The sequence below is a fragment of the Pelobates fuscus genome, chromosome 4 (genome assembly GCF_036172605.1).
Source record: "Pelobates fuscus isolate aPelFus1 chromosome 4, aPelFus1.pri, whole genome shotgun sequence".
In the NCBI taxonomy this organism is placed as follows: Eukaryota; Metazoa; Chordata; class Amphibia; order Anura; family Pelobatidae; genus Pelobates; species Pelobates fuscus.
This window is the reverse complement of record NC_086320.1, coordinates 8,904,916-9,031,096: the sequence shown is the minus strand read 5'-3', so window position 1 is coordinate 9,031,096 and position 126,181 is coordinate 8,904,916. Positions and strand designations below refer to the sequence as shown.

The following is a 126,181-nucleotide window of genomic DNA, read 5'->3' as shown; positions in this document are numbered from 1 at the left end:
CGGAAGCGAAGCACAGAGAGATGGACACAGGTTTCTTCAGGAAGGAAGAGATTCTTTATTGGATCACCGATCGGGACTCAGAGGGACTAACGTCACCAAAATACAGCAAGTTCTGAGCACCGGACAATAGTGCAGGCTCCTTATATAGGCACATAACTCCTCCCATATTAAGCTCCACCCGCACATTCTCTTGACCAATCAACACAAATAAGAATTAACTTCCTGTTTGACCGCATGGCTTGTCCAGCACAATGGAGGAGGGGGAATACTACATCCTGTATTCTTGCACATGCTCCGTACACTACTGATCGTATCTTGCCTCGTGCAACCAACTGATCGATACGTCAGCATATGCACGTACACATGCCACGTGGTAATCTCGGCCTACTAAATTTATTTTTACCGAGATTCCACCACAACTGTGCAGCCTGTATATTTCAACTTTACACAACTCTTAGATACCTTAGCCTGATCTTAGCATGTACTTCAATATCCTGCAACTGTATAACCATCTGACGTATTTTACACATAAAATGAGGCTAGCACCATCTAGAGATAATATGCCTTGCATTGTATTACCCCCGAATTGTTTGATACTTTATTGTCTCCTTTTCTACGTTCTGTACCCACATAACTTTATGCCTCAATAAAAAAGAGATTTACAAAAAAAAAAAAAAATTTTAAAACCAGATCCCCACCTCTCCCATCTAAAGACACCTTCTCAATCCCAATACATGAAAAATTGTTTGGATTAAAATTCTGACATCTGTTGCAGTGAACGGGAACTGAATGAGTTAACAATTGATTTTTAATATTATTAAAGTGCTCTAGGAATCTTTTTTTTACTAATCTAATTGTCCGTCCAACATATTGAATACCGCAACCACATGTTAGTAGATAAACCACACGTGTGGCTCATGCAAAAGTTGTAATCATAGGAATTATAAAACCCAATATTTTTGCAGTACACAAACGAAAAAGAAATTTAAAATTAAAGAATATATCACATGTAATTCCACACGTGTGGTTTATCTACTAACATGTGGTTGCGGTATTCAATATGTTGGACGGACAATTAGATTAGTAAAAAAAAGATTCCTAGAGCACTTTAATAATATTAAAAATCAATTGTTAACTCATTCAGTTCCCGTTCACTGCAACAGATGTCAGAATTTTAATCCAAACAATTTTTCATGTATTGGGATTGAGAAGGTGTCTTTAGATGGGAGAGGTGGGGATCTGGTTTTAAAATTAAGACAAAGAGAAGGCTTTTGGATTCATACCTTGAAAACTATACAACCAGAAGGTATGAATGTAGATTTTGATATGGCATGTTTTTTATAAATATTTATGAATGTATATCTCTCTCGAATTTTATATTTGTATTACTTTTTATATATATTTGATTTTAAGAACTTGATATGTTTTATGTGTTTGTATCCATTGGTTTTATGACACATTTTTCTCCTTTTGGAGCGCATTTGCACTCTATATTTATAGAACAGAACATTACGATCTTTTGGAACGCATATGCGTTCCATAGGGACTGACTTGCGCACCATTGAAGAACTTTCCGGTTTCCGATGGAGTGGAACACATTTGCGTTCCACGGAGAAATGAACTCACATGTGCGCACCAATTAAGAATCCCATTTCCTGCCCTCCGACGAAGTGGAACGCATATGCGTTCCACGCAGAGACGGACTAGGACTTCCGGGTTTGTTTGAAAAGGAGGCTTGGAACGCACGCGACCTTCTGAGCGCGAAAATCGGATAGAGGAAATTTTCTACTGCTGTTTCTGACTGAAGAAATCTCCAGGACTGGCTGTTTGTTTTTTAAGGCAGGGTATTTAAATTTTGTGTATGTATGTATTATGTGTATATTGATGCCACAAGCCCCTGACGAAGTCTTAACAGACGAAACGCGTAGGGTGGCAAGCTTTATTTTATATTTTTATTATTAATTGTGGATCTCTTCATCTCTGGTGTCTTTTGGAATTGTTGGATGATGAAACCGTTCCCTTGGTGGAAGACATCGATGTGGATTTGAAGTGCCTTTTTACTACTATTATTTTGTAAGTGTGTCCAATAAAGCTTTATCTTTAATATCATACATTTTTACACTATGGTCCGTCTTTGTGCTTCATTTTAAGCAACTGTTCCCACACTGAAAAGGGAAGAAGCATCCGAAGAGGACTGAGTATACCCTGCCTATTTTTTACGTTTGTTTGTGAGTGTATTTTTAGCTTTTTATATTACGTATTTTTATTTTCAGTCTGCACTATTGGTCTCCCTTTTGTATTTTTTAGGTTGTGCTTTTTAGTAATTTTTATAGTGTGAGCTATATAATATATAATAATAATTTATAATATATAATACATACTGTGAGCTGTATAATAATATAATATATTTAATATATTATAAGAATATATAATACATAGTGTGAGCTAAATAATAATAATGTATAATACATACTGTGAGCTGAGTAACCACGCTATGAGTGACCCTCAACTCGCTGAGTAACCATGCAATGAGTGACACTCACTAAGTAATCACGCTGTTAGTAACACTCACCTCCCTTATTAACCACACTGTGAGTGACACTCACCTCCCTTAGTAACCATGCTACGATTGACATTCACCTCCCTTAGTAACCATGCTATGAGTGACACTCACCTCCCATAGTAACCATGTTGTGAGTGACATCTCCCTTAGTAACCATGCTACGAGTGACACTCACCTTCCTTAGTAACCATGCTATGAGTGACATTCACCTCCCTTAGTAACCATGTTATGAGTGACACCTCCCTTAGTAACCATGCTACGAGTGACACTCACCTCCCTTAGTAACCATGCTATGAGTGACACTCACCTCCCTTAGTAACCATGTTATGAGTGACACCTCCCTTAGTAACTATGCTATGAGTGACACAAATTAAGCCCTGCATTCAAACTTGTACTACTTGTGGGTGGCAGCAGTGGTTATGGTATTCATCGTCCCATGTCAAGGCAAACCCTATTTAGGTAAGTCTTACACTAACAATCCACCTTGCTTCCTTCAGCTAAAAGGTAAAATCGCTAATGAGCCAGAAAGGGGTATTTTATGAACTCCTACACGCCGAATAGGATTATCATGGTATGGGCGGCAGCACTGTAACATGGCTGTGTGATACAAATACACAACAATAAACCCCACGCTCAGACTCCCACAACTCCTGGGCAGCGGCAATGGCTACAGTGTTCATCTGCCCAAATACAGGATACTTTTATTGGTTAGTTATAACCACCTGTAATTGAAATTTGCATAGTGATTTGTGACACTGCGCAGATTAACTCCATTCTAACGATTTGTGGCCAGCGCGATCACAGATGGAGAGCAGGGAATGCAGAGAACCCCACCAGAAGACAAAGAAATGGCTCTGACAGTCAGAAAAGAGTTATAACTGTAACGGGCGGATGTGGGCCACATTCAGAGAAAGGCCGGCACATGTTGGTACAGAATAATAACATTTTGTTAACGATACTCACACACTTAACCCCTTAAGTGGAAATTGTCGGAAATTCTAAATGAATTTCATATGTAAGACCAAAGTAGTTGATCTAACAGCATGGATAACGTGAAGCTGAAGAGGGTCCTGGAGACGAAGTACTAGGAGCTGAAGAGGATCCTGGGATGAAGTACTAGGAGCTGAAGAGGGTCCTGGGGATGAAGTACTAGGAGCTGAAGAGGGTCCTGGGGATGAAGTACTAGGAGCTGAAGAGGGACCTGGGGATGAAATACTAGGAGCTGAAGAGGGTCCTGGGGATGAAGTACTGGGAGCTGAAGAGGGTCCTGGGGATGAAGTGCTAGGAGCTGAAGAGGGTCCTGGGGATGAAATACTAGGAGCTGAAGAGGGTCCTGGGAATGAAGTACTAGGAGCTGAAGAGGGTTTCGTGGGATGAAGTACTAGGAGGCGAAGAGGGTCCTGGGGATGAAGTACTAGGAGCTGAAGAGGGTCCTGGGATGAAGTACTAGGAGCTGAAGAGGATCCTGGGATGAAGTACTAGGAGCTGAAGAGGGTCCTGGGGATGAAGCACTAGGAGCTGAAGAGGGTCCTGGGGATGAAGTACTAGGAGCTGAAGAGGGTCCTGGGATGAAGTAGTAGGAGCTGAAGAGGGTCCTGGGATAAAGTACTAGTAGCTGAAGAGGATCCAGGGGATGAAGTACTAGGAGCTGAATAGGGTCCTGGGATGAAATACTAGGAGCTGAAGAGGATTCTGGGGATGAAGTAGAAGGAACTAAAGAGGGTCCTGGGGATGAAGTACTAGGCGCTGAAGAGGATCCTGGGATAAGGTACGAGGAGCTGAATAGGGTCCTGGGATGAAATACTAGGAGCTGAAGAGGGTCCTGGGATGAAGTACTAGGAGCTGAAGAGGGTCCTGGGGATGAAGTACTAGGCGCTGAAGAGGATCCTGGGATAAGGTACTAGGAGCTGAAGAGGGTCTTGGGGATGAAGTACTAGGAGGTGAAGAGGGTCCTGGGGATGAAGTACTAGGAGCTAAAGAAGGTCCTGGGGATGAAGTACTAGGAACTAAAGAGGGTCCTGGGGATGAAGTACTAGGAGCTGAAGAGGATCCTGGGATGAAGTACTATGAGCTGAAGAGGGTCCTGGAGACGAAGTACTAGGAGCTGAAGAGGATCCTGGGATGAAGTACTAGGAGGTGAAGAGGGTTTCATGGGATGAAGTACTAGGAGGTGAAGAGGGTCCTGGGGATGAAGTACTAGGAGCTGAAGAGGGTCCTGGGATGAAGTACTAAGAGCCGAAGAGGGTTTCGTGGGATGAAGTACTAGGAGGTGAAGAGGGTCCTGGGGATGAAGTACTAGGAGCTGAAGAGGGTCCTGGGATGAAGTACTAAGAGCCGAAGAGGGTCCTGGGGATGAAGTACTAGGAGCTGAAGAGGGTACTGGGATGAAGTACTACGAGCTGAAGAGGGCCCTGGAGATGAAGTACTACGAGCTGAAGAGGGTTTCGTGGGATGAAGTACTAGGAGCTGAAGAGGGTCCTGGGATGAAGTACTAGGAGCTGAAGAGGATCCTGGGATGAAGTACTAGGAGCTGAAGAGGGTTTTGTGGGATGAAGTACTATGAGCTGAAGAGGGTCCTGGGGATGAAGTACTAGGAGCTGAAGAGGGTCCTGGGCATGAAGTACTAGGAGCTAAAGAGGGTCCTGGGGATGAAGTACTAGGAGTTGAAGAGGGTCCTGGGGATGAAGTACTAGGAGCTGAAGAGGGTCCTGGGGATGAAGTACTAGGAGCTGACGAGGATCCTGGGGATGAAGTACTAGGAGCTGAAGAGGGTTTCGTGGGATGAAGTACTAGGAGCTGAAGAGGATCCTGGAGATGAAGTACTAGGAGCTGAAGAGGATCCTGGGTTGAAGTACTAGGAGCTGAAGAGGGTCCTGGGGATGAAGTACTAGGAGCTGAAGAGGATCCTGGGGATGAAATACTAGGAGCTGAAGAGGGTTTCGTGGGATGAAGTACTAGGAGCTGAAGAGGGTCATGGGGATGAAGTACTAGGAGCTGAAGAGGGTCCTGGGGATGAAGTACTAGGAGCTGAAGAGGGCTTCGTGGGATGAAGTGCTAGGAACTAAAGAGGGTCCTGGAGACAAAGTACTAGGAGCTGAAGAGTGTCCTGGGGATGAAGTACTAGGAGTTGAAGAGGGTCCTGGGGATGAAGTACTAGGAGCTGAAGAGGGTCCTGGGGATGAAGTACTAGGAGCTGAAGAGGATCCTGGGGATGAAGTACTAGGAGCTGAAGAGGATCCTGGGGATGAAGTACTAGGAGCTGAAGAGGGTCCTGGGGATGAAGTACTAGGAGCTGAAGAGGATCCTGGGATGAAGTACTATGAGCTGAAGAGGGTCCTGGAGACGAAGTACTAGGAGCTGAAGAGGATCCTGGGATGAAGTACTAGGAGGTGAAGAGGGTTTCATGGGATGAAGTACTAGGAGGTGAAGAGGGTCCTGGGGATGAAGTACTAGGAGCTGAAGAGGGTCCTGGGATGAAGTACTAAGAGCCGAAGAGGGTTTCGTGGGATGAAGTACTAGGAGGTGAAGAGGGTCCTGGGGATGAAGTACTAGGAGCTGAAGAGGGTCCTGGGATGAAGTACTAAGAGCCGAAGAGGGTCCTGGGGATGAAGTACTAGGAGCTGAAGAGGGTACTGGGATGAAGTACTACGAGCTGAAGAGGGCCCTGGAGATGAAGTACTACGAGCTGAAGAGGGTTTCGTGGGATGAAGTACTAGGAGCTGAAGAGGGTCCTGGGATGAAGTACTAGGAGCTGAAGAGGATCCTGGGATGAAGTACTAGGAGCTGAAGAGGGTTTTGTGGGATGAAGTACTATGAGCTGAAGAGGGTCCTGGGGATGAAGTACTAGGAGCTGAAGAGGGTCCTGGGCATGAAGTACTAGGAGCTAAAGAGGGTCCTGGGGATGAAGTACTAGGAGTTGAAGAGGGTCCTGGGGATGAAGTACTAGGAGCTGAAGAGGGTCCTGGGGATGAAGTACTAGGAGCTGACGAGGATCCTGGGGATGAAGTACTAGGAGCTGAAGAGGGTTTCGTGGGATGAAGTACTAGGAGCTGAAGAGGATCCTGGAGATGAAGTACTAGGAGCTGAAGAGGATCCTGGGTTGAAGTACTAGGAGCTGAAGAGGATCCTGGGGATGAAGTACTAGGAGCTGAAGAGGGTCCTGGGGATGAAGTACTAGGAGCTGAAGAGGATCCTGGGATGAAGTACTATGAGCTGAAGAGGGTCCTGGAGACGAAGTACTAGGAGCTGAAGAGGATCCTGGGATGAAGTACTAGGAGGTGAAGAGGGTTTCATGGGATGAAGTACTAGGAGGTGAAGAGGGTCCTGGGGATGAAGTACTAGGAGCTGAAGAGGGTCCTGGGATGAAGTACTAAGAGCCGAAGAGGGTTTCGTGGGATGAAGTACTAGGAGGTGAAGAGGGTCCTGGGGATGAAGTACTAGGAGCTGAAGAGGGTCCTGGGATGAAGTACTAGGAGGTGAAGAGGGTCCTGGGGATGAAGTACTAGGAGCTGAAGAGGGTCCTGGGATGAAGTACTAAGAGCCGAAGAGGGTCCTGGGGATGAAGTACTAGGAGCTGAAGAGGGTACTGGGATGAAGTACTACGAGCTGAAGAGGGCCCTGGAGATGAAGTACTAGGAGCTGAAGAGGATCCTGGGATGAAGTACTAGGAGGTGAAGAGGGTTTCATGGGATGAAGTACTAGGAGGTGAAGAGGGTCCTGGGGATGAAGTACTAGGAGCTGAAGAGGGTCCTGGGATGAAGTACTAAGAGCCGAAGAGGGTTTCGTGGGATGAAGTACTAGGAGGTGAAGAGGGTCCTGGGGATGAAGTACTAGGAGCTGAAGAGGGTCCTGGGATGAAGTACTAAGAGCCGAAGAGGGTCCTGGGGATGAAGTACTAGGAGCTGAAGAGGGTACTGGGATGAAGTACTACGAGCTGAAGAGGGCCCTGGAGATGAAGTACTACGAGCTGAAGAGGGTTTCGTGGGATGAAGTACTAGGAGCTGAAGAGGGTCCTGGGATGAAGTACTAGGAGCTGAAGAGGATCCTGGGATGAAGTACTAGGAGCTGAAGAGGGTTTTGTGGGATGAAGTACTATGAGCTGAAGAGGGTCCTGGGGATGAAGTACTAGGAGCTGAAGAGGGTCCTGGGCATGAAGTACTAGGAGCTAAAGAGGGTCCTGGGGATGAAGTACTAGGAGTTGAAGAGGGTCCTGGGGATGAAGTACTAGGAGCTGAAGAGGGTCCTGGGGATGAAGTACTAGGAGCTGACGAGGATCCTGGGGATGAAGTACTAGGAGCTGAAGAGGGTTTCGTGGGATGAAGTACTAGGAGCTGAAGAGGATCCTGGAGATGAAGTACTAGGAGCTGAAGAGGATCCTGGGTTGAAGTACTAGGAGCTGAAGAGGGTCCTGGGGATGAAGTACTAGGAGCTGAAGAGGATCCTGGGGATGAAATACTAGGAGCTGAAGAGGGTTTCGTGGGATGAAGTACTAGGAGCTGAAGAGGGTCATGGGGATGAAGTACTAGGAGCTGAAGAGGGTCCTGGGGATGAAGTACTAGGAGCTGAAGAGGGCTTCGTGGGATGAAGTGCTAGGAACTAAAGAGGGTCCTGGAGACAAAGTACTAGGAGCTGAAGAGTGTCCTGGGGATGAAGTACTAGGAGTTGAAGAGGGTCCTGGGGATGAAGTACTAGGAGCTGAAGAGGGTCCTGGGGATGAAGTACTAGGAGCTGAAGAGGATCCTGGGGATGAAGTACTAGGAGCTGAAGAGGATCCTGGGGATGAAGTACTAGGAGCTGAAGAGGGTCCTGGGGATGAAGTACTAGGAGCTGAAGAGGATCCTGGGGATGAAGTACTAGGAGCTGGAGAGGGTCCTGGGGATGAAACCTACCTTTGACTGCATCCCACGGCCGGTAGATCCTAACCATAGATGTCACATTCTGGGTATTTCTAAAACATGTAATAATCCCCGAAAGTGACATATCCGCTTTATATTTAAAATTCACTTTGAGCTGACTTTGAATTCCTAAACAATTTTTACTTTAGTGAAAAAGCCGGTTTGTGTGGACGGTCCCACTCCTGCGAAGCATACCGAGCGTGAATTGACTGTTGGCGGCTGCTGATGTTGTGACATCCTATAAACCACCATCAATGTGAGCTGCACAGTGCAACGGGTGCACTATACAGAGTATGGGGGTGCACTATACACATTATGGGGGGGTGCACTATATGCAGTATGGGGGGTGAACTATACAGAGTATGGGGTGCACTATACACAGTAAAGAGGGGTGCACTATACACAGTATAATGGGGGGTGCACTACACAGTATAAAGAGGGGTGCACTATACACAGTATAATGGGGGGGTGCACACTATACACAGTATAATGGGGGGGGTGCACACTATACACAGTATAATGGGGGGGGGGGTGCACACTATACACAGTATAATGGGGGGTGCACACTATACACAGTATAATGGGGGGGTGCACACTATACACAGTATAATGGGGGGGGAGGGGGGTGCACACTATACACAGTATAATGGGGGGGGGTGCACACTATACACAGTATAATGGGGGGTACACTATACACAGTATAATGGGGGGGTGCACTATACACAGTATAATGGGGGGGTGCACACTATACACAGTATAATGGGGGGGGGGTGCACACTATACACAGTATAATGGGGGGTACACTATACACAGTATAATGGGGGGGGGTGCACACTATACACAGTATAATGGGGGGGGTGCACACTATACACAGTATAATGGGCGGGGGGTGCACACTATACACAGTATAATGGGGGGGAGGGGGGTGCACACTATACACAGTATAATGGGGGGGGGGGGGTGTGCACACTATACACAGTATAATGGGGGGTGCACACTATACACAGTATAATGGGGGGGTACACTATACACAGTATAATGGGGGGGTGCACTATACACAGTATAATGGGGGGGTGCACACTATACACAGTATAATGGAGGGGGGGGTGCACACTATACACAGTATAATGGGGGGGTACACTATACACAGTATAATGGGGGGGGGGTGCACACTATACACAGTATAATGGGGGGGGTGCACACTATACACAGTATAATGGGGGGGAGGGGGGGTGCACACTATACACAGTATAATGGGGGGGAGGGGGGGTGCACACTATACACAGTATAATGGGGGGGGGGTGCACACTATACACAGTATAATGGGGGGGGGTACACTATACACAGTATAATGGGGGGGTGCACTATACACAGTATAATGGGGGGGTGCACACTATACACAGTATAATGGGGGGGTGCACACTATACACAGTATAATGGGGGGGTACACTATACACAGTATAATGGGGGGGTGCACTCTATACACAGTATAATGGGGGGGAGGGGGGTGCACACTATACACAGTATAATGGGGGGGGGTACACTATACACAGTATAATGGGGGGGGAGGGGGGTGCACACTATACACAGTATAATGGGGGGTACACTATACACAGTATAATGGGGGGGAGGGGGGTGCACACTATACACAGTATAATGGGGGGGGTACACTATACACAGTATAATGGGGGGGTGCACTCTATACACAGTATAATGGGGGGGAGGGGGGTGCACACTATACACAGTATAAGGGGGGGTGTGCACACTATACACAGTATAATGGGGGGGTACACTATACACAGTATAATGGGGGGGTGCACTATACACAGTATAATGGGGGGGTGCACACTATACACAGTATAATGGGGGGGGTGCACTCTATACACAGTATAATGGGGGGGAGGGGGGTGCACACTATACACAGTATAAGGGTGTGTGTGCACACTATACACAGTATAATGGGGGGGTACACTATACACAGTATAATGGGGGGGTGCACACTATACACAGTATAATGGGGGGGGGGGGGTACACTATACACAGTATAATGGGGGGGGTGCACACTACACACAGTGCGAGCATGGCTGCCAGCAGGGGGCAGTATTATTATGGAGGCTGGTTAGACCAGGAAGTGATTGAGGTCAGACAGGCGGCCATGGCTCAGTAAGTTTCTCCCCAGACATGGTGAGCACAGGCCCAGTCCCCGGGCTGGAGCACACCATGCCGCCGCTGCCCACCGTCCTCATGTCGGCCCGGGCCTGGAGGGAGGTCCCGGGGAGCGGACGGGAAGGTCTCCTGCTGCAGCTCAGCATGGAGGCCGAGAGGGCGGGGGATTTCCGGCTGTCAGTGCGTCGTGAGCCGACCAAGAGTCCCGGTAACACGGTAAGTATTCACAGGGAGCCTTCCTAACCCCCTTCCTAACCTATCTACCCCCCCCTTCCTAACCTATCTACCCCCCCTTCCTAACCTGTCTGCCCCCCCTTCCTAACCTGTCTGCCCCCCCTTCCTAACCTGTCTGCCCCCCCCCTTCCTAACCTGTCTGCCCCCCCCTTCCTAACCTGTCTGCCCCCCCCTTCCTAACCTGTCTACCCCCCCCTTCCTAACCTGTCTACCCCCCCCTTCCTAACCTATCTACCCCCCCTTCCTAACCTATCTACCCCCCCTTCCTAACCTATCTACCCCCCCTTCCTAACCTATCTACCCCCCCTTCCTAACCTGTCTACCCCCCCTTCCTAACCTGTCTGCCCCCCCTTCCTAACCTGTCTGCCCCCCCTTCCTAACCTGTCTGCCCCCCCTTCCTAACCTGTCTGCCCCCCCTTCCTAACCTGTCTGCCCCCCCTTCCTAACCTGTCTGCCCCCCCTTCCTAACCTGTCTGCCCCCCCTTCCTAACCTGTCTGCCCCCCCTTCCTAACCGGTCTGCCCCCCCTTCCTAACCGGTCTGCCCCCACTTCCTAACCGGTCTGCCCCCCCTTCCTAACCGGTCACCGGTCTGCCCCCCCTTCCTAACCGGTCTGCCCCCCCCCCTTCCTAACCGGTCTGCCCCCCCCCCCTTCCTAACCTGTCTGCCACCCCCCTTCCTAAACTGTACACACTCTTCATAACCCGTATACCCCCCTTCTTAAACGGTACACACTCTTCATAACCCGTATACCCCCCTTCTTAAACGGTACACACTCTTCATAACCCGTATACCCCCCTTCTTAAACGGTACACACTCTTCATAACCCGTATACCCCCCTTCTTAAACGGTACACACTCTTCATAACCCGTATACCCCCCTTCTTAAACGGTACACACTCTTCATAACCCGTATACCCCCCTTCTTAAACGGTACACACTCTTCATAACCCGTATACCCCCTTCTTAAACGGTACACACTCTTCATAACCCGTATACCCCCCTTCTTAAACGGTACACACTCTTCATAACCCGTATACCCCCCTTCTTAAACGGTACACACTCTTCATAACCCGTATACCCCCCTTCTTAAACGGTACACACTCTTCATAACCCGTATACCCCCCTTCTTAAACGGTACACACTCTTCATAACCCGTATACCCCCTTTCTTAAACTGTACACACTCTTCATAACCCATATACCCCCTTTCTTAACCTGTGTGTCCCCTTCCAAAATGTTCTACCCCTTTCCTTAACCCATGTACCCCCAGTATACTGTATAACCCATGTATCCCCTTCCTAACCTGTGCACCCCATTTTTTAACCTGTGTCCCCTTCTTAAACCGTCTACCCCTTTTCTGATTTGTGCGCCACCTTCCTGGTATGTGCACCACGTAAGTCCTTTGTAATCTGTGTAATACTCTCCTTAACCTGCATACCCACTCTTTATCCATGTACCCCCACATCAGCCTGCATACCCACTTCTTAATTTGTAAATACCTTCTTTAATCCATTTACCCCTTTCCTTAATACCTACACCTCGATCCTTTATTTACTCCTTAATTTTTGCGTCTCTAATCATTTGAGTTAAAATGCACCTTAATTTTTGTACCCCATGAAAACCTGCACCACCCCAGTAATTACTGTAAACTCTCTTTAAATTGTGTATATTCTTTGCTTCTTTGTAGCCCCTCTTTTGTACATACCCTCTGTTAAATCCCAGTACCCCCTTGAATTCTTTAAACCTTCTCTCTCTCTCTCTTTATATTTGGATTTGTAACATTTCTGGAGTGTGAACATGTTACATGCGGTATATTCCCCATCTCTGAAGCCGTACCCTTCCAGCTTAGTCTGTTATTATTTTATATTCCTATAAATTGTACAATATGGCAGAGTCCCTAGATTAGAAGGTGCCATAGTTTGTTATTGTTTATATTACACATACAGGTACAGAGGGCTCGGACGTTTCTAGTGTATTGCTAGCAAGAGGTTGAGGTCACGGTGGCAAATGAGAAAATTCCTGAAAGGCACTCCTTCACATAAACATACACAGTGCACATAAACATGATCTATCTGATCACACCTGTAGTGCACATATGGGACATTGGAAATGCCCAGTGATTGGTTATTCATAACGTCTTGTGATGTAATGAGTGACTCTCCCTCTGATTGGCCAGTCTTGTGATGTAATGAGTGACTCTCCCTCTGACTGGCCAGTCTTGTGATGTAATGAGCGACTCTCCCTCTGATTGGCCAGCCTTGTGATGTAATGGGCGGCTCTCCCTCTTATTGGCACGTCATGTGATGTAATGGGCGACTCTCCCTCTGATTGGCACGTCGTGTGATGTAATGAGCGACTCTCCCTCTGATTGGCCAGCCTTGTGATTTAGTGAATAGCCCTGGCTTATTCTGTGAAGTAATGGGCGGCTATGGAGCGGGGATTTAAAGCGGCTCTGTCACTTTGCACGTTGTATTTTTAAATTAATCCTTTTCTGTCCCTCCATTTCTTTTTATCTTCTTTTTTTAATTCACCTTAGTTTTTTTTAGTTATACATTGGACACAATAGGGACCACTATGGAGTTTAAATGAATACTGTAGCGGAGAGCTGATATTACACAGCTATTCTCCACTTAAGATCCCAGTGAGGCTCAGGAACAAGTGTAACGGATCGCCTGGCACCCCGACTGGGTACCTCCGTTGAAGGATGCTCCTAGTGCTTCCTGAGGACTCCAAGCACTCTGGCAGACACCACAATCACCGAATCCGAGAAACCTTTTAAATTCTCCCAAGCATATGAATGCTGTAGACCATTGAATAGGAACCATACGAATAGGCTTGTACTCCTAGCAGTCAACTGGAACAGCATACAATAAATCCTTCCCCCAATAATGAGACGACACTTCACTTTGAGGGTAAAACAGGAACTCTGGACTGGCTCATCCAGCCTGGCTTTTATTACACTTGTACACTTACAGGCCACACCCAGGGGGAGGCATAAAATAACCAATCAGATACATGGTACAACCCACACATCCCCTCCCCTCAGATAACCAGTTAACATAATTATACAGCCAGGAAAACTACAGTTTTTATACATGTGCTATAACTTTAAATCCATACATCCAATCTTCCCAAAAACCACATATTTGGAATCAGCACACTTTAAACATACACCCTTCCAAAAATCAGACAAATCCATCCAGTGGATCAAAAGTTAGCTGGAAGTCCTTTATGACCGACCGCAAGCACAATTTCCTGCCCAAAACAGTTCCATGCATTTTGGCCCTGCGGTCGGTCACAAACAAGGGAATGAAAACAGGCGAATTGCCTGTGTTATAGAGCCTGGAGAGGGTTTGAATGAATTCCCTTGTTTATGGGGTTCTTTCTACCGAACGGCGGGTCATTCGGTAGTTTCCATACGAATTTCTGGAAGTATGGAGGTCTCAGCGGTGTTTGCCTTGTCAAGTGTCCGATTTTAGTTCCAGACACTCGACGGCAAAACACCGCTGTTCGGTAGTTTAAGATGGCCGCCGCCACGTGTTTGTTTCCCGAATGGCGGCCACCCAGAGGACAAAGAATACATTACACTGATTGCCAATTACCCGTTTGCAACATTGTTGCAAACTGTAATTGGAGGCACACTTATTCCTGGGTGGTCTGGTTGTTCGGTAGTTTCACTCAATATAATAAATGGAGTGATTCTACCGAACAATCTGATGAATGCTGCATACATATCCCAGGTTAAACTTAATACACATATAATATTACAGGCAGTACACTAGAATATGTATCACAGTCTTAAAGGGACAGTAGTTCCAAAAGTCCCAATATGTCCATAGATGCTGTTAAAAGGGCCAGTAGCAGCAATATACAGTACAATATGCCCCAAATAACCCAGGGGCCATAGTCAGTAGGTAGGAGGCTAGCAAACAGGCTTCTCCAGGGCCCAGTGGCGAGGTTGGTTTCGCCACATTTCTCCCCTTTTCCAAACATACTAACAGGGTACCTGACCTCTTGCCGGTCAGTGCCCTTGTTAGTCCAGCAGCCCACCCACAAAACAGAAACAGCAGTACAGTCCACCCACAATGAATGGTTACTACACCTGAGTAATGGAAAAACTTGTCCAGGTCCAGGTGCCTCACCCCGGCTGTGTGGGGGACTGGTAGGCTGTTTTGGTGGGTTGCTGAGTGGGCAGAGACCAGCGGTACTCTGCCCTGGTGCCAGCACTACTACAGGAGTAGTCTGGTTGGAGCCTGGTTGCTGGAGACCGACTGTCTCCCCTTTAGCTGCGCAGCTCTGCTGCTGGAGACCGACTGTCTCGACTTGAGTTACACCGCTCTGCTGCTGGAGACCGACTGTCTCCCCTTGAGTTACACAGCTCTGCTGCTGGAGACAGACTGTCTCCCCTTTGGCTAAACAGCCCTGTTGTGGGGGGGCAGGACCGACCGTCCCTACCCCCTGTGCTGGAAGTGCAGAGACCACGGTCCCATCTGCACAGGTGTGGGGCTTACAGTCTCCCCCTGGTGCATTAAGCTGCCGCTGGGGAGAGGTGGTAACCAGCTCCTCTCCCATTAGAACACTCTGCCCATTGATGATCCGCCGCTGGGGAGAGGTGGTAACAATCTCCTCTCCCATTAGAACACTCTGCCCATTGATGATCTGCCGCTGGGGAGAGGTGGTAACAATCTCCTCTCCCATACATACTTCCAGTCTCTGCAGAGGGAGACCGACTGTCTCTCCTCCCAGCACAGAGTCCTGCTGTGGGGAAAAGGGGGCTGGGCTCTCCATTCCCTGCTGGATACTCTGCCGCTGGGGAATGGAGACTGGGCTCCCAATTCCCAACAAATCACACTGCCGCTGGGGAGGGAGGACGGCCCCTTCAGCTCCCTGTAACTTGGGCGCAGAGACCACGGTCCCATCTGCGCTGGTGTGGGGCTTACTGTCTCCCCTTGGTGAGCTGCGCTGCCACTGGGGAGAGGGAATAACAAACTGCTCTCCCTTACACACTTTCAGCCGCTGGGGAGCAGGGCTGACCCTCTGTACTCCCTGTAGGCAGGGCGCAGAGACCACGGTCCCATCTGCGCTGGTGAGGGGCTTACTTTCTCCCCTTGGTGAGCTGTGCTGCCGCTGGGGAGAGGGAATAACAAACTCCTCTCCCTTACACACCTTCAACCGCTGGGGAGAGGGGATAACAGGCTCCTCTCCCTGCACCGTAGACTGCCGCTGAGGAGCAAGAACGGCACCTTCAGCTCCCTGTAACGCACACTGCCGCTGGGGATCTGGGCCGACTGCCCAGCATCCCTGTAGGGCCGGTAGAGAGACCGCAGTCCCATCTCCACCTGCCATCTGTGGGTCTTCCCAGGACCAATCCGTGAGGCCCCTCAACATTTGTGAGTAAGGGCCACCTGCTTCCCCACCTGGCAACTCTGGCTGCTGCTGGGGATCTGGGCCGGCTGCCCAGCATCCCGGTGGAGAGACCTTGGTCCCATCTCTACCTGCCTGTTGTGGTTCCTCACAGGACCAGTCTATGAGGACCCCCACTTCGGGTTCCTCCCGCCGCCTCAGGGAAAGACGGCTAACCTCCTCGGATGCAGCCTCTACTCGGCTGCTGTAACGCTCCTGCTGCTGAGCATACTTCCTCTCTTTCGCCAACCGGAATTCTCGGTCCAGCCTTGTGTTTCGCTCGGCCATGACCTGGTTCCAGATCACTCGGCGTGTCTCCATGGGTATATCATCCCCATACTCGGCCACTCGCTGCCTCACCTCGGCCAGCCAATCATCTCCAGAGCCAGAACCTTCCATACTAGTCTGCTCCCAGGGGCGCTGCACGAGTGCTAGCGTTGCCCTCAATTTGTAAATCCAAACAGTGTCTCTGAGCTGCTTTACCTCGCACTAGGACGCCATCCCACCGCTGCCACCAATGTAACGGATCGCCTGGCACCCCGACTGGGTACCTCCGTTGAAGGATGCTCCTAGTGCTTCCTGAGGACTCCAAGCACTCTGGCAGACACCACAATCACCGAATCCGAGAAACCTTTTGAATTCTCCCAAGCATATGAATGCTGTAGACCATTGAATAGGAACCATACGAATAGGCTTGTACTCCTAGCAGTCAACTGGAACAGCATACAATAAATCCTTCCCCCAATAATGAGACGACACTTCACTTTGAGGGTAAAACAGGAACTCTGGACTGGCTCATCCAGCCTGGCTTTTATTACACTTGTACACTTACAGGCCACACCCAGGGGGAGGCATAAAATAACCAATCAGATACATGGTACAACCCACACATCCCCTCCCCTCAGATAACCAGTTAACATAATTATACAGCCAGGAAAACTACAGTTTTTATACATGTGCTATAACTTTAAATCCATACATCCAATCTTCCCAAAAACCACATATTTGGAATCAGCACACTTTAAACATACACCCTTCCAAAAATCAGACAAATCCATCCAGTGGATCAAAAGTTAGCTGGAAGTCCTTTATGACCGACCGCAAGCACAATTTCCTGCCCAAAACAGTTCCATGCATTTTGGCCCTGCGGTCGGTCACAAACAAGGGAATGAAAACAGGCGAATTGCCTGTGTTATAGAGCCTGGAGAGGGTTTGAATGAATTCCCTTGTTTATGGGGTTCTTTCTACCGAACGGCGGGTCATTCGGTAGTTTCCATACGAATTTCTGGAAGTATGGAGGTCTCAGCGGTGTTTGCCTTGTCAAGTGTCCGATTTTAGTTCCAGACACTCGACGGCAAAACACCGCTGTTCGGTAGTTTAAGATGGCCGCCGCCACGTGTTTGTTTCCCGAATGGCGGCCACCCAGAGGACAAAGAATACATTACACTGATTGCCAATTACCCGTTTGCAACATTGTTGCAAACTGTAATTGGAGGCACACTTATTCCTGGGTGGTCTGGTTGTTCGGTAGTTTCACTCAATATAATAAATGGAGTGATTCTACCGAACAATCTGATGAATGCTGCATACATATCCCAGGTTAAACTTAATACACATATAATATTACAGGCAGTACACTAGAATATGTATCACAGTCTTAAAGGGACAGTAGTCCCAAAAGTCCCAATATGTCCATAGATGCTGTTAAAAGGGCCAGTAGCAGCAATATACAGTACAATATGCCCCAAATAACCCAGGGGCCATAGTCAGTAGGTAGGAGGCTAGCAAACAGGCTTCTCCAGGGCCCAGTGGCGAGGTTGGTTTCGCCACAACAAGTATTATAGATCCAAAGTATAGTAATTCCAGCAGGCAAAATAATCCAACAATATCCCAACAGCAATCCCAATAACTGGACGACACACAGCATCAGGAGCAGAGCTGAAATCTTTTATGCGTAAGATGGCGGCTCCCTTGCAAGTAATTAGTACATTAGCCAATAGTACAGTAGTTACCTCCCATACCTCTCCTCCCCTCAGTGTGACACATAATCCACTTATAACTATTGCACTTGGATGTACCCCAAAACAGCCTGGTACAGTTATTTAAATGGTACCTCCTGGTAGCCCTGATCTGGGTGACTAACATATCCAAAATTCACCCAGATCGGACCAGGGGTTCGGGAGTTAGGCGGAGGATGTAATTTGACCGACCGCACACAAGGTGGTATCCGGAAAGGGTTCCATGCATTTTGGCCCTGCGGTCGGTCTTCGTTCGGGAGGTAAAATACATAGAAAATACTGCCATCCACGTTTAATTTCCCCTTCATACGAATCCCCTCATTCGGTACCTTAAAACTACCGAACGGGGTTTTGATTAACCTTCCCGTTCGGGAGTTATGGAGCTCTGGAGGTCTCAGCGGTGTTCAGGTAATCGAGTGTCCGATTTGAGTTCCAAACACTCGACGACCAAACACCGCTGAGATTTTTATGCGTAAGATTGCCGCCGCCGTGTGTACGCATACCGAATGGCAGCCACCCAGATACATCCATAAAGGGCCTATTAACTTGCGGTCAGTGAAGTGTGAGCACTTCTCTCTGGGGTGGTCCATTAGTTCGGTAGTTTCCATTCGTATAGAGTACGGATGGAAACTACCGAATAACATACGATTAATACATATAAGTACCATAGCAATGTGAAAAAGACCACACGAATATAATAACGAATACAGTCACATAGGAATGTTACAGAACAGGCTTAATACATTCCGCTACAAATACTTTACCGTTCGGAATACAAACCTGTATCCCTAAGGCTATACTGTTCTCTTTATTTAGATTAAAAAAATTTAAGGGGCTGCAATGCATATTCTCTAGCGCACAATGGCCTCCATGATTCTAAAATGAAAGATGTTTAGAACAACCGGGACTTTACCAAGACTTGGCCGCTCCGTCCGCACTGAACAATCTGGGGAGAATCTGGGGAGTAAGCAAAGTGATCAGGTCTGATGGTCACTCTGGGTGATCTCCAGACATTGTGTGTGGAGGACAACCATCATTGCAACACTAAACTGATCTGGCCATAGTGGCAGACTGGCCAGACAGGAGCAAGACACATGAAACTGAAAGCCCTCTTGGAGTTTGCAAAAGAAAAACCCCAAAAGTACTCTGAGTGCGAGAAACAAGATTGTCCGGTCTGATGGAATAAGAACCGATCTGCAGCAAATATAGAGATTTTCTTAATGAAGACCTGGCCCTGACACTCAGGACCTCAGACTGGGCCAAAGGTTCACCTTCCAACAGGACAATGACCCTACATACGCGACCAAGACAAGAGTGGCTTAGGAACCACTCTATGAATGTCCTTGTGTGGTCCATAGGTTGGACTTGACCCCAATCGAACATCTTTGGAGTAGACTGAATATGGCTGTCCATCGATGGCCCCCAACCATAATAAAATGTGAAATAAATGAAGGGTACTAAATTCTTTCTGAATGCACTGAAAATAAAGACAAGTAGTGAGCGGGGAATTCTAGTCATTACAATATAAGGAAAGGAAAACAATTCATGGCAATGCAGCTTTAAGGTGTTTTTGTGATGTAATGAGAGGCTCGCTATATATTTGCTTAATTTTGTGATGTCTTGAGGGTTCTGTCTGTGATTGGTTCATTTTGTGATGTAACGAGAGGCCCTGTCTGTGATTGGTTCATTTTGTGATGTAACGAGAGGCCCTGTCTGTGATTGGTTCATTTTGTAATGTAACGAGAGGCCCTGTCTGTGATTGGTTCATTTTGTGATGTAACGAGAGGCCCTGTCTGTGATTGGTTCATTTTGTGATGTAACGAGGGGCTCTGTCTGTGATGTGATGTAACGAGGGGCTCGGTCTGTGATTGGTCCTTTTTGTGATGTAACGAGGGGGCTCGGTCTGTGATTGCTTCATTTTGTGATGTAATGAGGGGGCTCGGTCTGTGATTGGTTCATTTTATGATGTAATGAGGGGGCTCGGTCTGTGATTGGTTCATTTTATGATGTAATGAGGGGGCTCGGTCTGTGATTGGTTCATTTTGTGATGTAATGAGGGGGCTCGGTCTGTGATTGGTTCATTGTATGGCCCGGTCAGAACTGGTCTGGTATTACACACTGTACGTCTATACATTGTATGGCCCAGTCAGAGCTGGTCTGGTGTTACAGGCTGTACAAAATACATTGAATGGCCCAGTCAGAGCTGGTCTGGTATTACAGACTGTATATGGCCCAGTCAGATACCCTGCTCCCTGACTGGTGTATTTACCAGGTCATAACATATGAAGAGGTAGCTCTGCGGAGATCGGGGTACGGCTCATTATATTATTCAATAAATCACAGCCAAGTGTTAGATTTATCTCCCTGAATGTTATAACGCACATTATTTCTTCTACACTTTGAAGATGGAGATCGCTTGCATATTCTGTCCTATGAATGCCTAGATTCATTAATCAAAGAGTCATTGTTATTTAAGTGTGATTTTGTTATATACCTTAAGAAATACATAGATACATGACTGCAGAGTGAACTAGCTACAGTTTAATAGGTTAACCCCTTGGAGACCCTTTGGTAATCGCCCAAGTACTGACCCGAAACAAAACCGGGGACAGCTGTTAAGCCGAGCAGCATATCTCAAACGCCAACGCAACAAAGAACATACGGACCTCCTCAGGAAACTAAGGAACACCACGACATCGCACCTCCTGAACCCATCTAATACCAGTGCGGAATCCATAAAACAAATTACCGCGCAGATTAATGCACTAACACTAGGGAAAACAGCCCACATTCTCACCAAACTGAAACTAAAAACATATACACAGGGCAACAAAGCGGGGAAACACCTGGCCAATCTACTCAGGCAAAAACAAGCGAACTCCAAAATTCCGCACCTGATCACGAAAACGGGAGAAAATCTCCACAACCCACAAGACATCAATGATAGCATGGCCGACTACTATCACTCACTTTACAACCTAAATACAGACCCCACACTACACCAACCCTCCACACAAGAAATAGATGACTTTCTCCAAACCACAGAACTGCCCAAACTGTCGCCCGCGCAAAGAGACACCATACAAAAACTCGTTACCACGCAAGAAATAATTGACACTATCCAATCCCTCCCGAACAGGAAATCACCGGGCCCAGACGGTCTGACTAACTCATATTACAAACAATTCGCAACCATCCTGGCCCCCCAGCTACGCAATGCATTCCACCATGTCTTACAAACGGGAACGTTGCCATCAGAGATGCTTATGGCACACGTTGCCACACTCCCCAAACCTGGAAAAACCCTGACCCGCTGCCAAAACCTAAGGCCCATCTCCCTGTTGAATACGGACGTGAAAATTATCGCTAAAATATTTTCCAATAGGCTAGCACCCATCATCCCCACAATTATAGGTGAGGACCAGGTAGGGTTCGTGGGGGGCAGGCAAGGAGCGGATAGCACGCGTAAAACTCTAGACCTACTGTATGAGATACAGGAAAAAAGAGCCCCCAGCGTCCTACTGTCCCTAGATACAGAGAAGGCCTTTGATAGGCTCCACTGGCCCATCTTACTGGCAGTTCTGAGGAAATTTGACTTCCCACCGCAATTCCTATCACTAGTCACTGCACTATACTCCTCACCAACAGCACATGTAGTAAATGGGGGATTCATTTCAAAACCATTCCACATCTCTAACGGTTCCAGACAGGGATGCCCACTCTCCCCGATACTCTATATTCTAGCGCTAGAACCACTCACCCAACTAATACGCTGCGACCCCAACATACACGGGATTAAGACCAGAGACCGAGAATATAAACTCTCTATTTGCGGATGACATTCTGTTGAACCTTGAACAACCACACATTTTCCTGCCCAACTTCCACAAGATCCTTTCTACAAATAGTAAATGCTCCTACTACAAATTAAATATCGCAAAAACGCTTGCCCTAGGAATCAATATCCCCAGCCCAGACTTAACAACCCTAAAAGCAAACTTCACTTACGACTGGAGACAAGACCACATAAATTCTTAGGAGTCAATTTGACACCAACAACGTGCAGGCTTTTTAACCCCTTAAGGACCAAACTTCTGGAATAAAAGGGAATCATGACGTGTCACACACGTCATGTGTCCTTAAGGGGTTAAGGCAATCTACACCAAACTGACCACTGAAATCAAAACTATCCTCCAAAACTGGAAGGGGAAATACATCTCATGGACAGGCCGCATAGCTTCAGTGAAGATGGTCATACTACCAAAAATCCAATACGTATTTCGCACACTCCCACTTGCTCTCCCAAAAAAGTATCTACTAGAACTACAAAACACACTGAACAACTATATTTGGGATTACAAAAAACAGAGAGTAACAAGGGCCACAATGTACAAACCATTTGCTCAGGGTGGGATGGGCCTACCCGAAATAAGAGGCTACTACAGAGCAGCCCATATAGCACCACTACTGACAGTGTCGCATAGCCGCACCCCAAGGACGTGGACCGAAATAGAGAAGAACCATGCCAAGGGACTTGCCTTGCCAACTCTGGCATGGCTACCAAAAACCCACAGACCAAAATACTCTGAACTACTGCCAACCCCTACACTGACCCTCTTAGTATGGGACAACTACCGAAAAAAGATGGGAGCAACAACAACACTATCCCCAGCAATCCCTATAGAAGCACTACCACTATTCATCCCCGACTGTAATCACAAGCTCTTGCAAAGACATGGCGTGACATCCATGTCACAACTACTACAGGACAATAAACTCAAGAAATTTGCAGACCTCAGAACAGAATTCACTCTGCCATCCACAGCAACCTTCTCCTACCTGCAAATGCAATCTTGGTCGCAGCATCAACCAGAACAACAAATAACACCGGCACTAGCCCCACATTGGACTAAAATAATACAGATATGCACAAAGACAAAGCCGGCAACGAAACTTATATCCATAATATATACTTCGGAACATACACTATACCGAAAACAATCACCCTCCTTCAAAGCAGCATGGGAACAGGACATCGGACACCCACTTACGAATGACCAATGGCAAGACATCTATTACGCCCACAAACGACTGACACTCTGTACAAACCACCCAGAGCTTTCACGCAAGCTACTCTATAGATGGTACTTGGTCCCCACAAGACTCAAGCACAGCTTCCCCGACACCTCCGACACATGCTGGAGATGCCAAACTAACAGAGGATCCTTGCTACACATATGGTGGCAATGCCCACTGCTTCAACAATACTGGACACAAGTAGCAAACCTAATAACCCGATGCACGTGATTTAAACTACCCTCGGCACCTGAAACATTCCTATTACTCTTGCTTCCACAGGAGCCGCACACACACCTCAAATACATGGTATACCACATTATAATTTCGGCTCTCACTGTCATGAGCAGACAGTGGAAGCAAACAACGTCCCCAACGATTAAACAATGCATAGAGGCGATTGAGCACACCAAATTATATGAAACTACAGCACGAAAGACACAGCAGAAAGGCTCCTACTGGTCCGCTGCCTGGGACCTGTGGGACAAACACAAACCCCATTAACGTGACACACACTTAAGTGACACAGGCTGGAAGGAGAACCCCCATGATAGGGGGAAAAACACACCCAATTGGACAAATTCCGCATGGACCCATGTGTAATCTCTCTGAACTCAGCTGCACCCCACCACCCAAATCTTGCACTACTACCAACAACACAGGTAACACACAAAGCCGCGGATCCAGCCACGCCAAATCTTGACTGCCCACCCGAGGCCACCACAAATAAGGGCCACAACCAAAAAGACAGCAAGTAGCGCTTATGATATACGGGCTGTACCCACTGTTTATCCCACGACCAAATGTACCAAGTATGGAACTTGGAACCTTCACATAGATACAAACTTCAACCACACTATTGTACCTGTAACACGCAAATGTGAACTTATTTACTATGTACCCTTACCCCTTTTACTTTTTGTACCCCATCTATCCTTGGAAAAATAAAAATTGTCAAATTAAAAAAACAAAAAAACCCATGTTGGATGTCCTCAGACTTTGTATGAGGGCGTCCACCATCTTCAAAACCCCCATAGAAAAGCATTGATTCAGTGATGGGGAAGGTCTAATGCCCCTTTCATTGTGGCGGAGGGGGCACTAAAGCTCTGGACATAGCACACTATAGCATTAGGGATACAGATTTATATTTCTAACCATGTAGTGTTCCTTTAAAGGTTGTCATTGTGTGTTCCCTCCTGTTTTCCACCGTGTGGGTTTATGTAGTGGGGGAGCACTGTAATTTCATGGTAAATGTGTTATTTCTTACACTTTAGATTTGAAATTACCTGAACATTTTTTTTTTTTTTTTTTTACATTTCTTATTTTTAGGTTATCGCTGCATTTAAACTTAAAGATATTTTTTACGACTTGAAGAGCTCCCGGTGCCATGAATTGTCGACGCCGGGAGATGCCGGAGCACCCATGAACTTTAACTTTGAGGATGAGCGAGAGGCTCAGAAATGGTGGACGGTGGTCAGCAGCTCTCTCCGGGAAGCCAGGAAAGGTGAGTTAACCTGTTAGGAGAGCAGGAATGCTCTGAGCAATATCCTGGTAATTGTTTAAAGGAAGAGCATGTGATTGTTTGTTAAAACCCATCATCCACTTCTCATCCACTTCTGGAGGCTGTCTTAGTACTGCGATAAAACCATTGCTTTACATTGCAGGGTTAAGGGGAAAGGGTCTGCAGCCAAACCACGTCAATGAGGTGAAGTGGTGAGGGTGCCTATGGTGTCCATTGAATCATCACTCTATCAGTGAAAGGCTTAAAATGTACTGAGAATAGCTTGGTTTCAGCAGTACATTTCTTCATTTCTTTAATGTTGAGTGAGTAGATTTATACTTTATTTGTGTTGTCCCCACACGATTTTATGTGCGCAATTCAACTAAACTCTGCTCAGCTAGTCACAGATACTGGCACAAAGCACGTTGTAACGGACCGTTTCACTTACAAGAGGATAAAACCCAGTTTAGGCGATAATCCCCTTTCCAGATGCACAGGCAGCTACTGCAAACACCATTCTCCCGACTGGAACCACACGAACACTGGAACAGCTGAACAAGAAAAGCAGACATCGGCTTACACTCTTGGCAGTCAGCATACAATCCCATTCCCCCAAAGACCGAGACGACACATCGCTTTGAGGGTTAAGCAAGAACTCTAGACTGGGACACCCAGTCTGGCTTTTATTACAAACAAGTACATACAGGACACTCCCAGGGGGAGGATGAATTTAACCAATCACATGGATGTACCTCCCACACATTTCCTCCCCTTAGATTAGCACTTAACATAATTATACCGTACACCCTTTTCCCCAATTCCTGGATGTACCCCAAATACACATGCTACACCTCCAAAACAGGTATCCCCTGATAGCCCTTATTCAGGGGGACAACATATCCAAGAATCAGGTCATTCGGATGAATGGTTCGGCAGATATGGGGTTCCAAAGATTTGACCGACCGCATGGGTAAAGTATCCGAAAACAGTTCCATGCATTTTGGCCCTGCGGTCGGTCACAAACAAGGGAATGAAAACAGACGAATTGCCTGTGTTATAGAGCCTGGAGAGGGTTTGAATGAATTCCCTTGTTTGTGGGGTTCTTTCTACCGAACGGCTGGTCATTCGGTAGATTTTATACGAATTTCTGGAAGTATGGAGGGCTCAGCGGTGTTTGCCTAGTCAAGTGTCCGATTTTAGTTCCAGACACTCGATGGCAAAACACCGCTGTTCGGTAGTTTAAGATGGCCGCCGCCACGTGTTTGTTTCCCGAATGGCGGCCACCCAGAGGACAAAGAATACATTACACTGATTGCCAATTACCCGTTTGCAACATTGTTGCAAACGGTAATTGGAGGCACACTTAGTCCTGGGTGGTCTGGTTGTTCGGTAGTTTCCTCAATACAATGAATGGAGTGATTCTACCGAACAATCAGGTGAATGCTGCATACATATCCCAGGTTAAACTGCATACAAAAATACATACATGACATTAAAATATTAAAGGCAGGATTACTGTACTACGCTCCACAGTCTTAAAGGTACAGTATCCCAAAAGTCCCCATAGATCCACGGATGGCCCTTAAAGGCCCAGTAGCAGTAATATACATTATTACATGCCCAAATATAGTTTTTCCAGTACAATATGTCCAGGGGCCGTAGTCGCAGGGCAGGAGGCTAGCAGCCAGGCCTCTCCAGTTCACAGTGGCGAAGCTGGTTTCGCCACACACGTCGTTTATTTTTTTAAACAGCCCTTGTATATTTTTGTGGCTGTCTAATGAAACCTCTTCTTTACTTTATTAAGTCTTCATGTGATTGGCCTTTAAATACCTGCTTTCTGTTATGGCTTCCTGTGTCTTTCCGGGGCTGCGTCCACAGATCCACAGCTTCCTTAATTCAACAGAGACGTGCGCTCAGATTTCCTGATCTGAAAACCTGAGGGGACAAATCTGCTAATGGTGAAGTCAATGAGGGTAATTTACTAAAACTGTTACAGCTGATATAGTGAGTGTGGATCAGACACCGTGCCCATTATGAGATACGCTCAGTATATATATAAATATATGCCCAATAATTGTAATATTTGCCCCTGAATAAATAAGGTAAAATCTAAGAATAAAGTGTGCAATATGGTTAAAGGAGAACAGTCTCGTCTTCGATAGTGACAGGATCGCTCTATTCACACCAGTGAATGCTATTGAAGCAATTACTGGAGTATTAAGAGCAGCAATGGTAAATATCAGAGAACTAAGGGAGTGGAAAAAATAGCCGCTGAACAATGAAAAAATAAATGAGAAATACTGTGAATATCTCTTTAAATCCAAAATGGTTAAAAATAGTGTGTATACCTCCTTTAAAACAAGTAATTAAAAAAAAAAAATACTAAACTGTATTCAAAGGTGCAAAACAAATGTGCATGTATCTCTTTAAAGGGGTTCAAAGTCGTTTTTCCTAGCACTATAGTGACATTTAGTCCCCCCCATGTGGTGCTGAAAGGGTTAAAAAACAAAGTATTGTAAGATTTAAAAAAAAAATCTGGCTTCTAACTTTTTTAGCTGGCTCCTAGATTCAAAGCAAAGTTGTCAAGCCCTGATGTCAACACTGCCTTTTCAGAGTGTTTACTGCAAAAAGCCTGCAGTGACTGACTATAGTCACCAGAACAGATACAATACACTGTAGTTGTTCTGGTGACTATAGTGTCCCTTTAATTTTGTTAGCTTTTCTTCATAACTAAAAACTTCCATACCCCTTTTTAATTTTGTAGCCCACCTCAGCACTTTTTCTATGCCATTGTTACCTTCTTTAGAACAGGTGCCCAAAATTGCACAGTATATTCAAGGTGTGTTCTTACCAGCGATTTATAAAGAGGCAAAGTGATATTCATCTCGAGAATTTATGCCCCTATTTATACATGACAAAACCTTACTGGCCTTAGCAATTATCCCTAATTTGCTTCCATTAAGGGTATACGTTGCTTGTGTATTCTTTACGCCGAAGTGCATAACTTTGCATTTTTCAACATTAAATTTCATCTGCCATTTGCGTCCCCAGTCTATCTAAATCCCTCTTCAGCAAAGCAATATCCTGCTCACGTTTTATTACTTTACAGAGTTTTGTGTCATCTGCAAACTCTGAAACATGACTTTCAATGCTGTCTTCAAGATCATTTATAAACATGTTAACCCCTTAAGGACGCTGGACGGAAAATTTCCGTCCAAAATGATAATTAACCCCTGATTGCCGCAATCGTGGGGTTAATCTTCCTGTAGTGTGTCTCCATATCGGAGGCACACTACCATGGGCAGTTTCACTGATTCAGCCCACGTGATTGCTCACCGGGAGTCAGAACGATCACACATGCTGCAGAGAAACGAGATCTGTTTCCCTGCAGCTCCGTGTGAGCTGTGAACTGCAGAGAGACAGATCAGTGCTGATCTTTCTCTCTGCAAGAAAAAAAAGTGTTAGCAATCAAATCCCACCCCCCTCACCTCTTTCAAATAAAATGTAACCCCTTCCCTGCCCTTTGATCACTGCCTGCAGTGATCAAAATACAGATCACAGTATTTCACTGTGATCTGATTTTTTTTTTTTAACCCCTGAGGGTTAACTTTTATTAATTTTTTTTAATCCTCAGGGGTTAAATGTATTTAATTATTTCATTTAATTATTTTAAAATATTTATTTATTTAGCTAGGGTGGGTAGAGGTTAGTGGGGAAATTGGGGGATTAACAGTTAGGCTAGTTAGGGGTTAAAAAAAAAAAACAATTAAAAGTGAAAAATAACTTTTGAAAAGTTTAAACAAAGTTTTAAAATAGTAAAATAAGTTGTTAAAAGCTAAATAAAACTTTTTAAAAGTTAAAAAAAACTTTAAAAAAAAAAATGTTTAAAAAAGGGGGGAAATGCGTATTACCTCTAAATATGCCTTTTGAAACACCCTGGGGTGTCTTATTTAGGAAATGGTATGCCTTTGTGAAGTAATTGGAAAACACAACCTATTAAAAAAATTCCAAAGTGGGGCATGGACCCAGCGTAAAAATTCTAACTTAAATGGCTGTGTCTCAAATGTGCCACTTCGACATTGTCATATACCTGGTAAAGGTACATACGGGGGTATTGCTGTACTCAGATGACAAAGCGGAGCAACATATGATGTATACTGCTGTAGCACATATAAGGTTTGCAAAATATACAGTACAAACTCACTATGTGTCAAAAAGGCAGAAAGAAAATGCTTATTACCATTACATTTGATACAAGCTAACAGAAAAATTATCCCACGCTAAGGTTCAAAATTTGCCTTTTGAAATACCCTTGGGCGTCTTCTTTAAGAAATAGTATGCCTTTATGGGGTAGTTGGAAAAAGAAGCCTGCTAACATATTTAAAAATGGAATACGGACCCATTAAAACTCTCCATGTAAATTCACACTTAAAAACCTGAACTTGTCACGTCTCACAGCACTGTAACTTCACAAAATAGTGTCTGGGTCATACATTGGGCATATTGTTTTACTCAGAAGAGGTAACTGAGCATACTTAGGGGGAATTTATGACAGTGGCACTTATCAAATGTAAGACATACCGAGCGAAAATGCAACATGTATGCAAAAAAATGTTTTTGTTTTTTTTTCTCACCACAAAATTTGAAATAAATTGGTGAGAAAATGGTGGCAAGTTAAGGAATAATATATGCCTAATAACATACCCTGGAGTGTCTGCTTTCTCAAATGGAAGGCCTTTATGGGGTTATTTGAACAGTCAAATGGCTATAATGCCACAAAATCAGACATATGACCATCTATGAAAATTCCAACTATAGAAACTGAAATAGCATGGTCTCCTATATGGCATTGTAGCTTCACAGAATAGGGGCAAAGGTATACAATGGGGGTATCGTTTTACTTGGCAGATGTAGCTGAACACAATATGGGGTTCTGTACAGGGATAGCACACACTAGGTTTACGAAATACACATTCCAAAAACCTTGTAATATGTGTATATGCCAAAATAGAGAAAAATTAAATGTTACTCCAATATTTAGCAGAGATTGGCGGTGAAATAGCTACGCAAAAAGTGTCAAACTAACCTTAGGTAAATAGCCTGTGATGTCTACTTTATATAAATATATACTTTTGTGTGGCAATTTTGTTTCCTGTAATGGGTATTAAACTTCCAAGACAAACATACCAACTTCTAAAATTGTTTCACATTGAAATTTTATTTTAGACCTTGTAGTTTGTGACCTGTAACTTTCAAAATAAACTGAAACCCTACACATATTATGCACTTTGTAAATCAAGACACACAAATTAATTTATTTTGAATTACTTTTCCTAAGCTGGACATATTATACACACATTATTATTGCCAAACTTGGGGGAAAAAAGCATTTTTTGTTTTTTTCCACATTATTTTGCATTTTTTTTGGTAATAAATGAGAATTTATACATGTATAGGTCACATCAAATTAAAGCCCTTTTTGTTGTCTAAAAACGGTATATAATATGTGTTGGTACAATAAATGAGAGAAATGCAAATTGCATTTGAACACAAACCGCAAAAAATGCAAAAATTGCTTGTGTCTTTAAGGGTATGTCCAGCTTCTGAAGCTGTGTCCTTAAGGGGTTAAATAGAAGGGGTCCCACTAGTGCTGCCACTAGGCGTCAAATTAAATTAGGTAGTTCCTCCAGCGGCACGGACTCCTGAACCCCACCTGATCGTAATGTTCTTTCGTCTGCCCCTGTCGTCCAGTAGATTTACTTGTCTGGAGAAGTGGGACTGTGCAGATTTCATTTGTCGTGCCGTGTCGCCTAGCGTGTGGAAGCACAACTACATGACTCGAATCCCAACAACTGTTTAATCCTTCCGATTTTGTTTTAACAATTTATTATGCAATTGAGTAAATTTCTGTTCTCGTAAAACTATAATTTAAACTTACAAAGTTCGCTGTCCACAAGATGAGAGTAAACCCTCCCGACATCGGCCTCGCCTGCTCCGATGAAACCCTGGGGGGCCCTTCCCCACCCCAAGGTACTGGGTAACTGTTCTCAAAAGCCACCTGTTACTAATCTGCTCTGAGCAGCAACAAGCACTACCATATCTTTAGTGGCAACATACCGACTCCGGCTCCTACTTACCTAGACTTACACTAGCAGTGCCATCACATCGAATTCAGTGCGACACATACCTACGCGCCATCCCCACCGCAAATATACATCCACGATAAATACTCTGACTGAGTCAAATTACTCTATAAGGGGGCACTACACTATCTCTACACCAGTTCAGCACAACCGTTTTACGTCACAATGTGCACACACATCCCTACACCCTCCTAGGAGGTATGGGTCAACAAACAAATCACGACACCCCCTCGCGGACCACTAACTTTGCCTCCCAGCTCATAGACCGGCGTTTGTTACCTCTTGTTACAACATCTCAGTCTGTTTGTTTTATTTTACAAATTGTGCAAATTGTATCTTCATCATGCTATGTGTTTACTGTGACATGATGCTTAATACATGTTCTTACTGACGTGGTACTACACGTATGTCTGTTCATTGCATGCACCAAAAAGAAAGAATTAAAACGACTAAAATAATTCCTTACGTTTGAGTTTCTTTGAGGTAACATCCTTTATTAATACAGAGCGTTCTAATGTACACGACCAGCCAGAGTAGATGAAAACCTTACATGTTCTTGTGGCTAAAACCCTCAGTTACCTCTTGGTAGTGAATGATTCATTGCAGGATGTGACTGGTAAAGCCGTATCCGATATTACATCACATTGAGATCCACTCGATCCTATAAACTTGAAGCCAAATAGAAAATAAACTACTGCCAGCATCTGCATGAAATCACATTACATCATGGGAGTCCCATTTTAATCTGTATTAGCTGAACAACTTCGAGACAATAACGTTTCTTGTGTTAATGAAAGTACCCAGCTGCTTTGTAATAATTAGTCCTGTATCCCGCAGTCTGCGTACCCGGCGCCGGCTCCCGCAGTCTGCGTACCCGGCGCTGGCTCCCGCAGTCTGCATACCCGGCGCCGGCTCCCGCATTCTCTCTTTTAAAGGAAAGGTTAGAAGTCTTGATTGTTACATAAAGATTAGTTTTCTTATAAATCTGATCTTTTGAATATCAGTAACTCTAATACTTAATCCTATTTTTGCAGCTTCTCAGGGTAAGGATAATGATTTGAGAGTAAAGCCAGCTTTACCAGAAAAACCAATGACAACCGCAAACAAACCACTGACACAGGCCTTTAAATCGCTATCACTGGATGACGAGCTTCCAGGGGAGCCGAAAGAATTGGCTACTAAAGGTAAACACAGATTCACCAAACCCTCCTCTGAAGGGGCACTGACAATTCTATTTTATTTAACTTATTAAATTTAATCTAGCTGCAGTCTTTAGAAAACCGATATTACGCAGAAAGTAAAAGATTCTTCGTAGCTGTAAAATATGCACACACATAAGAATGAGCACTTTAGAGCCAATCTCTGCTTTGAACTTTCTGGGTACAGCCTGCGTGATGCCCTCTCTTGTGTTCGTGTGATTTCACCCTGTACACAGCTAGAGCCCCATAGAGAAACACACAGCACAGAGCTCGCACCCATACCTCCTCGGCATTGTTCCAACTTGTAGTGCATAACCTTCCCAGAATAGTGGAGACTATCACAGCAGCAACGTCAGACCGTTCCAGATTAAAGGCCATGGATTTGGAATGTTTGACGAGCAGGTGGCCACATGATTCTGGCCATCAAATGTAGTAACGTGCTATGGCATCAGATACCAGAGGGGTATACTATAACTAGCTCTAGGTAGTGTTTGAAAAGCCTCACTATTCGTGTGTGTGTGTGTACACAGTCAGTGTGAATGGTCTCTCCCTGTGTGAACTCACAGCCGCACTTCAGTGTGATTCCTGTCTCTCCCTGTGTGTACTCACAGCGGCAATATCACTGTGTGTGTACACTGTCAGCGTGAATGGTCACTCCCTGTGTGTAATCTCAGCCGCACTGTCAGTGTGATTCCTGTCTCTCCCTGTGTGTAATCACAGCTGCACTATCCCTGTGTGAGTACACTGTCCGTGTGACTCCTGTCTTTCCGTTTGTGTAATCACAGCCACACTATCACTGTGTGTGTGTGTACACTGTCAGTGTGAATTGTCTCTCCCTGTATGTACTCACAGCCGCACTATCTCTGTGTGTGTTTACACTGTCTGTGAGTGTGACTCATATCGCTGTCTGTGGTTATGTCTGGACTGCTGCTCAGGTTTCCTTGTAATAATTCAGGCCATTTTCACACCGAGCAAGTTCTGAGAAGCACACAGTTTGTGTGATCTATTGTGGGTCTGTTTTCCTGTTGGCTGTGGCTAACCTGAAATGTATACGTTGTATTTTCTGTGTTTCAGAAGAGCTAGCTCTGCGGCTGAGCCGATCCATAGAGAGCGGGGATGAGCAGATGGCAGTGCAGTGTGCATTGATGCTGACCAAACAGAAAATTCCTCTTAAAATCCAATTAAAACAAACCACCTACCCCAAGAAACAGATCCTGTAAGTCACAAATCAGTGAATTTAACCAATAGAAAGTGTTTCATTGTGAGTGTAATCCCTGGAATATAGTGTATTCATAGAGCGTGGCTCATTGTGAGTGTAATCCCTGGAATATAGTGTATTCATAGAGCGTGGCTCATTGTGAGTTTAATAACCTGGAATATAGTGTATTCATAGAGCGTGGCTCATTGTGAGTTTAATCCCTGGAATATAGTGTATTCATAGAGCGTGGCTCATTGTGAGTGTAATCCCTGGAATATAGTGTATTCATAGAGCGTGGCTCATTGTGAGTTTAATCCCCGGAATATAGTGTATTCATAGAGCGTGGCTCATTGTGAGTTTAATCCCTGGAATATAGTGTATTCATAGAGCGTGGCTCATTGTGAGTTTAATCCCTGGAATATAGTGTATTCATAGAGCGTGGCTCATTGTGAGGTGTAATCCCTGGAATATAGTGTATTCATAGAGCGTGGCTCATTGTGAGTGTAATCCCTGGAATATAGTGTATTCATAGAGCGTGGCTCATTGTGAGTGTAATCCCTGGAATATAGTGTATTCATAGAGCGTGGCTCATTGTGAGTGTAATCCCTGGAATATAGTGTATTCATAGAGCGTGGCTCATTGTGAGTTTAATCCCCGGAATATAGTGTATTCATAGAGCGTGGCTCATTGTGAGTTTAATCCCTGGAATATAGTGTATTCATAGAGCGTGGCTCATTGTGAGTTTAATCCCTGGAATATAGTGTATTCATAGAGCGTGGCTCATTGTGAGGTGTAATCCCTGGAATATAGTGTATTCATAGAGCGTGGCTCATTGTGAGTGTAATCCCTGGAATATAGTGTATTCATAGAGCGTGGCTCATTGTGAGTGTAATCCCTGGAATATAGTGTATTCATAGAGCGTGGCTCATTGTGAGTGTAATCCCTGGAATATAGTGTATTCATAGAGCGTGGCTCATTGTGAGTGTAATCCCTGGAATATAGTGTATTCATAGAGCGTGGCTCATTGTGAGTGTAATCCCTGGAATATAGTGTATTCATAGAGCGTGGCTCATTGTGAGTGTAATCCCTGGAATATAGTGTATTCATAGAGCGTGGCTCATTGTGAGTGTAATCCCTGGAATATAGTGTATTCATAGAGCGTGGCTCATTGTGAGTGTAATCCCTGGAATATAGTGTATTCATAGAGCGTGGCTCATTGTGAGTGTAATCCCTGGAATATAGTGTATTCATAGAGCGTGGCTCATTGTGAGTTTAATCCCTGGAATATAGTGTATTCATAGAGCGTGGCTCATTGTGAGTTTAATCCCTGGAATATAGTGTATTCATAGAGCGTGGCTCATTGTGAGTGTAATCCCTGGAATATAGTGTATTCATAGAGCGTGGCTCATTGTGAGTGTAATCCCTGGAATATAGTGTATTCATAGAGCGTGGCTCATTGTGAGTGTAATCCCTGGAATATAGTGTATTCATAGAGCGTGGCTCATTGTGAGTGTAATCCCTGGAATATAGTGTATTCATAGAGCGTGGCTCATTGTGAGTTTAATCCCTGGAATATAGTGTATTCATAGAGCGTGGCTCATTGTGAGTTTAATCCCTGGAATATAGTGTATTCATAGAGCGTGGCTCATTGTGAGTGTAATCCCTGGAATATAGTGTATTCATAGAGCGTGGCTCATTGTGAGTGTAATCCCTGGAATATAGTGTATTCATAGAGCGTGGCTCATTGTGAGTGTAATCCCTGGAATATAGTGTATTCATAGAGCGTGGCTCATTGTGAGTGTAATCCCTGGAATATAGTGTATTCATAGAGCGTGGCTCATTGTGAGTGTAATCCCTGGAATATAGTGTATTCATAGAGCGTGGCTCATTGTGAGTTTAATCCCTGGAATATAGTGTATTCATAGAGCGTGGCTCATTGTGAGTTTAATCCCTGGAATATAGTGTATTCATAGAGCGTGGCTCATTGTGAGTGTAATCCCTGGAATATAGTGTATTCATAGAGCGTGGCTCATTGTGAGTGTAATCCCTGGAATATAGTGTATTCATAGAGCGTGGCTCATTGTTAGTGTAATCCCTGGAATATAGTGTATTCATAGAGCGTGGCTCATTGTGAGTGTAATCCCTGGAATATAGTGTATTCTTAGAGCGTGGCTCATTGTGAGTGTAATCCCTGGAATATAGTGTATTCATAGAGCGTGGCTCATTGTGAGTTTAATCCCTGGAATATAGTGTATTCATAGAGCGTGGCTCATTGTGAGTGTAATCCCTGGAATATAGTGTATTCATAGAGCGTGGCTCATTGTGAGTGTAATCCCTGGAATATAGTGTATTCATAGAGCGTGGCTCATTGTGAGTGTAATCCCTGGAATATAGTGTATTCATAGAGCGTGGCTCATTGTGAGTGTAATCCCTGGAATATAGTGTATTCATAGAGCGTGGCTCATTGTGAGTGTAATCCCTGGAATATAGTGTATTCATAGATCGTGGCTCATTGTGAGTGTAATCCCTGGAATATAGTGTATTCATAGAGCGTGGCTCATTGTGAGTTTAATCCCTGGAATATAGTGTATTCATAGAGCGTGGCTCATTGTGAGTGTAATCCCTGGAATATAGTGTATTCATAGTGTGTGGCTCATTGTGAGTTTAATCCCTGGAATATAGTGTATTCATAGTGTGTGGCTCATTGTGAGTTTAATCCCTGGAATATAGTGTATTCATAGAGCGTCGCTCATTGTGAGTTTAATCCCTGGAATATAGTGTATTCATAGAGCGTGGCTCATTGTGAGTGTAATCCCTGGAATATAGTGTATTCATAGAGCGTGGCTCATTGTGAGTGTAATCCCTGGAATATAGTGTATTCATAGAGCGTGGCTCATTGTGAGTGTAATCCCTGGAATATAGTGTATTCATAGAGCGTGGCTCATTGTGAGTGTAATCCCTGGAATATAGTGTATTCATAGATCGTGGCTCATTGTGAGTGTAATCCCTGGAATATAGTGTATTCATAGAGCGTGGCTCATTGTGAGTTTAATCCCTGGAATATAGTGTATTCATAGAGCGTGGCTCATTGTGAGTGTAATCCCTGGAATATAGTGTATTCATAGTGTGTGGCTCATTGTGAGTTTAATCCCTGGAATATAGTGTATTCATAGTGTGTGGCTCATTGTGAGTTTAATCCCTGGAATATAGTGTATTCATAGAGCGTCGCTCATTGTGAGTTTAATCCCTGGAATATAGTGTATTCATAGAGCGTGGCTCATTGTGAGTGTAATCCCTGGAATATAGTGTATTCATAGAGCGTGGCTCATTGTGAGTGTAATCCCTGGAATATAGTGTATTCATAGAGCGTGGCTCATTGTGAGTTTAATCCCTGGAATATAGTGTATTCATAGAGCGTGGCTCATTGTGAGTTTAATAACCTGGAATATAGTGTATTCATAGAAAAAATAACAGTAATAAGGGACTACGTGCAGGGACAGAACACGTCACGCACGGTTTATTGGACGGTTGATCCAGATGTGCTGTCGCATTCATTGTATCTTTTCACAGTATGAAAATCTGCGTTGAAGATGCTTCTGGATCCGTTAACATCTCGACCTCTGTACAAGCTCACACTACAATAGCCACGCTAAAACAGCAGGTTAGTGTGTGACTGTCATACCATTTCCATATACTCCCCCTTTCTTCCTTCTACCCTGCAGCTATATACCCTCTATCCTTCCTTCTGCCCTGCAGCTATATACCCTCTATCCTTCCTTCTGCCCTGCAGCTATATACCCTCTATCCTTCCTTCTACCCTGCAGCTATATACCCTCTATCCTTCCTTCTGCCCTGCAGCTATATACCCTCTATCCTGCAGCTATATACCCTCTATCCTTCCTTCTACCCTGCAGCTATATACCCTCTATCCTTCCTTCTACCCTGCAGCTATATACCCTCTATCCTTCCTTCTACCCTGCAGCTATATACCCTCTATCCTTCCTTCTGCCCTGCAGCTATATACCCTCTATCCTTCCTTCTACCCTGCAGCTATATACCCTCTATCCTGCAGCTATATACCCTCTATCCTTCCTTCTGCCCTGCAGCTTTATACCCTCTATCCTGCAGCTATATACCCTCTATCCTTCCTTCTGCCCTGCAGCTATATACCGTCTATCCTTCCTTCTACCCTGCAGCTATATACCCTCTATCCTTCCTTCTACCCTGCAGCTATATACCCTCTATCCTTCCTTTTGCCCTGCAGCTTTATACCCTCTATCCTTCCTTTTGCCCTGCAGCTTTATACCCTCTATCCTTCCTTTTGCCCTGCAGCTATATACCCTCTATCCCTCCTTCTACCCTGTAGCTATATACCCTCTATCCTTCCTTATACCCTGCAGCTATATACCCTCTATCCTTCCTTCTGCCCTGCAGCTATATACCCTCTATCCTGCAGCTATATACCCTCTATCCTTCCTTCTACCCTGCAGCTATATACCCTCTATCCTGCAGCTATATACCCTCTATCCTTCCTTCTACCCTGCAGCTATATACCCTCTATCCTGCAGCTATATACCCTCTATCCTTCCTTCTGCCCTGCAGCTATATACCCTCTATCCTTCCTTCTACCCTGCAGCTATATACCCTCTATCCTTCCTTCTACCCTGCAGCTATATACCCTCTATCCCTCCTTCTACCCTACAGCTATATAACCTCTATCCTGCAGCTATATAACCTCTATCCTTCCTTCTGCCCTGCAGCTATATACCCTCTATCCTGCAGCTATATACCCTCTATCCTTCCTTCTACCCTGCAGCTATATACCCTCTATCCTTCCTTCTGCCCTGCAGCTATATACCCTCTATCCTTCCTTCTACCCTGCAGCTATATACCCTCTATCCTTCCTTCTACCCTGCAGCTATATACTCTCTATCCTTCCTTCTACCATGCAGCTATATACCCTCTATCCTTCCTTTTACCCTGCAGCTGTCCTTAATATAGAATGCCATTGATGTGGCTCGGAATGAAAACTATTCCCAAATCATTGAGAGTGCTGAAAACCTGCAGCTATATACCCTCTATCCCTCCTTCTACCCTGCAGCTATATACCCTCTATCCTGCAGCTATATACCCTCTATCCTTCCTTATACCCTGCAGCTATATACCCTCTATCCTTCCTTCTGCCCTGCAGCTATATACCCTCTATCCTTCCTTCTGCCCTGCAGCTATATACCCTCTATCCTTCCTTCTGCCCTGCAGCAATATACCCTCTATCCTTCCTTCTGCCCTGCAGCTATATACCCTCTATCCTTCCTTCTGCCCTGCAGCTATATACCCTCTATCCTTCCTTCTGCCCTGCAGCTATATACCCTCTATCCCTCCTTCTACCCTGCAGCTATATACCCTCTATCCTGCAGCTATATACCCTCTATCCTTCCTTCTATCCTGCAGCTATATACCCTCTATCCTTCCTTCTGCCCTGCAGCTATATACCCTCTATCCTTCCTTCTGCCCTGCAGCTATATACCCTCTATCCTTCCTTCTGCCCTGCAGCTATATACCCTCTATCCTTCCTTCTGCCCTGCAGCTATATACCCTCTATCCTTCCTTCTGCCCTGCAGCAATATACCCTCTATCCTTCCTTCTGCCCTGCAGCAATATACCCTCTATCCTTCCTTCTGCCCTGCAGCTATATACCCTCTATCCTTCCTTCTGCCCTGCAGCTATATACCCTCTATCCTTCCTTCTGCCCTGCAGCTATATACCCTCTATCCTGCAGCTATATACCCTCTATCCTTCCTTCTGCCCTGCAGCTATATACCCTCTATCCTGCAGCTATATACCCTCTATCCTTCCTTCTGCCCTGCAGCTATATACCCTCTATCCTGCAGCTATATACCCTCTATCCTTCCTTTTACCCTGCAGCTGTCCTTAATATAGAATGCCATTGATGTGGCTCGGAATGAAAACTATTCCCAAATCATTGAGTGCTGAAAACCTGCAGCTATATACCCTCTATCCCTCCTTCTACCCTGCAGCTATATACCCTCTATCCTGCAGCTATATACCCTCTATCCTTCCTTTTACCCTGCAGCTATATACCCTCTATCCTTCCTTCTGCCCTGCATCTATATACCCTCTATCCTTCCTTCTGCCCTGCAGCTATATACCCTCTATCCCTCCTTCTACCCTGCAGCTATATACCCTCTATCCTGCAACTATATACCCTCTATCCTTCCTTCTGCCCTGCAGCTATATACCCTCTATCCTGCAGCTATATACCCTCTATCCTTCCTTCTGCCCTGCAGCTATATACCCTCTATCCTGCAGCTATATACCCTCTATCCTTCCTTTTACCCTGCAGCTGTCCTTAATATAGAATGCCATTGATGTGGCTCGGAATGAAAACTATTCCCAAATCATTGAGTGCTGAAAACCTGCAGCTATATACCCTCTATCCCTCCTTCTACCCTGCAGCTATATACCCTCTATCCTGCAGCTATATACCCTCTATCCTTCCTTTTACCCTGCAGCTATATACCCTCTATCCTTCCTTCTGCCCTGCATCTATATACCCTCTATCCTTCCTTCTGCCCTGCAGCTATATACCCTCTATCCCTCCTTCTACCCTGCAGCTATATACCCTCTATCCTGCAACTATATACCCTCTATCCTTCCTTCTGCCCTGCAGCAATATACCCTCTATCCTTCCTTCTGCCCTGCAGCTATATACCCTCTATCCTTCCTTCTGCCCTGCAGCTATATACCCTCTATCCCTCCTTCTACCCTGCAGCTATATAACCTCTATCCTGCAGCTATATAACCTCTATCCTTCCTTTTCCCCCGCAGCTATATACCCTCTATCCTGCAGCTATATACCCTCTATCCTTCCTTCTACCCTGCAGCTATATACCCTCTATCCTGCAGCTATATACCCTCTATCCTTCCTTCTACCCTGCAGCTATATACCCTCTATCCTGCAGCTATATACCCTCTATCCTGCAGCTACATACCCTCTATCCTGCAGCTACATACCCTCTATCCTGCAGCTACATACCCTCTATCCTGCAGCTACATACCCTCTATCCTGCAGCTATATACCCTCTATCCTGCAGCTATATACCCTCTATCCTGCAGCTATATACCCTCTATCCTGCAGCTATATACCCTCTATCCTTCCTTCTACCCTGCAGCTATATACCCTCTTTTCTTCCTTCTACCCTGCAGCTATATACTCTCTATCCTTCCTTCTACCATGCAGCTATATACCCTCTATCCTTCCTTTTACCCTGCAGCTGTCCTTAATATAGAATGCCATTGATGTGGCTCGGAATGAAAACTATTCCCAAATCATTGAGAGTGCTGAAAACCTTGCTCCTATACAGCTATTTACAATAAAACCTTAATTTAGAGCCTTTTTATTGTGTATTTAAACTTCTATTTTTGGCTGTGTTCACCTCTTTTTTGTTTTATTTAGATCTCTCGTGAATTTCTGTTCCATCCAAATATTCAGCGCTGGATAATTGGCCAATGTCTCTGTTCAGATGATCGAACAATTGCTTCTTATGGAATAAGGCAAGATGGCGACACTGCTTTCCTGTACCTCATCTCGGCCAAGCAGGGAAGACTCCACCCGCAAGATCACTGTGTCAGCAACAACGCCCAGCCGGTGTCTAAGCCTCTAGTGAGCTTGGAGGAAAAACAAACTCAAAGTAAAACGCTCCCAACTAGAACACATGCTAATAGCGGTGCGTAATTCTTACAATCCAAGGCTGGGATTTAATGGCCAGGATTCTAACATGCCTCTGGTTTGGTGGGAAGAATACTGGCGTGTCTCCATGGTATATAGATGTCAGATTACTTGATGATCAAAATAAGTTTTTTTTTTTTTTTAATGTTTTTTAGCTTCAACCAATTTGAGGCCTGGAAATGATGAACTGCTCAGGGATCTTCCCAGAATTTTAAACTCTGAATCTTCCAAGACTCCAGGACATGTTCCCGCACCACTTCTCTCACCAGCCATGGTTTGTACATTCTCTGTTCTTGTCTGGCGGCTCCCGCTGCAATGATCATGCTTTATAGAATGGGATGTCTGATTCATTGAGAATTAGCCAGTTTCTATAGAATGGAATGTCCTACTCATTTAGCATTAGCCGGGCTCTATAGAATGAAGTGTCCTACTCATTTACCATTAGCCGGGCTCTATAGAATGGATTGTCCTACTCATTTACCATTAGCCGGGCTCTATATAGAATGGAATGTCCTACTCATTTAGCATTAGCCGGGCTCTATATAGAATGGGATGTCCTACTCATTTACCATTAGCCTGGCTCTATAGAATGGAATGTCCTACTCATTTAGCATTAGCCGGGCTCTATAGAATGAAGTGTCCTACTCATTTACCATTAGCCAGGCTCTATAGAATGGAATGTCCTACTCATTTACCATTAGCCGGGCTCTATAGAATGGAATGTCCTACTCATTTAGCATTAGCCGGGCTCTATATAGAATGGGATGTCCTACTCATTTACCATTAGCCTGGCTCTATAGAATGGAATGTCCTACTCATTTAGCATTCTCTGGGCTCTATAGAATGGAATGTCCTACTCATTTAGCATTAGCCGGGCTCTATAGAATGGAATGTCCCTACTCATTTACCATTGGCCGGGCTCTATAGAATGGAATGTCCTACTCATTTACCATTAGCCGGGTTCTGTAGAATGGAATGTCCTACTCATTTACCATTAGCTGGGTTCTGTAGAATGGAATGTCCTACTCATTTACCATTAGCCGGGCTCTATAGAATGGAACGTCCTACTCATTTACCATTGGCCGGGCCCTATAGAATGGAATGTCCTACTCATTTAGCATTCTCTGGGCTCTATAGAATGGAATGTCCTACTCATTTACCATTAGCCGGGCTCTATATAGAATGGAATGTCCTACTCATTTACCATTAGCTGGGTTCTGTATAGAATGGAATGTCCTACTCATTTACCATTAGCTGGGTTCTGTAGAATGGAACGTCCTACTCATTTACCATTGGCCGGGCCCTATAGAATGGAATACAGTATAAAATAGAAAAAGGTGATAAGCGCACAGTGTATAAAAGTAGTTATTACCTCAAACATACATTCCTCTTGTTATGAATAACATAAATATTTCCTATACGGAAATGCAAATAGAACACAACATAATGTAATCTGTATACATATTTGGTGAGTAGATGTCAAAATTCAAAACACTCACAATTAAGTCCCTTAAAAAGTCCATTAAAGAGTCCATTAAAGTTGCCTCTGGACTTATAGAGCATGTATGTCTCCTTATGGACACAGAGTAGCTTCCTCCAGTATTTGGCTCCTACTTTCTTTAGGTGCTAGTGAATGTTACACAACTGTGAATATACTTTTATATGTATACATAAACACACAATTAATTACACATGTTACACAAATCACTCCCATTACCAAATAAGGTCCGAAGCGTGTTCTGCCACCCCCAAAATGGCGACATTTCTGGTTCGGATGCATGTCCCTGCCATCTTGGTAACCTTTTATATAAAAGCAAATCACAATAAAAGAAAAAAGCAAATAATAACTAGGAAACAGAAAACGTAGATGGAAATCTTTCTTTCTTTCGAAACAGAATCAAACTGTAAATTTTTCGAGTCCTCAATCTGGAGTAGTAGTCATCGTGTGATTCCCGTTACGTCATGTCCTGTGACTTCCAGCTGCACGGAAAATCATCTCCAACGGGTGATCACAACGTCCAAAAAGATACAGATACAAATGAGGTCTTTAGAGTCTTGTAAGCCCGAAGTCATGGGCACCATTTGTAAAGGGGTATAAAATCCAAGGCATCATAGGCATCCCTTTCACTAAGTATATTTAGTGACAATATACTTGGGTGAAATACCAGCACTGCATGTTTGTTTTTTTTTACTCTTGAGCACCGCCTATATTTTGTTTTCTAATTTCTATAGAATGGAATGTCCTACTCATTTAGCATTAGCTTTACTCTATAGAATGGAATGGTGAGTTTTGATTGACGTATTTCTTTTTTCTGCACGGCTTAATGACTGTTACTGTTCTTCAATTGCAGGCAGATGGCTGGGCATGTTCTGTTTGCACGTATATTAATAAACCGACTCGGCCTGGCTGTGAGATGTGTAGCTCCGACCGACCCACAGATTATGTCGTCCCTGAAAAATACAAACCTGACGAGATTGAAAGGAAGCGGTTACAACAGGAGAACGACAGTTTGATTCAGTACAAACAGGTATGGATGAAATTGGAGAGCTGCATGTTTCTACCTTCATCCCCAGGGCACGATTATCCCCTCTGTCCATGCTAACCCCCCTCCCCACCCTTATCCTAGGTGCACTGCTAATTCACCCCCATGTGTCCCGTCCTCAGAGAAATCCTAAACCCACCTGTCTTCGCTGAACTCCAGGCTCCCACACACGTTAGATGCACTGTGTAGGTTAGGTTACAGTTAGTTATCCTGGGTGGGTTTATATTATTAAAGGGACACTCCAGGATCCACACACGTTAGGTGCACTGTGTAGTTTAGTTATCAATAAATTTACTACCAGCTCTGGTGCTGATGAATTGCTTAACCCATCACTTAGTGAATGATATCCTCTCAGCGCATTTTTAATTAAAGTGGTTTAACTTGTAGACTGGAGGAGAACGAGAGACTGATGTCAGCCAGTTTTAAAAGCACCAACTATCACTCGGTGATGCCGAGCCGCTGAAACTAATGTGCAATATCACTGTGAATCTGCCATGAATAATAGAATGATCTGCCATGTTCTGTGTCCAAAGTGGGCGGCCATGAACGTTGTTCCACTGAAACGTCTTATTTCACGGGCATGACAAGAAGGAAACCAGGCTTCAAAAATATCTCTTAGTCTGCATATGGAGATTGAAATAGCTAATGCCATTCAACATGGCTTAAAATCTCAAGTCCTATGCCATTAGCATGGCTTTTAAAGTTACTGGCCACTGCATGCCTGGAGGGTCTGTGTCACACACCGGGATGAGTCTCTACTTGCCGGGGATAAAGCAGCCATCTGCCTGCTAGTGGCGAGTGGAAATTTTGAGCCCTCCCATATTGTCAAACATGATAGTGATATTTATTTTTATTTAAAATGTTAACCTTTCAGTCTGGATATTTTCAACGATTGAATGTTACCATCAGTAGATGGTGTTACAAAGCTATTTAAAGGTCATTATTAAAATTAATGTATTCTGAGCGGAAGTGAAATTTGCCTCTTTCTTAATGGTGCATGATAATTCTTTATTATTCCCAGCTTATATATAATTATGTTAAGTGTTAATCTAAGGGGAGGAGATGTGTGGGAGGTAACATCTATGGGATTGGCTGTTGTAATAATTATTGTAGATCCCTCCCTTGCATGGGAGAATGTCTTAAAAGGAGATTGTGTGAATAAATCTAGAGTTCCTGTTTTAACCCTCAAAGTGAAGTTTCGTCTCATTCTTGGGGGAGGATTTATTGTATGCTGTTCCAGTTTGACTGCTAGGAGTGTAAACCTATTCGTATGGTTTCCTATACAACTGTCTACAGCATTCATATGCTTGAGAGGATTTATATGCTTCTTCGGTTCGGTGATTGTGGTGTCTGCCAGAGTGCTTGGAGTCCTCGGGAAACGCTAGGAGCATCCTTCAACGGAGGTACCCAGTCGGGGTGCCAGGAGATCCGTTACACCTTCCTTATAATAATTCCTATTAAGACCCTTGTAGTCAATACATGAACGTAGATCCCCGTTTTTCTTTGAGTCCAAGAAAAAAAAAAAAAACCTGCGCTGACCGGAGAGAAGGATCTACAAATGTTTTATCAAGTGAGTTTTGGAAATGCTTCTCCATAATTTTACTTGTAAATCTTCATTGGCTGGGTACATTGACCATCAAGGTTACAGGAAGGGAGGGCAAAGTGGTTAGAAATGTAGGATCTGTATCCTGGTTATATTCTCTCCTTTGTAAAATTCACAACCTCCCACTGGCAAGACGTGTCTATTCTGAACATCTGAATATGTACAAGTTGTAGAAAAACGAGGTATACATAATCACATAAACACTCCCTCACCCATGATATTTGGTAATGCATGTAACACACTGATCAGTTTAGCGTCAGTTTGGGGGTCTTAGAGTAGGTGAGACCCACAATCCTCTCATAAGTCAGAAAACTTGGTGGTCTTCTATTTCTCCTGCGCCTCTTTGAGGAAGTCGATTGCAGTCTTCACCCTGAGGTCCTTCCCCTCTACTGTTGGGAGTAGATCCAGTAGCTGGGGATTTGCTCAAGGCTAGAGTCTCTAACAGAGGAACCAGGTTTGAAACTTGGACTATCAGGATTCAATAGAGTTGAAGAAGGAACAGCAAAAGTGGAAGAAGGAACTGATTGAGTATTGTCCACAAATCCTTTTTTAGAGCTGCAATTTCTCACTTGCTATTCCAGATCACCTCTTGGTAAGAACCCATTGGGGCTTTCTCCAGGATCATCATCTTTAAAATTAGCATTTGGTTTAGGAGGAACATTTGGGTTTTCATTCATATTATCATGGTTCCTTTTATCAATGTTATCCTCCTCCGCTAAGTGGTTCCTGTGCCAAGCTTTGAATATACCCTCAAGATCTTTGATTCTGTATACAGGAATCCCATCCATTTTGGAGACAACTTCGAAATGTGTGTTTCAGGTTTCTTAAAAGGACTTTTATCTCCAGACTTAATACTCTTATATCGTTCTTTGGTATCATATTGTCAATTGTTATTCTCATTTATCGTGTAGCAGCTTGCTGAGCTAATTTATAGTTGTTTTTTTTTGGTTTTTTTTTTTTAGAGTTTTTCAGATTTTTAACATATTGATAGTGGGACACATGATTCATGCTATCATCAGGAAGCCTTGCCTCTGCCAAAAACCCTTAGGATGATATGGAGTTGTTATAGATTTCTGAATCTGTAATACTTTTAACAATTTATTAATGATTTTGCTCTGGAAATCTCAACTTTGATCAGAATGCAAGCGGTTAGAAAGCCCATAATGGATGAAGAATTTCTGCCATAACACTTTGGCAACCATAGTGACTTTCTGGTCTTTTCTGGATCTTTGCATCTACATGAAGGACATGGATGGTTTATCTGGATCAGCATATGCTAACACAAGTGCTTCAGTCTGTTGGGGTTTTTTGGGGTTTTAATTTAGTTTTACACTTTTTCTTTTCTTTCTCTTTACAATTGAAGTCCACTTTTCTGAAAAATGTTTTAGGATGAGGGCTCTAATTACCATTGTCCCCAGATTCTACCTTCAGAAGATTGTGCAGACTTCAGCTTTCTAAGAGTAACCTTAACAAAGCTACGATCAGATCCACAGAACCCCCAACAAAATGTTGTTTGGCCTAGACCCTCAGCTGACACATTGTGTCCATCATAGGTCTCTGATGAAATTTACACTTATCCATTGACAACTTCAGTCTTTCTTTCTGCAAACAATGAAGCACTTTCAACACCCGCTTTTAATGCTCTGCAGGGGTTTTGCCAAACACGATTAAATCATCCAGATTAACCAGGTACTCCCTGTGGCTCATATCTCCTAGGGTGTTCTCCATTAATTTCTGAAAGATTGCAGGAGTCATTCGAGTGAATTGAAAGCACCCCAAAGGGCATCTAAAAGCAGTTTTCTCCTGATGTCAATTTTCATTGGAACTTGGTAATACCCAAAACGGAGGTCCAATACACTAAAGCACTTGCTTTCAGATAAAGCATTCAGGTGATTTTCTATTTGTGGAGTATTTTGATCAGAAATAGTTTTCTTATTTAAAATGTATATAGTTGATGCATAATCTGAATCATTCTTCTTTCTTACAACCAGGTGAGGCGTGTGGACTCGTAGGCGCTTGTATGATCCCAGCTTCCTCCATTTCAGGAAGTATATTTCTCACATCTTCACCATATTGCAGAATTATTCTTCTAGAGATTTCTCGAAAAGGAGTAGGGTCACTAAGCCAAATTGTATACTGAGCACTTTTAGAACATCCTACATCCATATCTCCTGTAGAGAAAACTCTCTCTCTAGCGTTGAGAACTTGCAATAATCTTTATTTCCACTTTTCTGGCAAATTGAAACCTTTCAGTTCTTTAGAGGAGTCTTCTTTATTTTCTCAGTCATTTCTCAGGGCAGATTCTAATTCTGCCATCTGATTTTAAAGAATCATCGCAAACTCCTCTTAAGTAGGCTCGAAGCATCCTGCACCATCTGCGTATTAGCAACCGATATTATTGGAATCCCAGGATATCCTAGCTTTGGGCACATCATAGCTTCCACATTCATGTTATTTGCAGTCCCAGTATCCAATTGAGGTATCATGATTTTAAACATTAATTATCCCTTCGACAGGATAAGCCTGGAATCCGAATCCCCACAAACTTTGCCGGTGATATTGGTAAGTGACTCAAGTGTTTACCGTAAAAAGATGAAAAGTCTGTAGTTACATGGGATCCAGTGTCTAAAATGACCAAGCATCAATGTCTTCGAACATATGGCGCTCAAGTGATTTATGGCCTTTTCTAAGATTCACAATCATTTCAGGGCTTTTTTTTTTTTTACTTCTTATTCTGAATTTCTTGGTTTTCTTCTCCTGGTGCTTCTGTTTCAGGGCCAATGCCAAGGGTTGGAGTTTCTACATTGAGAGGGTTTTCTCTTACTGGACATCTGTTTGCTATGTGCCCAGTCTGTCCACCATTGAAACATTTAAACCCTCTTCTTCTCTAATTGAGAAACATTAAGATCTTGGTTTGGCTTGTTCTTTTCTTTAGGCTTTGAGGAATGGGGTTTAGAATCTGTTCCTTTCTGATTTCCCTGAAATGTGAATTTCTTCGTACTATCTTGATGCTGGGCGATATTCTCGATCTGTTTCTCTTTGACTTTTGCTTCCTTCATCATTTCTGTTTAGTCCAATAACCCTCTGGCTTGCAGAAACATTGTCAGCGCTGGGGTATTGGGATCATGAGATGGTGTTCCCCTTAAAACTGGTTGTCGCCTTTACTCCTCATATTGGTCGGGAGCAATTCTCTCAAACAGATTTCCCAGCATTCCAAATGGACCAGTTATGAGGAAAGCATTTCTGTCTTGTGCTTAACAGTAGCTGCATATTGTAGGCGTAGCCACTCTTCATGTTCCTCTCCATAAACATTGTGAAAAGTTCAAAATATCATCTGCAGAGGCAGTTTTTAAAACACAAGTGATTTCCTACTAATTCAATAGCAGATGATTTAAGACTCTGTCAACCTACCACTAGAGTCTTCCTCATCATCAGTCTTTTCATAAGGATAAATAAGGGGCTGGCTGGGAATGATATGCCAGGAAATTGTAAACACATGGGGCCATCTTTATTTAGAGGACCATAACCCCTTACCAGAGTTACAGCTAATTCTGCCTCTTTATCCTTCCGGGTTCCAATGAACGCTTTTCTCCTTCGAAGGTTAATCACGTGATCGGTCTTCAAAATATTTGACTCGATACCAAATTATAATTTAGGGTAAGCCTGATGATTACATTTTCTCAGTTGCCAACACTAATTATAAATGTGGTACTGGGATCATGGAGACGCTGTCCAAATAACTTCAACTGCAGTAGAAGGGCTAGATGTTTACATGATCTGCACATTATGGTTTTGTTTTGTTCATATAACTGGTATAACATCCACAGATTTGGAAAAAAACACCTTCATTTGACTTCTAGTAATTTGTGAAAACAGGACGTGACTAGAAACAAGTGTGCGTGCATTTACAAACCTTTTATATTTATATTACAGGCCCGTTTATGTCCTATTTCTACCAATAAAGCAAACTCCTTGTTGAAAGAATAAAACATTTATTCGATAGAAGACATTGTATGTTTTTTACCGTTTTGTGTTTGTCCAGTGCGTTTTACATCCAATGGACACATTTTCAGAAAATTCAACTTCACATATTGTAAGGAAATGGTGCTGTTTTTATCCTGGATAACTTTCACATAAATATTTAGTGACCACGAGTCCACTTTTTACATTTGGTCCCATTTTACGAAGTTTATATTGATTACAACTGATTAAAGTGCCTGCCACTAGATAATCTTTTCCTCTGATGGCTTTAAAATTTGCTTAAATTATTTTTTAAGACTAAAGGATTTACAATGATCGGTCACAAGAATAAAACCACGGACTATTGAAGTGAATATTGTTATAATGACACATCTCAATGGGGTGGGATATATTGGGCAGCAAGTAAACAGTCAGATCTTGAATGTCATGTGTTGGAAGTAAGAAAATTAGGCAAGCGGAAAGTTCTGAGTCACTTTAACAAGGGCCAAATAGTGCTGACTAGACCACTGGGTCTGAGTATCTGTGTGGTGTTCCTGTGGTTAGTACCTACCAAAAGTGGTGCAAGGAGGACAACATGTGAACTCGCATCAGGGTCATGGGTGCCCAAGGCTCACTGATGTACGCGGGGAGCGAAGACTAGCCCGTCTGGTCCAGTCACACAGAAGAGCTACTGTAGCTCAAATTGCTGTGAAAGTTTAATGCTGGCCATGATAGAAAGGTCACAGTGCAACACATTTTGTTGCGTATCTGGCTGCATAGGCGTACACAGGTCATAGTGCCCATGATGACCTATGTCCACCTTCATAGGTATGTGAGCATCAGAACTGGACCATGGAGTAGTGGAAAATGGTTGCCTGGCCTGATGAATCACGTTTTTCTTTTAGATCGGGTGGATGACGGGTACATGTAATTTTCCTGGGGAAGAGATTGGAAACAAAATGCACTATGGGAAGAACGCAGGCGGGTGGCGGCAGTGTTATGTTCTGGGCAGGTTCTACTAGGCTTGGCTATCCTTACACTGGGGCCACTCTGGCACCCTCACACGGGGGCCACTCTGGCACCCTCACACGGGGGCCACTCTGGCACCCTCACACGGGGGCCACTCTGGCACCCTCACACGGGGGCCACTCTGGCACCCTCACACGGGGGCCACTCTGGCACCCTCACACGGGGGCCACTCTGGCAACCTCACACGGGGGCCACTCTGGGGGCGGCACCGGCACTCGGCAAGAAATAACGGGATAACAAGATTTACATATTTGCAAAGATTAACCTCCTTTTTCCTGAAGTAAAAACAATCTTCTCATTGAGGATACATAGCCCCTTCTTGCTCCTGATGCTGCCATTGCATTGCACTTTATTCAAAAATGAGTAATCTAAATCTAGGTTGACTATTACTATACTTAACTCCCTAAGTACATGTGGGTGAATACCATTTGGCCACGGGGCTTTGTTTACATTAACTTAATTGTTGTAGCATTTTATCTTGTCATCTAATCATGTTGCAGTAAGTACACACCATTGCTGATATTAGTTAATCAACACTTTTTTAAAAATGTTTGTAGTTAAAAATGCCTTTTGGTGTTAGTCTTGCTCTTTTATTTTCTAATTTATACCATTTACATGCCTTTTTACAAGCATTTTTGAGCAACCTGACATTTAATGTGAGGCTTTTTAAAGGGACACTATAGTCACCTGAACAACTTCAGCTTAATGAGGTTGTTCAGGGGAGAACTATAGCTCCCTGCAGCCTTTCTCATGTAAACACTGTATTTTATGTTTACATTGAAAGCTAGGAACACCTCCAGTTGCAGTCACTCAGAGTGAACCAGAGGGACTTCGGAGTTGATGGAGGCATAGTATGCCTCCATCCACTCAGATCTGCTATCAGCAGAGCAGAGGGCAGCACTGTGCACAGCATCCTGTGATTCAGTATCTCCTCCCTCTGCATGCAGACACTGAACTTTCCTCATAGAGATTCATTGATTCAATCCATCTCTCTGACGAGATGCTGATTGGCCAGGGCTGTGTTTGAATTATGCTGGCTCTGCCCCTGATCTGCATCTTTGTCAGTCTCAGCCAATCCTATGGGGAAGCACTGTGATTGGGTCAGGCGACCACATATCAGCAGACTGCTTGTTTTTCCTGAGTCTAACAGCATGCAGAGTTACAGCTTCTGGCTTGAATACAGTAAGATTTTGCTATATTTATGGAGGCATGAGGGGCGCACGGGGGCTAGATGGTGGTGTTAACACTATAGGGTCAGGAATACATGTTTTTGTTCCTGACCCTATAGTGATCCTTTAAGTCATCTGATTTAAAGACTCTTATTTCTTTTTTTCATTGACTAATGCTATATACCGTGAACTTTCCTAATGAGTTGAGTTAATGAGTTGCCAATTAATGAGTTGTGAGGCTGCCTAGTCCTATTCAAATTGACCTTTTTAAAATGATGTTTTCAAAGGAATATGTTGGCGTTGGTATAATACATATGTTTAAGGGTGATTGGGATAAGTCTTTTTATGTACATATTCTCTTCTATAAAAGGACATAGTATCCTTTTAAGTGAAACCTATGCATTGTGTTTTATGGTCACCGTATTATGGTCACTTCCCAAGTGGTTATTTTGTGCTCCCTTTATTGAGTGTTAGACAAAAGTTCATTATTATTCGTTCTTACAAGAGCCAGACAAACATTCTAGTTGGTGCATCTACTAACTGAGACACAGAGCTGTCATTGAAGTTCCAGTAACCTCTTCACTCTAGCTGAGCAGCTAACTGCACTATCCTAATCAACGTCTGGGTCATTATAATCTCCATTGATTATCGTCTTACTCAGAAGTGCAGCTTTTCCAATATGTTCAATAACAGCTGGTGGTTCTAAATCTTGGTTGAGTTTCTTATTGATTGGGAATAAATATTAAAAGTACAGCCATGATAATCGATATAAAAGAAAGAAAGCCCAACGTATATAATGGAGGGAATAACGTGTAATGGGACTAGATTCTGTATCCCTACAAGTGTGTTTGCGTTTATTCTCTCTCTGCTGATACATACAGGGCAGACCGTAATACAGCGGTGAGCGGCTGGGATTTTACTGACCTCATGTGGGACGTGGAAACTACTCTGCCGGTGATTAGTTTGAGGAATTCTGAGACCCGTTCAGCGTCCTTCACACTGAGTCCATTACTTCCTTCTCTGCATTATTTAAAGTATTTGAAAGCATAGATTTGATAGCGGTTTGATTAGCTGACAGCGTGGTGGCGCAGGAATATCTGGTGACTGTACCCTGTGTTAATATTCTACACAGAATGAACTTTTTTTTCATTTTGAATGATTTTTTTTTTTTTTGGAAAGTAATCTTTTTCTGACAAAACTCTTCTCTTCTTTCTTTTTTTGTGTCTTGAATCTCACCAGGGAAAAGGAGGAAGAGAAGACCACGATCAGGTTCCCAACTCTCTGGAAGAGTTTGTCCATTTATCTGCAGAGTTTTGCTCGGAGCCGTAATTCCCACCCACCTCCATGCTCTGCGAGACACTACAAGTGACCGGGGATTCTTTGTCACTTTTCCAGATAGACAGACAGGAATAGGGCCAAGATGGTGTCTTCTTTTCTAGAATATGGAAAATCGTGGCGTGACCACGAAACTGCAGCAAACCACGAAATGACAGCTGAATGCTCGCCTATGTTGGCAGCTGGAGTGACTTGAACCTGTGATATGTACCCAGTGGTCTTACCACCCCATTCTTCTTAAATATCACACCTTAAAATATTTCTTTCAAGTCTTGGTCATTGAGCAGGATAATTCTGTTAATTATTTTATCTTTTTTAATTGTTGCATCTTAATGTATGTAAAGTATAATTTTAAATGTCTTGTGAAGGATATCATTAAATCTGCTCACTCAGGAACCCAAACCGCTGGAATTAGATCACCTTTAATGCTAGTGGTTTTAGTAATCACTCTACAGTAGTAACTGGGGGGTGTGAGACTGTTTGTTGTCCCAGGATAGAGGATTTTACTTGTGATCTCTTACAATTCTGTCTTCCTTTCTAGTTTATCTGGAAGCTTGTATGCAAACTAGTAAATGTGAAAAATCAACAGGAAAGCCCTGTTTTAGGCTGTTTAGGTCTGTAAAGCCCCGTTTAGGTCTCATGAGAAGTTTATTTGTTGATGTTATAAGAATTTCTGACAGTTCGTCGTCGGAGTTCTGTTTCAGCCGTGCTTTCTTAGCAGAGTGCTCTCAAAGGTGCATTGTCAATTATCTTAATAGCATTATCTGCGCGGCAGTTAAGGAGCGCCCTGTGTCTGCGCTGCAGTTAAGGAGCGCCCTGTGTCTGCGCTGCAGTTAAGGAGCGCCTTGTGTCACTGACGAAATTAGTGACTGTTGGGCTTTAATGTGCCTTATCTCGTGGTACTGAAATGCCTGATAACAGTATCTTTTGCATTACTGTTTATCTTATATATATTATAACGTATCAAGCCTTGGGTGTGTTTTTGGATAGATTGGGGGCTCCTATAAATAATGTTTCTGCCCCACGTTACACCTGCCACCGTACTTTCTATATTTATAGTGTTAAAGTTAACTTGCCTTCTCCCTAGTCTTGGATATAGGTGTAATAATCAGGTTAGTCCATCTTCCTCTCAACCTATTGCTTACGCTTAAGATGCATTTTTATAAACCTCTTCACTTTTTTTTTTTTGATAATTAGCTTTGCTCCACAAACTCACCCTTCTTCCCCTCCTTACCAAGCCAACCTGCGACCTGAGTTTCCCTTTTTCTGATCCAGCAATAATCGTCAGGCTTCTGGTAGTTGTAGTTCAGCTGTCTGCCTTCTACAGTAGAATGTTCACAGTTGAATTTCAACTTCTAGAAACCCTTGCCTAAAGCGATAGACAGTGAGAATCGCGATTGGCTGGTGAGAGCTCACAGCCAAATCGTCTAATGTGGTTCTTTGTGTTATATGTATAAATATATATTATATATTATAGATTTTATTTTTGGATATATCTTTAATACATCTTTAAATTGAATGAGTCCGCTCCTTTCTGTACTGTCTCTTGGGCAGATTCTGGAAAGCAAGCATTAAACATCTATAGGTTTGTGCTTTTAACATTTATTAGTTTCTTCCCCCCTCCCCCCAATATTTTCCTAAATAAAATTCTGTTTATCTTTATGGAACGGTGCATTTAGGTCCATATTCATTCAGTTAAACTGGAGCATTGATGAAACGGGCAGTGTGCCACTTTGCCCTAAGTTGTGCCAGTTTTTACTTTTGCCACTAGTCCTTAGTGGTACTACATGTTGGGAGCCATTTTGTCTCTTTACATCCTGCCCCTCCACGACTGCCTTGCTGAATAGGCGAACGATTGCAATGGGCTCGAGATCTATGCCGTGAGTGTGTGTGCTGGCTTTTACATTTTTGTGAAATGCATGCTGTCATGTAACTGTTATACGGAATTCGGATGGAATGCTTGCCTCAATGTGTAGGAATCTTTGTCAATATCTTCCTCATTGAAGCCAACGTCAGTAGTTACGGTAATTATTGTGTCTCAGCATAATTTATTTATGGTGAGGAGAGGACTTGACATGGAGCTGTGTGTGAGCTTTCGGTTTTTTATTTTATATTAAGAAACTGTTCCTTCTGTAAGCCATAACCTGATTTGCACTATTAATTTCCCTACATCTGTGGCCGTTTCTTTTCCTCGTTAAGGGTAAGATGATGTTAAATAGCCGATGGTTCCTGAGTTCTTGCTATTATAGTTCTGCAGTTATTACCCGTTCTTTGTTACTACTTTCTTCTTTGTAGATTTCTGAAGGTTTTGCCCTCTCAGATTAAAAGAATAAAAAAAAACCATAGAGAAGCACTGACTATGTCAGTAAGGCACTGAAATTTGATTCCTCTCTATGATACTTCCTGTCCGTTACAGCTGGGGCAGCATGAGCATCTTAGAATAGGAGTAGGTAACATTCGGTACCCCTGATGTTGTGGACCACATCTCCCATAATGCTGGTAAAGCCCCAGAGGAGATGTAGTTCACAGCATCTGGAGTGCTGAAGGTTGCCTACATCTGTTCTAGATGGAAATCCAGCCATCTCACTGGTTCTACCCAGCAGAGCGCCCTCTGGTTGTGGAAGAAGGAATTGCACTTTTCTGGAAGAGTACAACCTCGTTCCTATGTCTTAGTTTCAGCTTTTTTTTTAAATTTTATTTACTGACTGTGTAATAATAGTTCTCATTCTCTAAATACATGTTTCGATTCCTCCCCTGGTCTTCGCACTTAAACCTGTATCTAACCCTTGACTGGGTGACCTTAATCTGTGTTTTTCTACCTCTGTTCATAAAATGCTGCAACTATACAATAAATTGATGAAAATGATCTTCTCTGTCGTTTTTGTGAAAATATTTTATTGTGCTAGGTATTTCTTAAATAGTAAGTATCTCTATAGACATGTACAGTATCTCACAAAAAAGAGTACACCCCTCACATTTCTGTAAATATTTTATATCTTTTCATGTGACAACACTGAAGAAATGACACTCTGCTACAATGTAAGGTAGTAAGTGTACAGCCTGTATAACAGTAAATGTGCTGTCCCCTCAAAGTAACCCCATACACAGCCATTAATGTCTAAACCGTTGGAAACAAAAGTCCATGTTGAGGACCTTTCATGGAGTTAATGTGAGTCTTTTTTGCCAGACTGTTTTTGTTTTTTGTATTGAAGAATGTTTTTAAGTAAGTTAGTATAAATGGAAACCACATGCTACATTGGTTCCCCTAAACTGTTGGAGTGAATATTGCAGTCTAGGAAGCGGATAAGTGACATGTAACGTCTCCACATATACACACCCCACCAAACACACTGTGACATATCCACAGACACAATTCCACATATACACACCCCACCAAACACACATCAACATGTGACATATCCACAAACACAATTCCACAAGCAGCCCCATGTGATAAAAGAAATATACAGTGGTCTCCATGGAAGGGCTGAGTTTCAATAGGGGTTAGTCCTCTGGTTAGGGGCAGATGCACTTAATGACACCATCCAGGATAGAAGGAATGAGAATAGTGGAAAGGAGTGTTATCTTCCTGTAGATGTTTCCTGAAACACAAAGAACATAAATAGTTGGCAATAGTGGAAGTTTAATGTAACGGCAGAAGGAACCCCAAAACTGAGCATTGGGAACTCCAGTGGAAATGGGTAATAGAGAGGGGAGGCTCCTCGAAAAGGAGACACTGCAAGAGCAATGGGAAACATAAGATGAGGACTTCGAATATGTAAGGCACAGGAAAAACAATTGTAAGTCCTGCTCAGACGAGCTTACAGTCTTCTAGTTGGTTGTATGGCAAGTAGATAATTGGTGTATAGTTGCATGAGTATATGGGAAAAAGAGATGGCTGTACACACAGGAAAGAGAAGATGTCTCAGAAAATAATATTAACAGGCGATTCTAATGGTTGTGTGTTAAAATGAGAGAAAGAAGGCAAGAAAGATATTATAGAGATCTAGCACAAAGATGGCTTGAAAGTGGGAAGGTGGACGGGAAACTGTTAGGATTGGAGAGTGAATGGATGGATTGAGAAAAAAAAAAAAAACTACCACAAGACTCTTGTGAAAGCTGAGATGTTTCTACGTAAGTAGGGTGAGGGCTAAAGACAATAGAGGAATATTTGTTAGAGACTGACATGGCAAAGGAAGAGCAGAACAGGACGGGCGGAGAGGGAGAGAGCGGCCGAGGGAAGGGCGGAGAGGGAGAGAGCGGCCGAGGGAAGGGCGGAGATGGAGAGAGCGGCCGAGGGAAGGGCGGAGATGGAGAGAGCGGCCGAGGGAAGGGCGGAGAGTGAGAGAGCGGCCGAGGGAAGGGCGGAGAGGGACAGACTGGCCGAAGGAAGGGCGGAGAGGGACAGAGCGGACCAGGGAAGAGCGGAGAGAGACGAGGGAAGGTTAGAGGAAAACGGAAAAACAAGCAAGACAGGACAAAAGTAGAAGGTAATCAAGGAATAATGTAAGAGATTATATAAAAAAGAAACGCCAAAGACCTGGGATGCGCTTTGGCTTTGTATTATTAACCTTTTAGTAAAATGAGTGCTCATTTAGGAATAAGTTCTTGTGGTGGACCGCCTAGCACCCCGTCCGGGTGCCTCTGACAATGCTCCTTATGCTCACAGAGTACTCAAAGCACTCCACCAGACACCACCAGCACTGTAGTCCCCACTTCCAGCGTTAGTTTGGTTCGGGTATCGCTGTCCTCCACCTACCCTGGATCCTAGACCAGGATCCAGCTTCCAGTGGGTAGACCTCTCCTCCAAGAGAGTGTAGATTAGGCTCTATGTTGAAGTTGAAGAGGAACTGTTTAATGGTAGCCACAACTGGCCTTTATGACAGTCCCCAAGCAAGGGGCACTCCCCCTGGACATGAGAGTAAACCACAGTAGAAATAAATACACAATCACATTGGCTCTCAGATTCAGGATTCAGATTCACTCCCATACATAATGGGTTTATCCCTCCTCTGTGCCTGGGAGATAATTGCGTCAAGCACTGTATTAACTCAATTATCTCGACACACAAACACACATTTTTATAACATATTTAAAATACCCCCAAAGCAAATGGAAACCCCAATATAGTCATATCTCTTGATAGCCCGATCTGGGTGACCAACACATATAAAAATCACCCTGATCGGTTCAGGGGTTCAGGATTTCCATGGAAGCCTTAGTTTGACCGACCGCACACATGGTCCCATGCCCAAAACCGTTTCAGAGAATCAGAGCTTGCGGTCAGTCTAGTTCGGTAGTTCCCAAACGAACACAATACGAACGTAGTCAATATTCATACCGTGGAGCTTGTTTATCTTATTCAGATGAATGATTCCATCGATTAGCGCTCTTTGAGGATATAAAGTACCAAACATAGCCTAGGATGGAAGTCCAGCGGTGTTCGGGAGTTTCAGTTCGAAAACAGTTCCATGAACTCGACAACCAAACACCGCTGCCTGCTGTCGCGGGAACAAGATGTCCGCTACCTCGTGGTCGACCATGCGAACTGCAGCCACCCACACGAACAACGCTGCGGTTAGAATCATTAAGAGGTGATGATAGGGCTTAACAAGCCCCCAGGTTGTCCCTGGTTCATGTGTCTGTTCGGTTCCCGAACAGGATCGCAAAAAGGCACAAACAAAGTCTTTTATAAGCCTTTTTGCATGGCACATAGTCCTGAGGCAGGAGGCTGGCAAACAGGCCCCTACAAGAACCAGTGGTTACTTTCGCCACAGCTCTATTTATGAAACCAATATTGGCAGTAATGTTGTAATATGTACAGACGTCACAAACCAATATACGCTTCGATCTGTATCACTCGTTAAGCTGCTTCGTTCTCAGTGAGATTGTATTGAGTTGTATTATTCCCAGTGAAACACTTTCTCAATGTTTATACTTAGTGTGAACGGAGTAAAACGTTGGCATATTTTCTATTATTTTTTATTTTCTGTGCACATATAATTGATAGAGCATGATAAACGGGTTGGGAGGTTATTGTACCTCTGAAGGTAATTGTAGATAAAAATCATCGTCCCAGCAGCAAAGCTGACTACAAAGGGCCCCATCCATTCTTTCCATTTAGCTGAAAGCACATTAAGCCAGAAGTTAACCTAATTATCTCATAGCCGATACAGTGTACCTTGTCCTTTCTCTAAAACATTGATGGCCAACATCGAATCGAGTGTTTAAATTCACTATTGGAATTGCTCTATGACACCGTGTCTAGTAGCACTGACCCCTGTATGCTCTATGACATCGTGCCTAGTAGCACTGACCCCTGTATGCTCTATGCCACCGTGTCTAGTAGCACTGACCCCTGTATGCTCTATGACACCGTGCCTAGTAGCAATGATCCCTGAATGCTCTGACACTGTGCCTAGTAGCACTGACCCCTGTATGCTGTATGACACCGTGCCTAGTAGCACTGACCCCTGTATGCTCTATGCCACCGTGTCTAGTAGCACTGACCCCTGTATGCTCTATGACACCGTGCCTAGTAGCAATGATCCCTGAATGCTCTGACACTGTGCCTAGTAGCACTGACCCCTGTATGCTCTATGACACCGTGCCTAGTAGCACTGACCCCTGTATGCTCTGACACTGTGCCTAGTAGCACTGACCCCTGTATGCTCTATGACACTGTGCCTAGTAGCACTGACCCCTGTATGCTCTATGACACTGTGCCTAGTAGCACTGACCCCTGTATGCTCTATGACATCGTACCTAGTAGCACTGACCCCTGTATGCTCTATGACACTGTGCCTAGTAGCACTGACCCCTGTATGCTCTATGGCACCGTGCCTAGTAGCAATGATCCCTGAATGCTCTATGACACTGTGCCTAGTAGCACTGACCCCTGTATGCTCTATGACACCGTGTCTAGTAGCACTGACCCCTGTATGTTCTATGACACCGTGCCTAGTAGCACTGACCCCTGTATACTCTATGACACCGTGCCTTGTAGCACTGACCCCTGTATGCTCTATGACACCGTGTCTAGTAGCACTGACCCCTGTATGCTCTATGACACTGTGCCTAGTAGCACTGACCCCCTGTATGCTCTATGACACCGTGTCTCGTAGCACTGACCCCTGTATGCTCTATGACACCGTTCCTAGTAGCACTGACCCCTGTATGCTCTATGACATCGTGCCTAGTAGCACTGACCCCTGTATGCTCTATGACACCGTGTCTAGTAGCACTGACCCCTGTATGCTCTATGACACTGTGCCTAGTAGCACTGACCCCTGTATGCTCTATGACACCGTGTCTAGTAGCACTGACCCCTGTATGCTCTATGACACCGTGCCTAGTAGCAATGATCCCTGAATGCTCTATGACACTGTACCTAGTAGCACTGACCCCTGTATGCTCTATGACACCGTGTCTAGTAGCACTGACCCCTGTATGCTCTGACACCCTGCCTAGTAGCACTGACCCCTGTATGCTCTATGACACTGTGCCTAGTAGCACTGACCCCTGTATGCTCTATGACACCGTGCCTAGTAGCACTGACCCCTGAATGCTCTATGACACTGTGCCTAGTAGCACTGACCCCTGTATGCTCTATGACACTGTGCCTAGTAGCACTGACCCCTGTATGCTCCATGACACCCTGCCTAGTAGCACTGACCCCTGTATGCTCTATGACACTGTGCCTAGTAGCACTGACCCCTGTATGCTCTGACACTGTGCCTAGTAGCACTGACCCCTGTATGCTCTGACACCCTGCCTAGTAGCACTGACTCCTGTATGCTCTATGACATCGTGCCTAGTAGCACTGACCCCTGTATGCTCTATGACACCGTGTCTAGTAGCACTGACCCCTGTATGCTCTATGACACCGTGCCTAGTAGCACTGACCCCTGTATGCTCTATGACACCGTGCCTAGTAGCACTGACCCCTGTATGCTCTGACACCGTGCCTAGTAGCACTGACCCCTGTATGCTCTATGACATCGTGCCTAGTAGCACTGACCCCTGTATGCTCTATGACACCGTGCCTAGTAGCACTGACCCCTGTATGCTCTATGACACTGTGCCTAGTAGCACTGACCCCTGAATGCTCTATGACACTGTGCCTAGTAGCACTGACCCCTGTATGCTCTATGACACTGTGCCTAGTAGCACTGACCCCTGTATGCTCTATGACACCGTGCCTAGTAGCAATGATCCCTGAATGCTCTATGACACTGTGCCTAGTAGCAATGATCCCTGTATGCTCTATGGCACCGTGCCTAGTAGCACTGACCCCTGTATGCTCTATGACACCGTGTCTAGTAGCACTGACCCCTGTATTCTCTATGACACCCTGCCTAGTAGCACTGACCCATGTATGCTCTATGACACTGTGCCTAGTAGCACTGACCCCTGTATGCTCTGACACCCTGCCTAGTAGCACTGACCCCTGTATGCTCTATGACACTGTGTCTAGTAGCACTGACCCCTGTATGCTCTCTGACACTGTGCCTAGTAGCACTGACCCCTGTATGCTCTTTGACACTGTGCCTAGTAGCACTGACCCCTGTATGCTCTATGACACTGTGCCTAGTAGCACTGACCCCTGTATGCTCTATGACACTGTGCCTAGTAGCACTGACCCCTGTATGCTCTATGACATCGTGCCTAGTAGCACTGACCCCTGTATGCTCTATGACACCGTGCCTAGTAGCACTGACCCCTGTATGCTCTATGACACTGTGTCTAGTAGCACTGACCCCTGTATGCTCTCTGACACTGTGCCTAGTAGCACTGACCCCTGTATGCTCTTTGACACTGTGCCTAGTAGCACTGACCCCTGTTTGCTCTGACACTGTGCCTAGTAGCACTGACCCCTGTATGCTCTATGACACTGTGCCTAGTAGCACTGACCCCTGTATGCTCTATGACTTTGTGCCTAGTAGCACTGACCCCTGTATGCTCTATGACACCGTGCCTAGTAGCACTGACCCCTGTATGCTCTATGACACCGTGTCTAGTAGCACTGACCCCTGTATGCTCTATGACACCGTGCCTAGTAGCACTGACCCCTGTATGCTCTATGACACCGTGTCTCGTAGCACTGACCCCTGTATGTTCTATGACACCGTGCCTAGTAGCACTGACCCCTGTATGCTCTATGACACCGTGTCTAGTAGCACTGACCCCTGTATGCTCTGACACCGTGCCTAGTAGCACTGACCCCTGTATGCTCTATGACACCGTGCCTAGTAGCACTGACCCCTGTATGCTCTATGACACCGTGTCTCGTAGCACTGACCCCTGTATGTTCTATGACACCGTGCCTAGTAGCACTGACCCCTGTATGCTCTATGACACCGTGTCTAGTAGCACTGACCCCTGTATGCTCTGACACCGTGCCTAGTAGCACTGACCCCTGTATGCTCTATGACACCGTGCCTAGTAGCACTGACCCCTGTATGCTCTATGACACCGTGTCTAGTAGCACTGACCCCTGTATGCTCTATGACACCGTGCCTAGTAGCACTGACCCCTGTATGCTCTATGACACCGTGTCTCGTAGCACTGACCCCTGTATGCTCTATGACACCGTGTCTAGTAGCACTGACCCCTGTATGCTCTATGACACCGTGCCTAGTAGCACTGACCCCTGTATGCTCTATGACACCGTGTCTAGTAGCACTGACCCCTGTATGCTCTATGACACCGTGTCTAGTAGCACTGACCCCTGTATGCTCTATGACACCGTGCCTAGTAGCACTGACCCCTGTATGCTCTATGACACCGTGTCTCGTAGCACTGACCCCTGTATGCTCTATGACACCGTGTCTAGTAGCACTGACCCCTGTATGCTCTATGACACCGTGTCTAGTAGCACTGACCCCTGTATGCTCTATGACACCGTGCCTAGTAGCACTGACCCCTGTATGCTCTATGACACCGTGTCTAGTAGCACTGACCCCTGTATGCTCTATGAAACCGTGTCTAGTAGCACTGACCCCTGTATGCTCTGACACCGTGCCTAGTAGCACTGACCCCTGTATGCTCTATGACACCGTGCCTAGTAGCACTGACCCCTGTATGCTCTATGACACCGTGCCTAGTAGCACTGACCCCTGTATGCTCTATGACACCGTGCCTAGTAGCACTGACCCCTGTATGCTCTATGACACCGTGTCTCGTAGCACTGACCCCTGTATGCTCTATGACACCGTGTCTAGTAGCACTGACCCCTGTATGCTCTATGACACTGTGCCTAGTAGCACTGACCCCTGTATGCTCTATGACACCGTGTCTAGTAGCACTGACCCCTGTATGCTCTGACACTGTGTCTAGTAGCACTGACCCCTGTATGCTCTATGACACTGTGCCTAGTAGCACTGACCCCTGTATGCTCTATGACACCGTGCTTAGTAGCACTGACCCCTGTATGCTCTGACACCGTGCCTAGTAGCACTGACCCCTGTATGCTCTATGACACTGTGTCTAGTAGCACTGACCCCTGTATGCTCTATGACACCGTGCCTAGTAGCACTGACCCCTGTATGCTCTATGACACTGTGCCTATTAGCACTGACCCCTGTATGCTCTATGACACTGTGCCTATTAGCACTGACCCCTGTATGCTCTATGACACCGTGCCTAGTAGCACTGACCCCTGTATGCTCTATGACACTGTGCCTAGTAGCACTGACCCCTGTATGCTCTATGACACCGTGCCTAGTAGCAATGATCCCTGAATGCTCTATGACACTGTGCCTAGTAGCAATGATCCCTGTATGCTCTATGGCACCGTGCCTAGTAGCACTGACCCCTGTATGCTCTATGACACCGTGTCTAGTAGCACTGACCCCTGTATTCTCTATGACACCCTGCCTAGTAGCACTGACCCATGTATGCTCTATGACACTGTGCCTAGTAGCACTGACCCCTGTATGCTCTGACACCCTGCCTAGTAGCACTGACCCCTGTATGCTCTATGACACTGTGTCTAGTAGCACTGACCCCTGTATGCTCTCTGACACTGTGCCTAGTAGCACTGACCCCTGTATGCTCTTTGACACTGTGCCTAGTAGCACTGACCCCTGTATGCTCTATGACACTGTGCCTAGTAGCACTGACCCCTGTATGCTCTATGACACTGTGCCTAGTAGCACTGACCCCTGTATGCTCTATGACATCGTGCCTAGTAGCACTGACCCCTGTATGCTCTATGACACCGTGCCTAGTAGCACTGACCCCTGTATGCTCTATGACACTGTGTCTAGTAGCACTGACCCCTGTATGCTCTCTGACACTGTGCCTAGTAGCACTGACCCCTGTATGCTCTTTGACACTGTGCCTAGTAGCACTGACCCCTGTTTGCTCTGACACTGTGCCTAGTAGCACTGACCCCTGTATGCTCTATGACACTGTGCCTAGTAGCACTGACCCCTGTATGCTCTATGACTTTGTGCCTAGTAGCACTGACCCCTGTATGCTCTATGACACCGTGCCTAGTAGCACTGACCCCTGTATGCTCTATGACACCGTGTCTATTAGCACTGACCCCTGTATGCTCTATGACACCGTGCCTAGTAGCACTGACCCCTGTATGCTCTATGACACCGTGTCTCGTAGCACTGACCCCTGTATGTTCTATGACACCGTGCCTAGTAGCACTGACCCCTGTATGCTCTATGACACCGTGTCTAGTAGCACTGACCCCTGTATGCTCTGACACCGTGCCTAGTAGCACTGACCCCTGTATGCTCTATGACACCGTGCCTAGTAGCACTGACCCCTGTATGCTCTATGACACCGTGTCTCGTAGCACTGACCCCTGTATGTTCTATGACACCGTGCCTAGTAGCACTGACCCCTGTATGCTCTATGACACCGTGTCTAGTAGCACTGACCCCTGTATGCTCTGACACCGTGCCTAGTAGCACTGACCCCTGTATGCTCTATGACACCGTGCCTAGTAGCACTGACCCCTGTATGCTCTATGACACCGTGTCTAGTAGCACTGACCCCTGTATGCTCTATGACACCGTGCCTAGTAGCACTGACCCCTGTATGCTCTATGACACCGTGTCTCGTAGCACTGACCCCTGTATGCTCTATGACACCGTTTCTAGTAGCACTGACCCCTGTATGCTCTATGACACCGTGCCTAGTAGCACTGACCCCTGTATGCTCTATGACACCGTGTCTAGTAGCACTGACCCCTGTATGCTCTATGACACCGTGTCTAGTAGCACTGACCCCTGTATGCTCTATGACACCGTGCCTAGTAGCACTGACCCCTGTATGCTCTATGACACCGTGTCTCGTAGCACTGACCCCTGTATGCTCTATGACACCGTGTCTAGTAGCACTGACCCCTGTATGCTCTATGACACCGTGTCTAGTAGCACTGACCCCTGTATGCTCTATGACACCGTGCCTAGTAGCACTGACCCCTGTATGCTCTATGACACCGTGTCTAGTAGCACTGACCCCTGTATGCTCTATGAAACCGTGTCTAGTAGCACTGACCCCTGTATGCTCTGACACCGTGCCTAGTAGCACTGACCCCTGTATGCTCTATGACACCGTGCCTAGTAGCACTGACCCCTGTATGCTCTATGACACCGTGCCTAGTAGCACTGACCCCTGTATGCTCTATGACACCGTGCCTAGTAGCACTGACCCCTGTATGCTCTATGACACCGTGTCTCGTAGCACTGACCCCTGTATGCTCTATGACACCGTGTCTAGTAGCACTGACCCCTGTATGCTCTATGACACTGTGCCTAGTAGCACTGACCCCTGTATGCTCTATGACACCGTGTCTAGTAGCACTGACCCCTGTATGCTCTGACACTGTGTCTAGTAGCACTGACCCCTGTATGCTCTATGACACTGTGCCTAGTAGCACTGACCCCTGTATGCTCTATGACACCGTGCTTAGTAGCACTGACCCCTGTATGCTCTGACACCGTGCCTAGTAGCACTGACCCCTGTATGCTCTATGACACTGTGTCTAGTAGCACTGACCCCTGTATGCTCTATGACACCGTGCCTAGTAGCACTGACCCCTGTATGCTCTATGACACTGTGCCTATTAGCACTGACCCCTGTATGCTCTATGACACTGTGCCTATTAGCACTGACCCCTGTATGCTCTATGACACCGTGCCTAGTAGCACTGACCCCTGTATGCTCTATGACACTGTGCCTAGTAGCACTGACCCCTGTATACTCTATGACACCATGTCTAGTCGCACTGACCCCTGTATGCTCTATGACACTGTGCCTAGTAGCACTGACCCCTGTATGCTCTGACACTGTGCCTAGTAGCACTGACCCCTGTATGCTCTATGACACCGTGCCTAGTAGCACTGACCCCTGTATACTCTATGACACCATGTCTAGTCGCACTGACCCCTGTATGCCAAGCTATGCTTTTGCTAATGGACATAGAGCTGTCCCTTAAGTTCTCTAGACACCATGTTAGTAATGCCATGTGTTGTGTTTCCTTTTAGGCGCTGGAAGAGGAGAGACAGCAGAACTTTATGCATCTCCTGCAGTTGGATAACGAGGTTCTCATCCCAAACCAAGAATCCATTGAGTGTAAGATCTGCTTTACAGATGTGCCGGCCGGGGCTGGGGTCCTCCTGCGGGAATGTCTTCATAGCTTCTGCAGGTATGTTTTATACATGTAATCATGATTTCCACCTAAACAAAATATGATAACGCGTATTGGTCTGTTACATCTTACTATGTATAGCTCAGAGAGGACGAGAGAGAGCGTGATATGATAACACGTATCAGACTGTTAGCTCTTACTATGTATAGCTCAGAGAGGACGAGAGAGCGCGATATGATAACACGTATCAGACTGTTAGCTCTTACTATGTATAGCTCAGAGAGGACGAGAGAGAGCGCGATATGATAACTCGTATCAGACTGTTAGCTCTTACTATGTATAGCTCAGAGAGGACGAGAGAGAGCGCGATATGATAACTCGTATCAGACTGTTAGCTCTTACTATGTATAGCTCAGAGAGGACGAGAGAGAGCGCGATATGATAACTCGTATCAGACTGTTAGCTCTTACTATGTATAGCTCAGAGAGGACGAGAGAGAGCGCGATATGATAACACGTATCAGACTGTTCGCTCTTACTATGTATAGCTCAGAGAGGACGAGAGAGCGTGATATGATAACTTGTATCAGACTGTTAGCTCTTACTATGTATAGCTCAGAGAGGACGAGAGAGAGCGCGATATGATAACACGTATCAGACTGTTAGCTCTTACTATGTATAGCTCAGAGAGGACGAGAGAGAGCGTGATATGATAACTCGTATCAGACTGTTAGCTCTTACTATGTATAGCTCAGAGAGGACGAGAGAGAGCGCGATATGATAACACGTATCAGACTGTTAGCTCTTACTATGTATAGCTCAGAGAGGACAAGAGAGAGCGCGATATGATAACACGTATCAGACTGTTAGCTCTTACTATGTATAGCTCAGAGAGGACGAGAGAGCGCGATATGATAACTCGTATCAGACTGTTAGCTCTTACTATGTATAGCTCAGAGAGGACGAGAGAGCGCGATATGATAACACGTATCAGACTGTTAGCTCTTACTATGTATAGCTCAGAGAGGACGAGAGAGAGCGTGATATGATAACACGTATCAGACTGTTAGCTCTTACTATGTATAGCTCAGAGAGGACAAGAGAGAGCGCGATATGATAACACGTATCAGACTGTTAGCTCTTACTATGTATAGCTCAGAGAGGACGAGAGAGAGCGCGATATGATAACTTGTATCAGACTGTTAGCTCTTACTATGTATAGCTCAGAGAGGACGAGAGAGAGCGCGATATGATAACACGTATCAGACTGTTAGCTCTTACTATGTATAGCTCAGAGAGGACGAGAGAGAGCGTGATATGATAACTCGTATCAGACTGTTAGCTCTTACTATGTATAGCTCAGAGAGGACGAGAGAGAGCGCGATATGAAAACACGTATCAGACTGTTAGCTCTGACTATGTATAGCTCAGAGAGGACGAGAGAGAGCGTGATATGATAACACGTATCAGACTGTTAGCTCTTACTATGTATAGCTCAGAGAGGACGAGAGAGAGCGCGATATGATAACTCGTATCAGACTGTTAGCTCTTACTATGTATAGCTCAGAGAGGACGAGAGAGAGCGCGATATGATAACACGTATTAGACTGTTAGCTCTTACTATGTATAGCTCAGAGAGGACGAGAGAGCGCGATATGATAACACGTATCAGACTGTTCGTTCTTACTATGTATAGCTCAGAGAGGACGAGAGAGAGCGCGATATAACACGTATCAGACTGTTCGCTCTTACTATGTATAGCTCAGAGAGGACGAGAGAGCGTGATATGATAACACGTATCAGAATGTTAGCTCTTATTATGTATAGCTCAGAGAGGACGAGAGAGAGAGCATGATATAACACGTATCAGACTGTAATATCTGTATCTTGGAAGGGAGAAGAGAAGACTGGAGGGCTTGAATTGTCTCTTTCTTTTGGCAGACTCTGCTTGAGGCAGGTTGTGAATTGTTGTGAGGACCCCGAGGTTTCATGCCCGTTTCGAGATGACCTGTACGCCTGTAACAGCAAGCTGCAGCAGCGAGAGATCCGAGCGGTGGGTAACGTGTCTTGTGAATTGCTTACACCAATTGGAAGGATGCTGCAGATTTAGCATTTGTATATGTTGAAAATAATACTATAAAATCCACGTGCAGAATGAGCCTGGAGGGGGAGCATCTGAAATACGTACGTGCATTAGTAATGCATTTCACGCATGATTTTATTGCGCTATTATAAATGCCAGTATGGCAATAATGCAGCAAAATAAGGAGTTAGTGCAGTTTAGGAAAATGTTGCAATTAGTACTAAAAATCGAATTATACCAAAGTTATAACTTTCACCAGACACCTTGAAAAAGGAAAAGAAAAAAAATCACACTGTGTAATATTCAGGAAAATTATAAATGTGAAAGGCTTGTGCAAACTAGTGAAAATGGCCAACATATTGTAAATGGATTAACAAGTCCTGAAGAATGCATGGAGTATATGCCTCCAATTGAGATATGAAATTCTAGCCAGTAATAACTGCCGGTCGGGTACCCACATCCACGTGATATTAATATTATAATATCCAGGAAAGACGATACATGGAACTGCTTATTATTAATATTGGAAGTTACTAATCTAACATAGAACAGACTTGCAGTACAAGAGATCGCAAAAACTATCTGAAATCTAAACAGACGGGAAAAGTATTTGTTTATGTTCTTCGTCATTGACAATTCCACCAGATTTTCCAGATATTTCCCTTTATGAAACCGAATAAATCTACAGGATAATTTACTAAAGACAGAATTTAAGGCCAGAGTAGCCAAACTGAAAGCCTAGCGGACTATGATAAGTTTCCAATTTGGCTACTTTGACCTTGACTTAGAAATTCACCTTGAATTATTCCTTTTTTTTTTAATTCTTTATTTTACTTTGTGCAGGGAATAACAATACGTTTGTCAATGCCACAACAGCATATTTAAAAGATAAAAACACAGTAGTTGTACATTTATGGCATGTGAGTATCGGCACAATTTTTAACTGTTTTATGTTATGAACAAGCTGTCATGTTAGCGATGTCTTTCTAGGTAGATTGTTGTAGGAGAATCATTAGACTATATAGCAAGGGTTCCAACATAAGGTAACAGTATGATTAGTTATAAGAAAGATTAACAATATACGTGTATCATTAGTATGGCTGACAGCATGTCATCTCTTATATATTAATGCCGCTAGACTAGCCACTGATGCATAGGAAGTGAGGTGTCTTAACGATAGTGATAAACTGCGAGATGTGTATGTAAAAGAAAAATTTAGCAAGTGATCATCATGTGTGTGGTACTCGCCAGTTAGGTAGCCTATGAGCCGCTGGGACACAGGGCAGTTAGGATTGCATGGTATAGGATGGTACTAAGGTAGTGTCCATTGATAACATTGGGGGCTCAGAGGTTAGGTGCTTAGTCCAATGCAGGGGCAGAGTATGCCATGCTTAGATTTATGTCCAGGGATGTCAGCTCATTTCACGTGTCCGCCAGGTTAAGTGTGTTCTGCAGGGTCGTCTGTGTCGGCGTCATTACCGGAGCCGGCTGGCAGGCGGTCCGGGTCTTTTCACCCGCTCATCCGATGCCCAGTCTGTGGAGGGGAGTGTAGTCGCATTGCCGCGGACTTGTGTCCTGTGATGTAGTGCTTTTCGGTAGGGTGTGAGGTTGTGCCTCGTGCGGATACTTCGTGGTATTTCGCCATGTGTTTCGCCATGTCGCTGGGTCTCGTGTGCTCAGTGGTCTCGCTCCGATAAGTGTAAGGCCAAGTGCCAGCATCCGAATGGGATGCCGCCGTTTCCCGCCCGTGTGCTCCCCGACTCTGTCTCTGTCTGGAAGCCATCCTGTGGGCTCTGTGGGTATCTGCCCAGGTGGCACCGGGTTGCCGGTCAGATTCATGCCGCCATTGACCTCATGGTTAGGTGGAGGGACCAGCCTTTAATATGGAGCTTTGTCCGCAAGCTGTTTCTTAGCCTGGCAAAGAACTCCAGTGTGTGCTTGGGTGGCTTAGGGGGGCAGAGCCAAACACCACCCTGGCCAAGTATTAGTTATCTAGTTACATAGGATGAAAAGAGACTTGCGTCCATCAAGTTCAGCCTTCCTCACATATGTTTTTGCTGTTGATCCAAAAGAAGACAAAAAATAACCCAGTCTAAAGCGCATACAATTTTGCAACAAACTAGGAAAACATTCCTTCTTGACCCCAAAATAGCAGTCAGATGTCTCCCTGGATCAAGCAGCTATTAGCCCACTAATTAGAAATTATATCCCTGTATGTTATGGTTTTGCAAGTATGTATCCAATTGCAGTTTAAACATCTGTATGGACTCTGAGAAAACCACCTCTTCAGGCAGATAATTCCATATCCTTATTGCTCTTACTGTAAAAAAAAACTTTTCTTTGCCTTAGATGAAATCACCTTTCTTCCAGCCTAAATGTGTGACCTTGTGTCCTATGTATAGCCCTGTTTATGAATAGATTTCCAGATAATGGTTTGTATTGGCCCCAAATGTATTTGTTTAATGTTATCATATCTCCTCTGAGGTGCCGTTTTTCCAAACTAAAGAGATTTAAATTTTTAAACATTTCTTCATAACTAAAATGCTCCATTCCTTTTATCAATTTTGTAGCTCGTATCTGCACTTTTTCTAGTGCCATGATATCCTTCTTTAGAACAGGTGCCCAAAATTGCACAGCATATTCAAGGTGTGGTCTTACCAGCGATTTATAAAGAGGCAAAATTATATTTTCATCCCGAGAATTTATGACCCTATTTATCCATGACAAAACCTTACTGGCCTTAGCAAATGCAGACTGACATTGCATATTGCTGCCTAATTTGTTGTCTATAACAATTCCCAAATCCTTATCGTGTGTGGTTCTCCCTAATTCACTACCATTTAGGGTGTAAGTTGCTTGTGCATAACTTTGCATTTCTCTACATTAAATTTAATCTGCCATTTTCGTGCCCAGTCCCTCAATCTATTCAAATCCCTCTGCAGCAATGCAATATCCTGCTCACATTTTATTACTTTACAAAGTTTTGTGTCATCTGCAAAAACAGAAACATAGCTTTCAATGCCTATTGCAAGATCATTTATAAATATGTTAGAACCGGTCCCAAAACAGAACCCTGAGGGACACCACTTACCACTTTTTGTCCAGCCTGAAAATGTACCATTAATGACAACTCATTGTACTCTATCCTTAAGCCACTGTTCTATCCAACAACAAGAACATTCATCTAGACCAATTTCTTTTAGTTTGAAGACTAACCTATTGTGAGGAACCGTATCAAATGCCTTGGCAAAATCCAAGTAGATCACATCCACTGCAACACCCTGATCTATACTTCTGCTTACTTCTTCGTAGAATGCAGTTAGGTTAGTTTGACATGACCAATGTTTCATATAACCATGCTGATTATTGCTAATAACAAAGTTCTTTTCCAATGAATTCCTGAATAGTATCCCTTAGTAGCAGTTCAAATATTTTCCCAGTCCAAGTTAAGCTCACAGGTCTATAATTTCCAGGCAAGGATTTTGAACCCATTTTAAATATAAGAACAACATCTGCCTTCCTCCAATCCTCCGGTACAAAAGAATCTTGAAAAATTAAATACAGAGGTTCACTTATTTCCCCACTTAGCTCCTTAAGTACTCGTGGGTGAATACCGTCAGGCCCCGGAGCTTTATTTACATTAATTTTCTTTAACAGCTGTAGCACCTTGTCGCAAGTCATCCAATCACAAGTTATCTGCAAGTTTTCTGCAGCAATAATTTGCATATCTCTTGCCATAGGATCCTCATTAATATACAGTCAGGTCCTTAAATATTGGGACATCGACACAATTCTAATCTTTTTGGCTCTATAAACCAACACAATGGGTTTGAAATGAAACAAACAAGATGTGCTTTAACTGCAGACTTTCAGCTTTAATTTGAGGGTATTTACATCCAAATCAGATGAACGGTGTAGGAATTACAACAGTTTTTATATGTGCCTTCCACTTTTTAAGGGACCAAAAGTAATGGGACAGATTAACAGTCATAAATCAAACTTTCACTTTTTTTTTTTTTTTTTAATTCTTTATTTTTGTTGTGCAGATATAGACATTTAACATTTTCTTCCCATGCCACAACAGCATTAGAAAGGTGAGTATAGACAGTTGGTCAATATGGCATACGGAGTAACAGCACATTTTTTCAACAGTATTAGGCCAGAGGAGTCGTGTCGCTAGGGGCGTTATAGGTTGAAACTAAATAAGAAAACTACAGCTGTAGTGGTAAGTATGGTGGATGCGTAGGGTACAGTCCTATTGGTAGTGCGGCTTGGTCAACTAAAAAATTAAACTCTGCAGTCCAGGTGAGAATTTAGAAGGTTAGGGCTAGGTAGAGGCTGTGCCCTGTGTGTTGTGTTATCTGAGGGGCCTAATGCTATTTGTCCTCCGATCTGGTTCCTGGCTTTGTGTCTGAGTTTCCGGTCGGGGGTCAGGGCGTGCAGGTCGGTGTGAGTGGGTGACTAAGTGCGTCTCCACTGTGAGTGGGGGGCCTAGGTAGGCTATAGCTCTAGGGGAGGTTCTCGCTTAAGCGAGTTCGCCTGCGCTATTACGGGTGTCTCTAACTGTGGTAGCGTGAGTCGTCCTATTAGTGTGGGTGAAACGCCCGTCAAAGGGAAACACCAAATCATAACATATAACATTCGTAAGATATAAAGCCATAAGTGGCATAAGCAGATTAAGTAACATAGGCTGCAAGGCAGTTCCGAACATAACGTGACAGAAAAAAAAAAAATACAGTAGCGGAAGATAAGCAGGAGAGTGTCCCGGTCATAGTGAGGTCCTATCAGGGAGCCCCAGAGGGCCTCATGTGGTTGCCGCCGCCGCCGCCGATTCTGCCGTGGGTCTTCGTGGGATGAACGTCCCAGGCGTGTGTGGGTCTGTTATTGGGTTGCGGTTGCGGCTGTGACAGGTAGTCTTGTGAGAGTCCCAAGTCTCGTAGGAGCGCGGTTGCATCGCTCAGGCTCTGGATAGAGTAAGCAGTCTCCCCGTGTGTTGCTTGGAGCATGCGAGGTGAGCGCCAGCGGTATCCGATGTTGCGATGGCGGAGCAATAGGGTAAGGGGTCTGAGTGACCGTCTCCAGGCCATGGTGCTGCCTGACAAGTCGCTGTAAAATTCCAGTGCCATGTTTTTGAACCTGTAGTTTGGCTTGCCCCTGAGTGCCTTCAGTATCGCCGTCTTATCCGCTCCATTGCGGAATTGGATGATCAGGTCGCTCGTGGCGGATGGAGGGGCTTTGGCCGGCTTGGGGATTCGGAAGAGACTGTCCAGTGGAGTGGCTTTGGCCTGTTTAGGCGGCAGTAAGTCACCCATCATCCTCCTGATTAGGTGCGGCAACTCCGTTTCGGGGACCGTATCGGGTACCCCCCTTATTTTCAGATTATTTCTGCGGCGTAGGTCTTCTTGGGCCGCAAAGCGGCGTTCGTGGGCCTGATTCTGCTTTTGGAGGTCCCGTACTGCCCCCTCCAGCGCCTGTATCCGCTGGGATTCTCTTTGGGCGTTTGATTCCATGTTCCACATGCGGTCTGTTAGGCCCTGTAGGCCCCCTTTTATCGTGGCTATGTCTGCCTGTAGGGTGGTCTGCAAATCCGCTAGGAGCCCCTTCAGTGCCGATATGGTGACCGGAGATGAGTCCAGGTCTGTTCGTTTTGGCTGGGGTTTCGTCGGTGTGGGTAGGAAGGTCTCGTCCTCCTCTGAGGCCAGGTCCTCCGAGAAATCGGAACAGCCGCCTGATAACGCGGCCATCTTGGGCCCAGTCGCGCCATGCGCCTGGCGCCATAGTTCGCCAATATCCATTCCCATATTGGGACGATCTGGTTTGGCTTTTTTAGTCTTACGCCCCATGCTGGTTTAACGTACGGGTGAGCTGTCCGGGCTCTCGATATCGCCAGTTATTGCCCGTGAAAAAGGCTTTTTTAGCCGTTTTGTGTCCGGAGCAGCAGAGGCTTGCGTCCGTTCGCTTTGGCAGTTAGGCTCCGCCCCCCCAAACTTTCACTTTTTAATACATGGTTGCAATTCCTTTGAAGTCAATTACAGCCTGAAGTCTGGAACGCATAGACATCACCAGACGCTGGGTTTCATCCCTGGTGATGCTCTGCCAGGCCTCTACTGCAACTTTCTTCAGTTCCTGCTTGTTCTTGGGGCATTTTCCCTTCAGTTTTGTCTTCATCAAGTGAAATTCATGCTCAATCGGATTCAGGTCAGATGATTGACTTGGCCATTGCATAACTTTCCTCTTCTTTCCCTTAAAAAAACTCTTTGGTTGCTTTTGCAGTATGCTTCGGGTCATTGTCAATCTGCACTGTGAAGCGCCGTCCAATGAGTTCTGAAGCATTTGGCTGAATATGAGCAGATAATATTGCCCGAAACACTTCAGAATTCATCCTGCTGCTTTTGTCAGCAGTCACATCATCAATAAATACAAGAGAACCAGTTCCATTGGCAGCCATACATGCCCACGCCATGACACTACCACCACCATGCTTCACTGATGAGGTGGGATGCTTTGGATCATGAGCAGTTCCTTTCCTTCTCCATACTCTTCTCTTCCCATCACTCTGGTACAAGTTGATCTTGGTCTCATCTGTCCGTAGGATGTTGTTCCAGAACTGTGAAGGCTTTTTTTTAGATGTTGTTTGGCAAACTGTTTTTGGGGCTCACCACTGGTTTACATCTTGTGGTGAACCCTCTGTATTCACTCTGGTGAAGTCTTCTCTTGATTGTTGACTTTGACATACATACACCTACCTCCTGGGGAGTGATCTGGCCAACTGTTGTGAATGGTGTTTTCTTCACCAGGAAAATAATTATTCGGTCATCCACCACAGTTGTTTTCCGGATCTTTTGGTGTTGCTGAGCTCACCGGTGCGTTCTTTCTTTTTAAGGATGTTCCAAACAGTTGATTTGGCCACACCTTATGTTTTTGCTATCTCTCTGATGGGTTTGTTTTGTTTTTTCAGCCTAATGATGGCTTGCTTCACTGATAGTGACAGCTCTTTGGATCTCATATTGAGAGTTGACAGCAACTGATTCCAAATGCAAATAGCACACTTGAAATGAGCTCTGGACCTTTTATCTGCTCCTTGTAAATGGGATAATGAGGGAATAACACACACCTGGCCATGGAACAGCTGAGCAGCCAATTGTCCCATTACTTTTGGTCGCTTAAAAAGTGGGAGGCACATATACAAACTGTTGTAATTCCTACACCGTTCACCTGATTTGGATGTAAATATCCTCAAATTAAAGCTGAAAGTCTGCAGTTAAAGCCCATCTTGTTCATTTCATTTCAAATCCATTGTGGTGGTGTATAGAGCCAAAAACATTAGAATTGTATCGATGTCCCAATATTTATGGACCTGACTGTATACTGAAGAAAAATAGTTATTTAACCCCTTAAGGACACATGACATGTGTGACATGTCATGATTCCCTTTTATTCCAGAAGTTTGGTCCTTAAGGGGTTAAACTTTCTGCCTTTTCCTGGTCTTCATTAGCTAACAGACCCATATCTGTTTCCAGTGTACCTACACTTTCATTTATTTTTATTTTTTTATTTATGTACTTGAAAAAAATTTTGGGGTTGTTTTTGCATTCTTTTGCTACCAATTTCTCATTTTCTAGTTTAGCCACTTTAATTGCCTTTTTGCAAGCATTATTGGCTTCCTTATATCTTATATAGGATGCCTCTGATTTGTCCGATTTAAATGCTTTAAATGCCCTTTTCTTATTTTTAATCTCTTGTTTTACTTCTCTACTAAGCCACATTGGTTTCAATTTGTTTCTTTTATATTTATTACCCAATGGTACATACTGTGAAATGTACCTTTCTGATATTTGTTTGAATAGTTTCCATTTATCCTCAGTGTTTTTATCAAGGAGTTTATGCCAGTCGATATGTTGTAGAGCTGCCCTAATCTTATTGAAATTGGCTTTTAAAAAAAAATAAAAAAATTATACGTTTTAGTATACCCCATGTGCTTTAGCTTTTTTGAGTTTATTTCAAAAGACACTATATTGTGATCACTATTTCCCAAGTGCTCCCCTACTTGAATGTTGGTTAAAAGATCAACATTGTTTGTTATAACAAGATCCAGACAAGCGTCCTTTCTAGTTGGTGCTTGTACCAGTTGTGACATGAAGGTGTCATTTAACAAGTTCAAAAACCAGATTCCCTTTGCTGAACTACTGGTCCCTCAATCCCAGTTTATGTCCGGGTAATTCAAATCTCCAATAATTAACGTGTTACCCCGATTTGCAGCTTTCCCAATTTGCTCTAACAGCTGTTCTTCCTCATTAATATTTACATTAGGTGGTTTATAACATATCCCAACCAATAACGTATTTCCCTTTGTTTGCCCCAAGCAGATATCTACCCATAAAGCTTCCACATTTTCCTCGTCACACTCCACATGCCTAAGATTTTACTTTAACTCGTGGTTGACAAACAAGCATCCCCCACCACCCTTCTTGTTTTTCCTATCCTTCCTAAATAACGTGTACCCATTAACTGCCCAGTCATGTGTCTCATCCCACCAGGTTTCTGTTATGCCTATTATATCATATTGTTTAGTGTATGCTATTGCCTCTGGTTCCCCCATTTTGTTATATAGACTCCTTGCGTTAGTAAGCATACCTTTAATATTACCATGAGTCATTTGTACTTTTTGTGAATTTATATCAATATTAAATACATCCTCTGTTCTGAGTTTTCCCCTCCCTCCATCTCCACCCCCGTTATACTAAGCCCATCTCCTTTCTATCCTATCTCTATTGTATAGATTGATTTGAACCCCCAGCAGACAGTTAGGTGCAATCCATCACGACTATACAGGTTGTACCCAAGCGCAAAATCGTCCCCCGGTGCTCTAAAAACCCCAAACCCTCTTTCCTCCACCAAGACTTCAGCCACGCATTGACCTCTCTAATCTCCCGCTGCCTTTCTGCTGTAGCGCGCGGCACAGGTTATATTTCTGAAAATATTACCTTGCAGGTCCTTTTCTTTAGCTTACTTCCTAGTTCCCTGAACTCATTCTTTAGGACCTTCTGTTTTCCTCTGACTTTGTCATCGGTACCAATATGGACCATGACAGCTGGGTCATCCCCAGCCCCTCCCAATAATCCCTCCACTCTGTCGGCAACATGCCGGACCCAAGCACCCGGGAGACAGCAAACTGTCTACTTGAGACGATCAGAGTGGCAGATTTCCCCTACCACCACAACCTGTCTAGACTTCCTTACCCTCTCAACCCCACCCGTACTCAGGGCCGCCATCAGGGCATGACAACCATGATGGTTGTCATGGGCCCGGTGGTCCTGGGGGGCCCGAGCCCTACATTCATTATGTGCACATATATATATATATATATAGCTAGCGATTTTCGCTATATACATGTGCACAGAGGGCACCCTGCTACCTGTACATTGCAGAGGGGGGCCCAGCAGCACACTCTGTCCTCCTTTCCAGCTGCTCTCTGTCTAACTTTCCTGCACCCTGCGGCCGCCAGAGCATTGCCACAGGTTATTATGGCAACACTCCGCACAGCACGCAGGCCTGTCTCGCGAGAGTTAGTCAGAGAGGAGCTGGAAAGGAAGACAATGTGTGCTGCTGGGCCCCCTCTTCAATGTACCATGGCTGGCTCCCTCCACCATGCCACTGGACCAACAGGGAATGCAATCTCCCCCCTCCCTGGCACGGTAAGAACCAGGGAGGGGGGAATAAAATTGAAATATACACACACAAAAAAATACTCCCCTCCCCCTATTTTACACACACACTGAATACTTACAAGCACACTCTGCACTACACACACACTACATTCACTAAACGCACTCTGCACTACACATACACTACATTCACTAAACAAACTCTGCACTCACTACAAACACTACATTTACTAAACACATTCTGCACTACACACATACACACACTACATTCACTAAACACACTTTGCTCTACACACACACACACACACTACATTCATTAAACAAACTTTGCTCTACACACACACACACACACTACATTCATTAAACAAACTTTGCTCTACACACACACTACATTCACTATACACATTTTGCTCTACACACATTACATTCACTAAACACATTCTGCACTACACATACACACACTACATTCACTATACACATTTTGCTCTACACACATTACATTCACTAAACACATTCTGCACTACACATACTCACACTACATTCACTATGCACTCTCTGCACTCACTACAAACACTACATTCACTAAACACACACTACATTCACTAAACACACTACATTCACTAAACACACGTTGCACTACACACACATTACATTCACTAAACACACTTTGCACTACACACACACTACATTCACTAAACACACTTTGCACTGCACACACATAATACATTCACTATACACACGTTTCACTCACTACACACTACATTTACTAAACATGCTCGATACTACACACACACACATTACATTCACTAAACACACTTTGCACTAATCACAAACACACACACACACTGCATTCACTATACACACTTTGCACTCACTACAAACACATTACATGCTCTATACACAACTACATTCACTATACACACTACATTCACTACAAAAACACACACTCTTCATTCACTATACACAACTACATTCACTACACACACACTCTGCATTGCATCTAATGCATGCATACAAACATTATATACATTACACAAAACATACAACCTGCATCCACTATACACACCGAATCCATGACACACATACTGCACTGCATCCATGACACACATACCACATCCACTACACACATTCTACATCCACTATACACACTGCATCCATGACACACATTCTACATCCTCTATACACACACACACACTTCATCCTTGTGGGCAGACTCGGGGCTGGCCCCTGGGGCCCAGATCTTGATCTGTGTCAGGGGCCCTAAAATTTCTGATGGCAGCCCTGCCCGTACTAGTGTGGTGGAATCTCGGTAAAAATAAATTTAGTAGGCCGAGATTACCACGTGGCATGTGTACGTGCATATGCTGACGTATCGATCAGTTGGTTGCACGAGGCAAGATATGATCAGTAGTGTACGGAGCATGTGCAAGAATACAGGATGTAGTATTCCCCCTCCTCCATTGTGCTGGACAAGCCATGCGGTCAAGCAGGAAGTTAATTCTTATTTGTATTGATTGGTCAAGAGAATGTGCGGGTGGAGCTTAATATGGGAGGAGTTATGTCCCTTTATAAGGAGCCTGCACTATTGTCCGGGGCTCAGAACTTGTGGTATTTTGGTGACGCTAGTCCCTCTGAGTCCCGATCGGTGATCCAATAAAGAATCTCTTCCTTCCTGAAGAAACCTGTGTCCATCTCTCTGTGCTTCGCTTCCGTCAGTTTCTCCGGTATCATTTGGTGCATTGGCCGGGAAGCTCATCGTTCAACGGTAGCTGAGAGGCAGAGGCGTGAGACGGTCTATCTTTGCCCACGTTCTCTACGGCTGCACCCCTGAACTTCTGCGTGGACCTCCCTTCGTCTCGGCGCCACTGGTCTGTTGTCCAGGAGATCATCGGCCTCTACGTGAGAAGTGCTGGGGTGTCCCCGTCGATGAGTGTGAACTCAGGTTCAGGAACGAGGAGGTAAGACAACTGCTGTTTTAGACGGCAGGACCCACTAGGGGTATACCGATTGTGCGGTAGGCCCAAAGGGGTTTGAATCTGTGTATCTGCCCCCTCTGTCGGAGGGAAGGAGCGAAGGCGCACCGCTCGATCGAACGCTCTTTAGTCAGACCGTTTGATTTTGTTAGTCAGGCGGGGTCCTGGTGTAAATAGCCCTAGCCGGACACCGGTGTCTTGTCTAGACTAGCGTTCTAGGGTGTATATTACGTTCGCTAGGTCGGAGGGACCGGGAGACTAAGCGGCGCCTGTGTAAATTCGGTTCGCTAGCTCTCAACCTATCTGGGCTAAGTGGGAAGGCGTGTAAATTTGGAACCCACTAGACTTTTGATAGTGCGACTAAGAGGCGCCTGTGTAAATTCGGTTCTCTAGCTCGCTATATGTGGTGATTGGGCAGTGTGGCTAACCAAAACGGGTGTATATAGTTCTAGGTAGTCCATCAAGGTACTGGCCAATAGTTTAGTTGGGAATTGTAAATGTGATAAAGATTGTTTAGTAAAGTGTATATCTTGTTAGATAGCGCGAGCTCAGCCGTCTAGCGAGAGTGTTAATAGTGTGTTGCTGTATTATACTGCACGGTACCATAACCCTGTATATTTACTGACACTGTATATAAGTACTAATCATTGTCGTCCATTGCATGTTTAACACCATAACCACTAATAATTGTATTGTGACCTTAACTTGTGCTTTGACCTATGCTAACCGTACTGTAACCGCTATTTGTAAAAGACGATGTTACTGGGGTGTGTTATAGACGGGTAATTCGTATATAGAGAATTATAGCGTGGGTGACTGTAAAGGGCATAATATTGATTATCTAGTGACTGGTGTAACAGCTGTGTGTGTACGGGAATTCCCTGAGTGTTTATTGTTATTGTGTACGTTTCACTTGGTAACCGTACCACGTGGTGCTGTTGCCAGAGGAAACGGGTGTGACTGTTGAATAGTACGCGTGTATAGTATTCATTGTCGACGACGTTCCATTGTTAAGTATGGGTGCGTCGCAGTCAACGATTCCGGATCCCTTAGGTTGTATGGTGAAGAATTTTAAAAAGGGATTCAAAACTTGTGATTTTGGGGTTAAAATGTCTCCTGTACGTTTGGTCACTTTGTGTACTAGGGAGTGGCCTACTTTGGTTGCGGCATGGCCGCCACGTGGCAGTTTGGATCCAACTCTGGTACAGCGCGTACACGTGGCTGTATCGGGTAGGCCTGAACTTTACGGCCAGTTTCCTTATATTGATTGTTGGAGACAGGCCGTAAATGACTCGCCAAAATGGCTCCAGACATGCCACGAGGAGCAATGTCGCCTCATGGTAGCTAGGACTTGTTTGTCCACTAGGACTGGTGTTAGGCCCATTTTGGACACGCCCCCTGAGTCCGAGATCCCTTTACCGCCCCCTTACTTTCCGTTAAGAGGAAGTGACGCAAATGCAGGAAGTCCTGCAACCCTCCCCTCATTACCCTCATCCACTTCCGCTTCCTCCTCCAGTACAGGATCCACCCCCCCTCGTACTAAATCTCCCCTTCCGGAATCAGAACCAACCCCCATTAAAAACGAATATCCTGATTTGGCGCCACTTCAGACTTCCGGTCAAGCTTCATCTAGCTCGGCTCGAAGTGTTTTATTTACAACCTTTTCCCAAAACCAAGCTCCCACATCCCCATACCCTATTTCTCCCCGACTGGAACCTATGACTGACGCCCCTCCACGTAGCCCCATACAGACCCGACAGTTGACCGGTGCCCAACAATTAAAACACTATCAGATGCCTCTTCGTCTGAATCCTGGGCCAGCCTACATCGATGCCGCAGGCCAAATGGCACATGCTGACCCAGTCTTTGTATATGTCCCATTCACGACAACCGATCTCTTAAATTGGAAGACCCACAATTCCTCGTATACTGAGAAACCACAAGCTATGACTGATCTGTTCACCTCAATAGTACAGACACATAACCCGACATGGGCTGATTGCCAGCAGTTATTAATGACTTTATTCAACAATGAGGAAAGGACAAGAATTAATCAAGCGGCCATTAAAGCACTAGAGGATAAAGCCCGTACTTTAAACCAAGCCAATCCATCAGCATGGGCCGCAACACATTATCCCAACACCGATCCCGATTGGAATGTAAATGGTGCTGATATGGTTCAACTCAGAGCCTATAGAGACGCTATAATTGCTGGCATGAAAGCCGGAGGAAAGAAAGCTATTAACATGTCGAAGACAGTTGAGGTGATTCAGAAAAGCGATGAAGCGCCCAGTGTCTTTTATGACCGATTATTGGAGGCATACCGCTTGTATACCCCCTTTAATCCGGAAGACGCAGATAATTCCCGAATGGTGAACTCCGCCTTTGTCAGCCAAGCTTACGGAGATATTAAGCGCAAGCTACAAAAGTTAGAAGGGTTTGCAGGTATGTCAATCACCCAACTAATGGAGGTAGCGAATAAGGTTTATATGAATAGGGAAAAAGAAAGTAAGAAAGAGGAAGAGCGCAAGATGCGTAAAAAGGCTGATATGCTAGCGGTAGCGATCGCAGGCGTAGATAGACGGGGCCCAGATAGAGGCGATAGTAGATGGAATAGGGAGCCTTTGAGTAGGAATCAATGCGCGTATTGCAAGGAAGAAGGGCATTGGAGGAACGAATGTCCACAAAGAGAGCAGTACGAGAGAGACCAACCCAGGGCAGGCTACGGAAACTTTAGAGGCAGAGCGAGAGGTAGAGGAGGCCCCGGAGGGAGTAATGGTAATAGAGGGAGTAATGGGAATAGAGGAAGTGTTAGGGAAGACAGGTATATTCCAACAGCGCAAAGGTCCCGCGATAGAGAAGGTAGGGACTTTGTGGGATTGGCTGACACGGTCATGGAGGACTATTGATACCGACCGGGCTCCATCCCCCTTGGTCGAGCGGAGCCTATGGTCGATGTATCAATAGGGGGAAAAAGGAGTGCGTTCATGATCGACACTGGTGCTGAACATTCAGTGGTGACTAATCTAGTTGCTCCTCCATCTGGAAGGACTATTACTGTGATAGGAGCAACTGGAAGAAGTGCTGAAAAACCGGTTCTTAAAAGTCGACTCTGTACATTGGGAGGCCACGTAGTAAAACATCAATTCCTTTATATGCCTGAATGTCCAGTCCAATTGCTGGGACGTGATATGCTATCAAAATTACAAGCGCAGATTACGTTCCTACCAAATGGAACAACATCTTTAAAGTTTAATGGACCTTCAGGTATCATGACATTATCCGTACCAAAGGAAGAAGAGTGGCGACTTTATACAGTGTTGACTAGCCAAAACCCTAGGAGTGATGAGACATTATTTAACATACCAGGAGTTTGGGCAGAGAACAACCCACCAGGACTGGCCCGCAATATTCCACCTATAAAAATTGAACTAAAACTTGGGGTTTATCCAGTGAGCCTAAGACAATACCACATCCCGCAGAAGGCTAAGAAGAACATCCAATCCTATCTGGATAAGTTCATACGCGATAAAAGTAGCCGAAGTGACTCCGTGGATACATCACTCCAGGGTTAAACCAGCAGCAGTCGATTCTTGGCAAGTTACAGCAGATCCAGAGAATCCCTGCAAGATCCGGTTAAAACGCACGACTCAGTCGGAGTAACGAGGAATTATTGTGGATTACAAATTTTATTATTTTTGGGATTTGGTGCGTGAGTGAGAAGGCCATAATAAAGCCTGTCCGCCCACCGACGTATAGTTTATAAGCCAGGGAAAGTCTCGAAGGGACTCCTGTGAAGACGAGCAGAACTCCATTCCCTGCAGCCCTTACATCCTGGAAGCTGAGGTGCCTTCGCACGGACGAAGACTGAGGATGACGGCGAAAGATGTGTTTTTGATAGTGTTTATTTGTGTGTGTTTTTATATTCAGGAAGGTAGAGGTACCGACACTCCTAGCTGTGAGGTATGCATTAAGACTACGAGAACAGGTAACCATATTTCCCAAACCCTAATTTGGCATTCACAATACGAGTGTAAAGGAGATGTATCGAGATGTAGATACCTAAATATAGATTATAGTGTGTGCCATTTAGGAGTAGGAGAACCTAAGTGCTTCAGTCCGGAGTATCAACCTCGTACAATTTGGTTGACTCTCAGGAATGGAGATCCTCAGGGGACCCTAATTAATAAAACGGTGTTAGAATCCGTACATTCTTCGGGTGTTCTGCTATTTGATGCGTGTAAAGCGATATCGAGTGGTAGAAAGCCGTGGAATGTATGTGGGGATCTTAGATGGGAGAGGACGTATGGGTCTAATGATAAATATATTTGTCCCAGTAGTAAAAATAAATATGTGAGTCCTAGATGCCCAAATAAAGACTATAACTTTTGCCCATATTGGTCTTGTGTGGGGTGGGCGACTTGGGGACAGACAGTAGACAAGGACATGATAGTGACTAAGTTGCCGACTAGCCCATATTGTAGGTCTATGGAATGTAATCCCATCCATATACTTATAAATAACCCCGATAAGTTCTTAGACAAATATGGCAATTTATTTGGGTTTCAAATATACGGGACGGGTTTAGATCCTGGGACAGTATTATTTATAGGGATAGAGACTGATACGGTATCCTCCCAAACTCATCAAGTATACCATTCCTTTTATGAAGAGATGAGTATAGATAATAAGATCCCCCATAATGTTAAAAACCTGTTCATTGACCTAGCTGAAAGTATTGCCGGTAGTCTTAATGTTACCAACTGCTATGTGTGTGGAGGTACTAACATGGGAGACCAATGGCCTTGGGAAGCAAAGGAGGTAATGTCCGGTTCTGAGGCAGTTGACCAACTAATATCTACACAAGCCGATTATCATATGAGTGTTAGAGGTAAATCTGAGTGGAGATTAAAGACCTCCATCATAGGTTATGTTTGTATAGCAAGGAAAGGAATAATGTATAATACTTCTGTAGGAGAATTAACTTGTCTAGGGCAAAAAGCTTATGATGATGATACAAAGAATACAACTTGGTGGTCGGCTTCAAATGTCTCAGAACCATCTAACCCGTTTGCTAGATACGCCAATTTAAAGGATGTGTGGTTTGACCTATCCATCACATCTACCTGGAGAGCCCCAGCAAATTTGTACTGGATCTGTGGTAAGAAAGCCTATTCGGAGTTGCCACAGGACTGGGAAGGGGCATGTGTGTTGGGCATGCTCAAACCATCCTTCTTCTTGTTACCGATTGAAACAGGTGAGACTTTAGGTGTTAAAGTGTATGATGTGAATCATAGGAAGAAAAGGGGACCCATAGAGATAGGCGCCTGGGAAGATGATGAATGGCCTCCCCAGCGTATCATAGATTATTATGGGCCAGCCACGTGGGCAGAAGATGGTACCTTTGGTTATAGAACCCCTATTTATATGCTCAACCGTATTATAAGATTACAGGCGGTGGTTGAGATCATTACTAACGAAACATCACAAGCGCTCAATCTTCTAGCGAAGCATAATACCAGGATGAGGACAGCAGTGTACCAAAATAGATTAGCCTTGGATTACCTATTGGCAGTAGAGGGAGGTGTATGTGGGAAGTTTAACCTGAGCAATTGCTGTCTTCAAATAGATGACGAAGGGCAAGCAATAGCTGAGCTTACTAGCCATATGGTTAAACTAGCGCATGTGCCTACTCAGGTATGGAAAGGGTATAATCCAAGTAGTTGGTTTGGTAGCTGGTATGAGTGGTTTGGAGGGCTTAAGGCAGTGGTAGGTGGAGTCCTACTGATTTTAATGTTGTGTCTACTCCTGCCGTGTCTTATACCCTTAGTAGTTAGGTCTGTGCAAAGCCTGATAGAAAATATAGCAGAGAGGAAGGCTGCTGCACAGATAATGGCGATTTATAAGTATAAGGCTCTAGATCAGGGAGAACCAATGCAGGAAGATGAGTGTTAAAAGATTCACATCATAAGATAAGTCTGGTCTGGTTCAAGGTAACTTGCGGTGTATGCAAACCAAGGTTAAGTGATGCCTCAAGTAATTGTGAAATATCAAGAGGCATCAAAGGGGGGAATGTGGTGGAATCTCGGTAAAAATAAATTTAGTAGGCCGAGATTACCACGTGGCATGTGTACGTGCATATGCTGACGTATCGATCAGTTGGTTGCACGAGGCAAGATATGATCAGTAGTGTACGGAGCATGTGCAAGAATACAGGATGTAGTATTCCCCCTCCTCCATTGTGCTGGACAAGCCATGCGGTCAAGCAGGAAGTTAATTCTTATTTGTATTGATTGGTCAAGAGAATGTGCGGGTGGAGCTTAATATGGGAGGAGTTATGTCCCTTTATAAGGAGCCTGCACTATTGTCCGGGGCTCAGAACTTGTGGTATTTTGGTGACGCTAGTCCCTCTGAGTCCCGATCGGTGATCCAACAAAGAATCTCTTCCTTCCTGAAGAAACCTGTGTCCATCTCTCTGTGCTTCGCTTCCGTCAGTTTCTCCGGTATCACTAGAGGGGCTGTTCCCACGGCTGTTAGAAGGAACAGCTTCCTGAAGTACAGCTACTCCTGTGCTAATGCTCCCAACATCTTCACTCAAACGGGCAAACCTGTGAGGCTGCACAAAATCAGGACTAGCTAAACCTTTCCTCTTCCCTCCCTGCCTGCTTCCTCGCCCCACTGTTACCCAGCTACGTGCCTGATTACCAACTGTCTCATCTCCTCCCTCTCCACTACCTGCACCCACTAAACTCTGCTCAGTGAGCAGCAGGCTCCTCTCAAGATTGTCAATCTCACTCAGTGTTGTAATTTGCCTCTCCAGATCTCCACTCTGAGCTTCCAGAAAAGCCACTCGCTCACACCCACCACAGAGGTGTGGACCCTGGGCAGATTTATCCAGGCATGCATACATGCAGCAGGATGTACACTGAGTAAAACTTGTAATCTTGCTAGCACTCATCCCCAGTTACCAAATAACACAAGTGAGCAAAACAATATTTACCCTCATGGTTTAAACTCCTGTTGTTTCAACTCCTACCCTAAAGTGATTACTTTAAATAGCCTACTTTCAAGCAAACTCCAGTGAGCAAGCTCTGTGAGTCAGTCCTGGGTTTATATTGACAAAACAAATCGCACACAGGTGGAAATTAAGGGGCACTCCCCCTAATTAGCTCAGCAGCAGAAGCACCCACAAGGAGGGGGAAATAAACAGCAAGAAAAAAAAAGACAGTTTTAACCCGTTAACGCCGTTACGGCGTTCCATGCCGTCCCCATTATAATGGGCTTTAAAGCCGTTGCGGCGGCATGGAACGCCGTAACGGCTTTGAGCCCCAGGAGGTAAGTTATACTTACCTCCACCGCGATCCTCTTCTGGGGGGCTGCCTGACAGCCCAGGCAGCCCTCCCACGGCAAATGAGGCCCCTGGGGGCCATGTGATCGCTCTCAAAGAGCGATCACATGGCCCCCTATAGCTGGCTATGGATCTGCCTGCAAGGGGACCTTCTAAAATATCAGACAGTCCCCCTGCTGGTAAGAAAGTATAAAAAAAGAAATTAAACATGTTAAAAAATAAATTGAAAATATTTTTATATATATATAATATGTATATATATTATATATATAATATATATACATATTATATATATGTAACGTCATACAAAGTGTATTTTAATACTAATATAAGTATATATATTAGCATTAAAATACACTTAGAATGATGTTACATATATATAATATGTATATATATTATATATATAATAGATGTACATATATATTATATATATATATATACGTATAAATAAATAAAATAATAAAATAAATAAATAAAATATTGAAACAAAATTTAATATAAATTATATATTCATATGTAATTTCATTCTAACTGTATTTTGTTATTACTATATATATATTGGAAACAGAATACACTTAGAATGACATTCTAGTTATAGCTATCTATATATAAAATGCAAATAACCGCAAATATATATATATATAGAGATAAATACATTTAATTACATAAAAGATTACATTAGTATACACGTAGAATTTAAATACATATATATGTATATATATTAAAATTCTACATGTATATTTAAGTAATCTTTTAACATAATTATGTGATTTGATTAATTAAAATTTGATTGACATGCCTGACAACACAGGGAGAAAGTGCAGAGAATTTAATTCGCAAGCACTATATTTGACCCTGTAATTCTCCACGACACCATAAAACCTGTACATAGGGGGTACTGTTTTACTCGGGAGACTTCGCTGAACTCAAATATTAGTGTTTCAAACTGGTAAATTGTATTACAACGATGATATTTTAAGTAAAAGTGACGTTTTTTGCATTTTTTATAAACGAACGGCACTTTTATGGACTATATTATTGTTGTAATATGTTTTACTGTTTTAAAACACTAATATTTGTGTTTAGTGAAGTCTCTCGAGAATAACAGTACCCCCCATGTACAGGTTTTATGGTGTTTTGGAAAGTTAGAGAGTCACATATAAGGCTTGCGTTTCATTTTTTTCACATTGAAATTTGCTAGATTGGTTATGTTGCCTTTGAGAGTGTATGGTAGCCCAGGAATGAGAATTACCCCCATGATGGCATACCATTTGCAAAAGTAGACAGCCCGGGGTATTGCAAGTGGGGTATGTCCAGTCTTTCTTAGTAGCCACTTGGTCACAAACACTGGCCAAATATTCGTTTTTTGCTTTTTTCACACAAAAACAAATATGAACGCTAACTTTGGCCAGTGTTTGTGACTAAGTGGCTACTAAAAAAGACTAAACATACCCCACTTTCAATACCTTGGCTTGTCTACTTTTCCAAATGGTATGCCATTATGGGGGTAATTCTCATTCCTGGGCTACCACACCGTCTCAAAGGTAACATTACTAATCTGGCAAATTTCAATTTAAAAATGGAACGTTCTATATTTGACCCTGTAACTTTCCAAAACAACATAAAACCTGTTAATGGGGGGTACTGTTGTACTCGTGAGACATCGCTGATTACAAATATGTGCATTTTGTTGCAGTAAAACCTAACAGTATTATGACATTTACAGCTAAAATGTGAGGCGGAACTACACATTTTTAAAAAAATAAATACATTTCTCACAGTTTATTTTATTTTATTCATAATAAATTATATTCCATATATGAATAGTTAATGGTAAATTAAAGCCCTGTTTCTCCTGAACAAAATGATATATAATAAGTGTTGGTGCATATAATATGAAAGAGGGGAACTACGGGTGAACAGACATATAGCGCAAATTCAAGTTTTTGTTTACATAGTTACATAGTTAGATAGCTGAAAAGAGACTTGCGTCCATCAAGTTCAGCCTTCCTCACACCTGTTTTTTGCTGTTGATCCAAAAGAAAAAAAAAACAAAAAAAAAAACCAGTTTGAAGCACAATTTTGCAACAAGCTAGGACAAAAAAAAAAAAAAAAAAAAAAAAAAACCTTCTTGACCCCAGAATGGCAGTCAGATTTATCCTTGAATCAATCAGTTATTACCCTACATTGAAATATTATATCCTTGAATATTCTGTCTTTGCAAGTATGCATCTAGTAGCCGTTTGAACATCTGTATGGACTCTGATAGAACCACTTGTTCAGGCAGAGAATTCCACATCCTGATTGTTCTTACAGTAAAAAAACCTTTCCTTTGTCTTAGACGAAATCTTCTTTCTTCCAGTCTAAACGCATGGCCTCGTGTCCTATGTAAAGTCCGGTTTGTGAATAGATTTCCACACAATGGTTTGTATTGGCCCCGAATATATTTGTATAATGTTATCATATCCCCTCTCAGGCGACGTTTTTGTAAACTAAATAGGTTTAACTTTGTTAACCTTTCTTCATAGCTGATATGTTCCATTCCTTTTATTAATTTTGTAGCCCGCCTCTGCACTTTTTCTAGTGCCATGATATCCTTCTTTAGAACAGGTGCCCAAAATTGCACAGCATATTCAATATGTGGTCTTACCAGTGATTTATAGAGAGGCAAAATGATATTCTCGTCCCGAGAATGAATGCCCTTTTTCATGCATGACAATACCTTACTGGCCTTGGCCACTGCTGATTGACATTGCACATTGTTGCATAGTTTGTTGTCTATAACAATTCCCAAGTCCTTTTCGTGTGTTGTTATCCCTAATTCACTTCCATTAAGGGTATACGTTGCTTGTGTATTCTTTACGCCGAAGTGCATAACTTACGTTTTGTTTTGATCAGAACGTGCACTATTGACTCCGTCCTGAAGGGGTTAAATAAAAACTGCAAAGAGAAAAATATAAATAAAAAAGGGACAAAGTTATAAATAAAATCAGCAAAGATTAAAAAAAATCTTAAAAAAAAGATGGACAAAAAGTTTGAAATCATTTTTTTTTTTTTTTTTTTAAATTAAACCTGCTTTTTCAGTTGGGATTAACTAATACCAACCACAGCCCACCATGTAAACACTGACTTTATTCACCAGAACAACTACAGTAAGCTGGTGACTAGATCATTTTAATTATGCATTTTTTTATTGAGGTTATTTTTAAAAAGAGCTTGTGAAAGATTTCTTGTCTACAGCCTTTGCAAGCCCTCCCCTTTTAACCCCGCCCAGACTTTCTGTGTCTGTCCAATCACAGACTTCCCAATGCAGCTCAGTGTGAAGTCTTTACAAGGATGGTGCTCTGCTGCCTCTTTAGTTTAGTTCCACTGAGCTAACCAAACCAGGAAATATTGTCTGATAGACAGCCAATTTCTATAGAAATCTTGACATTTTGTAAAATGAAAAAAAAAACGGATAGAGTCTACACACATAAAGCACTTCAGCAACATAAACTGCTTCTGGTGTCCAGAGTGTCCCTTTAACAGTTACTTTTCAGAACACTTTGATAAATATTTTCCAACGTCCTTGTAATGAAATGATTCCCACTATCGTACTGCTTTAATCACGCAGACAGTGCATTCATTCACAAAATACAATAATATAAGCTCCTGTCAGGTTCACCCAAGATGCTGAGAGCTGTAAACACAAATACCGAACGAAAAGATTTTTGGGAGGAACCAATAGGACTGAATTTAAAATCAATCAATATTTTCCTTTATTAATAAAGTTTTATCTCCCTCTGCATCCAGATAAAGTTTCCCATGCACCCAAATAAAGGCTATAGACTTTCTGCGGACTAGCTGCTTTTTCTGTAATTGATTCCGGTCTCTATAAGGTGCTTTGTTTCCATAGCTGGTGTCTAAGGAGGAGTACAGCCGGTTCCTGGAGCGGGGCCTGGTGATGGCCGAAAGCCGGAGCCAAAACAGCTACCACTGCAAGACAGCAGACTGCAAGGGCTGGTGTATCTACGAAGACTCCGTTAATGAGTTTGTTTGTCCGATCTGCTTCGCAGAGAACTGCCTGACATGCAAGGTAGAGTTCCCTACAGCATTGTATCGCCCAGAGAGAGTTCTAATAATGCCTCTGTGTATCCTGGGTGCAACATGGCTCTTCGTACACAGGGAGAATGGTCCGAATTAACGTGTGACAGTACTATAAGGTCAATAAAAACACATTTTAAAAAGGCCAATTCCCCGTTTGTTTCTCTTTTAACAGCAGCACAATGTCTCTATAGCCCCAGCGAAGTAATTAGCAGTCAGGCTGATACAGATTAATGTGAGACCTGCGAATCCTGCAGGGGGAGCAGTTATACGATGTCACGTTGCTTCCTTGTAGCTGATACTTGAATCCTGCAGGGGGAGCAGTTATACGATGTCACATTGCTTCCTTGTAGCTGATACTCGCATCCTGCAGGGGGAGCAGTTATGCGATGTCACATTGCTTCCTTGTAGCTGATACTCGAATCCTGCAGGGGGAGCAGTTATACGATGTCACATTGCTTCCTTGTAGCTGATACTCGAATCCTGCAGGGGGAGCAGTTATACGATGTCACATTGCTTCCTTGTAGCTGATACTCGCATCCTGCAGGGGGAGCAGTTATGCGATGTCACATTGCTTCCTTGTAGCTGATACTCGCATCCTGCAGGGGGAGCAGTTATGCGATGTCACATTGCTTCCTTGTAGCTGATACTCGCATCCTGCAGGGGGAGCAGTTATACGATGTCACATTGCTTCCTTGTAGCTGATACTCGCATCCTGCAGGGGGAGCAGTTATGCGATGTCACATTGCTTCCTTGTAGCTGATACTCGCATCCTGCAGGGGGAGCAGTTATGCGATGTCACATTGCTTCCTTGTAGCTGATACTCGAATCCTGCAGGGGGAGCAGTTATACGATGTCACATTGCTTCCTTGTAACTGATACTCGCATCCTGCAGGGGGAGCTGTTATACGATGTCACATTGCTTCCTTGTAACTGATAGTCGCATCCTGCAGGGGGAGCAGTTGTACGATGTCACATTGCTTCCTTGTAGCTGATACTTGAATCCTGCAGGGGGAGCTGTTATATGAAGTCACATTGTCTCCTTGTCCTTCCAGGCTATACATGACGGCATGAATTGCCGAGAGTACCAGGATGATCTGCGTATCCGAGCACTGAATGACATTGCCGCCCGTCAGACCAATGAAATGCTAAAGGTAAGGATTTGCCAGTAATATGACTTTTCTGTGAACTGGTACTGTGGGTTTTGAGTCTGAAATGCAAAGTTTGAGACAGGTACCCGGGCACTGAACGCGGAGCCTGAGACAGGTACCCGGGCACTGAACGCAGACTAAGAGACAGGTACCTGGGCACTGAATGCAGACTATGAGACAGGTACCCGGGCACTGAACGCGGAGCCTGAGACAGGTACCCGGGCACTGAACATAGAGCCTGAGACAGGTACCCGGGCACTGAATGCGGAGCCTGAGACAGGTACCTGGGCACTGAACGCAGAGCCTGAGACAGGTACCCGGGCACTGAATGCGGAGCCTGAGACAGGTACCCGGGCACTGAATGCGGAGCCTGAGACAGGTACCCAGGCACTGAATGCGGAGCCTGAGACAGGTACCCGGGCACTGAACGCAGAGCCTGAGACAGGTACCCGGGCACTGAACGCGGAGCCTGAGACAGGTACCCGGGCACTGAACGCAGAGCCTGAGACAGGTACCCGGGCACTAAATGCAGTGCCTGAGACAGGTACCCGAGCACTGAATGCAGAGCCTGAGACAGGTACCCGAGCACTGAATGCGGAGCCTGAGACAGGTACCCGGGCACTGAACGCGTAACCTGAGACATGTACCTGGGCACTGAACGCGTAACCTGATACAGGTACCCGGGCACTGAATGCGGAGCCTGAGACAGGTACCCGGGCACTGAACACGGAGCCTGAGACAGGTACCCGGGCACTAAACGCAGAGCCTGAGACAGGTACCCGGGCACTGAACGCAGAGCCTGAGACAAGTACCCGGGCACTGAACGCAGACTATGAGACAGGTACCCGGGCACTGAATGCAGAGCCTGAGACAGGTACCCGGGCACTGAATGCAGACTATGAGACAGGTACCCGGGCACTGAATGCAGATTATGAGACTGGTACCCGGGCACTGAATGCAGACTATGAGACAGGTACCCGGGCACTGAACGCGGAGCATGAGACAGGTATGCGGGCACTGAACGCGTAGCCTGAGACAGGTACCCGGGCACTGAACGCGTAGCCTGAGACAGGTACCCGGGCACTGAACGCGTAACCTGAGACAGGTACCCGGGCACTGAATGCGGAGCCTGAGACAGGTACCCGGGCACTGAACGTGGAGCCTGAGACTGGTACCCGGGCACTGAACACAGAGCCTGAGACAGGTACGCAGGCACTGAACGCAGACTATGAGACAGGTACCCGGGCACTGAATGCAGAGCCTGAGACAGTATCCATGCACTGAACGCACACTATGAGACAGGTACCCGGGCACTGAATGCAGACTATGAGACAGGTACCCGGGCACTGAACGCAGACTATGAGACAGGTACCCGGGCACTGAACGCAGACTATGAGACAGGTACCCGGGCACTGAACGCAGACTATGAGACAGGTACCCGGACACTGAATGCAGACTATGAGAGAGGTAACGGGCACTGAACACAGAGCCTGAGACAGGTACCCGGGCACTGAACGCAGAGCCTGAGACAGGTACCCGGGCACTGAATGCAGACTATGAGAGAGGTACCCGGGCACTGAACACAGAGCCTGAGACAGGTACGCGGGCACTGAATGCAGACTATGAGACTGGTACCCGGGCACTAATAGACTGGGAGCATTAATAAATCAGGGGAATTTACAAACCTTCTACTATAATTAATTTATTTATTGCAGTTCTTTTAACTTTTATTTTCAAAGTTATTCACTTTATTTTAAAATACCCAGTCACACTGCTTCCATCCATCTTTCTCAATCACTCTTCCCTATTTCTGTCTCTCCCCTTCCCTTCTATTTATCACTTTTTACTCTCATTCCTTTAATGTCTGTAGCCTTCCTTCTTTCTATAGCTATCTCTCTGTGTCTCTCTCTCTCCCTATCTCTTTTTATCTCTCCTTCTCCGTCCCTCTCTATCTCGTACGCCCTTTCGTGCTCTTTCTGTCCCCCTCTCTGTCCCTCTTTATCTATATCTCTCTCTCTATTCCATCTCTCCTTCTCCGTCCCTCTCTATCTCTTGCGCTCCCTTGTACTCTCCCTGTCTCTCTATATCTATCTCCCTGTCTCTCGTACTATATCTATCTCTCTATCTCTCTTCCTGTCTCTCTATATCTATCTCCCTGTCTCTCTCTGTATATCTATCTCTCTATCTCCCTGTCTCTCACTCTATATCTATCTCTCTATCTCTCTTCCTGTCTCTCTATATCTATCTCCCTGTCTCTCTCTGTCTCTCTCTCCTTACCCTCTCTAACTCTATTTGTCTCTCTCCCAAGTTGCTGTTGCAGACTGGGGAAGCCATGTATTGCCCCATGTGTCAGATTGTTGTCCAGAAGAAAGATGGTTGCGACTGGATTCGCTGTACCATGTGCCAAACAGAGATTTGCTGGGTCACCAAGGGGCCTCGCTGGGGTCCACAGGTAAGACAACACTTAGCACTTCACAGTACACAACCAATACGGTGATATACTGTGAATGAAACCTTCTAATATATAGCACTGTCACACATCACTCTGACAAAAACTGTTACTGTCTTCTCTAACCTTAAATTACTAAATAACTCCATCAGGTAACCTGTATTGCGTTTGCAATGCAAGCCTTTATCTCTACTTAGACTTTTAATCTTTGCTCACAGGGTCCTGGAGACACGTCTGGGGGCTGCCAGTGTAATGTCAACGGGAAAAGATGTGACCCCAAATGTCAGAATTGCCATTAGACCCATGTTAATGGGTCAATATCGTTTTATTCTACAATTTATCAAAGCTGGGAAGATGCAGGTAACCCTCCAGTACTCCTACGGTCTGCGCTGGACCTGATCTTTGCTGTTTGCAGTTTTAGCTTTACGCAGTGCGAATGACGCATCTGAGATAATAAACCCTCCATTCGACGAGGGGATCACAGACTCAACAATGAATACTTCAGCAGCCGTTTCAACCACGCACTTCTGAGATGCACGACCACATTTATTGCCACGTCCACTTATTTCACTGTTCTCTAAAGTTTGGAGTGTTTGTGACTTGTACTTACCTACTTAGCACTGACAGTAACTAGAGACTTACGGTCGGCAGTGAGCATGATCAGGTGCAAAGACATTGTGTATATATTGTGCTTTTTGCCGGTACCTGCAATGGGGGGCAATGGAATGATTAATTATTCTCATTTGATTATTTTACTTTGCAATATTATGTAATATGTGATCAAATTGCAATTCTTTAGTTTAATAGCATTATTTTATGTTGATTAAGAAATGAAGTCAGGCTTTAAGTTTCGCAATTACCCATTTTTTTCAGCTACACTACAGAGATTCTTTCATTACTAGCGTCCGATTCCTATCAAACTCCATGCTTGTGTGAATAACTGGATTATTTAATTTTTAAGAATGGATACATTTGAGTTGGAGATATGACAAAAAGTTCGATTTATTGGGGGAAGCACATTTTTTCCCCCAGTTACTTTTTACCACATAGTGTGCGTTTTGGGGCAAAACTTTATATTTTTGGCATATTTGCCGGTATTTTACCTGCTGTATGAGGTTGGAATAGTATAAAACCCGAGTAGTTGCCTAAATAGAGGTGATTTCACTAAACCGAAATTCGACATAATTGACACGGGTATTGGCCATTTTATGCCAAAGCCAATGAACGCGGTAAAAAGGATTTAACTCGGCTTGTGTCCTTTTTTTTTTATGGTTTAAAGGAGAACGGTCACTTCTCAACATTTTTATTATGTTTACGTATTCTCTATATTTTACACATACCTTTTTATGTCAAATACATTTAAAAATGAAGTAAATGTAGAAATCCACACCTAAAAATCCTCTATCTTCGCTCCCTGTCAATCACTGTTGTAAGCTCCGCCCTTTGCGCCGAGCAGTCAGTTTAGAGTAAGTGGTTTCTGTTTCCCCTCCCCCAATTTAATGTTTGTCCTGGCTGTGCCAGAACTGACTGCATTGTGAAGTCAATTGCTAAATATTTTAAATGGAAATGGAGGATCACATTACATAAAGACAAGTTATAGGTGATTTTTAACCTTTTATTCAACGGCGACCATTTCCCTTTAAAATACACAATCCCTTCATCAGTTTGCTAGGCTTTCCAGTTTAGTGGGTCAGTCGAGCACCATTTTCAGGTCTGTCAATCGGCTTTGCCAGGTCTCAGCCGTGCCTGTTTTTTGCCTTTGGCAGCCATGCCTGTTTTTTTGCCATTGGCAGCCGTGCCTGTTTTACAGACTCTCGAGCACAGAGAAAGGAGAGAATTGTGTCTGCTCCGTAGCATTTGAGGCAGTATTTGCTATATCACTCTTGTTTTAGGCAGCGATAATAACTGCATTTGAGGGTAGGTATAGATTATTCCTTAATGGATTAGGTTACACTCCGTTTAAGAATTTAATATTACGGTCAGGAAGTTAAATCTTAATGGATTTCGACATCCACAGACCATATGGTAGCATTTCCCCCTTCAGGTGGGTCTATTTTCAATGTATACATTGAGCTGCTGGGGAAACAACCATCAAATGTGTCCATTACTGGATATACGGTACCTGATTACCACTTCTCCTCGGCCTAGCTGTGTCCTGGAATGGAACACGCTGAGCGAGGACGCGTGCATTTAGCCACCCCTGACCTCCATGGGCTTTTTTTTTATTTTAATCTTTGCTTATAAGCTGGTGGCATAGCAATAAAGACTAAAGCAAAAAATATATTGTGAAATGACTTTTTTATCTGCACATTTGTTAGTAATTTGTCCAGCCCAATGTATAAAGAAATTATAATAATAAATGAGTCTGGTCTGGGTTTTACTCAGGGTATTTAGTCCAATCTCAGGGGGACAGGGCAGATTCTCAGGGTAACGCCATTCAGGTCCTAATCTGATTAGATGACACTTACAGGGAAAGTAAAATCCCTTGATTTAATGATCATAATAACATTAAATATGTTGAAATAGTTTCCACATTCCCAACCTGTGATATAAAATATTTACTCCCAACATTTCCTCGGTGCTAGGAGGGAATGATTATTAGAATATTTATTTTTTGGGACAGGGAAGTGAATTGTTTCCAAATTCCAAGATTCTATTTGGTAATATTTGTCCTTCACAGCTGACGGTTCTACGTTACTATAGCAACAATAACTGTCGTAAAGCAGTATCACCATCAGCTGCCTCTAGGAATACTACCCTTGTTTACATACCGACAGGCTCATTCATGGGGCAACAATAATGAATTAAACCAGAGCTGCCCAAACGTGACCAGTGATGCTTGAAATGTGTGCTGTGGATTCAACCGTTTAAAAACCTTTATACTCTGTTTACTGAAACGATTCACTTATGATGTAAACAAAATGTGTGAGCAAATACTTTACCTCCCAGTTTGGGAATACAGTAGATTTCTCAAAATGATGATTTTTATTATTGCCACTGAAATAAGTATTTGTTTAACTGAGCTTTCAATTTTAATTTTTTTCTACTAAGATGCAAAATTGTAATTAAGGACGTGTTAAAAGGATGTTTTTTAAGCCATGGTAAATTATAGCCAAAACTATAACCAAATCATGCACATGATGAGCAGAATTCGAGCTATTTTGGTAATCAATGTGGAGACTTGCTATGCAGGGTCTCCATGATGGCACAATAAAAGGTTAATGTTGTTTTAGAGCGTGGGTTCCTCGTAATGATCTTGGGATGCCAGAGGAGGCTGGAAGCATGTTTCTGTCTATGATGTGAACACATAGTGTCGGTCATTCTGCCTACAAATAACTAGTAGTGACTCTTTCTTTCTAACCTCAACTGCCTTCCTGTAGATTGTAAGCTCTTGGGAGCAGGCCCTAGTCTATGTCAGGATCAATATAAAGAACTGTCACAATTGTCTACATTACAGTCTCTTTATTGTACAGCTCTACAGAATGTGTTGGTATCCTTCCAAAAAATAATAATGCTAATGCAAACCATATTGTACTGTTTTTATTCAAATTTGTCTAATCTACTTGATCTACCAGGGGGCAGCCTATTTACAGTCAGGGGGATTTGTTAAATCACATGTCATTAACAGATAGCATGTGTGCAGGGCCGGTGCAAGGCTTCTTGACGCCCTAGGCAGCAATCCATTTTGCCGCCCCCTCATGAAGGCAACTACATTCTCTCACAGGTTTATTTACTAAATTCTGAATTGTAATGAACACACTGCGTAGAAACACTCATCCAGTATATGCATCCATATAAACACACTGCCTAATACATCCATCCACACAGACTGCCTATTACATACAATCAACCATATGCACATTACATAAATCCTCACACACACACACCACCTAATAAATACATTCATACACTCATACTGCCGAATGCATAGATCAATAGACACATACTGCCTAATAAATATATCCACACACTCTTTTTCAATGCATTTGGTGCTGTTTCATTTGTAATAATATTGAGATTTAATTTATGTTACTACTAACATTTTTTCGGTTTAATATAGAATTCCATTAACATATATTTTAAATATAATTTAATATATAAGTATCTAATTACATGGTCACACACACACTAGCACACACACTGTCACACACACTCTGACATACACATTTTCACTAACACACTTTCACTGACATGCAATGTCACATACACATTCTCACTAAAGAAGAAAGGACCACAGGCACTCCAAATTGAAACCGTATGCAGATTTATTAGGAAAAAATGCAACGCCAAGCAACGTTTCGACCAACAAAGGTCTTTTTCAAGCTTGAAAAAGACCTTTGTTGGTCGAAACGTTGCTTGGCGTTGCATTTTTTCCTAATAAATCTGCATACGGTTTCAATTTGGAGTGCCTGTGGTCCTTTCTTCTTTCGTGTATAATTCTGGGATTGCTGGTCCTGATCCGGAGCACCCTTGGCCGCTGGGATTGAGTGCGGTTCCCACCATCTACTTTGCGTAATACACATTCTCACTAACACACACTCTCACTGACATACATAGTGTCGCTTACACACTCACTGACATACAGTGTCAGTTACACACACAAACACTGACATACACAGTGTCACTCACACACTTTCACTAACACACACTCACTGACATAGTGTCAGTTACACATTCACTGACATACACAATGTCACTAACACACACACAGTGACACTCACACACTATCACTGACATACACACAGCTTCACTGACACACACACACACACTCACTGACATACAGTGTCACTTACACACTCTTACTGACATGCACAATGTCATTTACAGTCACTAACACACACAGTACCACACACACACACTCACTGACATACACAGTGTCACTTACACACTCTCACTGACATGCACAATGTCATTTACAGTCACTAACACACACAGTGTCACACACACACTGTCACTGACATGCACACACAGTTTCACTTACACACACACTCTCAGTGACATTCACAGTGCCACTTACACACTCTCACTAACACACACACTGTCCCTCAAGCACAAACTCACACCACTTTACATATAGTCACACTTTATTTACACACACAAACACAGCAATTCAATAAACACAGACTAATTTACCATCATACACTCATACACATAATCAGTTCCCCTTACCTTCAGATGGACCATTCATAAGTGCTGTGAATGGAGCAGAGGGGTCCATCCTGCAGGTAGCTGGTGCTGTTCCTGGTGGGGGGAGCAGGAGAGCTGTGCACTGTGAGCACATGCTGCTTCCTGCTCCCCTCAGAGTGCTTCCGGTGTTCACAGGCAGGGGGCAGCCGGGATACCAAGTCATGTCCCGGCTTCCCCTGCCTGCTGGAAGCTGAGTGCTCTGCTCGGGTGCTGGGGTTACAGCATATCCCGCTCCCGAGCAGGCAAGTGGCTGCAGAGAGAGCCCAGCAGCTGAATGACTGCGCTGGGGGGTGGCGAAGAAGCCGCTCGCCCAGCACACCAGCCCCAGGCAGCAGCAGGGCAGCCCACCAGGAAGCCTCCTGGTGGGCGCCCCCCAGAGGCCGGCGCCCTAGGCGAATGCCTTATTCGCCTTAATGTTAGCGCCGGCCCTGCATGTGTGCACTTGTGTAGCCTTTAAGCAGTCTTTTATTTAAAGGAACACTACAGTCACCAAAACAACTTTAGCTTAATTAAGCGTTTTTTGTACATAGATCATGCCCCTGCAGTCTCGCTGCTCAATTATCTGCCATTTAGGAGTTAAATCATGTTTGTTTCTGTCTATGCCCTGGCCACATCTGCCCTGGTTGTGACTGACACAGACTGCATGAAAACAAAATAGTTTCACTTTCCATCAGATATAACTTACTTTAGAAGTTTTTATCTCCTGCTTTGTAAATTGAACTTGAACCACACATAGGAGGCTCCTGCAGGGTCTAACAATCTATCAACAGAGCAGGAGATAAGCAATTCTAAATTAAGCAGAATGTGCAATAAAGGAAGTATAAATGTTATATTACTCTTTACAGGAAGTGTTTAGGAAGGCTGGGAAGTCACATGCAGGGAGGTGTGGCTAGGGCTGTATAAAGTGATTTAACTCCTAAATTGCAGAGAATTGAGCAGTGAAACTGCAGGGACATGATCTATACACCACAACTGATTCATTAAGATAAAGTTGTTTTGGTGACTATATTGTCCCTTTAATACTATTTTATATTTTGCACATGATGAGATACATCTTATGATTTGCTGATTGTAAAGTCCCATTGATCTTGTGGTGAAGTTTGTGGTTGAAACGGTTATATGTTCAGATATTTTCGTTCAGTTGGCTTTGTTTGACTAGGTGCGGAAGGAAAGCAGAGGGAGTTGTGTGGATACTTTTCTGTGTATCTCGTCCATATGTAATGTTACATTATCTTAATCAGACATTCCAGTTAGTGGTGTTTGTTGGCCACTAACAATTAATTAGCTGTGGAAGCAATTAAAGAAATTCTATCGTGCTAGGAATACAAAGCTGTATTCCTGGTACTATCGCTCCCACTGCCTCCCTTGGGACCCCCACCCCGCAGAGCGTGAGGACGTCCAGCGTCCATTTGGGTGCAGGAAGCCCTCTAGTGGCTGTCTGGTAGACATTATGGTAGACAGACAGACTTAGTGCTGCAATTGCTGTTTCTCTGGAACGGTTTAACATTGCAGCACTGAGCGCAATATGTGCAGTGCACCCAGACCACTTCAATGAGCCTATAGTGTCCCTTGCCAACATGTCACACACTGATAGATAGGAGTATAAACACCATCTGATATTTCCTGCCAGGTACACAAACTCTAATCAACTCCAGTCAGGCCACCACATATCACATGCACAATCTGGATATATCAGAATTCTATGAACCCCAACAGATCCCAAGGAGAGTCTTTATAAATGTGGAGTACAATACCAGGAGGGCCAGCAGTCAGAACAATATGATCCAAGAGCCAGAGCATTTGTGGTCACCACTGACCTCTCCCATATTCATGGAAAATCATACACCATTACATAAGGAACGTTATCCCATAAACTCCTCCGCTTTCCCTGGATTCCCTATTGCCCTACTCTAAGATTCAATTATCACTTGTGAGAAATATCTTACAGCGCCCTCTGCAGGTAAAACATTAAACACACTGCAGTGATGGCAATGTTCTGCACTCAGAAAGAATTACACATGAGATCAATTTTAATGAATACTCCAAACACCATAACCACGACAGCATGTGTAGTGGTTATGGTGCCAGGAGTAGTCTGCAACCTTCCAGATTAAATAGTCAAACTGTTGCATTTTCCTTTTGTCTTGGTCGCCTCCTGCTGTGCCCCCAGAAGCTCTTCGTCAAACTGAGCAAGGAGGAGCAGGACTTTGATCTTTCACAGAGAGTACCTACCGGGCCCTGCTTCCAGCACCGTGGCGGGAGGAATCCAGCAGGCAGGCGATCATGGCTATGTTACAAAGTAGTTCACAAATAATTTGATTACTTATGCAGGTAGTGCGCCAGGACTTTCCTGGCACCATAACCACCATAGCAGGTGCCTGGAGTGCTCTTTAATGGGAACCTGTTATATAGTAGATATCAGAAATACATGAAAGGGAGTTGATTATTCTACATGAACCGGATGTCCTGACTAAACATTGCCTATATAATGTGATAAGCTCCTCCCCCTTACAGCTGATTGGCCATGGAATCCTTCAGCGCGCAATATAATAGGTTCCGTGTCCTCCAACCCAGGTCAGGAGCGGGGACAGAACTGTATCTGCAGGGTAATACTTTATTTCCTTATTATACCATAATATTATTATTTTATTATTTATATAGCGCCATCAGATTCCGTAGCGCTGTACAAAGGGTGGACTAACAGTCATTTAATTGTAACCAGACAACTCGACGTACAGGAACAGAGAGGTGGAGGGCCCTGTTCAATGAGCTTACATGCTAGAGGAAGTGGGGTATAGTGACACAAAGGGTAAAAGTAGGGGTATGAAGTAAGTTCTTAGAAAAATATACGCTGAGGGCTTAGTAGGTAATTTTTGACAGTTGCAGGAGAGGAGTCATGGAGGGTGGGGGATAAAAACCTGCTAACAGTTTAATTGATATGCTTTCTTAAAGAAGTGAGTTTTCAATTATTTTTTGAAGGAGTGGAGACTGGGTGAAATTCTTACAGAGGAGGAAGGGGAGTTCCGAAGAAGAGGTGCAGCCCTGGAAAAGTCTTGGAGGCGAGCGTTAGAGGTGGGAGTACGGACAGTCTTTGGCAGAGCGTACGGGCCTTGATGGGACATACTTGTGTATTAGGGCGGATAGGTAGGTTGGAGCAGCATTGTGTAGGGACTTGTAAGCAAGCACCAGAATTTTTAATTGAGCCCTATATCTAACTGGGAGCCAATACAGGGACTGACAGAGCGGGAGGTGCGAGCGGACAGGAAAATGAGCCTTGCCGCTGCATTCATTATAGATTGCAACGGTGCAATCTGGGAACACGTAAGACCATTGAGAAGAGTATTGCAGTAGTCCAGGCGAGAGAGAACAAGAGCATGGACCAGCACCTTAGCCGCATCCGGGGTTAGATAGGGGCGGATGCGCGCTTTGTTTTTGAGATGGAAGCGACAGGATTTGGCGATTGATTGGAAGTGAGGGCTGAAGGAGAGGTTGGAGTAAAAAAGAACACCCATGCGAGGTAGAGGTGATGGTAGCGCTGTTGACTTGGAGGGAGACAGACACGGGAGTAGTAACACTTGAGGGAGGAAAGACCAGAAGTTCTGTTTTGAACAGGTTGAGTTTAAGGAACTGAGCAGCCATCCATTTGGAAATCGAAGAGAGGCAGTCAGAGACACGAGTCAAGATGGGCGGAGAGAGATCAGGAGAGGACAGGTAGATTTGCGTGTCATCCACATAGAAATGATAATGGAAGCCAAACGAGCTGATGAGTTTACCAAGGGAGGCAGTATAGATAGAGAACAGTAGGGGGCAGAGGACAGAACCTTGGGGGGCGCCGACAGAGAGGGGTTGGGGAGAAGAGGCAGTGTCAGAGAAAAAAACACTGAAAGAGCGCTGGGAGAGGTAGGAGGAGCACCAGGAGAGAGCAATATCTTGTAGACCAAAATTACGGAGAATGCGAAGAAGCTGTTGATTATCAACAGTACCAAAGGCAGCAGAAAATCAAGGAGAATTAGGATAGAGTAATGGCCCCGAGATTTAGCAGCATTAAATCGTTGGATACTTTTGTTACAGCTGTTTCGACAGAATGACCAGCGCGGAATCCAGATTGAAGGGGGTCAAGCAGAGAGTTGGTTTCGATGAAGTCAGTCAGTCTGGTGTACACAACTCTCTCGAGGATCTTGGAGGCAAATGGCAGTAGCGAGATAGGTCGGTAGTTGGATGGGGAGTTGGGGTCGAGGCTGGGCTTTTTCAGAATTGGGGTTACAGTTGCAGGTTTGAAGGGTGAGGGAAATGTGCCAGAGGAAAGGGAGAGATTGAACATTTTAGTGAGGGGAAGAGCTAGAGAGGGAGACATTGTGCGGATGAGATATGAAGGAATATGATCGAGGGAACAGGTGGTGGGGCTGGAGGACTGGAGCAGAGAAGAAACCTCTTCTCTGCGAATGAGTGTAGAATGGTGGAGGGAGTGGGGTTGGGTGATGTATTGGTAGGTGAAGGAGAGAAATTAGCGATCTCTTCTCTGATTGTAGAGATCTTCTCAGTGAAGTGAGATGCAAAGTTTGTGGCGGACAAGGTGGTTGAAGGAGATGGAGTAGAAGGGCAAAGAAGAGCATCAAAAGTGTGAAATAGGTGTTTTGGTTGATGGGACAGTGTACTTATGAGGGTGTTAAAGTAATTTACTTTTGCAGCGGAGAGAGCCATGCTGTAGGAGCATAGCGTAAATTTATTGTGGAGGAAGTCAGATGCAAAGTGAGACTTTCTCCAGCAGCGTTCAGCAGTTCTAGAACATTTTTGGAGGTGACGGGTCAGCTTGGTGTGCCAGGGTTGTAATTGGGGGCGCTTGCTGCGTTTAATTGTAGGAGGTGCCATGATGTTAAGTTGAGAAGAGAGAGTTGAGTTGTAGAGTGAGATAGCCGAGTTAGGGCAAGTGAGATTTGAGATGGGTAAAAGGAGAATATTGAGTTTTGTGGAGAAAAGCTGGAGATCAAGGCAGTTGAGGTTTCTGCGAGATTGGAGAGTTGAGGGTGGTGAAATTTGGGTACGGGGTATGCTGATGTCAAATGTTAGTAGATGGTGGTCAGACAAAGGAAATGGAACAGTGGAGAGATTAGAGGTGGTACAGAGATTGGTGAAGATGAGGTCAAGAGTGTTTCCTGCCGTATGCGTTGCTGAAGTAGACAACTGCGTGAGGCCAAAGAGGAGGTTACAGAGAGCAGACGGGAGGCAAAGTTGATGTTGTTGATTGTGATGTTAAAGTCCCCAAGTATGAGGGAGGGAGTGCTAGAGGAGAGAAAGTGGGGTAGCCATGAAGAAAAGTGTTCGATGAATAGCCTAGGATGACCGGGGGGGCGATAGATGACGGCAATTCTTAAAGGAGTGGGCTTACAAAGGCAGACAGTGTGAACTTCAAAGGAAGTAAAGGAAAGGGCAGGGGCAGGGATATAACTTGTATCACTCCAAAACCTGCTCCCTACACATGCTAATAAAACAAACATATCTCACCGGTAACCAGGAGATAATACATAAAATTAACAAGCATTTAGTCCAAAAAATAAATAAAGGAAAGACTGGTAAGCTAAACAAGCGAACCCAATTACAGCCTAAGTATCCTCAAAAAAGCTGCTCTATCAGTGATTGGCTAGTAGGGCCTATTTTCCAGAGCAAAAGAAAAAGAACTATAATTGTATTAAATCCCTAACGAGAGGACAAACAACAACAACAAAAAAGCTTATATAATGAATAGTGTAATAAAGTATAAAGAGAGAGAAAAAACAAAAAGTTTGTGATTAAAATAGGACGAGCTGCTTGGATAAGTATCCATGACAGTTGGGTACAGACAGAGATTAGTATACCCAATACAATGTTACAAAGTATCTGGCACTATGCTGGATACTATCATGTAGGTATACTTTTAGACATTATCCAGATGAAAGTAATAGAGCTCACCCTTACTAAAAGCTTATGAGTACCTATGGAAAAAGGGTGTTCCTAGTCACATATATAAATGTTGATATCTGTATACCTGGGGGTATTTTTCATAAATAAATAGAAAAAATAATGACAATAATAATGAAGGGATGTTTGGGAATAATCACAGCAAACCCCAGATTGAATATGCAACAAACGGGAATCTAGCAATATGGTACAAGAATACTCTATGCACTTATCCCAATTATAATATCCCAATACAGTGATAAACTAAACCTAATACATTGGTGAAAAGCAAGCTATAGGTCTGGCTTGCTGGAAGGGAGAGAAAATAGGGTCTACTTAGTACATCAGGAATCCTGGCTAACAATATCAGGATCCTGGAATGACAGTTTAAAGGGACACTATAGTCACCTGAACAACTTCAGCTTAACCCCTTAAGACCGCAGCCAAATGTACAAGTTGTGATCAAAACAAAACGTAAACAAAACCTGGCATTTGCGCTACATGTCTGTCCAACCGTAATTCATATACTGTTTGCTTTTACTGCAATAAAATACACATATTTGTATTCAGCAATGTCTCACGAGTAAAACAGTACCCCTATGTACAGGTTTTATGAAGTTACAGGGTCAAATATAGCGTGTTACATTTTTCATTTTTTTCACATTGAAATTTGCCAGATTGGTTACGTTGCCTTTGAGACCATATGGTAGCGCAGGAATAAGAAATACCCCCATGATGGCATACCATTTTCAAAAGTAGACAACCTAAGGTATTTCAAATGGGGTATGTCCAGTCTTTTTTAGTAGCCACTTGGTCACAAATACTGGCCAAAGTTAGTGTTAATATTTGAAAATGCAAAAAACTAATTTGAACGCCAATTTTGGCCAGTGTTTATGACTAAGTGGCTACTAAAAAAGACTGAACATACCTCATTTGCAATACCCTGGGTTGTCTACTATTGCAAATGGTATGCCATCATAGGGGTAATTTTCATCCCTGGGTCTCAAATGCAACATAACCAACCTGGCAAATTTTAATGTGGAAAAAACTGAAACGCAAGCCTTATATTTGACTCTGTAACTTTTGAAAACACCATAAAACCTGTACATGGGGGGTACTGTTATACTCGGGAGACTTCGCTGAACACAAATATTAGTGTTTCAAAACAGTAAAACATACACTGACGATATAATTGTTGTGATAAGTGCCATTTGTGTGTGAAAAATGCAAACAAATGTCACTGTTACTGACGATATCGTCATCGTAATACATTTTACTGTTTCGAAACACTAATATTTGTGTTCAGCGAAGTCTTCCGAGTAAAACAGTACCCTCCATGTACAGGTGGTATGGTGTCTTGGAAAGTTACAGGGTTAAATATAGTGCTAGCAAATTAAATTCCCTGAAGTTTCGCCTGGGTTGTCAGGCAGGTCCTGCCAATTGTGATTAATAAAATGACCTAATTATGTAAAATGATGACATAAATATATACGTAGAATTATTATCTATATATATATATAATTTTTTTGAATTATTTTCATTTAAAATGACCTAATTATGTAAAATGATGACATAAATATATACGTAGAATTATTATATATATATATATATTTTTTAAATATATATATATATATATATATATATAGTGATATATACGTATGCAGTTAGAACGAAATTACACATGTATATATATTTTTTTATTTATTTTAAATTATTGTTGGAATTTTATTTTTCAACGTATTTACATATTTATTTTTTATTATATATAAATATATAATGAAAATTATAAAATCCAAAGAAATGAGAGCACTCACTGGTTTTGAAAAACTGTGTATTCAGATGCTAGGCAAACAAATCAACGTTTCGACCGTCAAGCGGTCTTTATCAAGATGCCAAATCATTACAAAAACAGACAATATATAGCATGTGTAAAGATAAACTTACCCTATCACCGTGTGAAACCCATTACTCCGACCTGCCCCTGTGACCGGCACCAAAAATCGCGTCCTGACGTGCGTGATGACGTCATGTCATGTGATCGCCACTCTGACAGTTGCCTGGTTACGGACACACCATGTGACATAAAGTCATGTGATCGCAACCAGTGTCAGTTGCTTGGAAACGGCTGAATATCGTGAACTATAGTGTAATGTGAATTGGAGAGAAATATAAAAACATGCATGGAGGATACAAGTATTGTTCAAATGGCTGAATTAGATGCTCTAATGTATATTGAAACCTATAATGGAGGCATATGAATGGCAATGTTGGAGAAGAAAGAAAATAGCTCAAAAATGTACTACAATGTGAAAAAAATAATAAATGCAGAAGGATGGCATACAATATACAATATAAAGTGTAAAAAATAAAATGGAATAACCTAACAATAGAAATAAAAATAAATAAATAAATAAATATAAAAATAAAAATACAAATAAATATAAAAATAAACGTAAAAATAATACTAATAATAATAATATAAATAAAAATAAAAAAAATAAAAAATAACAATAAGAAATAAGGATAAAAAATATAAAGCAAATAAAAAGTGGAAAAATAAAATAAATAAAATAAAATAACATAAATGAAATCCAGTGATGAAAATGAAGCAAAATAATAATAATAGTGAAATTGTATCTAAATATGTGTGAGAGGCTAAGCTGTGTGTGAATGTGGACTGAGTGAATAATATATCGACCAGCGTGATCTGATATGTGATGTTACTGGTGACAAGACTGCACCTGTACTGTAAATGTGTAAAACTATGGGTGTGTGAATGCATCTATGAGATGAGACCCTGTCAAAGACATTGTGACCAAAAGAGTGAACAAAAAAGTGCAAAGCTGGTGAAACTTAAACAAAGTGAGAAAAGTGTAACAAGTGAAGAGTGCTCTAACACAGAGCAACTACCAAAGGAGTCTAAGAATGCCATTACCAGCCGAGACCACACTGATGTCCCAACTTGTATAGTAACAATCCAATTCAAGATATCACATACAGAACTTAACTAACAAGAGATATATTATGTGAACATGGGAATCGAATAAGATGCTACTTGCACAATGAACCATTTTTTCTGTTGATATCCCAAGAGAATTCCGGAACCAAAAATGCAAATCAAACATAAAGATTCCAAAAGAGAATAGGGCTGCAAATTGCTAGAAACCCCGACAAAATATAGATATATCTTAACGAGAGTTTAAAAAACAACTAAAGCTGTTATATTCATTCAGTCCCTTGGGTTGAACCGTGTCAAGGTAATGAATCCAGAACGTCTCTCTTTGTAAAAGAGTTTTTGATCTATCGCCACCTCTGACCAAAGGAGGAATGTGATCAATGATGGTAAACTTGAGAGTTGGTAAATGATGTTGCAGTTCAAGGAAGTGTTTCGCCTCCGGTTTGTCTGTTTTGCCATCTCGGAATGCCGTCATAATCCCCGATCTATGGCCTCTAATACGATCTCGTACTGTCATGTCTGTGTTGCCCACGTAATATTTGCCACAGGGGCAGGAGATCAGATATACCACATGATCACTTAAGCAGGTCAAACGGTGTTTGATTTGTATCCGTCTACCTGTATGTGGATGTGCAAATGAAGATCCTGTTAGCATGTGGCCACAGGTGACACAACCTAAACATTTAAAGCAACCTTTCTTTATGTTCTCCTTTTGAGAGATATAGCGACTCGTGTGTCAGTTCTCACCAAGATGTCCTTTAAGTTCTTGTTGCGTGCAAATGCAATGCGTGGTTGTTGTGTGAAGATGGGATTCAATGTTCTGTCCGAGGACAAAATGTCCCATCTTTTTTTGATTCTTTGTGAAAACCTTTGGCATTCAGAGTGAAACAGTAGCGGAATCGTGATCCTTGGAGCAGTGTTGTGTTGTTTAATTTCTCTTCCTTCAAAGATTTTTTTGGCCTTTGCAAGGCAATTCTGTAGGACTTTTCTTTTATATCCCCGTTCCAAAAAGGAATTTGTCATGTCCTGAAGTTGAGTGCTACAAGTAGTTTCTTCTGAGTTGTTTCTTAACACTCTAATAAATTGTGAAATAGGCATGGATTTTTTTAAGGCGTTGGGATGGGAACTGTTTGCATGCAATAAAGTATTGCGATCCGATGGTTTTCTATATAACCGATGTGATATGCCTTGATCCTTTCGATACACTTCAATGTCCAAAAATTGAATCTTTTCAGTGTCACATGTAAGACTAAGTTTGATTGGTGAATCGAGATTATTAAGTTCCTCCACCATGATTTCCAGCTCATCTATCGTGCCTTTCCATAATATGAAAATATCGTCCACGAATCTGTGGTATTGTATCAATTTCTCCTGATACTTAGAGAGTATATGCGTATTTTCATATGCGAACATGAAGCTGTTGGCATATGTTGGCGCTATTGCTGATCCCATTGCTGTGCCGGTTTCCTGGATATAAAATTTTTTTTCCAAACGAAAATAATTATTAGACAGCGTTAGAGATAAACCTTAAAGAAGAAATTCAATCGGAGGTCCTTCATAAACTTCTGATTTTGTCAGGAGAGCGCGCATTGCTTCGATGCCCATTGTGTGTGGAATCACAGTGTACAGATTCTTGACATCTGCCGTAGCAAAAATGTACTGAGAATCTAAGAGTTTACAATTTTTGATTTTGTTGAGGAAATCTTGAGTGTCCTTTAAGCATGTTGATAATTGTGCCACTGTGGGTTTGCAAAAGAAATCTACAAACTTAGCTACTGGCTCCAATATTCCTCCCCGGGCAGATACTATGGGTCTGCCCGGTGGCTTTTGTGGGTCTTTGTGTATCTTCGGTAAGGTATACAATATCGGGATTTTCGGATGTTTGTTTAATAAAAATTCTGCCGTATGTTGGTCAATCCAATTTGCTGTAACGCCCAGCTGAATCCAATTCTGTATTTTGGTGCTGATTTTGTCTGTAGGATCAAAATATATATATTTAATCAATATCATTGTACGTGTATTTTGATATTAATATATATATAGATATATTAAAGGGACACTATAGTCAACTGAACAACTTTAGCTTAATGAAGCAGTTTTGGTGTATAGAACATGCCCCTGCAGCCTCACTGCTCAATCCTCTGCCATTTAGGAGTTAAATCCCTTTGTTTATGAACCCTAGTCACACCTCCCTGCATGTGACTTGCACAGCCTTCCATAAACACTTCCTGTAAAGAGAGCCCTATTTAGGCTTTCTTTATTGCAAGTTCTGTTTAATTAAGATTTTCTTATCCCCTGCTATGTTAATAGCTTGCTAGACCCTGCAAAAGCCTCCTGTATGTGATTAAAGTTCAATTTAGAGATTGAGATACAATTATTTAAGGTAAATTACATCTGTTTGAAAGTGAAACCAGTTTTTTTTTTTCATGCAGGCTCTGTCAATCATAGCCAGGGGAGGTGTGGTTAGGGCTGCATAAACAGAAACAAAGTGATTTAACTCCTAAATGACAGTGAATTGAGTAGTGAAATTGCAGGGGAATGATCTATACACTAAAACTGCTTTATTTAGCTAAAGTAATTTACGTGACTATAGTGTTCCTTTAATATTAAAATACACTTAGACAGTGTATGTGTATGTGTATGTGTGTATATATACTTAGATCATATATATAATAAATATATATAATCTAAGTATATATTATTTATTTTTACACTGATTTAAACAGTTTTATTTTATTTTCAAGCAGCAGGGGGAGTACCTGTCATTACATGCCTTGGACGGCTATGCCGTCTATGTGATCGCGAGGTCCTCGCAAGGACCTCGCGATCACATGGCCCAGGGGGGCCGAAGAGGACGGAGGGGGACTCCCTGGGCTCCCAGGTGAGTCTCCATACCGTGATCGCCGGCGTGGGATCGCCAGCGACCGGGTAAGTACATAAGATCGCAGGGCGTTCTATGCTGCCCAGTGGCTTTTAGAGCCATCTAAATAAGGACGGCATAGAACGCCCTGCGGTCTTAAGGGGTTAATGAGGTTGTTCAGGTGAGAACTATAGCTCCCTTTCTCATGTAAACACTGTATTTTTACAGTGTGCAGTCACTCAGAGTGAACCAGAGGGACTTCTGAGTTGATGGAGGCATAATATGCCTCCATCCACTCAGATCTGCTGTCAGCAGAGCACAGGGCAGCACTGTGCACAGCATCCTGTGATTCAGTATCTCCTCCCTCTGCATGCAGACACTGAACTTTCCTCAAAGAGATTCATTGATTCAATTAATCTCTCTGAGGAGATGCTGATTGGTCAGGGCTGTGTTTGAATCATGCTGGCTCTGCCCCTGATCTGCCTCCTTGTCAGTCTCAGCCAATCCTATGGGGAAGCATTGTGATTGGATCAGGCTATCACATGTCAGCAGACTGCTTGTTTTTCCTGAGTCTAACAGCATGCAGATTTACTTCTGGCTTGAATACAGTAAGATTTTTACTATATTTATGGAGGCATGAGGGGCCCAAGGGGGCTAGATGGTCGTGTTAACACTATAGGGTCAGGAATACATGTAGTTGCACTGGTAACTATAGTCTCCCTTTAAGTAACCCAAGTAGAAATCCCTTCCCACACTCTGGTATTAAACGCTAAATGCTGAAGCCATAGTGGACAGCAAAAGAAGACCTGTCAAAGTGTGCAGGGACATCCCTGTTCCACGTTAAATTAGCGAGAAAAAATCCTTGATGTTATTTTCTAGAGGAGATTAGGGAATTAGGTTGCCCTATTCTGGCTCTAAGTTACCAATGGAGGCTATAGTAGATACTCAAAAAGGTAAACCCCCCCAGTGCGTTCCCCCTCGAAATGAGGAGAGACTAGAGTAAAAAAGCAGTGCCTAAGTAAAAAGAATCCGCAGTAACGGGAGAACTGGCCCGACGTGCGTTTCGGCGACCTAATGTGCCTTTGTCAAGAGCTGACTGTGGGATTCCTGCGCTGCTTTTTAAACCCAATAGGGCACGACCCTTGGGTCTATGACGTAAACAGTAATGACCAATGGTTTCCCTACGGGAGCGTGTCACTTGGGAAGAGCAGCATGTATCTAATGAGGGAAAGGAGTTAACTCACAGAGAGCCAAAAGGCTGAGTTGAAGTCCCATATCAGGGACAGTATGTAGCGGAGAGCTGGTATTTCACAGGTTATCTCCACTACAGATCCCAGTGAGGCTCAGGAACAAGTAATAAATTCCCATAATAACAATACTCACAGCAAGCAAGGTAATCCATGAATATCCCAATACGAATCCCAATGACTGAACGACACACAGCATCAGGAGCAGAAAATAACTTTTAATCCACACAACCTTCTTTTAAAGCATTCTCCCATGCAAGGGAGGGATTCACATTAATCAGTACAGTATCCAATAGTTTAACCGATACCTCCCACACATCTCCTCCCCTCAGGTGACACATAATCCACTTATACATACTGCAGTTTTACCCGATCTCTGGATGTACTCCAAAACAGTTAGATAGAATTATATAATGGGTACCCCTTGGTTGGTAGCCCTGATCTGGGTGACTAACATATTCAAAATTCACCCAGATCGGACCAGGGGTTCGGGAGTTAGGTGGAAGAGGCAATTTGACCGGGAGATAAAATACATAGAAATACTTGCCATCCACAGTTAAATCGGTATTCTAATTAATTCCCTTGTTCGGGACATTTATTTTACCGAACGAGGGGCTGGTTGGCCCCTCCGTTTGGGAGTTACAGAGCTCTGGAGGTCTCAGCGGTGTTTGCCTAGTCGAGTGTCCGATTTTAGTTCCAGACACTCGACGGCAAAACACCGCTGTTCGGGAGTTTAAGATGGCCGCCGCCACGTGTTCGTTTCCCGAATGGCGGCCACCCAGAGGACAAAGCACACACTGCACTGATTGCCAATTACGGGTTTGCAACATTGTTGTGAACGGTAATTGGAGGCACACTTATTCCTGGGGTGGTCTGATTGTTCGGTAGTTTCACTCGTATAATAAATGGAGTGATTTTACCGAACAATCAAACGAATGCTGCATGCAATATACATACATACGGCAAAATTAAACAAAAGCATATTCAAACACATAATTTTGTGGACAGCCCAATGCCATCTGCTACACAGTATCTCAATCCCCTAAGGGAGCAAGTGTCCAAAAGTCCCTCAGTGGGGATTATTAAATAGTAGTATTATTGCTGTGGAGCTCTGTTATACACACAGACACATTACTGTGAGTATTATTACTGTGGAGCTCTGTTATACACTCAGACACATTACTGGGAGTATTATTACTGTGGAGCTCTGTTATACCCTCAGACACATTACTGGGAGTATTATTACTGTGGAGCTCTGTTATACACTCAGACACATTACTGGGAGTATTATTGCTGTGGAGCTCTGTTATACGCTCAGACACATTACTGGGAGTATTATTACTGTGGAGCTCTGTTATACACTCAGACACATTACTGGGAGTATTATTGCTGTGGAGCTCTGTTATACACTCAGACACATTACTGGGAGTATTATTGCTGTGGAGCTCTGTTATACACTCAGACACATTACTGGGAGTATTATTGCTGTGGAGCTCTGTGATACACTCATACACATTACTGGGAGTATTATTGCTGTGGAGCTTGTTATATACACACAGACACATTACTGGGAGTATTATTGCTGTGGAACTCTGTTATACCCTCAGACACATTACTGGGACTGGGAATATTATTGCTGTGGAGCTCTGTTATACACACAGACACATTACTGGGAGTATTATTGCTGTGGAGCTCTGTTATACACACAGACACATTACTGGGAGTATTATTGATGCGGAGCTCAGTTATACCCATTACTGGGAGTATTATTGATGTGGAGCTCTGTTATACCCTCAGACACATTACTCAAAGTATTATTGGTGTAGAGTTATGTTATAATTATTTCTGAGGGGCTCTGTTATACACTCAGACACATTACTGGGATTATTATTGCTGTGGAGCTCTGTTATACACTCAGACACATTACTGGGAGTATTATTACTGTGGACCTCTGTTATACAATCAGACACATTACTGGGAGTATAATTGCTGTGGAGCTCTGTTATACCCTCAGACACATTACTGGGAGTATTATTACTGTGGAGCTCTGTTATACCCTCAGACACATTACTGGGTGTATTATTACTGTGGAGCTCTGTTATTCCCTCAGGCATATTACTGGGAGTATTATTGCTGTGGAGCTCTGTTATACCCTCAGATACATTACTGGGAGTATTATTACTGTGGAGCTCTGGTATACCCTCTGACTCATTACTGGGTGTATTATTACTGTGGAGCTCTGTTATTCCCTCAGACATATTACTGGGAGTATTATTGCTGTGGAGCTCTCTTATACCCTCAGATACATTACTGTGAGTATTATTGCTGTGGAGCTCTGTTATACACTCAGACACATTATTGGGAGTATTATTGATGTGGAGCTCTGTTATACTCTCAGACACACTACTGGGAGTATTATTGCTGTGGAGCTCTGGTATACACTCAGACACATTTCTTTGAGTAGTATTGCTGTGGAGCTCTGTTATACACTCAGACACATTACTGGGAGTATTATTGACTGCTTTATGCACATGGGCAGTTCAGAAAAAGTGCTGCCCTGTTGGTATATAGCAATGATGGCAAACCTATGGCACGCGTGGCCCTCTTTGTGGGCACGCGGCCATAGGTTCGCCATCAATGCAAAGTAGGCGCCTGCCTGCCCAAAACGGCAGTCGCATACTCTGCTTCCCGATCGGGAGGCAGGGGGAGGGCTCTAGGAAGCAGCTCACCAGGACAGGAGAGTTGCTCCCTACAATCCTTATCACCACCGGACCACCAGGGAGGGCTGTGTCCCCCCCCCCCTCCTTCATCAAAGGTAAGAAGGAGGGAGGAAGGGGGGGGATACAGACTTAATACACTACCCCTCCCACACACACAGTACGCCTACCACCCCTATCCCCCCCACACACACAGTACCGCTACCCACCCACCACACAGTACCCCTGCCTTCCCCCCACAAATTACCCCTACCTTCCCCCCACACAGTACCCCTTCCTTCCCCCCACAAATTACCCCTACCTTCCCCCCACACAGTACCACTACCTTCCCCCCACACAGTACCCTTACCCCCCCAACACACACGGCAACCCTACCCCCCCAACACACACGGCAACCCTACCCCCCCAACACACACACGGCACCCGTACCCCCCACCAACTGCCAACAGGAACAGGTAGTAAAGAACCAAAAGAAAGGAAGTGCATCATTCACAGCCAACAAAAGTCCAACTGCCCAATGCCCATACATCACAATACATACACTCATACACTCATACACAACCCGACCGCCCATACAACACATCTCCTTCCTTTCTCAACCAAATAAAGAAAACAAAACAAAATAGTAAAAAGTCCACAATAATAAAATAATTATTTAAAAATGTGTCCTTAATCTGCATCATTCTGTCCATCATCTACAATCTTTTTTTCAGGACAGCTTATTAATCTCCTACTAGGATACCATTTCCGCCTTCTCACTGTGGAGTTTCTCCGACTATAGTCCCTTAATGGATCTTCTGGTTGCCAGCGGTTTGTGGCCCTTCTCTCTCTTGTTCAATGGCCAGTATTTTCATGACCACAGCCTTCATGGTTACTTGAACTGTGGCTTGGCAGTTCTTGTTCCTGAGTTTCATGGGGTATTTCCTCCAAATCATCCCCTATTACATCATGAGCCTCTGGACCAGGTGTATTGCAGACTTCAGAAATGTCATCATGCCAAACTCCATGCCAGATATCAGTGTCTGGGTGAATGAGTGGCCCTACCCACTTTGATAGGTTGTCTGTTATACGTGGTCGAAGTTGATTTGTATGTCTCCGTGTGTAACATCTATTAGAGGTTAAAACTTTATAGTGCACCGGCCCCAGAACTTCCTTTATCACTGCTTCTTTCCAACGATTCTCCTGATGATATACACGCATCCAAACAGAATCCCCTGTCTGGTAACAACGGCCTGCTTTTCCAACTTGCATCTTCGATTGTTGCTGGATGACCCTTTGCTGAATTTCTGGTTTTAGCAGATCCAACCGAATATAAGGCATGCTGGAGGTTGTCCAGTGGTTGGATGAGGTGTATTTCGATACTGTAGAAGGAACTCAGACAAATGATGTTCAGGTCTCTTTCCTTCTGCTTTCAGACTTCTCAGAAAACCCTTTAACGTTTGAACAAAACGTTCTGCTTGACCATTAGTAGCAGGATAATACGGTGCTGTACGATAATGCTGAATACCGTTTTCCTTGAGAAAAGCCTGAAATTGTCCAGAAACAAACTGCGGTCCATTATCTGAAACAAGCACTCGGGGCAAGCCAAATGTTACAAATAGTTTCTATAATGCTTTAACAGTAGCTTCTGCAGTGGTCTGCGACATGAATAGAACTTCTGGCCATTTAGAATGTGCATCTACCACAATCAGATACATTTTATTTTCCACTGGTCCAGCAAAGTCTATGTGAATTCTCTGCCATGGTGATAGAGGCCAGGTCCAAGGTTGTACGGCACCATGTGGCAAGTCACGCTGTGCTTGTGCACAACCAGTGCAACCTGAAACATAACGGGCAATATCCTCATCAATGGTTTGAAATGACTTGAGATATATTGGAGTCTTTAGTGGCCAACCCTTGCGTACAAAAATAAGTATTTCCCTCAGCAAAGAGTCCTTGGTTGTCTCTCTGTCTCAAACTACCTTTCTGTGGGTTAAAAATTGTCAATAAAGGTTTATGGTCCGTATGCAGTGTGAAGGGTCGACTATATATATATATATATATATATATATATATATATATATATATATATATATAGATGGAATTTATCTATAGATAAAGAGCCTCTTTATCTATTTGAGAATAGTTTTTTCTGCAGCTGTGAGCGAAAGCCACAGGCCTGTCTGTCCCATCAGCCATGGAATGAGACAGGACTGCTCCCAGTCCGTAAGGTGATGCATCACAAGCAATGGAAACAGGCTTTTCCAAGTCGTAGTGTACTAAAAGACTTGAACTAAGCACTAGTTATTTTGACTTATGGAAAGCTGAAGCACATTCTACTGTCCAGCGCCATTGTCGTTTACTCTCTAGAAGACAATGTAAAGGGTACAGGACATGAGCTAAATTTGGCAAAAAACGGTTGTAAGAATTTAACAGACCAAGATAGGACCTTAGTTGTGTCACATTTTGTGGAGTTGGAGCATCCTGTAATGCCTTGACCTTCTCATCTGTTGTATGCAGCCCATGTTTGTCAATTACATGAGCATAAAATTCAAGATGAATCTGCATGAATTGGCATTTATCCAAATTCACTTTCAAACCATATTCCATAAGTCTTTGCAAAACTGCCTCTACATTCTGTTTATGTTCCTCCTCTGATTTACCCGTCACCAGCATGTCATCTTGATACCGTAGAAACTGACGGAAGCCAAGCACAGAGAGATGGACACAGGTTTCTTCAGGAAGGAAGAGATTCTTTATTGGATCACCGATCGGGACTCAGAGGGACTAATGTCACCAAAATACAGCAAGTTCTGAGCCCCGGACAATAGTGCAGGCTCCTTATATAGGCACATAACTCCTCCCATATTAAGCTCCACCCGCACATTCTCTTGACCAATCAATACAAATAAGAATTAACTTCCTGCTTGACCGCATGGCTTGTCCAGCACAATGGAGGAGGGGAATACTACATCCTGTATTCTTGCACATGCTCCGTACACTACTGATCGTATCTTGCCTCGTGCAACCAACTGATCGATACGTCAGCATATGCACGTACACATGCCACGTGGTAATCTCGGCCTACTAAATTTATTTTTACAGAGATTCCACCACATTCCCCCCTTTGATGCCTCTTGATATTTCACAATTACTTGAGGCATCACTTAACCTTAGTTTGCATACACCGCAAGTTACCTTTGTTATGGTACTTTTTAGCAGTAAACCAAAATGTTTAAATGTCTATCTGTTCCTGTCCAAATCAATAAAATAAATTGCGTATATACGCTGAAGTAATTAAGTCTGACACACAAGGTTCAGGTTAAAATAACTTCGAGAAAATTTATTGGCAAGTGATTAAAAAGTGGACGCGCAGGTCCTTTTAAGAGACATTTTACGTCATCATTGATTATTAGAATATCAGTAAGTAAACATCATTAATTGGATTAATTGTCAAGTGTCGGGATTAGTGTCCACCTATCAATATTATTCATTGGCTCAAAAGACTAAGTGGTTAATCCCGTGTCCACCCACCAAGAGGTGGGATTGTTCTGGACACGGGTGGGGGACAAGGGGTCTTGAGCGTCATTTTACACGGTCGGTGATCTCAGGCCTCGTGGCCAGGTGCAAGGTCTCTTATGAATAGAACATTTTATTACTACTGTGTTCGCATGGCCTTCAAATTATACTATGTTGCAAATCTAAGGGAAAGTCAGCAATTCCTGTGTTAATCATGTCTTTACAGAAAATACAGTCTTTGTTCTATTGTATTAGATGTGCTGGGAAATTCTGTCATGTAAGGTGATTTTAAAATGAACAAGTTAGGTTATGAGGACAAAATGGAAGATTGAACAAGTCAGGTTAGGAGGACAAAATGGAGGATTGTCACAGTATAAAGTTAAAATGGAGTTAGTGCAATAATTGAATACAAGTACAATAAGGTTTTTTAAATAATCCCACATCAGTCCCCCCTATGAAATGTTAGATTCTAAGAGATAAAACTTTATTAAGTTAGTACCAGGAAGACGTGTTAACCCAAAGGCACAGAAACCCCGTGGCCGCTAGCTAGGTGTTAATGCAAAGTGCAAGGCTGTCCCTAGATCTGACCCTAATAGGCTAACTCATCCGTCAGTATGGCTCTCGAACACTTCACACCCACGGGTATCCCATGGCAGCTAACCCACCACTTCTCCACACGGGGTCTTTACCATTCACTGACAGATGCTGTCCCTGGGCTAGTCCCTTCCTAGAATTCCTGCACTTTATCAACAAAAGGGATTGTTTGCAGCGGCAGACAGGGTGAGTTGATGTCTTGGAAATCTTGGTCATCAACTTCAAGATGGGTGAAAGTGGGTGCCGCTTGGTCAACAGTCTTCAGGAGGGATTTTCTCAGACATGGGAGGATACAACAAAAGAGAAGAGCAAAGAGAAAAAGAAAAATTAGTATAGCCATACCAATATGCATTAAAGCCTTTTGCCATCCTGTCATCCAGCCAAACCATCTTTCCCAGGGATCTTGTATCCCAGAATTCCTTTTCAACTCTATAGACAGGTCATTTAATTTTTCTATGGCTAATGTAACTTTACCATTAGGGCCTGTGTTTTCTGGGATATAGGTACAACATGTCAAGGTGTCGGGCAAAATTTTACAAACCCCTCCTTTTTCGGCTAAGATCATATCTAGGGCCATTCTATTCTGGAAAGCCATTTGGGATGTGGCCTGCAATTGTTCGGCCAATCCCTGGAGGGCGTCTCTGGTATAATTAACAAAACGCTGTTGATTATAATAAATGTAATTTATCCAATTTAAATTCTTGTTTGTGGTAACTATGGCAAAAAGTGATTCAAATCCCGCAGCAACTTCATCTCTCGCTTTAAATTCATTGGGCACCCCCCTAGGCACCCCAATGGCATCAATATAAACATGAGGATCAAAACTTCCTTTCACTGGGGCGTCACGCTTAACCTTAGTGTGCCTGGACTCATGGGTGACGAGGTGTGTGTCAGAGATGATATGTATAGGCATAATAGCTTTAGCCAAAGTACACTCCCCCCACCATTCCTTGTCCATTCTGGATCTTAGCTGTAAATCCCCACACAACCAGTAGATATCCCCTAATGACCTGGTGTGAAACTGCAACAAGTTCATAGAGACACTCCTGTAGGTAGCACAATACCCCTTAGAGAAGTTACCCAAGAATTTACCAATTCCATCATAATTAGCATAACAAGTGTAATTACCTTTATACACGGTAATACCATCTGGGGGTTTGACATCCTTGGTTAGGAGAGGATACTCCTTTGTCCATGCAATACATATGGACCTGTTAAAATCATAGTGATAGGCAAAAAGGCTTAAAACACATTCCTCTATATCTACTGGCAGGATTAGAGGTACAGTACCCAGGTGAGGCCGGGCACCACCACACACATAGCATGCAGTCTTATTATGCTTATTAGCATTATATTTCATCCATTCTAACCATAAATTTACATCATTAAAACCTGTTTCAGCGGCCATGGTATCTTCAAAGGTGGGGTTAGCAATGGCCATCATGTCTTGAAAGGTCTGGATGTGAGGTTTTAATGGGTTAGGGACCATATGGGTGGCCCCTTGCCACTCAGAAGAGTTGCACATATCTTTTAAGAAGAAATGCCCTAATTTACGGTAGGAACCCTTTTTCCAATACATTCCCATCACATACTGGTCTGCATCCGTTGGGCTTGGATGCTCAATGTTAAGGATTAATTTCATTGGTGTACCCCCCCCAGGCTTTCTCAAAGTCATTCTCTGGAGAAGGGATCTACCTTGATCATCTACTTTAGATAGGGCACTTTTTGGTTTGTAACCCCAGGCAGGCCCGGCATTCCATCCCGCCGCCCCCCAGTGATTACAATTGTGCCCCCATTGTTTGTCAACTACACAAACATATGGATCTTTTGAATGAGGGATATCTCTGTAAATACTCTGGATTTGTGATGTGGGGAACGGGCATTCTACAATATCACAATAGTCAAAGGTGTAAGTAGCCACATGGGTGCATGATGAATTGTACCAGAAGGTATACCCACTAATATCTTTGGTGATGGCTACTTGTTGGGCCTTTATAAGGCTAATTAAGAAGAAGGTGTACCAGAGGTACATGCTTGTGCGGTATCTGCTTCCTCAGGGGCTGGAGATTTCTTGCAGTGGGAAGCGTGGATCCAATTTGGCCTACCAGCCAGTTTGACGGAGGTTGCGGTAATCAGGAGAACTTGGAATGGACCGTCAAATCTTGGTTCCAGGGTATTTTTCCGCACAAACTTCTTGACCAGAACCCAATCTCCGGGAAGCAGGTTATGGGTACCTGTATCCAATTCGGGATCTGGAATTGAAGAGAAAACTTGGGCATGTATTTTGTTCAAGGCACTTGCAAGTTCAGTTACATAATCTACTAAAACATCTGATTGGAGTTGTAACTGCTGCGGATAATAACAACCTAGTCTGGGTGCTGTCCCAAATAGAATCTCATATGGGGACAGTGAATGCTTCCCTCTAGGTGTGTGCCTAACACTAAATAAAGCTATTGACAGGCTTTCTGGCCAGGGCATCTTTGTTTCTTGTGACATTTTTAACATTCTGGCCTTTAGAGTGCCATTCATGCGCTCTACTTTACCACTACTTTGTGGGTGGTAAGGGGTGTGGAAGGCTAAGGTCACCCCTAGAGCAGTCCAAATTTCTTTAGTCACTGTTGCTGTAAAGGCTGGGCCTTGATCACTTTCAATGACTTCTGGGAGTCCGAACCTACATACTATCTCTGTAAGTAGGCGTCTTGCGGTTGTTTTCGCAGTGATATTGGCCACTGGGTAGGCCTCTGGCCATCCTGAGAACATGTCCACTATGACTAGTGCATATTCATGGGGCCCACTCTTGGGCATCTGGATGTGGTCAATTTGAATTCGCTGGAAGGGGTACATGGGCTTTGCCAGGTGTTTTGCAGGCACCTTGATTGGTCTTCCTGGATTGCATTTTGCACAAATGACACAGGCCTTACAGAAGCTGCTGATCAATGTTGTGATTCCGGGTGCTTCATAATACTTCTGTATGAGGGCGGCCATTAATTCCTTTGACAAGTGTGCAGGCCCATGTGCCCATTGGACAACTGCTGGATATAAATTTTTAGGGAGACAGAATTTGAAGTTGTTGTAATATACTCCGTCCTTTTGGACAGCTCCTTTCTTTTTCCATTTCTGGATTTCTTCAGGAGTGACTGCAGCTTGCTGTTCTCGCAAAATTCGCAAATCAGTAGGAAGAGTTTGCAGAGCAAAAATAGGGACTTCTTCTTCTTCTTCTTGTCCGGACACGTCTTCATCCACTTCCTGCAAATCCCTGGCTGCTAGCTTAGCAGCCTGATCAGCCAAATGGTTGCCCATTGCTTCATCTGTATCCAACTTCCCATGGGCCTTTACCTTCAAGACGGCCACTTCTTTAGGGAGTAGGAGGGCACCCATTAGCTCCTTGATTGCAGTACTATGCTTGACTGGCGTACCGGCGGTGGTAAGAAATCCTCTTGTCTTCCAGATTAGGCCGAAGTCATGTGCCACGCCTAGAGCATATCTTGAATCTGTATAGATATTGGCACGTTTTCCTTCTGAAATTTTGCATGCTGAAGTCAGAGCCTGTAATTCAGCTTCTTGCGCAGACATTGCTGGTGGTAAGGATGATGATTTGATAACTTCATCTGTTGTGGTTACGGCATATCCTGTATGGTATCTTCCTTCTTCATCAGCATATCTTGAACCGTCCACAAACAGGGTAAAATCCGGATCTGGTAATGGATTCTCGTGCACGGTTGATAGGTGCACTGTCTCCATTTTCATCTGTTCAAAACAGTCATGAGGTGTTTCGGGGTCATAATCATTCACTATGACCAGATCTTGAAATTCTTTTTCTAGGAAGTGGCGTGGCCATGCTTCCAGAAGGTCAGTTGTTGGGTATTTGACAATACCATTTTCCTGTAGCTGTTCTTCATCCATGGTGGCCCATAACTTTGCCATGGGCCCAAGATCATTCCATGACTTTGTCTTCAATTTGGTAACAGGAATATGTGGGATAGCAGTATCCCAATGGCGGTAGAGGTAGTTAAGTTGTTGAGGTAGTTGGACCAAGACCATGCTATTGCCTTCAGAGTCACAATAGAAATCTTGAGCAGTGAGCTTAACATCAGTCCAATGGTAGAGCTCATCTTCATAGCAAGGCTCGGGAGTAATGTCTGGTTTGTACCACATGGTACAGAAGGCGTGATCTGGGCCTTCACAGAGAGGCTTTTCACCTTCATAAAATGTCAAATGTGGATGCATGACTTTCTTGATACATCCACAAAGCAGGTAAATGTAGGTTTCATCTGTGATAAATCCATAATAGATACCCCCCTCAGGGAGTGGAAGAAGAGTGGATGGGTTAAGAACTTGACATCTTTGGATGGAAATGTTGTCAGGTAGAAGAAGATGGCACTGGAGGCGTAGGTGTCTGGCTGGAGACACGTGCTTGAGCTGGACTTGGTTGATGATGGCAGAAATGTCATGAGGGGCCAAAACAACCAGGGGGTGGCCAAGGACCAGGTCTGAGGTTCTTTCTATGAGCTCTCTTGCAGCAAAAACAGCCCTGAGACAGGAAGGAGTCCCTCTGGCCACAATGTCCAGTTGACATGAGAAATATCCAATAGGCCTCTGGCGGCCTCTTAAGTCATTAGTTTGGGTGAGAACTCCTGTTGCGTGGCCTTGTCTTTCAGAGACAAATAATTTGAAAGGTTTGGAGTAATCAGGTAGGCCCAAGGCAGGAGCAGAAGCAATGGCACGTTTGAGAGCATTGAAATTGTCCAGAGCTTCATTAGTTAAACAGAAAGGGTCAGACTTAAGTGCGTCATAGAGGGGTTGCATGAGCAGGGAGGCTTCTGGGATCCATGCTCTGCAGTAGAAAATGAGGCCTAGGAAGGCATGGAGAGATTTTGAAGTTCTTGGAGTTGGAATATCCAGTACGGCTCTTACCCGGTCCCGGGTAAGATGTCTGGTACCTTGAGATAGGCAATGTCCAAGGAAAATTACTGAGGGTTGGCAGAACTGTAGCTTGATGAGTGAAGCTTTGCATCCTTGTTCTGCCAAATAACAAAGCAGGCTAATTGAGCACTTTTCAGTAGTGGGTATATCATCTCCACAGAGCAGCAAATCATCCACATACTGAAGCAGAACAACTTCTGGGTGCTCGGCTTGCCATGGGTCAAGGATGGTGGCCATGGCCTTTGCAAATTGACTTGGTGAATTTTGTGCCCCTTGGGGCATGACAGTCCAGGTATACTGTTGCATCTCATGGGTGAAAGCAAACAGGTATTGGCAGGATGGGTCCAGTGGAACACTGAAAAAGGCATTTGCTAGGTCAATGACTGTGAAAAATTTTGCAGATGGTGGGACTCCAGAGAGCAGAGTATGGGGATTTGGTACAAGAGGGGTGTCCAGGACGGTAGCTTCATTAACAGCACGGAGATCCTGAACCATCCTGTACTTCTCTGGCTCACCTTTTGGAGTTTTCTTTTTCACAGGGAATAATGGGGTGTTGCATTCAGATTTGCATTTCACTAGGGCACCCTTCTCCAAGAGTGCCTTGATGTGGGTAGAAATGGCAGCAGCCTGTGCTGGTTTTAATGGATATTGTGGTTTTCTTGGTAATTTAGCCCCTGGAATAAGCTTTACCACCACAGGGGAAACATTTAGGTGACCTATGTCCTCTGGGCCTGAGGACCATAACTTGGCGGGCACCTGTGTTTTTAATGCCTCTGGGAAATTGGACCTTAATTCTGCTGCTTTCTCACGGGGCTTTTCTAAATGCAGCATTAGAGGCAAGGAGCACAAGGCTGAGGTGTCTGATTCAGATAGAGGTGTGGACATTTCTACCTGCCCATCCGGGGTGAAGGTAATGGATGCTTGCAGGCGTGAGAGAACATCAGCACCTAACAGGTTAATTGGGCATGTGGAGGATACCACAAAGCGAGCTAGCAGGCTGGAGCCAACTCGGAGTGGAGTTGTTAAAGGGCTATGTCTTGGCTGGCCATCCACTCCGACACAAGAGACATCAATATTTGACAGAAAGGATGGATCTGGCAGGTCTTGTTCACGGA

At 43.9% G+C, this 126,181-nt stretch overlaps 1 protein-coding gene across 1 annotated transcript; it reads left to right on the top strand.

Moving 5' to 3' along the window:
- The first annotated feature begins 10,588 nt into the window (after positions 1-10,588).
- On the top strand, positions 10,589-95,777 carry LOC134608269 (ranBP-type and C3HC4-type zinc finger-containing protein 1-like). The gene is made up of 14 exons (XM_063450962.1): positions 10,589-10,839; positions 24,684-24,858; positions 32,033-32,182; positions 33,272-33,413; positions 36,966-37,056; positions 40,873-41,143; positions 41,301-41,419; positions 43,497-43,673; positions 66,296-66,456; positions 68,340-68,451; positions 91,363-91,542; positions 92,606-92,704; positions 95,010-95,153; positions 95,369-95,777. Exons 1-14 carry the CDS (start codon positions 10,639-10,641, stop codon positions 95,447-95,449), a joined length of 2,103 nt encoding a protein of 700 aa, XP_063307032.1. The 5' UTR covers positions 10,589-10,638; the 3' UTR covers positions 95,450-95,777.
- Positions 95,778-126,181: the final 30,404 nt, after the last annotated feature.

Bases quoted from the DNA above. Each gene is read 5' to 3' on its own strand.
- LOC134608269 (XM_063450962.1), top strand. From the start codon at position 10,639: ATGGTGAGCACAGGCCCAGTCCCCGGGCTGGAGCACACCATGCCGCCG. The intron at 66,457-68,339 runs GTATGTTTTATA...TTCTTTTGGCAG, and splicing joins TGTCTTCATAGCTTCTGCAG to ACTCTGCTTGAGGCAGGTTG. The intron at 68,452-91,362 runs GTGGGTAACGTG...TTGTTTCCATAG, and splicing joins AGCAGCGAGAGATCCGAGCG to CTGGTGTCTAAGGAGGAGTA.